The sequence below is a fragment of the Perca fluviatilis genome, chromosome 1 (genome assembly GCF_010015445.1).
Source record: "Perca fluviatilis chromosome 1, GENO_Pfluv_1.0, whole genome shotgun sequence".
NCBI lineage: Eukaryota > Metazoa > Chordata > Actinopteri > Perciformes > Percidae > Perca > Perca fluviatilis.
The window spans coordinates 12,340,521-12,484,699 of NC_053112.1; the positions used below are offsets into that span (position 1 = coordinate 12,340,521).

At 40.6% G+C, this 144,179-nt stretch overlaps 3 protein-coding genes across 5 annotated transcripts in view; 2 read left to right on the forward strand and 1 right to left on the reverse strand.

Annotated features, from left to right (window-relative positions):
- The first annotated feature begins 9,389 nt into the window (after positions 1 to 9,389).
- On the forward strand, positions 9,390 to 85,829 carry LOC120567022 (voltage-dependent calcium channel gamma-2 subunit-like). Its single transcript, XM_039813802.1, has 4 exons — positions 9,390 to 9,887; positions 65,855 to 65,938; positions 80,839 to 80,979; positions 84,957 to 85,829. Exons 1-4 carry the CDS (start codon positions 9,677 to 9,679, stop codon positions 85,478 to 85,480), a joined length of 960 nt encoding a protein of 319 aa, XP_039669736.1. The 5' UTR covers positions 9,390 to 9,676; the 3' UTR covers positions 85,481 to 85,829.
- A 13,592-nt stretch (positions 85,830 to 99,421) lies between these two features.
- ift27 (intraflagellar transport 27 homolog (Chlamydomonas)) lies at positions 99,422 to 112,836 on the reverse strand. Of its 2 annotated transcripts, none has more exons than XM_039815557.1 (7): positions 112,626 to 112,836; positions 112,041 to 112,120; positions 104,913 to 104,972; positions 104,539 to 104,598; positions 103,167 to 103,284; positions 99,824 to 99,933; positions 99,422 to 99,693 (listed from the first exon to the last, which is right to left on the reverse strand). In XM_039815557.1, the coding sequence occupies exons 1-7, from the start codon at positions 112,657 to 112,659 to the stop codon at positions 99,589 to 99,591; spliced, it is 567 nt and encodes a 188-aa protein (XP_039671491.1). In that variant the 5' UTR covers positions 112,660 to 112,836; the 3' UTR covers positions 99,422 to 99,588. The 2 variants fall into 2 exon arrangements, with proteins under 2 accessions (XP_039671491.1, XP_039671499.1); XM_039815565.1 differs by having other exon boundaries at positions 112,616 to 112,836.
- Positions 112,837 to 113,626: 790 nt separating this feature from the next.
- LOC120564266 (synaptogyrin-1-like) overlaps positions 113,627 to 144,179 on the forward strand; it is a 34,507-nt gene continuing 3,954 nt past the window's right edge. The window contains exons 1-2 of one of the 2 annotated variants that reach the window (XM_039809135.1): positions 113,627 to 114,084; positions 140,963 to 141,200. In XM_039809135.1, the coding sequence (XP_039665069.1) occupies positions 113,983 to 114,084; positions 140,963 to 141,200 (340 nt within the window). In that variant the 5' untranslated portion in view covers positions 113,627 to 113,982. The remainder of the gene's footprint in view (positions 114,085 to 140,962; positions 141,201 to 144,179) is intronic. The other variant, XM_039809129.1, reaches the window with a different exon arrangement.

Consider the following 144,179-nt stretch of genomic DNA (forward strand, 5'->3'; position numbering starts at 1 on the left):
TAACCTGGGACCCTTGCTGTCATCAGGTCAGCTGGAAGCTGCTATCATCCTCGTTTTTCCTGCCGCCAAGGCATCACTATTTTATGAATGAAACATGGCGGAGAAACGTAAAAGTGCTGATAACTCTGTATCAAAAAAGAAAGTAAGGCTCTCTCTCGAGGGGCACCAAGGAAAAAAGGTTGGGAACCACTGTCGTTAAGGCACCGGTGGCGTATTAGCTTCGGGTCTGTGCAGGTGCGATGGATCGTGTACAAACCAGTAGGGTGTCGGAATGGTATATGTTTATACTTCTCATCCAACCACAATCAAATTCACTCTCTCCGGATGGAGCGATTTATCTGGATATTTTTTTTTAACAATGACAAGCCGGAATGAAAAAAAGCCGAACTAAAATAGGAGTAAAGAAGCTATTTTTAAAATGTAAGGAGTAGAAAGTACAGATAATTGCGTGAAAATGTAAGGAGTAGAAGTAAAAAGTCTGCTCTAAAATAATTACTTAGTAAATCACAGCTCTTAAAATAATAGCAGGTATAGCCTAAATGTAACAAAAGAAACACTTAAAAAACAAAAATTAATGAGACTGGACCCTAAAAAAAAATTATAGTAGTTTCGAACAATTACTTTTTTTAATGCAAAAGTACATAAAAGCATGTTGGTGTAAATCTTTCCACTTTTTAGAGATAGTTGGTGCATCATTGAATATGTTTCTTGACAAAGCATTGGCATTGATTCAGAGGTAAAAGACCTCCTATGATAAAAACGATGACAAAAAACACAACAAACTGCATGTGTGTCATCGGCATATTGTCTGTGCAGAATGAGCACCCAAAGACACGGCAACAACAATGCAGCAACAATGCCGTGCTGGTCATGATTAAGGGATTTTCTGCCTCTCCTCTGGTCTCTGGCCATCAGTAACCAGAGTGCAGCAGGGACTTGAGGCTGTGGCTGGATGAGAGGAGAGAAGGAGGAGTAGAGTAGAATGTTAAACATGTCCTCTAGACCCCAGAGGAGGAGGAGGGAGGGCGGCCAACATGGCAGACTGTTCTCTCGCTGCTTCTCTCTTCTTCTCTACAGCTCCGTTTCTTTCCCTCTCGATCTTTTTCTCTCACTTTCTTCCTCCCACTCTTATCTGCAGCTTTCTCTCTTCTTTGGAGGTCTCTTGTATCTTTCATTTGGAAACGGTTCATATTCATCAGTCTGTGTGTCTTTCATGAATCTCTCAGTTTTGTCACTGCGATTGTAATTCACTCAATGTATGAAATGTTATTAGGCTAAAGGATTTGCGTCACTGAATGAGGTAATTTGAAAAAAAGTTAAACCTGTTCTTTCAAAATGATTAATATTGCAATATCATAATACTTTCCTGTACTTTTTTAAAGAGCACTTAAACTGCTCCGGTGAACAAATCTCAACATTTTATTTTTCACATTTCATTATATAACAGAAGCCTTACAGTTTTTCCCACAGACATGAAAAAATTACAAAGGAACTACTTTGTAAATTACACTTCCAACAAGTACGTACAAAACAGAATATGTTGTGGGCGGGTTGGCTCCGTGGTAGAGCAGGCGCACATGTACTGAAAGGTTTATGTCTCGACGCAGAGGTCCAGGGTTGGAATCAGACCTGTGACAATTTCCTGCACGTCTTCCCCTCTCTCTCACCTAGCTGTCCTATAAAAATAAAGACAGAAAAAGACCCCCCCCCCCTCCAAAAAATAGTTAACAAAATCTGAAGCTCACTAATTACTACGGCATATTTCGTTTGTTAAATACATTGTTAAATACAAACACATTGTTAAAACAAAAGTTTAGTTATGCAATGACTTCCTGGAGTCTTGTCATCAGTGTGAGATTGCCAGGCAACCAGAAAGACTAGGAAGTCACTGCGCCCAGCCAAGAAGTGGTCATAAGTACCCCCCCACAAATTACACACAAAAAAAATGTAAAATGTAAATTAGTAAAGATGCTTGGCATATTTTGTTATCTTTGGACACAGCCAGGCTAGCTGTTTCCCCCTGATTCCAATATTTATGCTAAGTTTTGCTAACTGTAGCTTTATATTTAGCAAAGAGATACGAGTGGCTTACCTAACTCTCTTGGCAAGAAACCAAACAGGCGCATAATCGAAAATGTCGAAATATCCATTCAAACCCATGTTCCAATGCCAAGGCAGGGTCTTTATTTTGGCATGTATTAGGGTAATACATATACATTTCAACTTAACAATCTGATGCAGGGGTGAATTTGTATTTCTAGTTAAGATAAGGTAAGGTAACATGGAGAAAAGCATGAGTTAGCGCAACCCTCAAACAAAAAGCAAAAAGTCCACTGAGCATGTAATCACCCACATATAGTGCAGGCAGCTGTATAGGCCAATCGGTGACAAGACAGAGCCTCCCTCATTACATCCAGATCATACTTCTGCTGCAGCAGTTATGGCCTTTCAAAGTTTGAAGTGTTGACCTTTAATTACAGCATCCGGAACAGGCAACTTAGTGTAATTTCAAAATGCCAAAATCCATTGTTCCAAGTTTCTTCAACAGTAGACCATTAATGTCTTAGGCATCTCCTGAAACACGCTGGATGTATATACGGATGAACTATCAGACTGAACCAGTTGCTACCTTTTTGCTTCTTGGTTTATACATTCACTCTGAGTTCTCTGAATCACTCTGTCAGGCCAGCAGCACTGGCAGACTTGTAGCAGTAGTGAGACATTTTGCATATCAGAGGCTGCAAATGGCAGCGAGAGATAACTGTGAAAAATCTGAACTTTGATACCTAGAAATCATGAAAGGTTGTGTAAGATTCGCACATCCTCTGTGGGTTAGCCTTTGTACTGTGTAGCCCACAGCCGGGTTGCAGCTCTATGTGTGGGATGTGAGCTCCATGCATCTGAAACGTCATAACTCATCTTCTCTGACAGACTCTATTTCTTAGAGCCAGTGCGCAATCAATCTCTTTAGGATTTAAATGTAATTCATGATCATGTTGGTAGACAGTAATCCTGTATAGGATCAGTTTGTTTTGTTTTAAATATTTGGATGGGGATATTTGGATGAAGTTCTACATGTATATTAATCACGTTAAAGAAAGGTCACTCCACTCATTTTACAGCCGAAGTTAAGTTTTTTTGTCAGGGCACTTCTCAACCCATTAAAAAATGTTGTTACAGGGTTATCCCAGTTTGGGTTAATATTTTTGAAAGAAAGTCTGCATTACAAACTGGAGGTGTGGAGTTTAAAAGACATTGGCACTTAGTCAATTTTTAAGCTGCAGATGCAGAGATATCTTATTGGAGACATTTGTTGTAGCCTACTTCGGTAGCCTACTTCTGTAGCCTACTTTGCATAGATTACTGACCAAGACATATAGATCAGAAGAAAGTGATCCTACATATCCCATAATGCAACTTCAAAGCATATTTCTTTAGACCCTCCCCACCTCCTATTCTTTAGTAAAATCATCTCTTGCGAGTCCCCTAACTTTTTGGAAGAGAAATACTAAATTACTGGAGTACCCCTTTCAACTAATTTTGAGTTGACTTCTCTTTTGAGGTTCAGTCTTGCATGCAAATGTATTTTAGTTCTACTGCTACGTTAGCTCACACATTTACCAAACTAATTGTTCAGTATTGTTACATAAAGGGTTAGCAGATGGAAAGGAGAGGCAACAATTCTTAAATATCTAACATGGTAAGTCTGGCTTTCACATTACTGTCTCAAAGGAAGTATGGTACTTCTGTCTTAAATTGTGATTCGTCACTTCTTGTGCTTGATACTGCATGTTGTAGGATTCTCGTAGGGTACAGATTTGATCATTGGCAAATTATCAAAGATGTTTTATCAATATTAATAAAGTTATGAATATGGTTATTAATAACTTTATCAAATTGACAAACAATCAAAACGGGGCACCACCCTGCTAGTCAGGGGCCAATAATCAAACTGTGGAACAGTCTCATTTCTGTGGTAATCCTTTAAAAAGGAAATAAAGGAAGGGGTGAATCCAAGCACGGACCTGATCGACCAGCGATTATTACAACAAGTACACAAATAATCACAAGCAACTGCTAATTAAGTATAATAAGATTTATTAACGTCACAATTATCAGTAGCTAATCAATAATCCTTCAATAATAAACTTATATATCTTTTACCATATCACAACCAAAACAAAGCCAAAACAAAGCAGCATGTGTCATGGACACGTCTGTGGGTGTGTGTGTGTGTGTGTGTGTGAGTGAAGGAGGAGGGGCGGTGTCAAAATGTATTCCTAACACAAAAAACCAAACTGGCTACTCCTGTGAGCTGCACAAAACTATTTAGCCTCAAGAGGGCGGTAGTGGTGCTGCGTGCACGGGGAGGAGCTGAAGAAGCCGAGGGGTTTGCTAGGCAACGCGCACGCTTAGCCTAGTATGCTAGCTCATGTGTTAGCTCTGTACAAGGTGATGCCGACTCCACGTGTGAAGCTAGCCTACCGCGTTAGCTCGGGAGATACGCGGCTAGCCTGTGTGTGTGTGTGTGTGTGTGTGTGTGTGTGTGTGTGTGTGTTAGTAAGAGGAGAAAGAGAAGAGGAGTAAAGAAAAGAGGCACTTTGATCTTAATTATCGATAATGACCTAGTTCCCCTCAGCCACTCTGTCCTACAGACTGAGACTTTTGGTTTTGCTGAGGGAAATGTCACTATAACCACTCCAGTAGCTAACAGCTGAATTTCGCGATTCTATCGCAGACAGTAACTAAATTCCATGAAAGGAATGAATTAGCGGGTAGCGCTTACGGTTTTAAACCAGCTACTTAACACAACATAAACCAACGGTATAATTGATCAGTTATACATTCACAGACAGATTAATAATCACATATGGACCAGTACATGATTAAATCAGATCACATTAATGGCAACAATGGTAGCGAACCCTTTGCTCATTAGTAAACACACGACTTATCTCTGCCCAGACGTCAGCCTTTTTACGGTGTGTTCGCAATTCTTTTGTCTTGTCGATAGATTTCCACAGAAATGAAACAGAACGAACTCCGGCGTCGTTAGGGCCACGGAGAAACTCCCTCCAAAAAGGCAGCAAGGGAGAAGAGTTTGTCGACTTTGAGAAGAAAAACGTTGTTTCCTTCACGGAGTGCTATGAAAAAACATTGCGCGTTTTTCATAGGATCCTCCGAAATTAAATCCACTTTCTCCAGAAAATAGAAGTTGAGCACAAGCGCTTGCGCGTCTCCTGTCAGCAACGGGAGTTGCAGGTGAAGACGAGGGAGTTTCCTAGGATCAGGTTATTTATAGGTTCAGACCCCCTGCTGTGTTTATGGTCCCGCTGAACCAATAGGAAGACTCAAAACTTTTAAAAGGGTGAAAACTACAATCCTGTAGTCCTTTGACTTCCTGCCAGTTGTGAGGCGTTTCGCTTCTGGCTGGCACTTTCACATAGAGGTGTGAATTAACCAGGCTTTGAGGTTTACATACAGGCCAAGATTCCTTTGTCTTGGCCACATGTCCCCTTGTCTCTGAGCACATGTGTCTTGTATCCAGAGGTCAGTTTAATCTGAGGCCTTTTGGTTAAAATCAGGTTTAACCAGACTCTTGGTCCCCAACAATGTGCATATTATAAAGATTTGGCAAGGGCAAATTGAGCAAAACATACCCTCATCTAATCATGCTGGGATATGACATCTTTAAACTATACCAACTATCCATCAATCCACTGTGTGACTTCTTTGAAAGAGATTATTTTCCTACTTAAAGTTTTCAAAGTGACATTTGCTATAACTACTACGGCACAGTAGTTATTATCTAACTGGTTAGTCCCATTTTTTTTTTATTAAACATCCTTTTTCAATAGCAAAGAAGATAAGCAACAACAGTAGTGATCGATTAAAACTCTTAAATAAAGACATAAACCCCATGCATCCATGAACAACCAATTGTCATTTTCAACCACAGACAGAGATGTAGCTTCAACCTATTTTCACCTCCTTGTAGAGAATAAAACATCAACAGTTTCTGTTGCCTCTAGGCCAGCCTGGCTGCACTAAGTATGGGTGTTTTTGTGTGTGTGCATCTGTGTCTAGCTCCCTGGCAATCCCCATGAAAATACCATGTGGCCGCAGAGCAGCCTATCACAAGAGGGAGACAGTTGCCGTGCTTCTGGATCCAGGGAGGGAGCTGTCCGTTTCAGCACCACGTAGAGGCAGCAGTAACCATGGTGCACTGTGAGGATGAACAGGATGTGACTAATACAACAGAAACAACAAACAGGACAAGAACATTTTTACACCAACTTGAACGTATTTATAAAAATAATTTAAACAAAAATACAGAAATTATACAGACACATTATGCAGATTAGGTCTACATTCATTCACATTCCAGATATTTCAGCTTCCATGCACCACTGACATCTACATTTGCATGCGCATACCTAAGTAATATTTCAGCACACAAAGCATACTTAAATACGTTGTTTTGTATATTCTGTGATAATCTTTGGAAAAAGTGTCTTAACATAATGTGAAGTACATTTCAGTGGTGGTGACAGTAAGAGAATCATTGTCTTCTCTGCGATGGTGAGGGGATATGAAACATATGACAGAGTCAAACATACTGACCATGGATCACTGAGCTTTACAACCTGGCCCATCTATTTCTGTGGAGCCCATCCCAGCCCTTAACCGCTCGTTCAGGTGTTTTACACTCACTGCTCAACCCTTTCATCATTTGTGTCTTATATCTCCCCCTCACAAGGAAATTAAAATACACATCTGTCTGCTTGAAAATAATAAACCCACTGATGATAATAACGTGACGCCTTATTGATCCCTGTCAAAAAATTGTCTTTTTTTTTATTGCCCCTCTTCCATGTAGAGGTCAGAGGTTGGAGGTTAGCTACAGAGCAGCACTCCTGGGGCTAGTATGGGTGGTGCCTTGCTCCAGGACACTTCAGGACAGGGCAGAAAGGGATTTGTTTGTACATCTTTCAGTCACACCTGCTTCCTAAAGAAATGGTGCGGATTAGTTTTAATTATCAAGGTCTGTCTCAACACAATCAATAAATAAATAAATAAAATAACCCATATATCCCAGATATTATGTTAACATGGTCATTACTACCATCAATGTAAAACACTTTATATATTTGTGGGTTATTTGAGTGCTTGAAAAGTTGTGGATTTCCAATAGAGAAGTTCCCAAATAGCTATCCAATGTAAGTAAATATTGTAAGAAAAGATAGTTGAACAGCTACAATACAATAAATGAAATATTAATTCAGACTACAGCACTGTAGCTGCAATATAACTGTATTGCTGGTTCCATTTTTTGTGTATTTCTTAATCTCATTTCATTCTGTTTGAATTGATTTCATCCTAATGCATTTCTTTAAAGCACTTTGGATTGACTCTGTGTTTGTTAGCTGCCATAGCCTACAAAAACAGTTGTCTTGCTTTTCCTTCAACATTTTTGAAAGGATATCAAGAAAATAAGACTCCAAAAAAGTTAATGGAACATGCATCTTCTTTTCACTAAGAAGCCACATGGGCTTGTCGTCAGAAAAATGAAATGCTGAGATTCAGCATTAGATGAACTGACTTGTTGAAAATGACTTTTTTTTGCAGTGCGCTTGTTTTTGCGTAAAGTGCTGCTGCTGCGCACGGAACATCTACCTCTCTCTTTCTCTCTCTCTCTCTCTCTCTCTCTCTTTTTTTTTTTTTTTTTTTTTTTTTTCTGTTCTCTGGTTGTGTCGATTTTTTTTTCATCCGCTGCTTCTAACCATCATCCACCCCCTCCTCCTCCTCCTCCTCTGCTCTCTCCACTTCTGTCTCAGCTCTGCGAAGAAGAAAACGAGGAAACCAAGGATTGATGTGTTGCTCGACTTGAAATTTGAATTATTATTTTTTTTTTTTTTGCGCACATACAGTAAACCCCCACGCCTGACAGCCTTTTGTTGATTTCTGATGATTTTTTTATGTGATGACTGTAAACGGCTGTGTGTGTATGTGCGCTCGTTGCACACCGCTTGGCCGTGATATAACCGTCTAGGATCGTTTGGATGCTGGAGGAAGAGGCTCTGTCGCTCCGGGAAGCTTCGTCCATCCCTCCATGTCCTCCTCATTCCTGCGACCGGCTGCATGAGCGGTGATGCTCGGCCTCTCCGCCTGGATGCGCCCCTCTCTCCGCTGTGTGCCGTCGGTACCGCTGCCTGTGTCCCCCTATAGCAGATTCCCACTGTCGCCGGAGAAAGGTCTAGGGACCACATATGGAAACTGGGGATCAGAATTTTAGGAAAAAGGAAAACTAAGCAGGCTGTCGTTTGATTTTATTAACTTCATATTTTTTTCTTCCTCTTTTTGGCTTGATTTTATATTATTTGGAGGGAGGGGTTAATCGTCCCTGGTTGGTTTATTTTCATTTATCTCTTAAGGAATGGCTGGTTTTCATGGCAGTCATGGTACCGGCTGATTATTTGCCATTATTTATTATTCTGTCCTTGATTTTGGGGGAGCGCTTGATTCTGCTCGTTTGAATTTGTTCTTTCAGCACATCCAGTCCTTATTTTGTTCAACACATTCTGGGCCCTGTCTGCCTGTCTGTCTTGCCTGTCTCCCGTCACCTTCTTCCCACAGAATACATGTGATAGCCTTATTCTTAAGAAATGCCTGAGATGAGCTTCCAAAATTCACTGATCCCCTGGGTAACATCAAGGTAGTCAGATCTCATCCCGAATTGTGTCATCATCTGTTGGAGTTCTCTGCTTTTGCCTATTTTTTGGGGCCATTTTAAAGATATCAGGCCGCCAAGTGTGTTAGTCTTAACCACCCTCCACCCCCACACCCCCATGTTTCTTCATCCCTTTTCAGAATGAATTAATTCACACTGCATGCATGCGCGTGTTCGTCCGTGTACAGGTGTGTGCGAGTAAAAGTTTAGCTCTGTGAGCGCGCTTGTGTGTGTGTGTGTGTGTGCATCTGTGTTTGTGTGTGAGCCGGAGAATAACAGTGTAGGCTGAACTTGACAGCCTATGTGGGAAAAATCAAGCGCTACATGCACATCATTCCATACATCACCGTTGAAGCTGTGAGGATTGTAATATATGTAACTGCTTCAGTCAGCTCAGAGAGCTTGAGACGAAAACAGAGAAACAGAGCAAAATCCTCCATCTTCTCATTACCTTGGCCTTTATTTGAGAGTTTGACGTTTAGAGGCCTTCTAACTCCACAAAGTAGGACCTAGATCGCAGACCAGGTCTCTTGTGGGATCTGCTAGAAGCCTGTGTTTTTTAGGTCAACATTTTGTTTTCCAGAGCAGGGCAACTTACTGCCACTTAAGTGGAGTAGAACTTAGACACCTTTGTAGCTGAAGGTTCTACCATCCTAACCAAAGTCTGTTTCTGCCCGTCTGTTGGGCCAAACAGACAGCCCCCAAACCTTCACCCTCATCTTCATTTTTTTTTCACTTATTTGCTGTTCCACCCCAAAACCAACCATACGATTTCCCCCGAGCTCCCCTAATTCCCCCGCCCCCCCAGCCGCCCCCCGCTACCGTCGTCCTCCCGACACAACCCACCCCCCGTTTTCCGAGCTGGCGTGGCGACGCAAACTCACAAATATTTACTTCCTGTACATCAAGAGGAAAGGGGGCCCCCCTTTCGTGGAATGCGGCAACATGGGTGTGTTTGACCGCGGAGTTCAGATGCTGCTGACCACGGTGGGGGCCTTTGCCGCCTTCAGCCTTATGACCATCGCCGTGGGGACGGACTACTGGCTGTACTCGCGCGGTGTCTGCAAGATCAAGAGCACCAACGAGAATGAGACCAGCAAGAAGAACGAGGAGGTGATGACGCACTCGGGCCTCTGGAGGACCTGCTGCCTGGAAGGTGAGCCGAAGATCTACTGGGGAAGCAACATATATATATATATATATATATATATATATATATATATATATATATATATATATATATATATATATATACATATGCACACATACACCAACAACACTCCGCTCAGGCACACGGGCACATCGATTCCTACATGCCCACACACACAAACACGCAGTCCTGCATTTACACTCGTAATGCCTACACATACACTCACATGCCTGCACTGTTCTCTATGTATTCTGCATTCATTTCTACACATTATAAAATGCGTTTTCTTTCTAACCTACACACACCTCTGCTTATCTATCTATCTATCTATCTATCTATCTATCTATCTATCTATCTATCTATCTATCTATCTATCTATCTATCTATCATCTATCTATCTATCTATCTATCTATCTATCTATCTATCATCTATCTATCTATCTATCTATCTATCTGCATACTTCCTTCTCCCTGCCTGCAATCTGTGACATCATATCCTTATTTGCCAAGTATTATAAGTCCCACTCTTTCATTTCATAATGATTTATTCTTACGTAATTTTAAAATTGCAGCATTCTTCACTGCTTCACATTTAGTTAAGTGTAGGAAGGAAGGCTTAACCTAATGTTGAAATGTTGAGCGATGAATGCAGCTTCTTCTAACAGGTGTTTTGGATAAGGCTTCCAACAAATGGTGTTTGGTTGCTTTCCTGTCCAGGGTGTGGGTTGTCATTTTGGGCCGTCATAGCTGGTGTACGGATTGGCATTTTAATTGTCCCAGCAGAGGGCAGCTCGGTTAACTTAGGAAACTCCCAAACTGGACCCCAAAGGACATGCATGGTCCAGCTGACTCATATGACCACCAGTCCTGCTATAAACTTTTAATTGTTGTCATTTTACATTCTCCTGAAAGGGGAAATCTGTAAAACTCCACGTTTATCTTCATGACCAAGCTGATAAATTTATCCAGCAGTCTGTATTTAGATTGATGAACAGGCACACTAGAATCTATTTGAGATTTTCTTGAGTACAAACTGACTTTGCCCTACATAACATATCATTAAAACGTATGGACAAAGCAATTTTTTGGGTGTGTGCATGAGAGAGAAACACATGAGAGTGTATTTGAAAGAAAAAAGCAAAATCTTAACATCTTGTAGTGTGTGATGTCTTCTAGTGTGAGTATATTTGCAATCGCACAGGAGAAAAACTGTGAAATGTCTTTTTATGTGTGAAGTAAGGTAGGATTTTAAAATTCCTGTGATCTGAGTTTGTCCTTTTCCTAATCCCAACAACTGGCACTAAATACCCAACTGTTATCCTTAACTTCAGCCTGTTTCTAATTCTAAACATACATATAAGTCCTAAGCCTCAAATACCTTCTAAAAAGAATAGAGTGCTAAACACTAAAGTTTAAAAGTTTGCTGTGTCTCACGAGGATAGTAATACAAGCACAGACACGCACACACACGCACACACACACACGCACACGCGTAAACTCAAGCGCACACACACACATGCACACGCACACACACATACACACACACATGCTGCAGAGGGTGAGGACACACTCCTACTTACACCATGCCTGTGTGATCCATCTTCCTCCTGAATCACATAAAACCCTGCCCCAGATTCACCTGATTCACAGGACAAAGCCATGTGCTGACATAGTTTTAGTGCATTTGCCGGTATGTCTCCCCTGATTCAATTGGTTGTCTTTTAGTGAGTGCCACAACAATAGCTGATGTCTTGTCATTATAAATGTGGGTTTATCAGAGAAGGAAGGACAGAGAGACGGAAATACAAACAGAGACAGATTATCTAAAAGTTTGACACAGCAGTTTTTTCTGCTACTACAACTTTCTGTCCAGTTTCCAACTTTGAGCAAACAGTTTTAATGTATGCACTAATGCTTTGTTCATGTTATGTAAATACATCGAAGTTAGGCGGTAATTAAGATGTGGAATGACACACGTTGCTGAGTCAACACTCTTTCTATAGTTTGATGTATTGTATGTCATAATAACCACCTACCTATTGCTCATGTACTGTGTGTGTGTGTGTCTGTGTCTGTGTCCGTGTCTGTGTCTGTGTCTGTGTCCGTGTCTGTGTGTGTGTGCGCGTGCTTGTGCGTGTGCGTGAATGCTGAGACGTGACTCTCTCTTATCGTGACCTCACATTGTCACATCGGTTGAGCCATACAGCCTGATCCTGTCACACACCTGGTTATCCGTTGTCTCAAGGCCTCAATGTAACGTCAAAATATATTACAATTGAAACTGTAATGAGCCCCTCACCTCGCCTTCATGCGTAATCATTTAAGGACACTAAGCTCTTTACAACATGCTATCTAAATTTCCAGATCTGACATTAAAAACAAAATGAGCAAATGTTGGAGATCAAGTCAAGCATGTGACATTTACATTTGTGATTTGTATATTAATCATTAAGAACTTGGGTCAGCACAATGTCATGTCGCTCATCTTAAAATTAACTATAACCTCTTAATTCTTACAAAAATGTAGATCATGAAGCGTTGGAGTTTGGTGTTATTGGTCAGTCCCTGATTGTGCTTTCAAGACTTTCCACAGTCATTATAGAATTGTTACATTGCATCATGCTCTCTTCAATGAGTCTTGTCTCATATTATTGTCAGTTGGTCTGCCACTTGACAACTCAAATGATGGTTATACATACTCAACTGTTCTCCAACTTCACCTTGTTGCTACAGTGCACGTATCACTACCACAATATACCTTGCCAACTTTTTGCTATGGTATTGTTTCCTTGCGATTGGTTCATAGCACGTTAAACTACCCCTGGATGTGAGTCTTTTCAGGTTAATTTATTCTGCTAATAGCGCAGATATTACAGCACACCATGTGCAGGTGAAGCTGAAACATTATAATAGACAGACAGTTGTTTCTTTTTCTTTTTTGTAATCCGAGTTTTTATTGTTTTTCCATGTGAGAAACACACCACATTTAACAACATGTAACAGCACTAAACAAACACTATACAGCAATCTGGGCAACACAAATTCACAATTAAAACACATACACCTAAATAATCAATAGAATAGGAAGGAAAAAAAAAAAAAATATATATATATATATATATAAATAAAAATAAATAAAATAATATGGGGGTGTTGGTTGAGATCGAATTAGTCTTGATAATAATATTAATTATGGGGCACTAGTCAGTTCAAATTGAATAAAATGCAGGAAATGAGACCAGACCTGGTAGAATTTACCCCTACGATCATACAGTCTTGCAACAGAGAGTTGTTTCAAAAAATCTCACATTACATCACTACATTCAGTATTTCTTCACTGCCCCGAAAAAAAAAAAAAAAAACATGTTATTCTGCTACAGTGGCTAACTTAGTTTTACCACCAGTGTCAAACAGATTGAAACAAAATCTGTATGATGCCTTCAAATACTATACTATATTATTCATCATTATTTAACAGGCAATGTTTTACAATTTATGTTACATGTTTATTGATGCTTCTCAAGCTTTGTTGACTTCTTGCCCCTGGCTACATCTCTGACCTTTTGACTGTCTTTGGAGTGAAAAGGTGAAGCCTTAAGGCTCTTAAAGCCTAAGATAGGGATGCTTTGGCTATATATCCTTTGTTTAATAAAAAGTCAAAGTTAAAGAAAACAAAATGGTGTCCAGGCTTTCCAGGCTTTTGCTGTTATGTGCCTGTGTTAAACCTTCCAGCTTGCCAAAAACAATGCTTAGAACTATACAAAGTTAGAGTACAATATGGTTTACACAGCTTCACATGTGTAAGCAGCCCCAGAATATCAAACAAGAAAAGTCTGATACACGCTTATAGATTTTTGACAAAAGAACAGTATGACATGTAAACTAGACAAAGAGCAAAAACCTTTTTTTATTCTACCATTACAATGACAGAACAGACACGGTGGAGGTAATAGCAATAGACACAAAACTGGTTAGAACGCGCCTAGTGTATGTAAGTGGTCATGTAATATGCGTTGTCGTACGTGTTATATGGATGGAGATTAGTTCTGCTACTGGAGCCAAAACTCTTGTGTGGACGGAGAACATTTTTGTCTCAAAACGCTGCTTAAAATGAAAACGTAGTAGTGTAGATGCCTAAGTCCCTTTTTATTTATATATTTATTCACGCACCTAATCAGTTGCTAACGCTAGCCCTCTGGGGAGGATACTTACCTAAAAAGTCTTAAAGGTCCCATATTGTGAAAAGTAAGATGTCCATGTCTTTTGAATTATAATACTGTGAAACTATCAAAAAAACTCAATCCATCTAGAAATGCACACAGCCAGTAGTCAGAAACTGTGCCTTTAAACGAGCCATTAGGACTTCTGTAAGATTGTGATGTCTCAACTACACTATATATAGGTAGAAAGTGACGCTACTGTGCCGTTACAGTCATTCCCTGGTTGCAATGACGGTACAGAGACTCACAATCAGAGCAGACTGGGTTTTTTCAGGAGTGGGGCTTAAAGAGACGGGCGCTAAAACGGAGTGTTTCAGACAGAGGGAGAATAAAGGTGTATTTAGACAGACAGGATGATATAAATATAATTTTTTTTTTAAACATTAAAGCATGTAAATATGTTCTAGTAGAAACCCCAAATACATGTATGAACATGAAAATGAACATGATATGGGACCTTGAATGTAGAGTAGTTGTGAAAGAAATGTGTTGTGAGATGAACGTTTGCTATGGAGGACAAGAACAAAGCGCCAACCAATCAGATTTGAGACTACAGCAATTGGCAGCAAGACACCAATGCCAGCTGTATACATAACTTGCACAATAAGTGAAGGAAAATGAAGAATTGCTGGGTGTTAGGCTCCTTTATCAGGTCGCTTACATCACCCAGAATGAAGTCGAACTACTGATTCCTTTCTATGAGAAAGAATAAAAAGACCCATGAAAAATGTTGAATTCTTGTTTCCTCATTAAAAACAAGTGTTCTTGTTTCTCGTTCTGTACTTTGTGTTCATCGTCTTTTTTATCCTGCATCATGAACTTTCACTCTTCTCAACGATTAACTGGTTCCATTTGAAAATTACCTCAAAAGGAAACAGTGAGCAACTTGTTTCACATCACTGCTTTTTCAAGCTCTGTTGTTCAGAATGTGATATGCACGTGTGATAAAAGCTACCTGTGATCAACCACATGACCAAATGATGTAATGATGACAAGGTCAAAGGGAACAAATTCATTGCTGCGAGTTTGGAACTACACAGACACTGATTTGTTGTGACTTTAGGGACAAAATGTGTTATTTTTTTAAGACAGAGAACATGAAATCTTGGCAGAGTTGCAAAATTGTGTCAAATCACCAACACATTTTGTCGATGTGAATGCAGCCACGCCAACTCACTCCATGTGATATGCTTATTTTCCCCGCTAAGTGGCTTTACTTTTCACACTCTAAGCTCGCTCAGTGTCCTTGGCACTGGAGATTTCAAATGGTTAAGAGCAGAGAAGAATCTGAGAGAGATCCAGGCCCGCTCTGTGTGTTTCGCCTTCAGAGCTACAGTTGCTTTATAGCTGCGTGGTGCAGAGAAGAGAAAGAGAGAGAGAGAGAGAGAGAGAGAGAGAGAAAGAGAGGAAGAGAGAAATTGGGAGGTGTTGAGAAAGAGAAAAAAGAGGGAGAAAAAAGAACTAGAGAGAGAAAGAGCAGGCAGCCCTGGTTTTCTGTCACACCCCCTCAGGCATCCTGTGCTATCTTTAACACACAGGCCTACGTTCTATCTAACCTATCTTGCCCCGGCTTTTAACATAATACGTCACAGTGCATGCTTTTTATTTGAATGCTCGGGACATGATGTACGTGATTTGCAGATACCAGTGACTGACTGACTGACTGACTTACTGTCATCACAGCGACATGTTCGCATCACGAAACAGGAAAGATCACACATGACAGTTCCATGTTGAGCGTTGAGTTCTGTATAGCAGATTCGATTATGCCTCGGCCTTCACGCTTAGGCCTGTATATAAATGTTAGGGTGTTTGAGTGTGTGTGTTTGTGTGTGAGGCAGGCTGTCTCAGAATTGGAGTGCATTACGGCGATGACATTAATTATGCTAATAGCCATCAGCTCCGTTAGCTTTGCAGTGCTGATCGTCAACAGAGCCTCTCCACGCTGCCTCTTTATCTAAAGCCCCAGCTAGTGATACGCCAGGATAGGAGTAACTAATTACATGGAATCAGATTACAAAGAATAATGCACACCGCCTCCTTATCTAAAGCTCCAGTTAGTTATACGCCAGGAGTAACTAATTACATGGAATCAGATTACAAAAAATAATGCACACCGCCTCGTTATCTAAAGCTCTAGTTAGTGGTTCAGTGGATGGGGAGCACAAATGACATGTAATCTGATTACTGAAGTAATCTGGTTGGAGAAAAAATTCTTATGATTTTACATGTCAAGCCCCAGTTGGACATATAGTAGGTAGAGATGGGGACTGGCAAATTACATGTAATCTGTTTCCAAAAAAATCACACACTGGTGCTTTATACGAGGCTTCATTATGTGACATGATGGGATTGCAAATGTATTCAAAAGTCAACTGATTATATGGGATTTGGGATCTGTAGGCTGTCAATCAAGAAAAAATGTTGATGATGAAAATACAGACAAATTAAATTATGATTTAAGGAGATACTTCCACTGTTGCAGTTGTCAAAATGCAAATAATTACCTTTCATTTTGTCCTGTTCTGGTGGGTTCTTAGTATCTTTGGACAGATAATAAGCATTACACCTGTAGGAGTTAGTGAAGCACAGATTGTATTTGGTTGTTGCATACTGTATGTTGTCATATGTTCTATAAATTGATGACTTTCATTGTGTTCAGCAGTTGTTGTGTATTATTTGATTGGTGGAATATTAGTAGAATAATTGTGATTTACAATCAGTCTTTCCTTGTGTGTTGAAATAAGCCCATAACATTAAGTATATACTGTATATGTATTGCAGGTGATGATACTTTAAGGATGTTTAGTGCACATGTGTAAAATCAGTAATTCAAAATTGGAGAAGCGTGCTTGGTGTGAAAAAATGTGTTTTGACCATGTATTGTATTAAGGGATACAACATCAAATAGGAAATGGCACGAAGTCTGTACATTTCGATAAGATGCACCTTTTCTAAAATATTGTCTGTCTATATTATAGGGCTACACCGAAGGTCTTTTTTTTTAACATTCAAAGCTTCTATTGATGGTTTTTGAATGAAGCTTTAAATGTCGGTCGTCATATTTTTTTTGGACGTTATCACCCTTAAAAAAAAGAGTCTGCAACCAACACATTTTTGCGGTGTTAGAAAGTCAGTCAGTATTAGATTTGAATAATAATGTTAATGGGTTGATCATAACTGTCCATCCGAACTGACAAAACGGTAACATTTTGAATGATGAAAATGCATATTAAGGAACATCTAGAGTTGAACCAGATGTCACTAAAGCGTCTTATTTCCCACACACAAATAACCAATTTTAAGGAGAGCAGAGGTCAAAGCCATAGTCCCTCGGATACAAATGCTAAAGATTGTAAAACACTATTCATAGTGTATTATGGAGTGCTGGGTAAGGAGATTGGAGTCATTGTTCTGCCTCGGCACTGAGGCTGGCAAACAGTCAGCATCCAGCAGCGCTCAGTGGGCGTGCTGTTGTTGATACTGTAATAGAAGTGACTGACAGGTCACGGCAGCTGTCAAACCTCAGCCGTCAATGTGCTGCAACCACCCAACTCCTGGAGACTCTTCTACTAACGAAGCACCAAACACCTATTTGAAATTATTTTTAGCTTCATAACTTATTTAAATGACAATATCTCTATTATGTGAAGTCTAAGCACGCCCAGATTTTGCAATAACAGCCCGATGCTATTATTTGTTTTTTTTTATACTACACATTACCCCCTGAAAATCATATCACAACGCATCTCTTTACGCAAAAATAGTCCCTTTCAAAAATCATAATTAGTCATTATTGGAAAAACTACAATACATGTTTGGTTCTACATGGTGTGCCACTGTTAATAAAACAAAGTATTAAAGTAAAGTATTTGGTTTGCTTTTTTCATTGACAAGAAAGAGCATATGTGCAGGAAATATTCAAGTGAGTAGATAAGAAGTCCTGAAGGCGTGGTGTCCATGCAGCAGCTGATGGCAAGAAGAACTGTATTCATTAACCTCAGAGTTTAAAATGTCAAAACGTTATCTACAATAACCCTTTTAATATTGGCTACAGATTTCCCATTTATTCCCCTTTATTTGCTTTAAGGTTGGAAAAATCATCTTAGTCCACATTATAATGTAGAGTATGCATCAGTTGTATCAGATGTTTGGAATCTTCAAGAATATTCTGATCTCAACTACAATTCTAAATAAAGTTCTGTCGGTTTGGACAAAGTTTAGCGGAATAGAATGAGTTTGAGTGACATTTTGACTGGTCAGTCAGTTCAGAATCACCTTTTTTGGCCAAGTTTGTGCACACCTACAAATAAGGAATTTGACTCCGGTTTTAGTTGCTCTTAATGTACTTAACACACAGTACCAAGAACAATTGAAGGAAGATAGAAATAGACATGCAGCTAAAAACAAGGACAACAAATACCGACAAAGATATGTAAAAAATAAAAATTACTAATGTGTACTGTATATACGCTACAAGCAATATAACAGCGATATATAGAAAAAAGCAACAATTACCAACATTCATTGTCTATATATCTAAGTGTCAACCAACTAATCCAGTTGAACTGGAGAGTTGAAAATCACTGTGACAGTTAGAACATCACAGACATAACCAATACTTTTTACTGCTGCAGTTTAAATAGACAGAACAGGCAATACAGTGTGAGACACAAACAAAGACAGCAGCATGTACACTGGATAAACATCACAACCTAAACTTTGAAAGACTAAATTCCAATTTGTGCTCATAACGGCATGCACTTCTATAAAAGTGCTCACACACACACACACACACACACACACACACACGTCTCAGCGTCCTGCATGCAGCCATCACACGCCCCCTCGCTCGGTCCCCACACTCCTCCATTCACCAGCTATCGAGTCTGCGCCAGTTGGATTCGCTCTGTGTGCCTGTCATCCTGGACGGATGGCCCCGCGTCGGTGGTCCAGCTGTGGAGGCTGGCTCCAGAGATCCAGCCTGTCGCGGACTTCCATGATGGATCTTGCCCCAGGACAGTCGCTCGTTCCTAGGCACAGACGTGCGCTGCCCTGGGGGCCCCAGCCTTGACAGGTGGACCTCAGCAGGCTCTAAATGCTGCTATTAATCTCCATCACGGCGGGTTTGAGAGCAAGCGAGGTGTGTGTGACAGGAGATATGTTTCTGGGAATGAGGTGTGAGTGTCCGAGAGTGTGCGCTCTGTGTGTGTATGTGTTTGCACCAGCATTCAATTTTAGCTTTCATCACGCTCAAAATCATTTTGTTACCGAAGACATAAAAACCTTTTGAACCTTTGAGAACCTCACCACGTTCAATATTTTCCACCTTACCGCAGTATAGTGGTCTAGATTGACAAAATATAACGCCTCTTTGGGCTTCTGAAACTTTTTTTACGTAAAACCCTTTTGCAAATTCATAAGTGTCAGTTTAGGAACAATGTTCTTTTTGTCCTAAGCTATGATAGGAAAAAGGTTTTAGGAAAAAGGTTTTGGAGACATGATGTATCATCATGACAGCTGTGTTAGAAGCAGAGCATATATGATCCATGTGTAAAGGTGATGTTTACTGTAAGTCGAGTCAGTGTTATTGAGCCTTTGAAGAGAGAGATGAGTCAAATAGATTGTAGCTACAGAAACATGGTAGTGTTGCTGCTATACTTGTGGAAATAGGCATTATATACATGTTTATATGTTACTGTAAGATGAGATTTATTTTGTGACTATTTAGTTAACAGATGACCTTTTTAGGGTTACTGAAATAAGTCACATATTTCCATTAATTGTAGCTTCCTAGTGTATTCTGTTCCTTGTGTTAACAAGGGAGCTATCTAACATGTTATACCCTGCCTGTAATTCAGTAACAGTTATGTTGGCGAAGGGATATGATGTTGATTTGAAGTTGTATGAAGCGCGTTTTGGTTTGACGAGTCTTAAGTAGAATTATACAGTCGAAGCTGTCTCCGTGCTCTTACTCTATGCACGGCCCGAAAGTACTTATATGTAATAACGACGAGTTAATAGTTAACGCTAACAATAACTAGCGTTACATTATGATGTGTAACATGTACTGTATGGTTTGCAAGTAATGCTGTGTTACTGCGTTGCCCAACTGTGATTTGTTTTTTGTCCAAAGTAGGCTTTCTTATACGATGACGTGATGACGTACACTTGTCAACTTGAGAATAAGACCCAGGTTAAAATTTCTTTCAGATTAGAGTTATGATGAAGTTAGGTAATAGCATATTAATTACAAGGTATATTTCTATATGCTTGTGAAAACCTGTGCACATAAACAGTTGCTACATGTGTGTATTTGCATTGGCTACATTGTAGAGGCCTAAACCTGCCCACACAGTGAACGTGTGAGAATTATCTGGTGGCTTGCTGCTACTATGCACACGCTAGCACATGCTTATGATTGCTTTATTGTACGTGTGATATATGTTGGTGTGCATAAGTATATGCCATAAAAGATAAGGATTATAGTGCCAAGTGACTCTGGCCTAAGATGGCTTTGCTCACTATGATGATGCTGCTATGCATTGAACCTATGGAATGCAGAATGCAGCTTCCTGGAAAACTATGACTGGTAAATCATGACCTCAATCTGCACAGGTAGGCTTAAACAAAAACTCCTGCAATGTAAAATATAATTTTTTTTTAAGTAGGCTAATCCTGTCCATCTGTTCAAATCTAAGAAGAATAAATAAATCACATTATTGAGAAGCTTTTAACAACTACAACTTGGCACCATAGAAATAAAATGAAGCAACAAAAGGGCTTAATTCTTACCGTAAATATATTCAGAAATTGATTTGAGTGACGATTTAAGGAGAATTCTTTCCTATTATGCTTCTTTTAGACTATCCATCATGTCTTTCCTGTTTTAAAATTGGAAACAAAGACCAACAACACAATGACAGTGAGCTAATTTAGCTGAAGTAAGCTTTTCAGTGAAGAAGACAACTTTCTATCTGTGCAACATCTATTGTACAGCCTTCTTCAACTAAATTAGATGGCTAGCGTTGCTGGGATTTTAGACACACTTTAAAAAGAGCATATTGAATAGCAGTCATGTGTAGTAGGTCTTTCTCATAAATTCCTTTCCGTCCATAGCAACAGTAAGGTGCCTGTCTTTTCTGCTCTCCTTACTCTCTTCAGTTGTTTCAAAGCCTTCTGCTATATCTGTTGTACGGTTGTTGTTTTTTGCCTTTTGTGTTCACTAAAAAAACATTATTTAGAATTTTCTATTAAAAGACTGGCAAAGACGCACATTTTAAACCCTGACTCTAATGCAATGCTTGGGGAGTCGTGTCAGACACAATGGTATCATGCCATTTAGTGTAGTGAACGTCAGTTTAATTATTGGACACGTGATCTTACATTTGTCAGTATGTTTTTATAATATATCCTACATCATATTTATTATCTGCTGTCGCCCAGCGGTGTTAAATCCCTAATGACCTTCTCCTCATTAGCTAATTAATGCAGTCATTCCACCTTCAATTTGCAGCAGCTCTCCTCGTCCACATGACGCTGCGTAACTATGGCGATTCTGCTCTCTGTTGGCGGCACAAGGCCGCCTGTCAAACAGGCATCACGGCCTCTCAATCAAAGACACTGTTTACGAGCACTCGCACACCACCTGGGACTGACACACACTCCGCTCCGCACCATGGGAGGGACATCTATCACACACACACACACACACACACACACACACACATACACACACACACAGGTGTAGAAGGGACACAAGGACGTACAGAGTTAACACACAACAGGCATTCACATGTTTATAATATATAAAAAATGATCCACATTAAAATGCATAAACATGTTCTATTATTAAAACAAAAACATCTATAGATAGTGCTTTCTAGTCAACTGCCTCACTGATAACTAGAAAGCACTAAACGTTATGCTAGAGGCAGTTGTTGGATCTAAAATATATTTCAGAAAATGTTACTCTGATGCTGGTATGTTTCAACAATTTCAGTTGCAATCGACTTTTCTAGACTCCTACAGAAGTGGTATATAGCCTGCTGTACAGTATATGGACATAGAACAACACATGAGGACTCTGATGGGTTGCAACATGATTCTGGGAAATAAAGATTTCCACTACACATTTTCTCTTCATCTGTACTTTTCATTTACAGTCATTGCAGGGTTATTTTAATAGAGAACAATCTGCCTTTGGTTGAACTATATGCCAACGGATTGTTTCATCGTATAAAGGGGTTGGAATGGATGTTAGGAGCTACTGGACTAGAACAAGTATTGATTACACTTTACTTGAAGGTATCTACATAAGAGTGACATAAACATTTATGACATAACGCTTCTTTTAGTAAGTGTCATTTGTTTTTTGTCATGAGAAGTTATGGTATTGGTTATGGTTATGGTTATGGTTATGGTTAGGGTGTAATTTTACTGTGGAGTAAAAGTGTATAAGGTCATAATTTGTTTGCCAACTTTTATGACATAACACCTAGGGCCCTATTTTAACGATCTAAGCTCATGGCGTGAAGCGCATGGCGCAGGTGCGTTTAGGGCGTGTCCAAATCCACTTTTGCTAGTTTGACGGCAGAAAAAAGGGTCCGTGCGCCGGGCGCATGGTTCAAAAGGGTTGTACTTAGTGTCTTCATTAATTCATAGGTGTGTTTTGGGCGTAACATGCAATAAACCAATCAGAGTGTCATCTCCCATTTCTTTTAAAAGCCAGGAGCGTTTGTACCTTGACGCATTGCTATTATGATGGCGGATTTGCATCGTAATATTTTTATTTGTAATACTTTGCATGTTCATGTGCTGCTGAGCTTCCCTGTGTGTGTAACAAGCATAGTGTGCACGCCCTGTGCATGAGCCTAGGCGCATTTTACTAATTTGCTGTTAAAATAACTATGAAATGCTGCATTATTGACTTTAGACCAGGTTTTTGTTGGTCAATGGCGCGATCACTTCCCGCTGCCTCAAGATAGCAAAACGCCAAGAATGCACCTGAACACACCGCCCTGTAAGACCAGCACGCCCATGGGCGCAAAGATGGGCGCAGGTGCATTTGCTATTTAAAGGAAGTGGGCGCCGAACGGGAAGTTGACAACTGTGTCGGTCTTAAATCAGCAAAGACACTTGCGTCGGGCTTTGCTTTGCGCTGTGCTGCGCTGGGTGCAAGATAGGGCCCCTAAGGACGTAAGTTTAACCAAAGATTTTTTTCCCTCTCAGTGTTTCATTTCAAGGCGTTTTAAAGGCCTGAAGAGATACAGTATCCAGTATTAACAAGTAAAAAAAAGTACACACAAAAAAAAAGTGAAGAAAAGTAAGAAACAAATATGCGTTTTTACATTGGAGTCCGGTGTTTTACCGTAGTAACAGTATGTCACGTTCTTTGTTTAACAGTATAGTAGGTTGAGTGTGGTGTAGCAGAGAGCTGTTGGCACCTCCACACAGTCTGTTTAACGCCTGGTGGGAGAGGTGCTGACAGGCCCAACTGCTCTCTAATCCTACAGACATTAGGAGCCAAAGGGAATGACCAGGGAGCCCAGTGTCAGTGAGTGTGTGTGTGTGTGTGTGTGTGTGTGTGTGTGTGTGTGTGTGTGTGTGTGTGTGTGTGTGTGTGTGTGTGTGTGTGTGTGTGTGTGTGTGTGTGTGTGTGTGTGTATGTGTGGGTATGAGCAATATGTATGTACAGTATGTCTCCTTCTACATAGATAGACACACTGGTATTTCCAGGGCCTTTTGGATGATTAATGTGGGTGACAACAAAAACGGAAGGATATAGAAACTCTGTACTTTCAAGACAAAGAAGTACATCCATCAGACATCTTTGTGTAAAGGGTCTAATTGATGTTGGGTCACCAGAGCCTTTGGTCCCCGGTCACCCCCACCACCACCATCAGTCAAAGTAGAGCGACAGACCGACCAAGCTGCTCTCAGTGTGAATTCAGGGTAAAGCTGCTGCCGCTGCTCCATTATGGAGTTTGTCTTAGTAGTAACATATGGTCAAACTGATGGAGTAACAATGCTGTCATCTGTAAGCTGCATGAGTCACAAACACAGTGTAAACTGTGTGCGTGTTTGTGTTTCCAGTCTCACTTGCCTGTATGTGACACATTAGCCCATTGATTACTGTTGCATTAGAGAGTAAGATAAGCAGCCCAAAACACACAGACACACACGCACACGTTACAAGACACAAGCACATTTGTATACAGTACATACAAACTATTTTAAATAAAATGCACGTATACAATAATACAGTTATGTTTTCACTTACTGTTCGAGTAATGACAATTCTTGACTTCATAAGTTATTAATTTATTAATGATTCAGAATTTAGAAATGTCTGCAATACTAAGCAGCAGATTTTTTTGGTTGAGTTGGTGAATTTTATGCATGTGGACAAAACCAAGTCACAAAGTACCCGCCTTGCCGCGCTTTTACATTTTCATGAGAGCTGTAGTTTTTACTGTGCTCACAAAGTAATCATCATCATCAACTTTGATAAATCACAAGTGTTTCAATTTGTAATGGCAACTGCTTTGGTGAAAATGGAAAGTACTTTTTGATGAAAAAATGTTGACTGAGAAATTGAATTGCGTTACGGAAGCAAGTGGAACCGATGCTAGCTGTCTATAAATATACACGTGTAGTACATACACACAACAAACCAACGCACAAACGCTTGTGTTTTCTTCATGACAAATACAATTTTCATATGTTCTAGTTTGCTGCTATGGACTGCGTGTTTTTGTTCATTTCTTACATGATAATTGGTTAGGGGGGTGAGGGTTAGTCCCTGCCTCTACTGAGGCCAGAGGTCAGAGGTTAAAGCTCAAATTTGTTGTCTTGTAAGGTCAAGTGATGCATTATGTAAAAGGACTGAAACACACACATACTGTATATATGTACCAAAAAGTGATGAATGTTGACATTTATGGATAAAATGACCACCTAATTATAGCCTTAAAACAAATCCACTATTCAATAACTATATAGCCATGAATTATCTCACCCAGGTGTTACCATTTTGTCAAATCATTTTACCTTTACATGAATCAATTGTTTCACCACTTTAAGGAATAGAAACTGGAATGAACAATTAGAAGCACACTCTGAGGTAAACATATGTATTCATTGTATGTAGGGTTTAAAAATTAAAACATTGGCATATTGATTCCTCCAGATATTGATAGAAAACAGGTTGCTCTAAAGCTGTAAGATGATATGTATGTGTAGTTGCAGATGCACTATTATGGAATACAATCGAGAAAAATATGCCACCCAGTAATTTACATTTTTTACAGTATATAATTTATAATAATTCACGGTGCTCACAGACACTTTGACAGGCTACTTTGGCTTTTGTGGTGATCCAACCTTTCAGTTAGGGACTGATTTCCAACAGTTGAACCATTGTGTTGCCTTCCAGATAGAGCACTTCCTGGTTAATGTCACCTGGTAGCTTTATCAAGTTCTCCATCAGTGAAGATCAGCAGGTGTACGGGTGTGTTTGTTATCAACCACTGAGTCTGTGGAAACTAATAGTTGTATTATCTGGTGGTTGGCTGTGTGAGAGTCCAGATGCCATAGCTCCTGTCCTCATGACACAAAGTGAAACCCAGCAAGGTGTCAGTTTTTTGACACCTTATTTTTATGTCCGTGTGGAATGAGTTTACAGATACGCCCCAGATGTGTGCAACTTAAGGGGGCTATGATGAACTCTGGTGTCTGCCTTTTATGACACTCTTTCTATAGTTTAATGTATTGTATGTCATAATAACCACCTACCTATTACTCATGTTGAGTTTGTCCTTGTTGGTTAACGTCATATGTGCTTTGTGTGTGTGTGTGTGTGTGTGTGTGTGTGTGTGTGTGTGTGTGTGTGTGTATGTTCTTGTACTTTCTTCTACCTTTGTGAGGACCAGGTTGTAGACCTTAAGAGTAAGGACATTTTGGCATGTCCTCAGTTCTTCAAAGAGCTCTTTGAAGGTTAAGACTTTAAAGGCCCTGCAAACTTATTTCCCAACCAGAAAATATACATTTTCATAGTCATAGGCAGTGTTGGGCAGTAACGCATTACTTAGTAATATATTACTGTAATATTATTACTTTCCACAGTAAAGAGTAGTGTAAGGGACTACGATTTCCAAAACAGTAATTATATTACAGTTACTGATTCAAGTAACGCTGCGTTACCCAAATGTGATATGTTTTTTGTCCAAAGTAGGCTTTCTTATACGATGACGTGACATGACGTACACGCTTGTCGTAATTTAGCGCGTGGCAGGTCAGGGCCAGGGCAGGTCACGTTGGCTACTAGCCAAAAAGCTAAATGAAGGATGACAGAGAGAGGAATACTTTCAAGTATTGTCATTATAGGCTTTGAACCGAGTGGGAACATTGATGACATCCAACATGTCACTGTGAGCAGAGCAGAGCAGTGTCCCTCTCCACCCTCGCCTTGTGCACACAGACAGAGCAAGTTACTATGGTTATGGGAATCTATGTGAAAATCAACAAAAAAATTAAAGTGCTCATATTATGCTCATTTTCAGGTTCATAATTGTATTTAGAGGTTATATCAGAATAGGTTTACATGGTTTAACTTTCAAAAAACACCATATTTTTGTTGTACTACACATTGCTGCAGCTCCTCTTTTCACCCTGTGTGTTGAGCTCTCTGTTTTAGCTACAGAGTGAGGCATCCCACTTCTGTACCATCTTTGTTGGGAGTCTGGCAGTACCTAGGTAAGGACTACTAGCCAGTCAGAAGCAGAGTATGAGGGCGTGCCATGCTAGCAGCTAGGCGAGCATTATAACGTGTGTTACAAAGTGACTCACGTTTGTCATGGAAGTAAAGGCTGGACTACAATAGAGCTGTTTGGAGCAGTTTGTGAACAGTGTTTTCTGTTGGAGATGGTAAGTCCCTTTGGGGTGGACTTTTTCACTTTGTAAACCTATAACATGCACAAAAAAGACACAATAAAGGAAAGGGAAAAAGCCAAAAAGCATAATATGAGCATTTTAATAGGCCTATGTAAATGTGCGATATTCTTCGTACCATACAGTGACAGCCTGGATGCAGCTATGCAGTTTGGCTGATTGTTGACTCCTTCTGTAAGGTTAATTATTGTTCCAATAAAGTAGAATAAGTTCTACAAGAGCCGGCAAGTTGTGCGTTTGGTTTGTGTGTTTTTGTTTTAGTTTTTTTTTTTTATATAACGACTTCTGTAACTAATTACTTTTGATACTAAGTAATAAGTAAAGTAGCAGTAGTAGTAGTAAAGAGTAACATATTACACTTCCTGAGTAACTAGCTCAACACTGGTCATAGGTTTAACTACATTTGTATAAATTTTGATTGACACTACTATAAATGTCGTGAAAACAAGGTTGCCGGGTGGATTCCCTGACCTGGACAGTAAATGGTGGATGGAAAAGGTATCAGCCTGACATTCCAGAGAAAGGCTCTTAGATCCTACCTGAGGCTATTTTTGACCTTTTGTGTGTTAACCCCTAAAGAGCAGAGAAGGCAAATAGGTAGCGATTACTATAATTAGCAGGGGAGTGTTTTTCTGAATTAATCCGTCATATCCTCCAGCCTTTTTGATTTCAGTGCTACAGTCACGGAGCAAAGGCTTGTGGACGAGGAAGAAATGGTATAGAGGAAGCTGAGCCTGAGGAGAGTAAAATAGACCATTATTCAGATTTTGTAATATGCAAGAATTGGCTTTAGGCTGTTCTCTCACACAACAGTTACCATTGTGAATCCTTTTGGGCATGTACAGTGTCTCAGGTGTTAGCTTCTAATGGTTTCATCTACATTCATGAGTTGAGAACTTGGTTCCAGCAATGCCCCGCATTTATTTTGAGCAAGAGACAACTTCATGTGGGTCTTATTCGTGTGTGCTTCAGCAGTGTAAAATAAACTTTCATGCAAAGTCGTGGATGCACTGAAAAAGTTTTTAAACTACTTTCTGTTGGTCCGTATGCACTTCATTCCTGCTGTACTCATCCCCCATTCAGGACTGCATTGGAGAGTCACAGAGAGACATGCTGTAAGTAGCTGTGGAGTGAATCAGTTACTGACACTTTTAACCACTCACAGATCAATTGCAGCTGCTAAATGACCCAGTGAAAGTGTGTGGTTGTATTGTGTGGTGGTGTGTAAATGTAACAATGAGATGGATGTGTTCCCGAAACACAGCTTGCATGCTCATCCATTATTCCCCCGCTTGTTAAAGCTATACCTAATATCATCACCCTCTTTTCAGTAGTCATGTAACAGTGGACAAAAAAAACATTCCAATACGTTTTTCACATTCACAGTCCTGTCTATTTGCCCTCAAACATTCACCTGTTGTACTGTAAAAGTTAATTAAAAGCTTAAAAAACATCCCCAAAACAGCTAAGGTTGTCTGTTACATAGTTTAGGTGAGAATTGAATTTTTATTTTGGGAGCTAAGTCAACTTACTATTTTTCTATCCAATTTTTTAAATTAAATGTTGGACCGTTTGCCGGGCAGGTTGATGCAAAACATTTGATTCTTAAACATTAGAGCACATTCACATGTCCATTAGTTCAGAAAATCAAATATATTTGAGTATATTTTGGTTCAAATAATTTTTTCTAGCTGGATATGTTATTTCAAGGACATCATTTCCACTGAGGATTATGCTCAAAATCCTATTTCTGTCCCCCTCACTTTAGTTGTATTAGGTTGATTTCTTCAGTGTCCTCTTACCGTCCAGCCATCATCATCCAGATGAGTGAAGATCTGACTTGATACACTCATTTGAGTCGCTTTCAATTATTACCGTGTACTCACACAGCAATACGCTTATAGGGCAGCAGTGAGTGCTGGGCTGAGTCATTTGCAGATTGTTTTGCCTCTAAACAGTGTATACTAGACCTTATTATATTATTATATATAAGTTTGTTGTTTTGTGTTTTTTTGTGTTAAATCATTGAACAGTAAATCATTGAATCAATATTTTATTTGCAGTTAGGCTTAATATTCCCCTTAAAAGACGATAGAATTGAACATCAGTCAAAAATAAGGCAGCTTGTTGTAAATATGCAAATTCAATGTGTCAGAGAGTATCAGCAATCAGCCTTTCTCTTTTTTGTAATTCTGCCATTATTTTGGAAAGCACAACAACCATGCTAAAACTCAACTTATGCCCCCTTGCGTAATTTACTTGGGACCAGTTACATGTAATATAATGTGATTTTGATGAACAAGCAAGATGTAGGCCTACTTCACTCATGCAAACAGCTGATGACGCGGTTGAGAATGTGACCATGCTGTTTTGAGAGAACAGGGAGCTTCTTCCCCACAGCAGGTACTGTAGCACACGAGTTGAGTCAGAATAAAGTGAAGCGATTCAGCAGTTTCCTGAAGCCTCTCAGAGTTTGAGTTCAGGTCAGTGCAGTGACAGCAGCATGTGGACACAAAATGGCCTCCAGCTAGTGTGGTTTGTTGCTTTGTAACTCTGCAAAGACTTGCTGACAAGCAGGTGACACGCAGAAACAACTTTAGTGAGTGCAGCTTTGCAGCGAATATGTGTTTGTGTGTGAGAGTAAGGCCGGTTACACACTGGATGCGTCGCGCGAGCGTGTCAGCTGCGTGGCGTGTCCGTTTATATTTCGGCTCCCATGTTAACAGGTTAGAGCTTACACACTGCCTGCGTGACACGCGCGTCTCAAAACGCGTGCCTGCTAGAAATAGAACCGACGCCTATTTTTCACGCAAGTGTGTTGGAAGCATTTCCAGGCAAAATAGAATAGGAAAAGATGTTTATGTCATTTAGACACGAATACATATTAATAAATGACATGTTGATGTTTGAAAGTCTCTAGGTTTTGATATAAATGCAGATATAAATGTAATTAAAAAAAAAAAATCGATTTTCTAATATTGCACCTGTCGATACAGAACGAAATATTCTGTAGCCTATTTTGCAGTCAATACTGCCGACGTTGTCTTTGCTGTAATCAAATCAGTATATATTTATGTTTAACATGGTATTTCATTTTATCAATGAGAAACAAAGATGTGTCCAGACAAGGCTAGCAGCAGCAGCGCCGCGTCAGACACGTTTCTGGTGTGTAAAGACATTGAAAAATCCACGCAGCTGACACGCAACATAAACGCCACGCTCACGCCACGCAGGCAGTGTGTAACCAGCCTAAGGGATCCATTTATGTGTCTATATGAGCTTTTTTTTTTCAAACCTCATTGTGAATTAAGTGACTGTTAAAACACATTGCGTCGGCCCTCTGCTCGCTGTTCAGTGGAGGGTCATTTCTCTCACAACATCACGTGTCAGTGTGTTTTGAAGCTCTAGATTGTTTGCTGTTCTCTTTTTTTTATAAAGACTTATTGTTGAATATGTAATGTCAAAACATATATATAGCAATCATCAAACTAGACACCCCAAATATATGCAACGTTACTACAGATGGTGTAATTGTATTGTGATTTTAAATGGGTCTCCAACAATGAGCAAATAATCAAAAGGTTAAAAAGACTCGACCCTGAGGCTGAATGACTAATGGAAACTTAAAAATAGGCATTGACAAAATGTCATTTTACTCCCCTGTGCTGAACTTTAACCCTTGTGTTGTCTTCCCATCGACCATGAACTTGTTGTCCCTCCTGATCAAAAATTTAATTTTTTGTGCTTTTTATCGATGTTTTTGACGTTTTTCCAATGCCTTTGACGCTTATTTTACTAAGTTTTTGTCACTTATTTCATTTTAAATAAACCTAATTTATATGACATTATACCTATTTCTTTTTAGTTAAAACAAAGCAGAAATTATGAATTATTTTGACTAATAGTTAAGATCAGAGGATGTTGAGTGGATCACAGATGGGTACCTGTCAAAGTTTAGTCTTGATACTGTATTGACAGCCATTTAAACATTTTATTTTAAATGCTATGAAATTGAATAAAACACCCAAAATGCAAAGAAAGTAATCTTTCATTTTACCTGCGAAGAACTTTGTATCTGTTCCCTACAACATACATCCATGCATCCAGGTTATTTTGGGGCAATTTGGTTGAAAGAAACCTATATTTCTCACATACATAACTTTGAAAATGGGTCAAATTTGACCCGAGGACAAAACAAGGGTTAAAAAAACATAAAAAACTAAGAACTGAATTAAAGGAATCTCATAGATTTTGGTGTGCAAACTTTTGTTGTACTTTTTGGATTCGGGCAGTGCTTACACACACCCCAACTCTCTCCTTTTGTTGTTAAGTAGTTAGATGGGGAGATTCAGAAGAAGTATAAGAGCAAGTCAGTTAAGATGTGGTTAAAAGTAAAGCTTGACTGATAGATCAATGGGGGCAATAAATCAGCTGATATTAGCTTAATCCAGATTTATCAGTAGCAGCTTTCATGTTGGCTGATAACAAGAAATTGCAGCAGGCCTACAAGAAAGCCAAAGGTATGTTTGAGGTTAATTAAAAACAGTGTACTGAGAGCACAAATGTATTTTTCGACTATAACATGTCTTCTGCGTTCCAAGTTTAGTCCACAATTCTTAAAAAAAAAAAGAAATGAATGTTTGTTTACATTATGTGTTAATGCAAATGTAACTATACTAATGTAAATCAAAATTGGTCTTAGCCTCAACAATTCATTCTTGGTTTGGCAACAGTTAAAACATGAAGAATATATACATAAAAGATGCTGAGATGCAAATTTTTCTGCTACTGTTTTTTTTTTTTTTATGAATAGGTAACCTATTAAAAAAGTTTATACTGTATCTCAATTCTGAAAGATACCTACTGTGGTCTTTGCTGAGGAAGAAGCTGGTGTTTTAATATGCTCCTTGTGATATTAAATGAGAATGATTCTACTAATTTCTCCCTGCTGTTAAATTAGAAAGTGTTTTGAAGTTGTAGTGAAACACAGCTAAAGGCTGGCCTCTTGGTTTCAAGATATTTACGGAACTAAATAGTTTATGAACTTTAGGAGGGGCAAATAGTTTTTGTTTTTGTTTTCTACGCATTTCACCCTCCGTCTCTCTATGCCCTCGGTTCCTTCCTGCTTGTTGTGAAATGCTCCGGCGTTTGTTGAATATTCCCAGATAATTTAGAAGGCACAGGACAGGAGGCGGCAGAGGCAGGAGGGAAAGAGTTGGAAGAAGAAAGGGAGTGTGGGGAGGGGGGGAGAGAGGGGTGAAGAGAGGAGGTGGACGAAGAATGTAAAGAGAGAAGGATGAATGGAGGTGATTTGGTGGATCCAAACTCTTCACCCACTGGCTTTTTAAGGACCAGAGGCGAGAGCTGCAGCGACGCGCTACTCAGAATACTGGATGCTCCGTCCTCCACTCCCTATCACTTTCAATCCCTCCCACATTCTTAAGGAATCAATAGTCTCAAATTAATCATTCTGCCCAGAGCACTGAGAGAAAAGAGAGAGAGAGAGAGAGAGAGAGAGAGAGAGAGAGAGAGAGAGAGAGAGAGAGAGAGAGAAATGGTTTGCATAAAGATAGCGAAGCAGCAGCAGTGTGCATAATCACACCTTCAGTACTTCCAGCCTGATTAGATGTTATTCATTGTTGTTTCACTTGTTTGGGGATGAGTAATCATTGTTGTCATGGCGATTGTTGTGGCGCCCCCGTTAGACGCTCTTTATATCATTTCAGGAAGGAAATACATCTCGCCTGGTCTGGAAATCCAACAGTCAGAGATTTTAAAGCCACACCAACTCTAAACATACCAGCTCTGCTCCAAAATATGAAACTGAAACTGGAAATAAGTCAAAGTTTGTCTTGGTTGGAAAACAAAGGAAACATTTTCATCAGTTTTCCTGATAGAGTTGTTAGAATTGATAAAGACAAACCCATGTCAACCAAACCCTGCGATAAATTATACCGACTAAAGAGACTTTTGAATATTGCATGAGAGCGTGTATACAAAGTTTAGCCTTACAATTAAGACATATTTACGTCAAATATTTGTATGTACTTAAAAATTGCACACTGCACTGCACCTACACACTGGGCCAATACACTTTAGTATTGTAGTCAATACACTTTAGTATTGTAGTCAATACACTTTAGTAGTCAATACTTGAATTGCTAATTGATAATTTCCTTGTCCCTGCATTTCATCGTTCAGATGTCTTTTAAGATAAGGTAAGATAAGATAGACTTTATTAATCCCACACTGGGGAAATTCCTGTGTTACAGCAGCTCAAAAGAAAAAAGGAAAACAATGTACACACATTAGAATAACACCAATACACATTAAGTAGACATAGGAGAAAAAAAATATATATACGTAAAGTATATGAACAAGAAAATAGAATCAGTTATAATAATAATAGTAATAAAAAACAGACATATTTACACAATAAACACCCTTATATAAGACAGACAGTATATATACACAGATATACAGATGAGTAAGGTGCTGGTGAATAGATATGACATATTGCACAGTTGGAGTTTTTCAAATTCTTATTTTTTTGACACCCTGCATTTCACTGCATATATTGTATGATTGTATAAGCATGTGACAAATAAAGCCTTTGAGTCTTTGAGTCTTTGAGTGGATTGCATGTCCAATACTGCTGATCGGCTTCATGAGACAGCTATTTCCTCTCCCTGGCTGTTGGCATGTCTAGTATCTCTAAATGTTATCTAAATGATAAACACATATCCAGACATTGCTGAAATTGGTTCAAACATTATTTTTGTTTTGATATCATCAAAAAGAAAAGTAAAGATCTTTTTTTAGTAACACTCGTTTTCTTAGGAGGTCTCATCCAAACAGGATCGTCTTCAATCTTTGTTTCCTTTATGTTCCTCTGCATTTCTGCTGACTCTCAGCGCCTATTTCAAGGCTGATTAATCTATTGATTACTCCTTCAATATTTTAGTCTATAAAATGTCAAAAATGATGTCAAATATCTGTCACAATGTTCTACCAAAGACCAAAGTGATGTCTTGCTTACTTATTCTGACCAGCAGCACATAAAAAAGTAGTTAACCAAAACACTTTTACACAACAACAGTTTTAAAATGGTATAGAATTAAGAAATGTAAACGGGCAAATTGCAACCTGGAAATATTGATATGCACTTAATAAAGTTTTAAAAATGAATTAAAATGTGCCTGATTCTCAGTGTTTCCAACATATTAAACACTAAATAACTAAATAATTCAGATTTCTTTAGACTCAAACGTGCAATAACAGTTTTTTTTTTGGCCACTTTGGGGCAGAGAAAACAAGTTTGGAACATAACAATGACATATCATCACGGTTACTGAAAACAACTGATGATCCTAAATGCAAAATGATCCTATAAGAGCGTTGAGAGTGAACTAAAACAGTAACGTTTCAGGCCAGACTCCATTCACATTATCACATTGTTTTCTCATTAGACAAATGGTTTGTATACACATGTTATAGCCTCAAATCAGCACCCCTAGAACCCCCAGTAAATAATCTTCATTCACAAAAACTATGTTGCAGCTAGGTTATAAACATATATACCCACAATCTTGCCCACTCTTTTGCCAACCCTGCACAAACCTGTGTTCCACATATACACAAACACACACACACACACAGCTGCGTGACAGCATGTGTTGCTTTTCTTTATCCAGGCTATGAGCATATGACTGTGACACAACCCCGCAAGCCCCAAAACAACAAGTACTTCTTTTGCCTCAGGACACTTTTCAGTTTCATCATCACTGCAGGAGAGATCATCTCTGTCCAGAAAACATCTGGGCGAGATGTCAGGGTGTGACTGAAGAACTGGTGTGAGAAGGCAAGATAGGTGTGGGATGAAAAGGGGGGGGGGGGGAACAAGAGGGAAAAATAGAGAGTTTGGATGTGTAGATAGGGAAAGTGAGGAAATGAAGGATGGAATCAGGGGTGGAGAGAGGAAGGAAAATTGGCAGAGAGAGCAGAAGTAGAGACAAACTGAATCTGGTGAAGAAGAGAAGGTGTAGCAAGAGAGAGAGAGAGAGTGAAAAGGTGGGGATAAAGAGAAGTAGAGGAAAGGAGAAAGAGAAGAAGAAGACAGGGACGGGTAGAGATGTGCCAAACAACATCTGTGAAGGAGGGAGGAAGAGGACAGGCAGTAGTGGATGTGTACGGGAGAAAGCTTTCCAAACAACATCTGTAATGAGAGCAACATCTGTAATGAGAGGAAGGGGGGAGAGGTTAGGCGAGAGGAAGAGAAGATCTTGAACTGAGATTGTGCTGAGGTGATGTCTGACGCTGCTCTGAGTGATACTTAGTCATAGTAAATGTTGTTGACGAGGCAAGCAAGTTGAAAAATCTTTTGTGAAAGTTGAAAAAAGTTTCTGTGGTCATAAAACATGAACTTATGATCACAGAAGCATCAGCTGATAGTGAGCAACACATTTGTCATGTTTAGTCTTTTGCTGATTTGGAAAAAAAAACTGATCATACCTGAGCTTTTTGGTAAACATCATCTATTACAACGCATTCTCATGAACGGGTATGATTATAGTACGAAAATATACGCACACCAAAACGTAAGAAATCCTACTAAACTAGGAGACAGTCGGCTGGTCACGTGACGCCGGCTACAGTGGCCGGCTAAGAGCAGTTGCTAGCCGAGCGGCAGTTGCTAGTAGAGCTGAAGATCTTCGCCGACGGGTTTGGTCTTAATTTCTATCATTTTACAAGGGCTCAGGCTGGCCTCGAGCTTGCGCTCCGGGTTGCGCGGTAAATGAGCGGTCAGGTGATGCGTTTCAATTAAAGCGAAAATGGATGCTGAGGAGGTGAAGCGGAGGACTTGTTTTATTTCTTTGTTCCAACTTCCAAGTGGCCTACAGCCTACGTTAGTCATGAATAAATTATGTTAAAAAATTTATAAATGACTCATTCTTGACAAAAGGCAAAAGACCTGTGTGCGTGCGCATAATAATGTCGGGCTGTAAACAGGTTCGGGCTTATAAAAAGCTGTCAATCAAAATGTACTTGTCGGGCTCAGGCCAAATTCTCTCTTACTTTTAAGGCCCGATTACAGCTCTAGTTGCTAGGTGTTTTAAGCCGCAACAGAGCTTGGTGACACCAGCTACAGATGTCCATCACAGCTCGGTCGTATCAGGGGCAGTTAGCAGATGTGTTTAGCCGCTACAGAGCTCTGCGACGCCGGCTACGGTGCTCCACATAGTGCTCCTCATGGTGCTCCACATGGTGCTCTGTCGTATCAGCGGTAGTTAATGGTTCCGTTAACATGTGAATATGTGAATTTGAGCTGGGCACAGAGCACCGCAAGCTGCCGGTCGTTTCGGCCGACATTACAGTTAATTTTAGGCAACAAAAACTGAGCGTTATGCAGTAGCTGTATAGACACTAAAACGACTAGTTAACTTTAGGAAAAAGATGGTGGTTTGGATTAAAACACTCCCAAGGAACCCACATTTCCTGGGTAAGAGTCTTTGGTTTTTTCCTATGGAGCGAACTCCACTCCCTTGCTTGAAAGTCCTGTGTTTTATGAGCATCCCATCCACCCCGACCTCCCCCGTATGCAGCCAGCCACGTTCTTATACAGCAGCAGTCATTCGGGTGCATACAGCAAAAAGAAACGTGGAATGCTTACGAATTATAGTGCTTAACCTTTCGTAGCTATATGACATATGGTTCATGAGAACAGGCTGTCTATTACCAGCATGGCTTAGTGGCTTCAATATTTGTCCCATCTATCACTGTCAATGCTAACAAAGCTGCCATTGGGCAGTAGGACTGTGATGCTCTTTGTGTTTTTCTGCTGTTTCCTGTTCTACTGTTTCCTGTTGTATCAGGTAGATGTGTTTGTATATGTATAAATCATTGTCTTCCCACTACCACAACCAGAATAAAGTGCTGACTTTTTCATGACATAATTAAAAAGAATTAGTTTTGTTTTCTATGTCCCATACATGACACAAAATTATTTCTGATTTTGAACTTTGTTATGAAGCTTAAGTTTCACTAACGCAATAGCATGACTCAGAAGCAGGCAGGTTGAGCCTAAACAAAGTTTGTCTAAAGTTTGTACCTGAGTCGTCAGTACAAACCCAACCCAAACCCAAAAGAGGGTGAGCAACATGATCTAAAAAGGCAGGGAAATGGTCATAACAAACAGGAAGGCAGAAAACGGGATAACTGGTTACTATGACAAAATCACAAGTGGTAATCTGGCCAAGAAGTTGGGGCAAGTGGCTGGTATGTATACTGATAGAGCTAATTAGATAATAATAATTAAAATTATGCTTCTTAAAACCCCCAAAAATGAAAGAAAGTTGCTAAAATGTTTGAGTCATTGTTAGTGTAACAATATTGATTAGTGCTGCTTTGTAATTTGATAAAATTATTTATTTAATTATACATTTGTATGACTTAATGGTAAAAATGCATTTGGTTGGCATCTCCACAGTCCACAATTTATTATTGTGATGTAAACAGCAATGTTTTGTACAAAAACAACGTTACACGATATCAGCCTTTAAGTGTCCACTTGACAAATCTACAAATTATTTTGTCCACATCGATTGGTGTGTATATGATTTCCCCGGGCCCTCTGACCTGTTAATGGAGTGTTTATGGGCCACTACACTATCAGCACTGGTTGCTAAGGACCTATATGAGCTTTTGCACAACCGTTGCTATGCAAAGAGAGAGAGAGAGAGAGAGAGAGAGAGGGAGGGAGCAAGCAAGAGAGAGAGCCAGAGGCCCATGCAGTGGATGAGTCATAGCCCCCCCAGCCCTCCCTGCTTTCCTTCCACTGACTCAATGGGACTTCACGCACACAAACACGCACAGTTAGTGTACATGTATGTGCATGGACACACACACACACACACACGTGCGCACACACACACACACACACACACACACACACACACACACACACACACACACACACAGAGAGCTCCTGGTGGTTTCTTACCAATCCTCTCAGTGGTAGCCGAACCTGTCAACATGCCTTCCCTGTGGATAATATTGGCTCATATTCATATGCATGCACACATTAATAAAGATCAGTCACACAGATGCACCTAACATACATATATTGTATGGTCTTTTTCAAATATACATACATACACACACACACACACACACAGACAGACACATGCGTCTCCATCACCACATTCTGCCCTCAGCAACCACTGCCGAGGTGTTTGAGGGAAGCACTTAACCTCGTAGCTGCTTATTGAAGGACTGGTTGAACTTTGACGCTCCCAGGTGTGAATGTGTAAAACTGCATGAACGGAAGGATGACAGCTCATAAATGCTCAGTCATCTTTTATAAATTAAGATAAGCGTGTTTAAATAGGAATCATTTCTGGATGGACGAAACAGGGATACAGGGATGGATACATGGATGGATGGATGGATGGATGGAAACTTGAAGGAAGAAAGACAGAATATGTCATACAGCTGTGGCCGAAAAGAAGATGTAAAGGAGCCACAGAGACAGATGAGAGAAGACAACATTCCTGGAATGTAATTAAGAGCATGACAGCAGATATCACAGCAAATCGTAAAAGCTTCTACATCAAATTACACCAATAAGCATCATCCAAGTCTCAGGTGTGCCACCACACAGCCCTGTCTCCTAAAGATCACGTCACCATTCAACAATATTGCACATCGTGATTTCAATATTGACCAAAATAATCGTGATTATTATTTTTTCCATAATCGAGCAGCCCTAGTAACTTAGGAAATACACAGTTGGATCCATTAGCGCCTGCACTATATTATAGGATCTATGAAGAGGTTTATTTCTAATATTTTCAACATTTGAAAAATGGACAGAACATTGATGATGATTCTGTACTCAAAACATGATTATGCAAATATGTTAGCACTCAGGACTTTTAATTTACCCTGTAAGTGGGAGTTACACGGACGTCCTGAGAGAGGGATCCATCCTCAGTTGCTCTTCCTGAGGTTTTTTCCATATTTTTTCCCCCCGTTAAAGGTAAGGCATATTTGTGATTTGTCATATTGAGCTATATGAGTAAATTGTTAATTAAATATCTTCTGCGTCTGAAATTGTCATTAGTACAGCTGTAACAATAAGTTCTGCTCTTGGCTGATCAAATAACACCAATAAGCATCATCCAAGTCTCAGGTGTGCCACCACACAGCCCTGTCTCCTAAAGATCATGTCACCATTCAACAATATTGCACATCGTGATTTCAATATTGACCAAAATAATCGTGATTATTATTTTTTCCATAATTGAGCAGCCCTACTAACTTAGGAAATACACAGTTGGATCCATTAGCCCCTGCACTAAGCTATTCAGCTGATAACGCTAACTCTCCCAATGTTCGATCCAGGTGAAAAAAGCTTCTGGGGGGGTTGTTTGGGGTTGTGGTGCAAAGGACCCTAGGGTGAAATTACTCCGAACCATCACTTTAAGATACAATGAGGCTTAATGTGACACATTTTCAGCTACAATCAACAACACAAATCAAGATGGTCAGCACGTCACCTTCCTAAAATAATTGCCTAAGTCATTTTTTCAGGTTTTTCAGAAAACACAAAAAATAAAACGGCCTAAGTCACATGCTTGACATAGGCAATTATACTAAAAGGTGTAGAATCACATGACCTGCTCAACTGAGGATGTAGGCAATTTTACCAGAGGTGGCCTGCACCATGAGGAGATGATTTAGGAAACAAAATCATTTTTGTTAAAAAATGACTTCGGCAATTATTTTAGGAAGGTGAAAATCACCACAAAAATAAAACTCTGATGCAGATGAAGTTTCTCACTGTGAAGAATAGAAAAGGAAAATCTTTAATAATTGGGTAAACATTTTTCTACTTATATTGGTAGTTGGGAGGAGGAATCTGGAAATAGATCAGCTGGGTTTCGAAATGCATGTTGACTTTATAAAACTGAAGAATGAGGAAAGATACGGAGGGATATTTGAACATGGGGAGGAAAAGGGGGGGATGCTACAAAGATGTAGGAAAGGATGGAGTGAGCCAAAGAGAGAGAAGGAGAAGACCAGTGTTGTTGCTAGTATCTTGGTTATTTATAGTTTAAATGTCCTGGCTCCTTTTGCCTGAAATCATTGTCTGCCCCTCTCTGTCTCTTTCCTCCTCTCCCCCTCTAGCCTCTCCTCCCTCTCATTTTAACTCCCTCTCTCCTCCCTCCATCTCTCTCTCTCTCTCTTTCTGTCTCCATTCTCTCCATCTCTTGCGTTGACTTCACCTAAATCCTCTCTCCCTCCTTCTCCATCTCCATCGCTCTTTATCCCCCCACACACACACACACACACACTTCATCCCTCTTCTCGTTCATTAGATATTGGGTCAGTGCTCCCTGCATAACTTCTCCCTCCTCACCCCCACCGATGCAGCTCGCTGGTGTGGTTTCTTTAGTAATGTTACGTAACGGCCATCACAGACACTCTGTAGGGCACGGGAGGGAGGTGGGGTGAGGGAGTAGAAAGAGAGAGAGAGAGAGGGCTGGATGGGGAAGAAAGGCAGATGATGAGAGACATTCATTGCTCATTGACCCACTGTCTTACTCAGTCACATTTTAACCCTCATGAGCTAATGGCTGATTCTGACCCATTTACGCTCGTGTTTTTTTACCAGAGCGTGAATGCATTTTAATGTGGCGTTATATGTGACATTATCACCGTGACCAGCTTTTTTTATTGAACTTTTTTTTAGCCTGTAAATCAATGCACAAATTTCAGGTCATAAATATAACAAATAATATAATTGAGTATTATAAGTGTTTGTGGTGTGTATATAACCAATGCATAATATTCAAATTGTTATTGCAGCTATGAGTCACTGTGTGTGTAAGACCACTGCTCAAATCATTTATTAGATCAATAGGCCACTGCATTTCATTTGCATGGGCTTTTAAAGCAAGTGGATATTTGGATATTATAGGATCTATGAAGAGGTTTATTTTCAAATATTTTCAACATTTGAAAAATGGACAGAACATTGATGATGATTCTGTACTCCAAACATGATTATGCAAATATGTTAGCATGACTCAGGACTTTGAATTTACCCTGTAAGTGGGAGTTACACGGATGTCCTGAGAGAGGGATCCCTCCTCATTTGCTCTTCCTGAGGTTTTTTCCATATTTCTTCCCCCCGTTAAAGGTAAGGCATATTTGTGATTTGTCATATTGGGCTATATGAGTAAATTGACTTCACTTTGTTAATTAAATATCTTCTGCGTCTCAAATTGTCATTAGTACAGCTGTAACAATAAGTTCTGCTCTTGGCTGATCCAAAAGCATTAACGGATAAATAAAGTTAGACTTAGTCAAGCTTTTATCAAGCAGCAGTTAAAGCGTTTACACATGTGCACAGGCTTCATCACATGCCTGTAGCTGCTTCACAGTAAAACCCTATCCAGAACTGCCAACAATCCCTACGCCACTTGAACACAACTTGACTCAGATTATCCTACTCAGTCTTTTAGGTTTAAGGTCTTTAAAAGATTGTATGAACACTGTATGCTGATATATATATATATATATATATATATATATATATATATATATATATATATATATATATATATATGTACTTTAACTCTGAACCCACCACTGTGTCCACTAACATTGTCTCCTATAAATAACATTTATACACTACTGATTTGTAACAGCAAGTACATCAAGCAAGAATGGAAAATAATTCCATGTAAAAGCTTAAACAATTAGTGTCCTCAGTTCACAAAAGCTAATTGAGTGTTGTTAAAAGAAAAGGTGATGTAACACAGTGGCAAACATGCCCCTGTCCCAGCTTTTTTGGAACGTGTTGCAGGCATCAAATTCAAAATGAGTGATGATTTGCAAAAGAAAACAATGAAATTGATCAGTTTAAACATTAAATATCTTGTCTTTGCAGTGTATTCAATTGAACATGGGTTCAAAAGGATTTGCTAATCATTGGATTCTGTTTTTTGTTTACATTTTACACAACATCCCAACTTCATTAGATATGGAGTTTGTACATTTTTAAGGCAACACAATGCCAGCTGGATTGTGCATGGATGGATTTTTTTCAAAGTTTGTATGTGTGTGGAAGCACCAGAGACACAAAAGAACACCCCAAATCCCAGAAAAAGTGTTTTTTTCATAATATGGACACTTTAATATTCATAGTCTTTAATGTTTAAAAAGTCAAAAGTGACTTGTAGCACAATACATGACGTATTTATTTTATTAACCTTAACCCAAGTGCTTTTGTTGCCTAAATCTAACCACACACAGGACTCGGGATTTGAACCCTATAGTCTCCAACATCAAATTCCTGCACCTTGTAAACCCACTAGACACCCTGAACACCTCCCTATGTATGACTTCTGTGTGGTACATGAATGTAGCACTTCCACCCACTTCCGCTTGAACAAAATTGTTGCAATATGATTCAGTTACTTTACAAAATGTAATTAGGAAATCCAAGGGCATAGCACAAAATTCTGGGCCCTGTAGAAAGGTATTTTCTATGGGCCCCTCCCCGCATCCACATCTATTCATTCTAGCATCTTTTTTGGGTACTCAGTCCCCTTTATCCCACCAGTCCGACGCCCCTGAGGAAATCTAATCAATAGTATATGGACATAATTTCTAGGAGACAGAGTTGGTCCCACAGTATGTAGTTAGGCCGGTTACACACTGGATGCGTCGCGCGAGCGTGTCAGCTGCGTGGCATGTCCGTTTAGATTTCGGCTCCCCTGTTAACAGGTAAGATGTTACACGCTGCCCGCGTGACACGCGCGACTCAGGCGCGGCTCGAGCCGCGCCGTAAACGCGTGCCTCCTAGAAATAGAACCGACACCTATTTTTCATGTGACACGCAAGCGTGTTGGAAGCGTTTCCAGGCAAAATAGAATAGGAAAAGATGTTTATGTCGTTTAGACACAAATACATATTAATAAATGACATGTTGATGTTTGAAAGTCTCTAGGTTTTGATATAAATGCAGATATAAGTGTAATTTAAAAATAAAATTGATTTTCTAATATTGCACCTGTCAATACAGAACGAAATATTCTGTAGCCTATTTTGCCGTCAATACTGCCGACGTTGTCTTTGCTGTAATCAAATCAGTATATATTTATGTTTAACATAGTATTTCATTTTATCAATGGTAAACATACATGTGTCCAGACAAGGCTAGCAGCAGCGACACGTTTCTTGTGTGTAAAGACACAGAAAACCCCACGCAGCCGCCACGCAGCTGCCACGCAACAGAAACGCCACGCTCACGCCGCGCAGGCAGTGTGTAACCGGCCTTACTGTAAATAAGTTCACACATGCGAAAGTAGATTAAAGCCTATTTTTATTTTAGTCTATGTCTTCATCAACCTTGTCAAAAAGACAGAAAACATAATTTGCCTGCCCTAACTGCAATACATTATGGACATCTAAGGCTGGAAGACATGTTTGCATTTTAACCTATGAAACCTGACTGGATCACTCGGATTGTGTGGCAAAGCATTGCTCAATTTCACAGAGCTTTAATTTAAACAGTGGAAGCAATTCCATCGACTGCATGCATACCAAATAATACATATTAAGCTGTAGAGATATCATTCAAAAGACGTATATGTTATTATTCTATATATTTGCCTGTCCTGCCAGAACATGGCAGCTATGTTTTTTTCAACATTCTACATTAAAGGTGACATGGTTCACCATGACATGGTGCTCTTTGGATGCTTTTACATAGGCCTTAGTGGTCCCCTAATGCTGTATCTGAAGTCTCTTTTATATAGACCTTAGTGGTCCCCTAATGCTGTATCTGAAGTCTCTTTCCCGAAATTCATCCTTGGTGCAGAATTACAGCCACTAGAGCCAGTCCCACAATGAGCTTTACTTAGGATGTGCCATTTCTGTGTCTGTAGCTATTGAGGAGGAGGGAGGGGGGGGCAAGGTGGAGGGTGGGGTTGTGGCCTTGACCAACTGCTACTATGCTCGTTTGAAAGCAATGATGTGGCAGGATACCCAGGGCTCGGTTTACACCTATCGCCATTTCTAGCCACTGGAGGACCATACGCAGGCTGGGGGAACTGATATTAATGTTAAAAAACCTCATAAAGTGAACTTTTCATGCCATGGGACCTTTAATGATTTGCCGGAACAAGCAGATTCAGAACACATGAGTGACATCATCATACGATTAAACGTTTCACTTAATTCAAATATAGGCTACTGAAGAGGAAATCCTGTGTGGAAAGTCTATTCTGTCATTTTTGATAAGCTGCCAATATAATGATACAGTAATATAAATCGAAATAATAGCCTACTGAATAATCTTAGCTTACATACTCTGGCTCTCTGGGATGTAATGTAGAGCTGCAGAATGAGGGCAGGTAGCTGTTCCACATATAGCTGCCTGGTGTAATTTTATACAGGACTAAACATCTGTTGCCTGATTTATCAATGAGCTTTGGTGGGACGCTATCAAGCTTTGTGAGTCTCTCACATTTCTTTCATTTCTGTCACCACTCTGTCTCTCACATCTCTTCTGTCTGTCTCTTCCCTTCCCTCTCTCGCCCTTTTTATTACCTCCTCTTACTCCCTTTTTCCTTCTCCCTCTGTGCCAAAGGAATTAATCAGGTTGGGAGGGGGAGGACATACATGGCAGAAAGTTTCACTAAACAAAACTAGGATAAAGCAGTTAAGGGAGATGAAAAAAGAGCCGAGGGACTTCTCAGAAAGAGGGACAGTGTGGTTGTTTGCAGGTGGTTGCAGTTACTCCCATTTAAAAGGCCCTCGGACTTGTTCATTAACAGCAATTGTTTAATTGTTTGACCCTTTTCTGTTCCAAAAATCCCATCTGCATATGTATACATATAAATGGCAAGTGTGTACACGTGGGGGGAGATGCAAATGTCTTCAGCGATCAGTTATAGTGTCTCATTGGCATCATTGTACTTTTCCTTCTTGGGTACACTACCACTCGTCTCAAGTTGTGTTCCTTTTGTCATCTTGTCTATCTTTCCTAATTTGGATCCATGTGCTTATTTTTAGTTGTTGTCATTTGTTGTTCATATCTATCAATTAATCAATCAATCAATCAACATTTATTTATATAGCACTTTACAGCAACCAGCGGGTGTCCAAAGGGCTTTACATCGAGAACCAAGAATAAAACAACATAACATACAATAAAAAGAATGAAACATAGAAAACAGTAAAATCAGAAAAGGTTACATAGAAGGAGGAGGAGAGGGAAATTGTCACACCACTACAATGTACTAAAAGCCATTCTAGATGAATAAGTTTTGAGTGTTGATCTAAAAAGAGCTACATCTGTAATAGTGTGAATGTCAGCGTGTAACTTGTCGATCACCCCACCGTTTACACCTTGACCTTGGGACTTGTAAAACCAGTTGATTTGAAGAGCGCAATGACCCAATTGTGCTCATGCAGGGTTACAATCTCGGCACAAGCAGGGTTAAAATCTAATTTAACATAACCCAGGTAGGTGGAGTATAGACTGCAATGCAGAAGAGACGCAGTATGGTTTGTTGTGAGACAAGAGATGGTACAAATCCGATCGATCGCATAAACTTATCAACTTCTTCGCTACCAAAAGTCCTCGTTTTTGACGTCACCAAGTTTCCAGCGACCAGGCATGTAGACTGTGCTTCTGTTTTCCACATGAAGTTGATGATGGAGTCATTTTAAGAGTTTCGGAAAAAGGCTTTGTTTTCTGCTACAGCTGGCAGTTTCCAATTTCTGTACCCGTTTTGGGGGAAAGCGAGGCTGTTTAATGTGCTTTGAAAAACGGCAACTTGTTTGAGACTGGCATGCACTCGCCAAGTTGTAACAGTCTTGTGCTGCGTGCCAGTGACACAATACAAGTCCTACTTTAAACCGGCAAACTACTGTAGCGCTGCTCTACAGCTCTGTCCCAAAAGAAGTGTTGCTGTTTTTTTTCAGCTCTCGCAAAATTAAGTGGATATGTCTGGTAGCAACAGAAACTTTCCTTACAGTACATATTTGATTTTGTTTTTATATTACTCAAGAAAGATCTGTAGTTCTAATTTGGGGGGAATGCATGAAGTGAGATGTCTGAAACTGTGCGACTGATCTAATGCTGCACACACAGATGAAGAATGCATGATGGGAACATAGCAGCATCGTATGTGTAATGCTAGCATTCTTCTACATTATACATGACACCAGCACAGATCTAAGTACCATGGTGCAGCGTGGTGCTTCTAACATGTACATTACTGTAGTTTTTGAGATTCAGCAGTTTCCTCTTAGCAGGTACAGGAATAAAGCCAGAGCACTGAGACATTACATCCTGGAGGTTGGCTAGTTGTGTTCACTGGTTGCTGTTGAGGGCAAATACAGCTTGAGCTCTTGAAACGCATTTGTACGTTTCAACTTTGATACATCTTGTAGAGAACTTTAATCACAAGATTCCACAGCGTATAGTGATTGTGCATTTCCTGAGATGTGTGCACATTTGTAGTTAGAAGCAAAGTTAGCCATGGGTACACAGGGGTCTTTATTAAAGCAATACTCCATCTGAAATTTGTCTTTTCACTATTACAACAACCCCTGTAGGCCTGAAAGGTGGCATTTAAAAAGTATGTCTAGGGATATGTTAATATAGGAGAATGCTTTAATGTCCAGTGTCCCCTTTATGTAATAAATTAGAAAGTAAGTATTGTGGAGGTTAGGGTAGAAAACGTCTATTTGAAGTCTTCTTTTACATCTTACCCCATGGACCTTTTTCACAGCAGACATTTTGACTTAGTCATAGTAAGAAAAGCACAGCTGACACTGATAACCTTAAAGGGGCGCTATGCAGTTTTGGCCATTTCTTCGCTTTTTGCTTGCAGGTTTCTCTATAGAGCTCCCCCTACAGCCTCGGAATAGATATTTGGCAGCTCCTATGTTTACTTGTGTCTGAGTCCTCGCTCGGTCAGTCTGCCATTTCCTCTTTCTCTGTTCCTCCGACAATGCTTTCCTGGCTTTCTGCTTCTTTTTTGCCAGCTCAGCCATGATGTGAGTGTGAAAAACATTGCTACCTTGTTCATATAGCTAGCCGGTTCCTGAATAGGCGTATGTGTGCAGTGCCGTGAAGTAATCCCTTACATCGTGAGATCTGATATCACGCAATACTTCCTGACGATGAGGCCGGCGGCTCGCTAGCCGAAAGTTGCAAGGGTGGTTTTTCCTCTCACAGGCGCTAGAGGGAGCGAGACGACCACCATTCAACGCGAAAAAGGATATAACCCTTTCAATGACTCCGAAGCTGTCCAGTTTTACATGGAAAAATAATTATTCCAACTTGTTCACATATTAGTCATGACGGTTACCCTGACTGCTAGCCTTGCACTGCTGTAAAAAGCCTAAATTAGCAACATTTGCATTGTTCTTTATTTTGAGTGGTTTGTTAACAAGTGACACCACATAAAAACAGTGTATAGCAATCCTATAATTGCTAATCTTGTATTTTATTGCAAGTGATTTGCCTTGCAGCCATTTTGCAAATGGCTTGTTGTAAGTACTCCTGACATTTCTGACTCAGAATTCAAACTCAGAGGCTGACGTGAACGTTTCTTCTGACTCTGCTGCTCGCACTTACCATATAAACAATGGGATGTGAACGCGGAAATAGCCCGTTCATATTTTTGGCAAGATATGGCTAAATAGAGCACACTGCGTACATCACGTTTGAAAGCAAGCGTGTGTATTGGTTTGCACATTAGAGTGCTTGCCTCTCTCATTTTAACATTGAGGGACATTTTAGCAGTGATGAACTCATTTTAAATTAAAGTGTGAACACCTGGTTATGGGATAGTCTCTGACCACCTGGCCTCTTTGGTGCCCTCCACCAAACTGCTCATGTCTTGCCAAATCAAAATTAACCAGTCATTTTTGCTGCTGTCGAATTAGCTGCTTCTTGTTTTGGGCCACATAACACACTGCTCCACTTCCCTGTCTCAAAAGAATCAAATCACCAGATATTCCAGCAGCAAAACCCAGCAGTTTTCTACCTCTGGAACAAACACACATCAGACTAATTTGTGTGTTGTGTGTGCATACACGTGCGCGCCTGCTGATAGGAAAAGTAATTGCTTACTCTAAATTAGTTAGTGCAAGTAGGGTGAGAATCTAATTCCACATTTATTACAATTACCTTTAATAGGTCTCTCCATTGTCGAATGTGTTCTGAAATTGTGCGGAAATGAATTGGGCTGTCCGGGTTCAAAGATTAAAATGAAATACGGCTCACAATGAAGTCGTTTAATGAAGTGAACGTTTTGCAGTCGATTCTCTGCATGTCGAAGGGGAACACGTCTTCTGTGTCTGGGTTTTTAATCCCGAAATGTATGAAGAGTTGATTTTATATGCATTGTATTTCTTTGATTTAAAGCTTTAGTGCGTAACTTTTTGATATTATTGAACGTCCGTTACATTCAAGCCATTGCCAAATGAGTTGCTACAAAGCTAAATTAGACTATCAGCTCCACACAACTCTCTCTGGATTTCTCAGTATGGCTATGTTCAGAAGATTGTGGCGTCCGGTGACTTTCACGAGCAGAAGCTCGAGTGAAGATAATTACCTGTTCTGAAGAGTCCATCTTTTTTTTTTAATACTCCGTGTCATCTTTGGCTACTAGCAACTGCATCGAGGAGGGGTGGGGGCGCATGCGCAATCACTTAAGGCTGTATCATGTGGATGCGCCATGTTGTCATTACTTAGAATTCCTCTTGGCGGTGACTTTAGTGTGTAGCCAAATCAATAACCTCACACATATCTACACAGTGACACACTCAATACTAAAGTCAACAAAGAGGTACCAAAGCAGTTATAAAAGGAAGGGTACAAACTTTAGGATAATTCACCTTTTAGTATCAAGAAGACAAAAGTAAATCCACACATTCACTTTGTTTTCAAAGTTTTGAAGAGGAGATATCCAATATTTCTTTAATTTGGTCCAAGATTTCAAATGATTAAGGCAAGTTTTTTTTCCATGTGGATAGCAAAATTAAATTCATGTGCCAGCAGAATGATAGCCCTATGTAGACACATTCACATTCATAGATCACTTTTAATATAAAAAGTTATGTAAAATACAACCATGCATGTACATTACATGTATTCATTGTTGACTTACTTCTTTTCGGGCATTGTGGGCATTTTCAAAAAGAACACCCTGTCCTCAAACTAATTAAGGTCCGATGCACTGCATGATAGGAAGCCTAAGAAATAGAACATTTTCCTAGCTTCAAATCGGCAGACAGTTCAGCAATGTATAAATCCATGAAAACTTTAATGGCAGGGATGAAAATATATAACCTGCATAAGGGGATCCTTTGATGAGTTTTTATAGTATTTTCTGTGGTATAAGTGTTAGTGTGGATCTGCCGTGGCAGGCGTCCCTCTTCATCTCCAGTTGGAACAAAACAACATCAGAGTTATGGTAAATGTCACCATCACAATGTCACTGAGCAGAGCGATGGAAAATATGCGAGTCAATCAGTCTGAAGAACTTCAGGGCCGCATGCTGATTGTGAACATAAACTACTGCCATTGGTTGTTGGAACGGTAAAGGCCAAAAACTGATAAAGATGCAGATGAAGTGACACCACCTGAGGTATTGGTGGTGGAGAGGTGCGGTAGGAGGGAAACCTTTTAAGGGGCCAGTATATTATAGCTTTGGAAACCCTCTCCCTCCACACCTTTCCAACGTCAAATGAGGGGGGTGGATGTGTCTGAACATTTCTGTAGTTTTCCCAAACTGGCGATTCAACATTAGTGCCCAGTTCACGCTTTGATTGGCCAGCAGTGCAGAAGTTTGAACTTCTGTCTTTAGCTCTCTTTTTCATTAGTTACACAACTATTTCTGTCACTTTTGTGAACCGTCGAGCTTGTCTTTCCCCAAAAAATGTAGTGGCTGTAGTAATTAAGAAGGTAGCAAAGCAGTAAGTGGGGTGACAAAGTATAAGAGCGTCAAACTCTGCATAAGGAGGAAAATTATGGTGGTTGATGGGTCAAACGAACACTGGACTTTCACCAGGGAGACGGGTTTCTGTCCTATTTGGAAATAAAAGTAAAGCAATTTTTTTTTTTTTAAGTTGGTAAGGTTGAGAACCTAGCAAGATTTGAAAGTTGCATCTTCGTCTAACCCCCCCCCCCGTAAAAAAAGCAAGCACAAGATTCAATTCTTCTAAACTACTTCATTTTACATACAACTACACAATTTACATAGTTTCCCTTTTTATTCATTCCCAGGAAAAATTAACTGTACAACGTAACCTTACCCTATATTTTGTTCAAATAAAACAATGTAGATATGACAAAAGGAAAACACTCCCAGGGGTCGTATTTCCTGCCACCACTAGGGGCGCTTTATTTATGAAACTCCACTATGGGTTGAATTAGAGGGTAGGAATAAACAACCTATGTTGTTGTATGGTTTGGAGGACTTGTTGGAACCGTCTTCCCCCGTCTCTATGACGGCCAGCTTTTCACTCCATCTTCGAGTTGGGCCGCTCGGAACAACACAAACTTCCAACGGGATTTCCGACGTGGCGCCCAGGCCCTTTGGTTTCTATTCCCAGGGTTCATAGTGTTTTTCAGCCGTTAAGTATCACATTTTACACTGTATCCAGTTTAGAATAGAGTAATTATGTGAATGTCCATGTTTAGTACAAATTCAGGAACGGAGGAAAAAAAGAGCATCACTGGTGAGAAAAAAAAAAAAAACTTTCCTGAATGAATTAACATTAGAAGAAAAGTAAAGAAACACATTTTCTGTGCGTCACACTTGTAATCAACTGAACTGAGCCGATAGCCATCTTTGCTGTGCAACACGTCTCCTTTGAGGTCTCTGATGTTCATCCACCTTTGCAGTTGAGGGATTACTTTAATGGCATTTTAGCATACAGATAGAGGGAGCCATAATTAGCATAATGCAGAAAGAATATAGACGCTGTGTATTTGCATAACACACAGAGCTAGTTCAGAAGAGGGCATTTGTACTTTAAAATACATTCTGATTCACACACACACACACACACACACACACACACACACACACACACACACACACACACTTTATGCAGTGGGTTAGGGTGTTAATACTTCATAAAAGGATGTCTGCTTGTGTTTCATCACACTACATTAACTTATCCTTAACAGCCATGAGGTGAGTCGACAAGCAGGCCTCCGATTGGCTTGTGACAGCAGGGAGGTCAACACGGTCTCTTCTTATTGGTATAAATCATCTGCGGAGAGTCACTGTGGCCCCTCTTGCTGTGAGGATAAGTGGGTGACGGATCCGTCCTGACCCCTGAGGTGCAGGTTGGTCACAGAATAATAGTATCTGCTCCATGTTTAAGCAGGATGTATAATTTAACAGGGGCAATTTGGAAGAGCGACACCTCATTATGACGACTGAGGAGAGGGGGAGGGGGGACAGAGGAGGAGTGCTCAATTGGGGATTTTATACAGCAACAGACACAAAGGTTCTGTTTGTTTTTGTGTGAGCAAACGATTAGCTGACATCACTGTAGAATACAAAACGTGAAAGTGTTTATTTTAATAGTAGAGATACCTGAGTGGCATGACTACAACTCAACAGAATCACAGTGAAGAGAAGCTGTTGAGTACAACTGTGTATGAATAAATGAAATGTCTTGCTGAGATCCATCCTTTTCTGCATTTAACCCCCAAAATTAGCAATGAAACAACTGCCAATAATACGATTACAAAAAGTTGTGAATTAAAGAGTTGTTTAATTCAAAAGTTATTGTCATGACTTTGGAACTGAACTGGAATTGTAACCCATTGTTAAGAATATTTACAAAATGACGTGTTCTTAGATTTCTGAGGACGAGAAGGAGGCTAGGTTCGGATTGAAAGATTAAGCAAGATGGTTTAATAAAACAACATGAAAAACGATAGTCAAGGCACAAATAAACATGAAACATAAAACACTACCAGCATCAGACTGCAAACATGCTTCCCCTGTCGGGACACAAGTTAGCAGCCGCAGCCGGTATGACAAACAATACACTGTAAACAGCGGACCTCAACTTGCTTCCCTCGCGGGTCACAGATTGAAGTGCCGAGACCTTCCTCGGATCACGCATTTATTTCCCCGCACCTGGCTCGTTCCTCAAATGAAATCTTCCCCTATTGGTCAGATGTCTCTCAAAAGAAAAGGTGTAGGCTACGCTCCCAATCAGTGTCCTGAGTGACCTACACCCGGTCAAAGGATCTTACCTAGACGGTGTCAATTGTTTCCAAACTACAGCAATACTCGTTCTTTGTCTTAATCACGTCTGGCTCGACAGGGGATGGCTCTCAACGTTGTTTAAACAATAAGTCTTCCAGCGCTTTTACATTTATGCTAAATAACAGCAATGACCTAATTAATTCTTTAGAAGCTATAGGTTTTGGGTGAGGCAGTCAAATGCTGATTAGTGTGGTGTGATGCAATCGGTTGATTCAGTGCTTTCCTCCAGCTACAGTGTTCATTCAAATAAAAGTACATTTTTATCAGACATCACCAATGTTTTAACTTTTTTAAACCTAACAGTCCACCCCTTCACACCTTAAAAAGGTGTGAATATCTATAAAAGTTACAGAACAAAAATTTAGACATTAGCCAAATTGTAAGAACTAAATCATAATTTATAAAAGAAATTCATGTCCTTCTCTGACCTCATTATCTGACTCCTCATCTTGTATCAAGAAGGTTATTTTCTCTTAACAAAATATGTTCAGCTGGTTTTACTCACAGTGATTAGTGACTAGCATTCCATTTGAAACAAAAACAGATACACTCAATTAAATCAGAAGCTATTAAAAGTCATTGACCAGGTAAAAACAATAGATGGGAAAAAATCTTAGAAATCAAAACCAAATTCTATTTTCCACACTGCACTTCAAATACTGCACAAGTAATAACTGGTTCTCAAATCTGTAATGCAATCAGATGGGTTGAAATCTATTCAATGGCAAATCTGGGGAAAATGGTGTAAGCTATGTGAAAGCACAGAGAGCAGCTGACATCAGTGTCCATTGTTGCAAAAGCTGCAGTATGGGGAATCTGAAGTCCAGATTTTTGAAAGTTCCTTGTTCAATATTGTCCAATCTGAGAATTTGGACAAAATCTCGGATTGCTGCTGGTTCATTCTTATGCAGCCAGCACCAGGTGGCAACGTCACCGATGCCAAAAACCTTAGCAGGCTATGGCGCACTCTTGACGTCACATTTGTGCCCCTAGCTTGGCTGCAGCTGCTGTAAAGAATTTTCTTATAATTTCTGTCCGAAGAATTGGCCCTTTAACAGTTGACTGGAAGGTGACAGATCAGAGGAGAGCCCAACGTCTCCAACTGGATTGACTGCTGGCCCAATTCTCCTCGCTCCCCTTGTTGGCGCTGGTGTCCTTTGCACGACCTCTCAGAGACCTTTAGAGCAGCCACAGTTTCTCGATGCCTCCTTTTCAGAAACATGACGATGGACTGGTTGGGTGTGCTGCTCGCTCCAGCACCTGTAGGAAAAAGCCATCCTTAGCTTTTTTGGTGTGTCAGCAGGCCCAGGGTCAGGGGGTGGGATCCAGTCTCCTTGCGCTGTCAGGAAACCACCGCAGGAAGTCAGCACCGCTGGTTCTCTCTGTCGGCGTCTGAACCTGGACTCCCCTTGACACTCTGCTGGACTGTTGTTGGAATGTGAACCTGGTTCCTTGTGATGCGTCTCTCTCACTCCACTGCAGCGCTGGTGTCCTGCAGCACCTTGCATGAATCTGTCCTGGATTCCTTGATCTCCTCGATCAGATGTAGTCATCAGGCTGAATGACTTCATCAGCAGGAATCTGGAGGCTGCTTTCACCTATGAATAAAATTACTGACATGCCAACACACTGCCTTGCGAAAAGTCATATTATTGATAGTTTGTCCTTGATTTGTCCATTAATTTCTCATGGAGGAGAAATTTCCTTTGTCATCTGTGTTTTCCAAAGTCCTTAAGACAATGGGCAAAAAGCTTCAGTCCATAACACAATAAATGATCCCAAAAAGTCATGAGCCCATTGTAAACATACAGTACAGATCATCAATTACAAAAACACAAAAAACAAAAAATAAAAACTTCACAATTTTCTTTCTCAATGGGGGAAATGGGCTGCTTGATTCATCTTTTACTATTACTTCAGACAATTTTGACAAACTTGATCAGCAAGTTGCTATTTTTGAGCAAATCAATTTCTATATAAGTCATGTGTCATTCTTTGTGCCCCATTCAACACTGAGAAGAAGATATGTGTAGTATTCTGTGTGGCCTGCACAGAAAACTATCCAAATCCTCAACTCTCCCCCCATTTTTTATTTTTAACAAAATATTTATAAACTAGGGAATAGAAAAAATAAAAAATAAATAAAATCAACAAACCATAAAGAAATATCAATGGAAAAACTACTACCTTGACTCTCAAATTATTTTTTCCCTTTTCAGAGAACTCCCTGGAATGCTCTGACTTGCAATGGGCTTCATCAATCACTCCGACACAGTCCTACTCAAAAGCAACAAGCCAAAAAGTAAAAGAAAAGAAAAAGATAACAGAAGGATCAAAGTAAAATGTATTAAAAATGTAGCAGAAGAAAAACAAACTCAAAATCCAGTAACCTACTTAGAATATAATGATTAATCCCTTATTTCAATTACAAAATATTCTGGCATGGGGAACATATCTAATAGTTCAGACAATGATTCAATCCTTCACTCAGGAAATCTGCATCTATTGCATTGAATGAGGTGTGAAAACCCCCCTGTGTCTCCTACACAGTCCTTCATTAACACAGGAGACAATACTCTAAGAGTTTGTTTGTTGGAAGAATAACTGAAACTTAGTCAAGGAACAGAAAAATGTATTTAAAGTTAAACAAGACTAAAACTAAGGTATTCCCAAGATTGTCCCTATAAGACAACACTAATCATGAACAAAAAAAAATGTAATCAAATTAAACCAATCATTTCCAATATTCAACGTTTTAGCAGGCATCTTTGCCCCCTTGCAACAGAGGGACTGAATGTTCAAAGCCGACATATTCATACATTTTTCGCTCATTCATGCATTCATTGAGGAACTCCATTCAAACTTTAAAACATTCCACATTTTTCATACAGGGTCGGGCCCTCGCCAACTCTTCAAAAGACATTCATACTGATTAATCCATTTCCACTTTTTCCAGCCATTCTCACTGCTTGAGCTCGCACGCTTTTTCACAAAATTCTAACCAGTCATCCAGTCAGTTTTTCAATCATACAGCATTTACACCGCAATCTCTTCAGAAATTTCATTTCTCTAGTTTACCGTATTTTCCATAGTCTGACCCTTAGCTTTTTAACAGTAGACGCTCTGTTGTAATGATTTACCAACCAGATGGAGTCGCTGTTCGTTATCAGGAAATGGAATTTCCAATGCAAAACTCAACACAAACGAACATCCACAACCAAACTGCGTCTGTAACCTCAACACGTCCACAAACCCCACCGCTGAGCTGCACGCTCTCAATTTAAACAAAACAATCTTATTTAAAATTTTTTACAAAACACACACAGCGCGCGCGAGTCGCTGCCGCAGACTCAAATCCCAACACCACAATTCTATTTCTAAAAATATTTAGAGTAGGCCTCTGTACAATTTCCTAAGTGTTTTCACACAATTCGACTATACCTATTTAATTGATTTTCCTATTTCCATACTATGGTCACGAGAAAAAACTGGGGGGTCCTCCACTGACGCCTTTTCTTCCGCCGCCCCGAAAGTAGCTTCTCCAGGGCCTACGTCCCCACAGCTGTTTAAGCTGGCTTTGAAAAAGTCTTAATCTTTCCTCAGTGCCTTACAGAGACTTACTCTGTTGCCGCCCTCGCGGTCTTTTATTTAAAATTTTTCAGAGTCCAACTCGGGCCGGCTGTTTACGGACTTGTACTTATTCTTTTCAAAGTCTAATACTCCGGCCGACTTCAGGGGCATTTTAATATTTTTTTCAGGGGCTCCACCGGCCGGCGATACGGACCTCTATAGACTATGCACACGGTACCAACACTTTCAAAGGCTTCACCTTCGGCCGACTTCTACGGGCTTATTGTGTGTGCATTAGCCTAATAATACCATGGATTTCGCAGGCCATTTAAGCTTCCCATCACCACATAAATCACACACCAATACAATTACTTTTAACTTATCGCTTTCAACGTAGGTTAGTTCTCAACTGGGCATTAGGCTACTTTTATCAATTACGTTTACAGATTTTAATAGACTTACGAGTTTATGCTGCTGATCTCTCCCACCTAAATCTTTCTAAATTAACTATTGCAGATTTTCGATAAAAACAGGTTCTGGCTCACCTTTCAATTCCGGGCCCTGTGTGAGAGATCAGCAGACACTAGCTCCTTCTATCAGTTTGCCTTTTTCCTTTTGTCCTCCAAAAAATCACGTCAGGGTCACCAATTGTTAAGAATATTTACAAAATGACGTGTTCTTAGATTTCTGAGGACGAAGGAGAGGCTAGGTTCGGATTGAAAGATTAAGCAAGATGGTTTAATAAAACAACATGAAAAACGATAGTCAAGGCACAAATAAACATGAAACATAAAACACTACCAGCATCAGACTGCAAACATGCTTCCCCTGTCGGGACACAAGTTAGCAGCCATGCGACATGACAAACAATACACTGTAAACAGCGGACCTCAACTTGCTTCCCTCGCGGGTCACAGATTGAAGTGCCGAGACCTTCCTCGGATCACGCATTTATTTCCCCGCACCTGGCTCGTTCCTCAAATGAAATCTTCCCCTATTGGTCAGATGTCTCTCAAAAGAAAAGGTGTAGGCTACGCTCCCAATCAGTGTCCTGAGTGACCTACACCCGGTCAAAGGATCTTACCTAGATGGTGTCAATTGTTTCCAAACTACAGCAATACTCGTTCTTTGTCTTAATCACGTCTGGCTCGACAGGGGATGGCTCTCAACGTTGTTTAAACAATAAGTCTTCCAGCGCTTTTACATTTATGCTAAATAACAGCAATGACCTAATTAATTCTTTAGAAGCTATGGGTTTTGGGTGAGGCAGTCAAATGCTGATTAGTGTGGTGTGATGCAATCGGTTGATTCAGTGCTTTCCTCCAGCTACAGTGTTCATTCAAATAAAAGTACATTTTTATCAGACATCACCAATGTTTTAACTTTTTTAAACCTAACACCATCCAGAAGCTTTTTTAATCCATCATGGAATTGCAGTGTCATTACAGTGTCTTTGTAACATAAATACATGATTTTGACTCCAAAAAACGACTTGCGCGTATGTTTTGTTTGCTTCGCAGGTAGCTAGCTGAGAGATTGCCATTTCCAGATACTGCTTCTGTGTCTTCATAGCCCTTCCAGAAGCTTAGAAAACGGGGACTTTTTGAAGACTCTCTTGTCTATGATTGAACAGCTATTTTCTGTGTTTGGTAACAAACAGCGATCTATTTATCGTAAGCCAGCAGCCATCTTTGATTTGGGCAAATTACCATAACTTTGACTGACAGCTTTGTTGACCACTCACATGAAGTAATGTGCCCAAAGAGTTTGCTCAGCGAATAGAGAGCCTTTAGGGGCGGGCCTTATATACTAGGGCTCTGTGTGTGTGTGTGTGTGTGTGTGTGTGTGTGTGTGTGTTGTGTGTGTGTGTGTGTGTGTGTGTGTATGTGTGTATTGGCAAAATACAGAGGCCTGGGTGAGACAGCAGAAAGAAGCCTCTAGGCTGAAATGATTTGGCTTACTGATGTCAAATAGTAGACAGAAAATACATTGAAGATGACACAACTAACTTTTTGGATAAAAGCGTATGGACTTTTATGGGAAAACACCTAAATAGTTTTATATTTTTGTTAGTTACAGAGTTTATTTCTGTTTCCCCTGATTGCCAACACCTAAAAGAACACTTTTCAAAAGCCAAAAGGAATAGTCATTATTGTTCTCTCTGTGATTTCAATACATTTCTGTGAGATTTCATTTCCGTTTAGTCTTTTCTTTTCTCTTTATAGTCATTTAACAATGTATACATTCATGTGATATCCCCGCAGCATGCATATGCTGATAGCCCAGTTTCTCCTGAAAGAAATTATGTATATAACTTGATTGTACATAACAGAGTTGAGGTTATACAAGCATTATTACACAAGGAGACCAGGCGAACAAAAGATGGAAAAAAGGGCTCTGAGTGTTTAAGGTTAAATATGCAAATTTCTGTAAAGCTCTTACACATCCAAAGTCCATATACACAGGTGTTTTCACTTATCTTCCCTGATCAGGCCTCTTTCAGCACTGTGTGCAGACTGTGATTGACATCTCCTTCACCTCTCCGTCTGTTTATGATTCATATGAAGTTAGTAACCTTTTGCGATCCCCATCCTAACTCCGCCCGACGTCAACCTGAGCAGAAGTCTAATCAGGCCTTTTTTTAACAGGCAGACATTTTGATTTGTCACAGCACAGGTGTTACTAATAACGTCAGCGACATGACAGTGTGATGCTACGTTTACACGTGGCCGGCAAGTTTCATAAACGGACATTTCAACCTCTCCGTTTTCAAAAATAACATTGTGCACAGCTGTCAGTTTTCAGAAAAGTGTTTGTTTACACGTACCCGTGTACATATGCCGTCAATGCAGTCAAGAGCATGCCAAACCTGTAGGTGGCAGTGTAACAAGAAGCTCAAGCACACGTTAGCCAATCAGAATCCCAAAAATAGCAACAACAGCAACGAATCACTTCCTTTTTCTCTCTCTCGGCTGCCTAAACCTCCGTTTGTCTCAGTTTACATGCAAACGTGCAAACTAAGATTTCAAAAATCTCCACTCTGGCCGGAGTTTTTAGAAAGACTCGGTTTCAGAGGCGAATTCTCTGTTTGCGTCTAAAAGAAGGGTACAAACGATAAAAATAACCATGTACGTGTAAACAGGGTCTGACAGTGAGCCAACATGTACAATACTAGCACCCTGAAACTGCAGCAGCTGAATGGAATTCAGCCATCATTAGTTTAATTATTTGCACCTGTGCTTTTCTACTACTGTAAATTGTCAAAATGTCATCTGAGACAATCCGTGTCTGTTTTAGCGATCCTCTGACATTACATTCAAACCTAGAAAGCTTGAATTAAAATGGGTGAGGGTTAAAAAATGGTGAAATACATCTTTAAAATAGTCTCGCATTGGCAGACCTATCTCCAGTGCCGGAGTAAACCCGTTGTCACTCCCAGCTCGTGAAATACAGACTGGGCAGTGGCTCCCAGCGTCAGATACCGACGCAAAAAGCACGCTACAGTATATGTATGTAACGCTCCGGGCAGAGCAGCAGTGCGACCGTGGCGCCGTAAGATGACGTAGTATTAAGAGCGCTAAGGGTAGCGAGTAGTATGAAAGACCGAAATGCAGCGTAAGGAGGTTGGTTGGGGTGGTGGATGGGTCAAACAACACAGGACTTTCAGCCAGGAGACCGGCGTTTGTGTCCCGTTCTTGTCTCGAGTGTCACAGAACAAGCATTCTCATGAACAGGTCAGTATGATATTGTACGAAAATGTATGCATACCAAAACGTATGACATCCTACGAAATTAGAAGACCGCCGGCTGGTCACGTGACGCAGGATGGTCACGTGACGCCGGCTGGCTATGAGCTCCATGAGGACGAGCGGCAGTTGCTAGTTGTTTAAGCCGCTACAGAGCTTTGTGACGCCGGCTACAGACCTCCGTTGTATTAGCGGTAATTGGTGGTTCAGTTACCCGAAAATAGGTGACTTTGAGTCAGGTACAAAGCACCGCGAGCTGCCGGTCATTGCGGTGGACATTACAGTTAAATTTCGTCCACAAAATATGACCGTTTTGCCGCTACAAAAATTAAGATTAGGAAAAAGCTTGTGGTTTGGAATAAAAAACACTCCTAAGGAACAAGCATTTCCTAGGTGAAAGACTAGTTTTCCCCGGTTAGCAAACTCCGCTCTCTGGCTTGAAAGTCCTGTATGTTAACGCCCACCCATCCACCTCGACCTCCTCCCTATGCAGCCAGCCGCGTACTTATACAGCAGCCGTCAATGTAGTGAATACAGCAAAAAAAAAACGTGGAATTCTTACAAATTACAGTGCTTAACTTTTCGTAGCTTTTTGAACAAATGGTTCATGAGAACAGGCTGCACAGAAACGTACAATTTATAACCCCACCCATGAGCTTTTCCTAAACTTAACTGTTCTGTTCTTGTACTGCGTGTCACAGAAAAGTACATTTCATAACCCCACCCACGATCTGTCCCGTTCTTTTGCTGCACGTCAGTCAGTACATCCCGACCCAGAGCGTCAAAAGTGATGTCAAGAGACGCGACTCTAAAAATAACTTTCAGCGTGAGTAACAAACGCCTAATGACCAAGTGTCCGTATTTTACGCAATGGGAGAGTGAGAATATGTTGACGCCAGCAACATTTACTCTCCCATCGCTGGCAACTATGTCTTTCTATTCTGGGATAGGGGAAATAAAGCTCTGGCTTGTTTCTATTTCTTTAAACCAATCACAACCACCATGATAGCGAAAATTGGGAGAAGGGCTTTATCCCAGCAATGTACATCAAGTGAGCCAGACAAAAAAAATGCTGATGCATGACTGTCAACCCTAACACACTTTGTTTAGTATTTCTGCTGACGTCAGTGTTGTGTCGTCGATCAGAACAGTTAATTATAAAATACAGGAGTCGTCGGCCATAAATCTTGAGGGAGTGTAATGAATTTTGTTGTACGCTAAAACAAAAAGATGAGCGAAGAGTTCTTCCGTAGGCTTTTCAGTGTGGACAGCAAACTAGAAACGTGAAATATGAATCATAGTACAGAGACAGCTAGCTGAGACTGATGTTATGCTGATTATGAGTTAACCTCTTACATCACAAAACTGGTCTCGTATTCACAAAATCACATCACAGACATGAGCTGCTAATTGACTCATCTGATGACAAGAGAGAGTAGTAAGACTGTACAGCGCTCAGATAAGTAGAAGTAGAAGTAAAGTCATTGGCTATTTTAGACCCTTTTATTTATTTTCTGTTTCTTTTTTCCAAATCAATTTTAGTGCTTCAAGTTAGAGTTAGGGAACGTGTCTGTTAGTGACAGAGGACAAACAATTACAGGTTCAAAGAGCTTGAAACAGGTTTAATATCCTGTGTCGCTGTTGCAGATCACGGAGCGGGTTAACAGAAACGTAGTTTTGGCCAATCGGAGGTGGTTGTGCCAGACTCGCACCTTTGGCTGAGTCTCTATCTGATCTGTCAGAGGGGGACCAGGAGTGCAGTTGTGAAGTTTAACGTTGGTAGTCCCCAGAGAAGAAGTTGGTCATTTAATGGATTAGAACCCAAATTGAAATGTAAGCAACTAAAATTGCTGAATATTAGAACATTTTGTCAAATTGGTCGTTATTACTGTGACTTATAAAGTGTCAGGTTTAGTTCCATCATAGTGTTAATAGTGTCAAAAAACGTTAGCTAACGTTGTTGGTCAGTAGCTAGCTCAGAGATTATCGGCTAATGAAATTACTGATTTAGCAGGGGGGGGTTAACACTTTTGCAAGGCACTGTATCCGTGTCACATTCTCATCAGGGGCTGAGCCCCCCTAAAGGTCTGATCCTAGAATTGCCCCTGAGTGAAGTACTCATGTTTGAGGCTTTTTGAGACTCCTCTTCTGAAATCTTTCATGTGTTATGGTTTCTGGCCATCTGTTAATGTCAATATCAGTGAATCTCAGATGATGACGTAATGCTCTGTTCAGGCTGCACAGGTTTCATCCCTGTGCGAGACAATAAAGCGTGTTCTTAATTTGAATGGTGGAGAGTATAAAGAAAGAGAGAGAGAGAGAGAGAGGAGGAGAGGAGGGCTGAGCTGCCAGCTCAGTTCAAATGGGAATCTGGTCCTCGGGGTACATGCACATGTATGCATTTGAGAGACAGATAGAAGAGAGAGAGAGAGAGAGAGAGAGAGAGAGAGAGAGAGAGAGAGAGAGAGAGAGAGAGAGAGAGAGAAAGAGGGAAGGGAAAATGCAATTCCAATTTACATGTGCTTGTGCTGCAGCGTGGGAGGCATGTGTTGGAGGGAGTGAGGGAGAGTGGGAGAGAGAGAGATGATTGAGGAAAGAGAGTGGAGATGATGGAGATTCTGCCCAGCAGTGAATCTGTGAATTGATGTCTTTGACATAATCTGGGATCTTCATTGTGGTGACGCCAGTAAATTACAACTGAAAACCCAAATGATGGAGTATTATTATTAAAGTTGAGGGAGTGATGATACAAGAGCATTTGTACTATACCTTCTACTTTGCACATCTCCTAGCAACACCAACGGACACCATTTTAAATGTTTTTTTTTATAATACTGTGGCTATATGTACAGTATGTTAGATCATGCTTGAGAAAATAACTGAAGTCATGTTAACAGCAGTTACCATTTAACCTGGTTTAAAGAACTGAACCTACAGAGATACATCTCACAAAAAGTCAATACTCTTCCAAAATAGTGTACACAGGATCTTTAGTCATGACAGAGTAAATGCACTGCACAGCACACTATAATAACACAAATGTCATCAATGAAGAAATACATTTCCCCTCCTCGTGTATGCCAAAATTGGTTACATGTGTTGTGAACTGTGAAGTGTATTTCGTAAAAGTATGGTAAACTTCTGAACTGTGACTCTGCACTGAAACCTGGATGAATTGGATTATTAATGTTGCACACCACTGTGTTTCTGTTTACGAGCTGTTTTTGGCCAGTATTTCTGTTATGATTTCTCATGCTCATATTTGTGCTGTCATTGACCCAGTTTCAGTTGTAGAAATGTTCAGCAGGGCAAAAATGTTGAATCTTATCTTTGATTGTCAGCAGCAAAAACACACCTTGTCTAATAAGTTGTGATGTCTGAACCCATAATCAGCAATCAACAACTGCAATGTGTGTCTCTACTTTAACAGAGCTACAGAGGGTACTATTAGCTCTACGAATGTGTATGTTTTTACCTTTATATTTATATGTATACTAACATATATTATATCTTACATAAAGTAAAGCTTCAGTCACAGTTGATATTGCTCAGCCCTATAATCACACCATCAGGTGAAGCATTTGAAATCCGTTCTGCAGACCTTCACTCAGACACCATCACCAAGTCTGAGACTAAAGTCCCTACACACAATTTTGGACTATCTGCAACAAAAGTTGACACGTGGAAAAATCTTTGTTTCCCAGTCCAAAACAGTGGCCCTGCGGCACAATTCTGACCAAATTAAGGACCAAATTCTTACGATGTGACTGCTGTTACGACTCAGATCTGCAAGCCAACCGATCAGAGCATGACATGAAATCACAGAACTTTTGCAAACACCATTTTTGAAAAGATGTACACACAAAAAAACAAAATGATATACACTAAAAGGGGGGGGAAAAAAAGTTTTTTCTCCTTCTCTTCTGCGATTTTTCCGCATAAAAGTGTCCACTGTATTAGTCAAAGCGTGCTGATTGTTAGAGTGGCGCAGATGGATGACGCGACTGATGACGCGCCACTGCTTTCATGTACTATTTTCTATTTACATTGTAGCACTACGACAGATTTTATTGGACCCAGATTTTATTGGACCCATCTCACACAGTGTGACATGCAATAAACTTAAACAATCAATGTTGTAGTCTAAAGGCGCCCCAACAAGACAAGCCTCCTGACTCTTTGAATGGGAAGTTATCTCGGGTTGGTCCTGCTCCTGCACGGTGTTTGGTGTTTTAAGCCCCTAATGTTGTCTTCCAGGCAGCGCTGCCTGGAAGACACTAGGATTAGGCAATGGTTAGGGTTAGGGTTAAGGTTAGGGTTAGGTGCCTTGAAGTCAACGGTCGTAGCGCTGCCTTGAAATCGACTTTGGGGGCTTAAAACCCCATCGAGCCTCCTGGACCTTCCACTGCCTTCTCTATTTGTCTGACTAATAACAGACACATGTCATTGCCATGATAGGAACTGCAGTTGTTTTAACAGTCATGTCATGCATGCAGTAAGGAACTGACTGTTATTAATATATGGCATTATCTCAATTATCTTTAACTGAACAACCAATGATGTAATGTTTTTAATACTGATGAGTCAGTCTTTTAGGAACCCTGAGGCCTTATTTATGTCCACTGGGGGGCCAACTACAACACCTGAGAGACCTCTACTCATCAACACTTACTGTAGTACTTTATTTCTATACTTGTATAAAAGCCCCTTGAGTACACACGGCATGATTCAAGTCTATTTCGCTTCGTAGCATTCCTCACATTTGCACAACAAACAGTTATAGGGACAAGAGGAATGTGAGGCTATTTCCTCCTGAAACATGCTGTGCTGTTGCTCATCACTCAGGAACGGTACCGAATTGCGACACAGCTCCACACAGTTCAAGCCGAAATTATAAAATGATGAAAGCTTTTTTGCAGCACGCTGAAAGGTTTCCGAGCCGCTTCTTGGTGAAATATCTTTAATGTATCTATCAAAGTCTACCTGATGAAAAACACTTTGTTCGCCTGAGTGTTTGCTATGGTGTATTAAAGATATGTAAATATGAAACAGGCTTGTGGTACAGTCCTGTCATCATTTTCTTTTTACTTTCATGTGTCGAGCTTTGGTTACGAAATTGTTCATTTTCTCTGTGGTCATGAAAATATATAAATATAATATCTGAAAACCTAGCCGCTGGTGCTCTCAGTGTGATGAGTGAGAAACACAGCCAGTGAGGCTCTTGACAATAGGGCTGATGCTACAGTATGTGAGCATGTGTGTGTGTGTGTGTGTGTGTGTGTGTGTGTGTGTGTGTGTGTGTGTGTGTGTGTGTGTGTGTGTGTGTGTGTAACCAATGCCCATTTGAAAGCTGGGCGCTAGTCTTTCGTCCTTCAATCGCCAATTAACAAGGGCCCATTTAATTGCAGTGGTTTGGGAGGGCATACAATTACCACTGGAGCTGAACCAAGCATACACACACACACACACACACTTACACACACAATTCTTCTTAATGAGCGGCACTATCAGCTCTCCTTTCTTCCCCTCTTTCATTTGCATTTTGCTCACTCTCTCTCTGCCTCCTCCTCACCCTCCCACCTGCTCTGTCGAGGCGTTTAGATTAAACTCTTCTTGCCTTCTTCTTCTTCTTCTTCCTCTTCTTCTTCTTCTTCTTCTTCTTCTTCTTCTTCTTCTTCTTCCTCTTCTTCTTCTTCCTCTTCTGTCTGTCACTTTCTTTCCTGTGATGTGTTTCCTTCAAAGCTGGTGACAGATCTCTCTTCCTCTCCTTGTTTCCTTTGTCTCACATGCTGCATCAAACCTTCTCCTCTTTCCTACTTTCCATTGCTTTCTCACCTTTCTTTATTTAGTTCCTTGCCACCTTTTCTTCATCTTTTCTTCCCCCACCTCACCCTTTTTTCTGATTACCTTCCCCCTGTCCTGCGGTTTTGTTTTCTTTCATATGTCATTATGTTACAGTATTTTTACTGCAGTGAAAGAAATGTGTGGATGGACATTTAAAACAGGCAATGATTTGTAGGAAGCACACACAAAAACATACATTTTGTTTTAAACTGTTCAATTTCTCCTGTCATATCAATTGTTTAAGTGCTTTGACTTGTGACTATATTCATACCTGTCTCCCCTTTCTTCTCTTTCTTTCTCTCATTCTCACACAGGTTCTTTTAAAGGCATGTGTAAGCAGATAGATCACTTCCCAGAGGATGCTGATTATGAGGCAGATGCTTCTGAGTACTTCCTACGTGAGTTCTTCCTTAATTCCATCCATCCATATTTCCAGAGTTTATTGTATGTTTTTATCCATTTTGTATTAGGGTCAATTTTATTTCTACTACCTTAGTTATTTATTTTCTTCATTTATTATATTATCTGTAAGGGACAAGTACCGTACAGAGAAACATTGACAGTTGCAGAAGCAGTGTTCAATGTCCTGTACACATGTACATAGCTGAAGCTAATTTCCAACACCCAGTCCCTTGATGGGCATTGTTCTGGAAATACCCATTTTCAATGACCATGTAACATGTACAGGTTTCTTTCAAGTTAAAATGGTTGAAGTTTCATTTCATCGTATCGCTGAGATACAAGGATATGTCAGTACCAACTCTGACACCAGAAAACTTAAACAGATGTTCTAAGCTTGATGTTAGAGGGAAAGAGAGAGTAGATGGGCGTAGGGGAAAGCAGCCTTGGACAATGAGGAGAAAAAGAAGATGGAGAAAAAGAATCGGGAGAAGGATTGGGAGAAGTTAGAGGTGGAAGAGATAGGACGGAGAGAGTGTCAAAAAGCTGAAGATGAGAAACTGGAGGGAGTAGCGTAAAGGTGGAGAGACTCAGAAGAGGAGGAGAGGTAAAAGGTAGAAGTAAATGTTTTTTCCACCTCCAAGATGAATCTTTCGTCCATGGTGTTGTAGAGGATACATACATACATATATTGGTGTGTGTGTGTGTGTGTGTGGGGGGGGGGGGCTCCTGAATGCAGCGCAGATGCACCAGGTGAAAAATAGGGCTTAGAGAACAACTTCCAGAGGGGGGAAAGAGGACAGGAGAACGAGGTGGCATGAGATGGCAAAAGCCAAGGAGAAGGGAAGGTTGAGGAGGTGAAGGACAAGGAGTAGGGTACCAGTGCAGTGCTGTTGCTCTCCCAGCGGCTTGCCAATTAGGACACTTTCTTCTATAAATACTCCAGGCTCCGCTATGTGGGTCACACCTCTCCCTCTCCTCCTTCCTTCCATCTATCCATCCTTTGCCTCCTCCCTCTTGCTTTCCATCCATCTGTCTGTCCATCTCCGCAGAGGCCCACGTGCCTGTCTGACAGCTGGTGGATGGAGGCCATGGGGTGGAGCAAGGGGGATGATGGGGAACAGGACAGGGAGGGAACCGAAAGTTGGTGTCAGAACCAACGTAAAATGTATAGACACTCTCTGAAAGTTTTGAGCAAGTTTGGTTTGAAAAATGCATCAGAGGTTCTAAATCATGAGTGTGCCATCAGGGATGAGACATCGATCAGTTGGTGCTCTGGTATCCTTTACACCCTTGAGGCCACTGAAACAGCAGTCGCCAGTTTTGGAGTGGAAGAAAGAAGCTGGTTGCTATTCATTTTATACTACTGTATTTTATCCAGATGAACCACTGATCCTGCATTCCTTCCTTTCCCACTGTGCGTCGTCATGGCAACCATTTGAAATATCTGTGCACTTGTTGTGTGTTTGTATATGTGTGAGGTACACTTAAGCTTGGGACAAACCTAGACCAGCTGAAAAATACAAAGGCTGGACTAACCACACATAAAGATTATTCCCACGTCTTTTACAGTCAGGGAGGAGCACAAACCTCACGACGTGCTGTTTATATGCAATGCAATTTGCAGTGAAAAAAAAGCAGGAACAAGGGGCAGAGTTTGGGTGAGAACATAGATGGAGAAGCATGGGGGGTTGGTGGATGGCTACGTACACTATGCATTTGGTCTAATTCAACATTGTTGTGTCAGGCGAGTTATTGTATGTGACTGTGGCCATTGCCACAATGTGTCCTTCTATTGTCATGCTGTTTGTTTCCGGAGCTCCACTTCTATGGATAGCAGAATTACATAATGATTGTAAATGTGCTAACACATTGACTCTTGCACTCTTTGCTTTTGGTTCTCTGTAATCTTCAGTGATATGGTAATGAAACCTAATTCTACTGTTGCACTCACTGTAAGTCACTCTGACTATCAGTCAGCTTAATTACTTAAATGACAATTTAAAGTGTAGAGGATGACAGAGTCTCTGAAAAAATGGAAATGATGCAATATTTGTTTATCAGGGCAGGATTTTCTCTATCACTCACTCATATACATTCCCCACCTGGAAGGTTCCCAGTACAATCTCAGTCTCTTACAAGTGGCCACTGAGCAGCCCTACAGGACTGGTTGGTTGCCTTGTTGTACAGCTGAGAGACAGGAGAACACTGCGCTTCACTAACCCCCCACAAGTCTTAAATTATGTTTCGTCAATTCCCAGGCTCTGCCACCTTGAATTTCAATGATATTGTTTTTACTGTCAGAAGCCTGAGATAATGATATGAAAAAGATTGCCAAGGAAGCTCAGGGAACTGTAGCACTCACTGTTTGTTGACTAGTGGGCTCCTGATATCCTCAGTGCAATGAAAGCTGTCCTCAAACAGCAGAGTTATTACAGAGAATTGCAAATATATAGGACGATTGTGCTAGCAGCTCATACAATTCTTCTCGTGGCTGCATGTAGTTATTATCGCGGGAGCAAATGAGTAAGTGAGGTGACAAAGTATAAGACCGCAAAATTCCACATATGGAAGTAGGTTGGGGTGTTGAATGGCTCAAAATAACACAGGGTTTTCACTCAGGAGACAAGGCTTCAAGTCCTGTGTGAAACCAAAAGTCAACTGTGATTTTTTTAAATTAACTGAGTTTTCTGGACCTTTGTCTGTGATGCAATACATTCAAGTTATGTCCTCATTTTAGTAGGTTTAGTATTTTTTCTGCCTAAACCTAACTAGTTCCATTTCACAACGTTAACTGCGTGTTTAAAAGTGTGACTGTTACCTTAAGTAGAACTGTCACGTGTTATGGTCACATGTTCAAAATGGCCACGGTGCAGCCTTATCACAGCATTAAATACAACGCTCAAATATGTCATTTTGGGAGTCATTGGAAATCAACCTTTTCTGTTGTTTAGGTATGAGGGAGTGTTGAATGTTATGGCAGGCCTTTGACAGCACCCATTTGACATAAACCCTCATACCTTATCTACAAAATAGGTTGCTTATCAGTGCCTTCCAAAACAAACCGTATGACTGAATTGAACTCATGCTACTATTATGTGATTTGTAACTTGACAGCTAAATCTACTTGGTTAAGGAAACATAGTCTACAGGATTAAAAGAATCAACATCAATTTTTGGTAGAAGACAGGTAAAGTTAGGGGATGTCAGCAGTCAATCCGTTCAACACAAAATTAAATATCATCCCTCTTTCTTCGAGACTTCGAGGGACTTTGAGACCTGTAAATGTATCCTAGATGCTGCTTCAGTTGTCTTCAACTAAAACACACTACACTGGATAAAGCAGGCAACACTGGACAAGACCTGGTGCCACATCAATGACTGGGATGTGTCTACAAAACATTGCAGTGCAGCAGTGTTTATCTTATTATTGTGCATTCACCCTTTTAACTGCTTTAGAATCCAACGTGATAGTGTAAAAAGGTGCAGCAGCTTTTCAATTTTAGTGGAAAAATCCACATCCTTGAATGACCCAATCACATTTTTGGAAGACATAGACAGACATGGTACAATTCATTAACACTCTGACACCATTTAGCACAGCTTAACCAACTTAAACAGTAGTAGACCAGTAGATGTCATTCTTTTTGGATTACTTACACGCTCTCTCTCTCCTTCATTCTCTTTCTCTCTCTCTCTCTCTCTCTTTGCCCAAGGGTCCTTTCGATCTCGTCTCTCGCTTTCTGAGCCCTCTCACCCCGCCACCCCCACCCTCCTCTCTCTGGGTGAATTTGTACATGTGGTTATGTAAGGCCTTCCTCCTGTAGCAGTACTATCAGCCGCAGCCACCACCCCAATCCTTCACTACAGCATAATATAGAGGACAAGGCTTACACTTACCATGTTGGTGTACCCATCTGAACCAGATAGCAGAATCGTCTGAAATCTGAATTTATGAATAATTACCATTCTATATGTGTCAACATATCTAATATCCAAGTTCATCCAAGCGTGTTATCAACTCTGATCACACATCAAAATCACAGTGGGAGAAAACATTTTTGGAAATCAGCAGCCTATGTAAATGTATGTTATTAAATTGCTTTTATTTATTTTTTGATTCACAGATACAAAATTAGTTTTAGTTTTATTCATTCTATCAATCTATCACCTAGTTGGCTACAGAATGTTTTTGTGGGTGCAGTATAAGTAGGAATTCTACAAATGAGTCTTCGAACCATATAAACAGTTAAACAATTTTTTTATTTTATTTTTATGAATTTAGATTAATTCTTAATGCATTAGTATCATATCTTATCATGCTTCTGCCGGTGTTCATGCTTTCTCTCTTTTGGGTTCTTTTTAAGTCAACCACATTTTGGATCGGGTCTAATTTTCCTCGGGTCCCCTTCTGATCAGGTCTCTCTTTTTAGAAAATGGATGTATGCATGTGGGCTTCAGCTAGGTTTTCTACGACTCCATTTTGGACAGGCTCCAAAATGAAGTAGTAAAAAAAGACATTTATTTAAAGATTATCTAGCACAATTATCAGTCTTCTATTGCTGGCCAATGGGAGCATTTGGGAGTAGAAAGTTTTATTTTGCAAGACTTTGTACAAAAATATGCATGAGAAAAAAATTACAAACTTCAGGTGCATGATTACATGGTACATTAATAAAAACATATTTAATACCTAATTAGAATAGGCATCTTACAGCAACAGGTGATGGGTAGTCGGTCCGACGAAAGGTTGCTTCTCCTCTCTATTAATATTGTTTCTTATCATGATCACAGACTGACCACGTAAGCGTTGAATGTTAAGATAGTACAATTTTACAAAATCACAAATCGTGTTTTATGACACAGTAAGGGAAAGATCAACCTCTTGGTTAATATTTTAAAAGCCAACATTGACTGTTAAGGTGTGTTAGCTAACTAACTAAATTTACAAGCTCTTGTGAAAACAAAGATGATAGGAGGACATAACATTCACCTCAGCCTGCTGAGACTCTGTGATGTCCTACATAAGCCAGTTTTTGATGTATAGTCTAATGTCCAACATATCTCTTGCACTGTCTGCTATTATTGCACATGAACTCCTGTTGTCCTTGAGACCTGGACTGGTATTTGTTTTATCGTAGAGTTACTGTCGGTAATAGGGAGTCTGTCTCTTGGTGTCACCAAGATGTATGTATATTCACAGTATTCACAAACAGAAGAATTCAGATTACAATTGATTACATTATTTTGTACATTACTTGAAGCACAATTCTGCTCATGCAAAAATGAGATGAAATAGGAAGTGTGTATTTGTGGGTTAGGACTTGAGAAGAAGTCATGGTTATGTTTTTGATTTGATTCGGTTTAATTGAAATAATGTAAGATGTACACTTTGTGTGTGTGTGTGTGTGTGTGTGTGTGTGTGTGTGTGTGTGTGTGTGTGTGTGTGTGTGTGTGTGTGTGTGTGTGTGTGTGTGTGTGTGTGTAAAAGAATAAGTTTAGGACATTACAGCATCTGTGTGTATGCAGGGTTAGATTGAAAGGGTGTGAAGTATATAACACAGTGTGTGAATGTGTGTGTGTGTGTGTGTGTGTGTGTGTGTGTGTGTGTGTGTGTGTGTGTGTGTGTGTGTGTGTGTGTGTGTGTGTGGTGTGTGTGTGTGATTGCATGCGCTGCGTGCCGCGTGCGGCGTGCGCACATACGTGAAGTGTGTGTGTGTGTGTGTGTGTGTGTGTGTGTGTGTGTGTGTACGTGTGTGTGTGTGTGTGTGTGTCTGTGTGTGTTGTATAATGCATGGAGCTATTGAATGGGATTAGATATGGCTAACAGCTCAGCTCTGGCCCTAACTGGCTTGAACAAGGCACACACTTTACACATACTTCTATATTCGTGAGGAGCCCAGCTCCAACCATCAAAACAACTACCTAATCTCAACCCTAACTAGTGGTGCAATAAGAAACCAGATCCTTTATTTAACCGTAGCTTGTGGAATGTTCAACAACTAAAGGTGCTATGAAGCGATGCTTTTTGGATGGGTGAAGTGGAACATGTACATTGAAGAGCATGTGGGTGCGAGGCCGTAAATATTCCTGCCAACAGCTATTCCAGTGATTGACAGTTGGTGGCAGTATCATAGGCCAGAAATAGGCCAGGAAACAGAAATGTGTCAGCAAAAGGGGGAAAGAAAATGCAAATATGTAAATTAAAGATGTTTCACGAGGAAGGAACTAAATGCAACATGTTTGTCAGATGTCAACGATGCACACACTGTTTTTATTTGCCTCTAAAACTGAATGTAGTAGAAGTATAAAATACTTTTAAATATTCAAGGACATGCCTCAAAATTAAGACAACATGACTTAAGAATGGTATTTAAGTTAATGTATTTAGTTACTTTACACAAGTTACCTTTTTAATGCACAAAAAGCCATTTGAACAATTGAGGACTGGCCAAAATGTCCTCGTTTCACAAACATTTCCTCACTCGTTAGGTCTAAAACTTGGTCCTCACAATGATAGAAACACAAGAAAACACACACTCACAGAGTCCTGATTTGCTCTGAACACTCTGAAGTGGGAAGCAGTGCGCAGTCTTGCCATTACTATAATTAGACCGCTGGATCTTCGTACATAATGCTAATACTCTGGATTGGAATGCTAGGAGACACGTGTTGTCACCCACTGATGACGTCATCCGACTGGCTGATGTCACTGCTGCTATTTTTGGGAGTCGAGTTGTGACATGGAGGCATATCACGGTTTACATGAGTAATACGGCATGATAATGACTGGCAGGCTGCGCAAGCACCCTGGTGTGCGTACAGCATTAATACAAAAAAAACACACATATACACACACACTTACACAGGAACGTGCAAACACACATCTGCCCAGTGGTGTGTGTTTTCATGATCAGAGTTTTTTTCTTCCCTCTTTATAAGATCTGTTCATTTTCTAAAATCGATTCTACTGGTGAGCATGTCTGTCAGCTTTACATGGAAATACGCACGCACACACACACACACACACACACACACACACACACACACACACACACACACACACACACGTAGCCTACAGTTATTATAGTTATTCCCCTGTAGCTGTTTTGCCAAGTTCCCAATACCACATATTCTTTGCTGCTGGGTTCTCCCATGTGGGCGAAAACATGTGTGTGTGTTTGTGTGTGTGTGTGTGTGTGTGTGTGTGTGCGTGCGTGCATGTGTGTGTGCGTGTGAGAGGAAGCATATCGTTCCTGCGTGGGTAGTATATAGTGTGTATCGGAAACACCCCACTTTGGAGCTTGAGAGTGAGCAAGTGAGTGGGTTGGAGGCTGATCGATAAGTGTGTTCACTTTGTAACTTGTTGAGCTGGTGTGTTTGTGTGTGTGTGACAACGTAATGGGGGGTTGCTGCACTGTACTGTAGTTTCTGTGTATATACTCTAAAATCTGTGTGTGTGTGTGTGTGTGTGTGTGTGTGTGTGTGTGTGTGTTTTTTTGTGTTTTTTTTTTTTTTTTTGTTTTTTTTTGGGGAACCCAACCCTTTTTTTTTTTTGTTCTCCCCCCCGCCTCTATAATTCAGCCACAATTACAAGGCTCTCCTCTGCCGCAGCTAATGAAACCATAAGTCAGCCAGAGATACACACACACACACACACACACACACACACACACACACAACCATATAAACACACACCACTGCAGCAGAACCAACCAAGTGGTGGGAGAAATGAAGGGAGGTGAAAGTGTAACAGAGAGAATGAAAAGGAAAATAGGTTTGAGAGACGGAGGAACTTTTTGGTTAGTGTGTGTGTGTTTGTGTGTTTGTGTGTTTGTGTGTGTGTGTGTGCGTGTGTGTGTTTGTGTGTGCGCTCTGCCTTCTGTCTGTGTATTATATCAGAGCCATTAGTGCACAGTACATATTGACTCACATGGTACAAGGATGACAGGATGTCACACATAGCGTTGCTTAGTTAAATTGAGATTCAACATGAAATACAGGTTGGTATTTGTGTGATAAAATGTCACATAGCTGATGATTAGTTATATTTAGGATTACCTGTAGGCCTATATTATTGGAATATCACTAGCAGTCTAACAGTCATTATCATCAAGATTCTGTACTCCCTCCTCTGGACAACTGTTCCAGTGAATGATATTAAGCCTTCCTAACACTCTTCTAATTTAAAATACCATCAGTAAAATAATAACCCTCCACCACTGCATGGTCCGACTGGGAAACATTACAACAATATTACAAATCACTTACATGAAGATAATTAGCAGACAGGTGACCGGTCCAGGGTGTATCCCGACTCTTTCCTAATGTGAGCTGGGGTAAGCTCCCCCGGCAATCCTGTACAGGATAAATGGGTATAGATTATGGTTGGATTGATGGATGCAGATAATCAACTGTTGATGCTTTTGTGCTCGCTTATTGCTTTAAACGTCATCATCATTCTCTAACACAACTGAGCAACGGCATCTTTAATTGCATTATTGAAACAATGGTGTGAACTATAATTGTGCTAATCTAGCATGTAGTAATAATAGTTTGGTGGAATAGTCCTGACTTGACACTGCAGTGGTTTAGCAGTGACCACTTTCATGGATTAAGAAACACACACCCTGCAAATGGATTCGGCACATACAGTGGCAGAGGCATCCACCAGTTAATACATCTTCACCCTTCTGAAAATAATTGTAATAAAATGAACTCTAAAGTGCATCACACACTGGCCATGAAAGCATAATTTGACCGGCATCCATTGGCGTCGGTATCACACGCCAGACGTACCATACAGACAGAAGAAGTGGTCAAGGTACAGTAGCCAGGATGTGCTGAAGATACATGTAAAGGTCTCAGCGAACCTATGCAGTGAAGGGTGTGAAGGGCTGATTGGTTGATCCAACTCAAATTAAGGGGTTTTGAAACAAAGGAGAAAAAAACACTGTACAAGCAAAGGTATAAAAGAAACAGCCAATTGAACGTCTCCGTTCAATGGATGCGGGTGCTGTGATGCCAGTCACGCACCACCGATGTGTGTTGCCCTCAAAATCTATTGCCCAATTTTACTTCTCAATTTGATTACTTTTACGTGCAGTCATCCCCAGTAAATAAATATATATTACACACAGTGTATTCTATTTCATTCGTTCTGACAACACAGTGTAGAAAATAACCTGGACTCTCCTCTGTAAAGCGACCCATAATGTATAGTTAATTTATGAGCTATCCACATAATTTAACAAAAAAGCATAGAAAGGGTTTTGTATAGATCACAACAACCGGGGGCCAAACAAGAGTTGTTGGATGCAGAACTATAGCTTGGCTTGGGTTATTTTAAGATTTAGTGTTACTGTAGGCTATATAACCGCAAGAATGAGCAAAGTTTTAGTACAGGCCAAAGACAAAAATAAATAGCCGTAATAATCTCCGGGACAGCTGGGTGCATGTTTTACTTGCGAAATGATGTTGTATGATGGAGCAGGACGGCCTGAAGTTTACAGAGAATCCACCAACCAGGAAGTCAGAGGCTCAATCCCCACAGCAGCCTCGAGCATCCTTGACAAAGACACTAAAAACATACTGTAGACGTCTCCTCACACTGCTGATGCTCGCTCACGTTCGACTCACCCTCACTCCGTCTCTCTGTCGCTATGCTGTGATGTGCTTGGTGGCAGGGTGCGCCTGAAGGCCAGCGTGTTTTGGTTAAAAATTCTTCCTTTTAAACTCCCTGCCTTCTGCTTAGAGCGCAAGTGCAGAGAGGGATGAAGAGAGAAACAGAGAGAGAGAGATAGAGAGAGAAGATTGCTTGAGGCAAAGCAGCTTCACAGAGAACGGCCTGCAGTCTTCTTGCTTCTCCTCTTGTCTCGTCTCCTTTTTCTTCTTCTGCTTTCATTACTTTTTTTCATTCCTATTGTATTCTTTTCTTTTCCACTTTTATCCCTCTATCCCCCTGTATTTTTTTTTCGTTTAGCATTTTTTAGCTTCTCGCCACAGTTGCCTCTTTCTTTAATGATAGCTGAAGTCTGCACTGTTTCGCTAACTTCTAAAAGTCAATGCATTTCTTTCATCTGTAATTTTGAAAAATATTAAACTTGTCACTGGGATCAATCGCTACTCTTAAAATGAATGAGTTTCCAATACAGCACTTGAGATTAGACCGCAAGGCCTTTGCGACCTAAACAACATTAAACAGCGATTCATTTAGGAGCATACAAAAAAGTAGAGCTCCCATTAAAATGTCTCCACCTTGTTAGCTGTAATCTCTGCTCTCTAAACAGTCCGTGCATTGCGTCATCAAGACCCTTCTGCAGGACTCTCAAATTAGTTGCTGAATAAAAAGGAGAAGCCGGTTTTTGTCTTACTTCACTCTGAAATCGAGGACACATTGTTTCAAAAATGACTATAAACGTTGAGTGGCCAATATGCAGCGGTGGAGTGTTAGAGTACATTTACTCAAGTACTGCACTTAAAGGTGCAATATGTAATATTGTATGTAATACTGGCAGCTAGCGGTTAAAATAGTTACTGCACTACCAATTCAAAATACTGGAGAGTCGTTTCCCCCGCCCCCTCCTGCCCAGACTCGAAGTTCACGGGGGTTGCCAGGCTGAGACCGCAGCATTCACAACAATGTTGCTAGACGCTTTTCTCACATAGCCAGACATTACTTCACAGCACAGCAGAGTAGCTAACGTTAGATGCTAGTCTCACATAGCCAGACATTACGCCACAGCACAGCAGAGTAGCTAACGTTAGATGCTAGTCTCACATAGCCAGACATTACTCCACAGCACAGCGGAGTAGCTAACGTTAGATGCTAGTCTCACATAGCCAGACATTACTCCACAGCACAGCAGAGTAGCTAACGTTAGATGCTAGTCTCACATAGCCAGACATTACTCCACAGCACAGCGGAGTAGCTAACGTTAGATGCTAGTCTCACATAGCCAGACATTACTCCACAGCATAGCAGAGTAGCTAACGTTAGATGCTAGTCTCACATAGCCAGACATTACTCCACAGCACAGCAGAGTAGCTAACGTTAGATGCTAGTCTCACATAGCCAGACATTACTCCACAGCACAGCAGAGTAGCTAACGTTAGATGCTAGTCTCACATAGCCAGACATTACTCCACAGCACAGCGGAGTCTTTTATATATGTCACTGAGCGGAGTAGCTAACGTTATATGCTGGCTATATTGACTGTCATAAAAGCCCGTGCTCACGCGGAGCTCTGTAACCAACTGACAGACACACTTTTTCGGCTTAAAATTACAGTATGAACCGCTAAAAACACAACAACGTCACCGTCCTCTCCACACGCCAGTCAGGCACACTCAGCACACTTCACAATACGAAACGCTAAAAATACCACTACCTTGCCGACAAAACACACTTCATTGGCTTAGAATTACGGCAACAATCACTAAACACACTGCAAACTCACAGTCCTCTCTTCCCGATTTACAGCCCCCCTCTCGTGGCTTAAAATAACTCACCATTGTCGGCTCCAGCCGGTGAACTACACGTTGTAAACAGCCATGGCCCGCTTGCCTGGTCCTCCCGGTAACGTTAGCAGTTAACAGGGTTAGCATGGCGGCGTTAGCCAGGACCAGTCGGGATCACTTTACTGGCTGTGTCTCAACTGTTTTGCGAGTAACCAACTCGGGTACTCTAGCTATATAATTCAATGTGAGTACACAAATGTTGAAATGACATAAAATGCCCGTCCCTAGTGGCTGTGATAAATTAGCCTGAAGCTATGCTTACCGGTTCAGGAGGAAATAAGCCAATTCTGCGTCCTTTTGGGATCTAAGCTGTCTCCATCTTTCAAATACATCTCCAATATTTACCAGGGGGTTGTTACGTCTCTGGTCACGCAACTGTTAGAAACATGCTGTTTTCTTTTTTTTTTAGGTCGGGTAGAATCTATCTCCTTTGATCCTGTTCGTTTGTGTGCTGCTTTCATGGCTGTACTACCGTTACAGCTGTAGCGCGCTGGGTTTACGGTTTTTACAGGTATATCTGGCAACCCGGCCTGGCTGTCAAACTGGGCCGTTGATAACAACACACAGACCAAAACATAAACAGAAATTCCGTCACGGAATGTAAATTTCAAAAAGAAAAAATACTGACATTAGCATTGTTGTCAGAAAAGATAGTATTTCAGTTTAACATGTTTCCTTAATATCTGATGAGGCATTGGGGTAATTTTGGGATTTATTACTGTACAAATATTACATATTGGACCTTTAAGTACAAATTTGAGGTACTTGTACTTTACTTGAGCCTTTTCTTTGAACACAAAACACATGTAGTTTATAAAATGCTTGATAATTATAAAAAATGTTTAATTATAAATTAAACTACCCAACAATATAACGGCCTACAAGTAACAGCTGAAATGATTAGACCGTTAAACACAGAACCGTTTGGATGGTTTCCAGTTTCTAAAATGTGAGGATTTTTCTGCATTGAGTACTTTTACTTTTAAAACTTTTAGTACATTTTCCTGATGATAGTTACATACTTTTACTTAAGTAACATTTTCAATGCAAGACTTTTACGTGTAACAGAGTATATTTTTACAGTGTGGTATTAGTACTTTTACTTGAGTAAAGGATCTGAATACTTCTTCCACCGCTGCCACTATGCAGCTGTTGTCATTGTAAACTGCACACGTTGTGTGCTGAAATGCAAAGCTTGAAAGGTGTAACGACAGTGAATAAATTCGGTGGGGTTCAGGAAATGGTCAATGAAAATTCGATAATAAAATACAACCTTGCAATATATTATGTGCTGGATAGAGTATGCTCTGTGTGTGTGTCTCTTAACATTGTAGAGAATCTCATCCAGCTGTGTGTTAACCTCTAGTGAGTGATAAATCAAGTGGAGTACAGGTGTATGTGTGTGTACTCCTGTCACAGGAGGCATTTCTGCTTACTCCAGGAAAAAAAGATGTGTGTCTCTGTGTGTGCGTACAGTATGTGGTTGGTATGAGGGGCTTTCCACCTTGAAGAGAATTTGCCCTGACAGCACATGTCAATGAAGTAGAGGAGATGGGGTTAAAACAAATACGATGGCGGAGGAGGAGGAGGAGCTTGGTGTAGTGCTAACTCACCTTAATATTTGATCTGCTTCAGTGAATGGAACCATTACAGTATGGCAATACTGGAGAAAGATAAACAGTGATGGAAAGAAGAAAGTAAGATAATAAAAAAAGGAAAAACAAAAAGGAAAGGAAAAAAAGAGATGGGGGCGGTGCACGGTCACGGAAGGCTTGTATCATGTGGACGCACCGACAGTTTTGTTGTCATTACTTATAAAATCCTCATGGGGGCGGCAGAAACTACGCACTATAGCTTTAGCTTGTTTTGGCCATCATTTCAATAAGTTCTGATAATACTCTGGGAATTCATTCCTACTAGGGATAGACCGATTATTGGCAAAAGTAAGCTCAATTACCCAAAAATAAAAACGGTATCAGCTAGGGATGTAACGATTACCGGTGTAACGGTAAACAGCGATAAAAATGTTGACGATAACAATTTACCGTTTTCATTTAAAATATCATTATTATCACGGTGTGGAAACTGTGTGTTTAATCCTTCCCAGCTTCATCCAATTCACCTGAAGTTGCCGCGCATGCCCACTGCGTAGCCTACAATGTGCGTTTCTTGAAGTTGGAATCATGGCAAAAGGAGGAGATGGCAGCGCTCAGGACATCTGATGTTAAAAGTTGCACTTTTGATAAGGTTTTGCCTATCATTTTGTAATATAATAAACACTGTTACACTTTTTGAAACTATTTCAGCTTGTGTAGGCCCATCAGTGCTTACCGAACATATTGAATACACTTTTAAATATCGCGATAATACCAAAAACCCCGATAATTTTGGTCACTATAACCGTGAGGTTAAATGTTCATAACGTTACATCACCTAGTATCAGCATGAAAACTGCCAAAAGTTCAGGAATGTGACATTGGTCGCCTCAGAAACCAGATCGAGCACCTGGACCGCGGCAGCAGCATGACGACCCTTAGGCCAATCAGCAAATCAGCCACGCAGAGGGCAAACAGCTGATGGACAGACTGATAGGGGAGGGAAAAGAAGACAGAGACGGACGGAGAGTTAGAGAGATGGAGCGATAGAGCGATGGAGAAGGGGCTGATAGAAGGAGACGGACACACTGCACAATGGAGACCAGATCTTTGATACAGATAGAAAAGGCAGAAGCAGTCTCTGGAACAATGCTAATAAGAAGAAAAGTGTGTCTACCATCAGTATTACCAATGATCTGGTGCTCTATCTAGTACATTATTTTAAAATGCCATATATTTTTGTATTTGAATTTCTTTAATTTTTCTTCATCACATTACATTTTTTTTTGTCTGTCATCTGTCTTTTATGTGTGAAATGTATGTCTAAATGTATACCATTTACATTATTAAGAAAGTTCATAAAAAATCAAATTAAAAAAGATAGAAAAGGAAGAGAAGACTCAGAGAAAAGAAAGTTGGAAAAAATGTTTGCAAGTAAATATAGTAGGCTATAATACTAAAGAAGAAGTAGCTAAGGTGCTGTATAATATAATGCAGAATATTTTCATTTTTAATGATTATATCACTGATACTGTATGTATTGCTTGTTTGTTTTGTTTTTTGCAAATTGACTGCATTACGGCTGACCATTATATTGATGTACTTCAAGGTGGTAGATTGACTTCCAAACTTATTACTTTTAATTTAAAGGTCTTTCATGCATGTCAATAATCAGTTGGTAATTCACACTATTTGTAATAATAATGATATATTTAGCATGTGTCCAGTGGTGACAACTATGACAAAGACATTCATTTGTTGCCTTGATGTGTGTCTGTGTCCAGGCGCTGTACGAGCCTCCAGTATCTTCCCCATCCTGAGTGTGATCCTGCTCTTCATGGGGGGGCTGTGCATCGCCGCCAGCGAGTTCTACAAGTCACGCCACAACATCATCCTCAGCGCCGGTATCCTCTTTGTCTCCGCAGGTACGAAGGGAAGGAGAGGAAGGAGGCAAGGAGGGGTGAGAGAAGGAGAGAGTGGGAGAGGATGGCTGAATGAGCACGAGGTGTCAAGAAATTGTGTGTGTGTGTGTGTGTTTTGGGGGGGGTGGGTGGGGGGTAGAAGGAGGAGGAAAGAGAGGATCCATATGGATGAAAGGCATGACGAATGGATGTGGGGGGAAAAGGAAGAAGGGTAGAAGTGTTTTGGATGTACTTTAGGAAAAATGATGGAAGGCATGTTCAGAAAATCAATTTTCTTTTGCAATCAACACATATTTTTCTTTGGGTAGGCTACTGTCACATGAATGGTTGGAAACAGATATAGAATTGGACGGATGACAACGCAAAGATGTTATCCTTAAACCTTCAGTCATTGATTTTTTCTGGGCCATTTGAGGGCTGCGCGACAAGCTGTAACAAGACATGTTGGCTATCACCTTATAAAGTTGATAGGGCTAGCAAACAGTGGCTTATTTTTCATATTGTATCGTCATGGAGCAATATAAGCATTTATTTTGTGTCATGTTTCTGGAAACCAAAGATGAACGTAAACCCAATGTTTACACTTCTTTCAGGGTTGTCTCCACAAACTCCTGAGGGCAATATCTTTCTTTTAGCTAACTGTTCCATGGATGTTCACAAGCTAGTCATGCTCGCTTTTGATTGGTGCTGGGCAGGTAGTGCACTGGGGCCCTCATGTACTTACATTTGCAAACGTAGCGTTATCAGCGCCATGGCCAACCTGCAGAAAGAGCACGCTGTGATACTTCAGTTTACGTCGTATTTACCAAACCTGCAGTTCATCGGCTAATCCGCGCCTTTCTCCGCCCACTATACCGTAAATTGCGCTGTAGCAAAGCGTTAAGGACTGGTGCTATGATATGGCTGAGTGCAGACTGCGATATTCCCACTGCTGATCCTATGACTGTTTGAAATGATCCTGATGCCAATATTTGTAACGTAGCGAGGAGTTTAACAGCTGCTGGAATGGAATGTGAACGCTGAGTCGGAGATTCAATGTCATCTTTGATTTCTTCCAGTAACTGTAATATTGCATGGCTGCTTAATCTGTAACACTTAATGATTTTGTGTTCACTCAACTGAAAAAGTGTGATCCTTGTGGCAAAAATCTTTTCAGCTCCTCTCCTTGGCCTATGTCTTCGTCTTGCTCGGATTACTGCTGCCATTTCACCAGGAGGCATATGCGATGGGTTTACACCTGCTTTTAAGAGGCGGAGAATTTTCACCGCAAAATAGAGGCGTGCTGTCACGGGAGGTTTTTGTACATACAGTGTAATACATAATTAGGCGCACTTTACGCTTCCCCACCCATCTCTTTATGGGAAACTCCCACTTTCCCCTTGATCCTCCCGTGAATGCATATGCATGACACAGAAAAGCGCAATTTGTCATTTTCAATTCCCACAACAGGCAGTCTGCGCTTTTACCTCAGTGCGGCCTGTTTGTACATACCTCGCCATGCTTTTAAACGCACGTTTCGAAAACAAATACGCCTGAAGTGGGCGCAAAAGGTACGTGAGGCCCAGAGAGTAGTAGAAGTATTCGAGTGTTGAAAGTCAATGAAAACAGTAAAGCTGCAGGTCATAAAACCAAAATAATGAGCTGAGAGAGCTAAAATGCTCTGTAGAGCTGAGCGGGAACTTCAGATTCTGTGGTGATTACCTCCGCCATGGACGTTATGTTTCCAGTTTGTTTTGTCTGTTTTTCAGCAGGATTATGGAAAAAAAACACTAGTCCGATTGTCATGAAACTCTGTGGAAGGGTGTAGGACGGGTTAAGGAAGAACCCACAAAGCTTTGGCGTGAATCTGAATCACAGGGTGGACACACAAATCATTTTTCACTTTCGTTAACATTGCAAGATAAGGCATGGTCTTGGCGGAGGTATGCGCTCTCTGAGTTCCCTTCTAGTTATTTGTTGGTCGGTCATTACAAGCAACACCTTTCACATCCCACATAGTCATTTGATCAACTGTTAATACAGAAATATCAATTAGAGAAGCTAATTCGCAGACCTTCGCCCCGGCCATGCCCTATCTCACAATGTTAACAAAAGTGAAAAATGTGGATACATGATTCGGATCGGCTCCAAAATGTCTTCCTTGGCCCATGCTACACCCTTCCACCAAGTTTTGCAAGTCTTATGGAAATCGGGACAGCAGTTTTTCCATAATCCTGCTGACAAACAGACAAACAAACAAACCGAACTGAAAAGATAGCTTCCTTGGCGGAGGTAATAAAGCTGCAGTTAAAAACAAACAAAACCAGACATTTTCTTTCCCATTTGACTGACTGGAGACTCTGACTGGAGCCATTCCTTTATTAAGAAAAAAAAAATCTGGACATTATTGTTCACCAGTGTATAAAAGAAAAAAAAAAAAAAAAAACACCCAGGATGAGGAGGCAAAGGTGAGGGGAGGTGAGGAAAACACTGATGACAGCACAGTATCAGAACATTTGAAATAGACACACGTCTGCGTTGTGGAGCAGCTCAAAATAAAAAATATAAATGTCCCGTTTTGGAGACAACAGAAGCCACGACGGCGCACGCTGACCACCACGTGACGTGTTGCGTAGCGCTCAACGTGTGTGCAGCATACAATGATCGCCTCAGGACGAAGCTAGGGAGACAAAGATAGCGCAGGTTTTCATTTTGCCAGAGCAATTTTGTGTTTTTCTGCGTGCACGCATGTGTGCGTTTGTACTCTGGTTCTAGGCCATGGCCTACTGTGCTGCGCTAGATAACTAGTTCCCCTCCAAGTCAGAAGAGAGAGATGCAGCTCTCTCTGTTTCTCTCTCCTTTCCACTGTCTGTGTCTGTCTCTCTCGCCCTGTTGCTAGGCTAAGAGAAGGCCACTGGGATTACACTCTAAAAATAAGGTGTCCCTGATACTCTTCTGCTCTGATCCTTCTCAATCAGGCCCTCACAGCCCTTACACCTCACTCTGCTTTTCTCTCTCTTTAAACTGTATTTGTTTCACTGTTTATCTGCATATTTGTCCTTTTGTCTGTCTGTCTGACTGTCCGTGTGTCTATTTCTGGCTACGCACAGCCCAAGTGGTTATGTACACACATACACAAATGAAAGACGATCAAAATAGGGGGAGGGAGAAATGGAAAGAGAGATGGAGAGAAAAGGTAGATAGCAGAGAGGCAGATGAGAAGGATTGCCAGTGAATTGGGACATCTTTGGAGGGAGGAAAGGCTGGGAAGAACGGACTACAGAGATACAGGGAAAGATATTCACATGTAATATAAGAAATAAATGTAAGGCTGAATGTGCCCCAGTTTGCATCTCAAAGAGGGGGAAGGAGCTGTGGGAAATCAGTAAGAATGAGACAGAGAGAAAGAGAAAGAGAGAGAGAGAGAGAAGAGAGAGAGAGAGAGAGAGAGAGAGAGAGAGAGGGAAAAAGAGTAACTACTGGCCGTCAATAGCCACAGTTGAAATCCTGTACTCATATTCTATCCACATTCCTGCTGTTGACGCGCAGATGTGATTACTTACTAATTTATTTGAAGAAGATTTCAGTTCTCCATCGCCATCATTCATCAGCTGTCTTCATCTTCTCTGTCCGACAGCTATTTGAATTTGAATCACCAATGAATTATATTTTTGGATGCATGTTAAAAATAAGTTCGAAAAATATTACCTGTTTAAAAAAAAAAAAAAAAAATCAACTTTTTTTCATGAATTTTCTGTAAAGAATTTGGCAGGCCGCTTCACTAGAAAACTTGATTTTAGAAAAAATGTAAATGCCGGAGACGCTAAGCAGTCAAAGCGGAGGAGACAACTCTTTTACCCTTGGTTTCTTTGTTCTTTTTTTCAGCTGCCAATGATAATAAGTGTGATGATTTTGGTTGTTCAGTGTGTGGGCCTACTTGAGTAACAGTTTGGCTGTATTTTAATTTCGATCTAATCCTTTTCCCTCTTCCTCTGTCCCAGGCCTGAGCAACATCATAGGAATCATTGTGTACATATCAGCCAACGCTGGGGACCCTTCCAAGAGTGACTCCAAGAAGAACAGCTACTCCTACGGCTGGTCCTTCTACTTCGGCGCCCTCTCCTTCATCATGGCCGAAATGGTGGGCGTGCTGGCCGTGCACATGTTCATCGACCGCCATCGGGAGTTGCGCGTGGGGGCGCGGGCCGCCGACTACCTCCAAGGTGCTGCCATCACGCGCATCCCCAGCTACCGCTACCGCTATCGACGCCGCTCACGCTCTTCGTCCCGGTCCACGGATCCCTCGCACTCCCGCGAGGCATCGCCGGTGGGCCTGAAGGCCTTCGGGACGCTGCCCTCCACCGAGCTGTCCATGTACACGCTGCCCAAGGGCCAAACGGGCACCCCGACAGCCACCTACAACTCCACGGAGAGGGACCACAACTTCCTGCAGGTCCACAACTGTATCCAGAAGGACCTGAAAGACTCAGGCGGCACCGCCAACCGACGCACCACACCTGTATGAAACTGATGCGAGGGACCTCAGACAATGAAAAAAATAAAAATAAAAATCAGAGGGAATTTGGGGGGAGGCGGCAAAAGACGGATAATGGTGTAAAGGAGACGGAAGGGGAGAAGGGGGCTTTAATGGCTATATGGAGTGAGGGGGTAATAGCGACATAGGGGAAGTTCTGAGCGCTCCACAGCACCTCAGATGATCACTTAGTTTCTGTTTTAAAAAAAAGGAAACGGAAAAAAAAATGCGTAAAAAAAAAAAAAAAAGGAACATGCATGATTTTCCCATCTACCATTGTTTAACAATGTTTTGAACATGTTTGTAAAGATATGAGGGGGAGGATGGGGAAAGAGGAGTTTGGGAGGGCGTGGGGGTGGGGGTGGGGGGGGCGGGGGGTGGTTGTCGGTCTCGGGGCTGTGGAACCGCGAAGTGGTGGGCTGGGCCAGACTGCCCGTTTAAAGGTGAACTTTATATTTTTTACTCTTCCTCAGTCTGATGAAAAGGGGGGGGGGGGGCGTTAGTTGACCCCCTCGGCCCCGCCTATGATCCCACCCTCGCCACCCACCATCCCACAAGCCCCCGCCCCCAACACAACACACCTTAACCTTCCCTTAAACCCCACTCCTTTCTTTAGTTGCTGTATCTTCTTGATTTCATCCTTTATTCGCATTAATACTGTGAACCATTGCGGTGTGGGATTTTAGCAGGGAGCAAATTCAGGCCGCAAAAAAATTTACATAAAAAAAAAACACACATAAGTTAATATATTGATTATATATAAATAAAAGAATATATATATATATGTTAATAAATCATGACTACACTTCCCTGGCGCAAAAATATCAACAAGAAAAGAAAAAAAAAGAAGGAAAACAAAGTAACTTAACAAGTGAAATTAAATCAAGTCGTCATGGAAACTAAACCAAGACCGAGGATTCTTCGTGACTGGCTCATTTGACGGGCAAAGGCTCCCGCCTACTTGATAAACTCCTATTGGTTAGTATCTGACACATTATCACATTCTTTTACAACAACAACAAAAAAAACTAATCTTTTGGCCTTCCGCCGAAACCCTGGCAGCCATCCTTGTTCGGGGTCGACTAGAATTGAAAAGATTGACCTCACTTTTTTTTGCTCCATGAAGGAGCGGAGTGAAGAGAGAACTCTGGGTAATGGAGGATCTCTCAGCAAACTTGAAGAAGACTGTGGACAATGAGACGTCACTACTGCCAAAGACACAAAGTAGTGCGTGAGACAACATGGCTACCAGCGATGTGAAGCTAAGTGACTCCAAAAAAAAATTAAGAATTTACATGCATGCTAAATCAAAATCATCCGATCTGCTTTTAAGGAACCTACGTTTTGAACAGCTGAACAATGATACAATGTAAGGGCAGTGGGGGTGACAACGTAGAAATTAATGTTACAGTACTGTGTCTATTTAAATTTTTCTTTTCTTATTTTTCCTTTTTTTTTTGAGTGGGTAATTTGGGGTGGGGCTTCATTACGCTTAAAACAAAAAGAAGAAACTTTGGACAATGTATCAAGGCTTTTTTTTTTTAACAGAAGAAAATCTTATCTTGACTTTTCATTTCATTTTTATTTTCTCGGTTCATTTGAACTCTCACACAGCCTTAGCCTCTTTCTTTGTCTCATTTTTCTTGTTTGTTGGTTTTTGCGTTGTGTTGTTGTAAATGAGAATTAAAAAAAAAAAGTTTTAAAAAAGCGTAATGTCTTTCAAGGTGCCAAAACTGAATGATTCTGAACTTGGATGCATCAAGTCCTGATGACGAATAAAAATTGAACCCCCCATAGGGAACAGAACGAGTGTTTGTTGTATCATGTGTTGCAGAGTCCAGTTAGACCCGAGAAGGACCAGTCTACGTTAGGATTTAAAGGTGCTCTAAGCGATGTCACATGTTTTTTAGGCTACGACATGTTTTTGTCACATACAGCAAACATCTCCTCGCTGTCTGCGAGCTGCCTGTCCTCTGAACACACTGTAAAAAAAAAAACGTGGTCTCTGTAGACAGCCCAGGCCCCACAAACGCCAACAATAACAAACTGGCCAACCTGCACCACCAAACATAACAAACAGTCTTCCAGCCAATAACCGACGAGAAGGATTCAGGGGTGGGGGGGTTAGTGCACGGAAGGGAGGGGGAGGGGACGGGATGAGGAGGAGGGAGGGGCGAGCTAGCCTCGTTTTTGTTTGACTATACTTCCAACGTCAACAAAAAGTAACATCACCCAACATCGCTTAGAGCACCTTTAAGGCATTTTAGCCAAAAGACAGAGAAAGACAGATTCTAAAAATTAGAGAAAGATGCGATTCTAGAGATTTTTTTTTTTACCTTTAATTATTCAGGGAAGGGTCACTGAGAGGAAGCCTCTCTTTTGCAGGAACGCCCTGATCACATTCACACAAGTTCCACATTCATACCTGGAAGCTGCCCAGGTCTGATCTGCTGGCCACTGAGCAGCTCCACTGGAGCAGTTGGAGGTTAAGTGCCTTGCTCAAGGGCACCTCAGTGGTGGTAACGAGGGAGGGACAAGCTGCTCTTTCACTTTCCCCACCCACATTTTATCCTGCCGGTCTGGGGATTGAACCGACAACCTCCCGGTCACAAGCTCGCTTCTCTAACCTTTAGGCCACCACTGCCCAAATTTGAAGGTGATTTTTGAAGGTGAGAGAGACAAAGCAGCAGGGTGCACTGGGTACTGCCATTCATTTAACCCTTTGACAGACTATATAATCTGATCTGATGGTCAGGTCTGATGGTAAAGAATCCCTGAACGTGATGCAACTCAATTGCTTAACCAATTGAAAGAAAGTTTAGCCCTTCCTTTTCTATGGGACTCAAATGAAATGCCTCGGCAAATTTAAACCTGATGTAAATGTGACTGAAGTTTGCCAAGGAGCTTTTGGTTTGCCGACAAACTGTCAAAGAAAATGCAGCGGTTGCCAGGAAATGTATGTTTTATTTTTTCCAGGTGTGGAAAATGCCGACGGAAGAGAAGATCATTATTGGAGTTTCTGGGATGTGACTGGAGGTTGCTTTTTTATTGATTTTATTTGCAACCTGCTACCACACAAGCCTTGTGCGAGCCTTGTGCGAGAGACGAGCAAGAATTGGCGTAGGCAGCGTTGAGCGATTTGTTTGCTCAACCATCAGTCCAACCTACATTTGCTGAATTGCTAAACAGTGAAACACTGTTCAACATTCATTTTGCAGGCTAGATAGCTTATTGAGTCAGCTGTGGCACATTAAACAGCTTAGAAACATATATGTTTAAAAGTCAAGATCGGTCAGTTTAGACGCTGAACGGTCTGGTCTTTGTTTTTCAATACCACTGCTAAGGAAAAAAAAAAAAGTCCCTCGACAAGTCGTGTCTCAGCGTCACAGTTATGTCAGCTGTCACTCAAATCCATACAGTGGCCCAGGTGGATTTCTTATTTTTTTTAAGATTATTTTTTGGCCATTTTTAGGCCTTTATTGACAGGACAGCTGAAGAAATGAAAGGGGGAGAGAGAGGGGAGAATGACATGCAGCAAAGGGCCGCAGGTCGGAGTCGAACCCCTGGCCCGCTGCATCGAGGAGTAAACCTCTACATATCAGAGGATGGATACCGGAACCGAGCCCATCGGGCCGGGTTCGGACAGATATTTAGAAATGATGTTAGAATCGGGTCAGGCTCGGTCACATCAGCGCGATAAGGCATTGAACATTTGAAATTTAAAAAAGCTTATTACGTAGGTGCGCGCCGGTGTTAACGTGCGCTTGTTGCCCCGTGTGCGCTGATGCGCTCATCTCTTGACGTTTCCGAATGCCTTCCTACAGTTGCGTAATAAAAGCGGGCTTTCCACACAAACAAACGTACGTGTGTCATTAGTATGAGAAAAAAAAACATGAGATTTTAACTGCGTCGGGCTCGGACATAAATATCTTAATACCTGTCGGGCTCGGCCCGGGTTCGGTTACTGCTCTGTCGGATGCTGGGCCGGACTCGGACAGAAAAATTCGGCCCGATCCGCACTCTACTACATATGGGCGCCCGCTCTACCAACTGAGCTATCCAGGCACCCCCAGGTACATTTCTATTTCTATTCTATTCTATGTTCTATTGATTTTTTTATTCCTAACGGGATAGTTTTTGTGATTTCAGTTGGACTTGCTGTAATACATCCATGTTTCAATGGAATAGCCGCCATAGCATGCAACACCATCATACACATCATAATAGGTTTGCTACAGCATTACCTGCCTCGGCTCGGCCACCTCACACTGCGCAGCATTTTCTCACAAAGAACATTCAAATGCTTGATCTTGTCGGGGTAATAGTGGTAGAAAATGCAGCAGCACATTGTAGCACAGGCAAGACTTCCTCAGGGTGCAAACAGTGTGTACCGCAACATGTTGTATACTGTTGGCACTGTTTTAACCCAGTGGGTAAAGTAAACTGGACAAAGAACGCTCTGTCCTTTGTCTTTCTGTACTTTTTTTTTTCTTCTTCAAATTACTCTTTCGTCCTTATTTACTCTGCCATGTCCTTGTTCACGCTATCACTTTCTCTCTACATAGTTCTGTCATCCGCTCACTTATTCACACTGCCTTGCTCGCTCGCTCACTCCCTCTTCCATTTCTCTGTTAGCTCTCCATTAGCCGGCTGATCTGCCGTTCCATCAGCTGTAGAATGAATGTCAAATTCAACATCAGCCCCGATGTCCTGCTGCATGATACCCTGTCTCTACGTGCTCTCCCTCTCTCTTTCTCCATCCCTCCTTCCCTCGCTCTCCCTCCCTCCCTCCCTCGCTCCCTCCCTATCTCTCTCTCTCTCTCTCTCTCTCTCTCTCTCACTCTCCTCCCCTGGTGCGATGATCAAAGTGGCTTGCATGTCTCTCTGCAGTAGTGCTGTGATCGCTGAAGAGAGGCGAGCGAGGGAGGGAAGAGAACGGAGGGAGGAGAGAGAAAAGGGAGTGGAGCAGCCTGATTTAGGAAGCGCCACACTCCCCCCCTCTGGTGTGGAGGTACATAATGATTTTCTCATTTTAGTGTTCGAACTCGGTGACCCCCGCCGAAGTTCATGGAACATAAATCTTCCACCACAGTGTCTGTTAGCAGCATGAATACAGCGGAGGGTAAATTCAGACTTTCCCTTTAGGATTAACACCAGCATGACTCTAAATTGCTAAACATATGTGATGTGTGCTGCTAGAATAATTCTTAGATTGTAATTAATTAATACACTTAACACTGATTCTTGGGAATTTGGATAAAACAGGTTTTAATTTTGAAAATAAAAAGTTAGTTAAATTACAAAATCTGAAGGTATATCATCATAGACAAAAGTGTTGGCTGTTCAGCAATGTACTGTTGCAACCTCCTCATTTTGTATTTTTTTCATTTTTTTCAGTTATTACTTTGTTTTTGTCAACACCGTCAGACACAATAAAAAGCATATTATGTTTTATTTATTTGGTCTAATATGTATTTCGAGTTTTTAAATCATTATCTGACATTTGTAGTACGCAGATATGCTGTTAAATGTTGAATATTCACTTTTGTTCATTTTTTATACTGTTTCACATGTACTCCTTTAAAAGATCTAACATCATACAACGTTTACTTTAAGCCTAAATAGAAAAAAGTAATGTTTTTTATTTAACAAACATATATTTGTATTAAAAGAGACTTTTACTTTAATAACTCAACAGCACTGAAGAAACATATTGTAAGCATATTCATTTAAAACAAATAAAACTCCATCTGACGGTGGTGACTTTAGAACTGACGGTGGTGACACTAATCTGGTGACAGTGGCCTCATAACAACATACAATTCCAAAATGTATACCACACAAGATGGCTTCTTGCTTAACAACTTCATTTAACTATTGGGTCCAAAAAATAACAATCCTGAGCATGCATATCATATGAAAGAGTAGGTTTTTGTCACCACCGTCAGACATCACCACCGTCAGGTTTTTTGTGACGTACAGTCTGACGGTGGTGACAAAAACCTCCAAATAGTCCTTAACGGAGGCTATTATATAATTGTTGATCACAATAAATACGGGCTCATGGTTGTGGTTCGGCTGCAGCCTCAAGGCCGAACCACAGCTGTGAGGATATCCACGAAAACCTGACGGTGGTGACGTCTGACGGTGGTGACAAAAACCGACTCTTTCACATGATATGCATGAGTTGTTCACATTAGCCATCTTGTTTCCCCTCTATTGCTAGCTACTTCAGACCTCTTCTTAAAAAGTATACATTTATGTCATAATCTAATCTAATATTTTTTATACAAAAGAGACAGTGTTGACATGTTATGGTGGCGACAGTATCAGTGTCCAAAAATATGAACAAGTTTAAGAGAAAATAGCAAATTTAAGGGAGCTTGAGTGATCTTGAAGCATGCAGTAGAGCTGAAGGTTTGAAAATGGGGTCCTCAGGAATGTAGTTGACCTTTTAGTTGCCTGACTTTATTGCTTTTTATAAATATCTGACGGTGGTGACGAATATGTGGGACACATTTTGAGCAACCACAAAATAATAGTAAATATTGTTAAAAACTCACTGTTTGTAGTTTTTAAAACATATTACAATGTACTATTTCATGTAGTAAAGATATTATTCAATTCAATTATTACTTTATGTTTTTTTAATCAAGTTGAAATGATTATCTCCTATCCGAGGACAACTGATTTTGTAGGCAATGGGCCAGCAAATAATCATTAAATTAATAAAAATTCAAAATTAAACTATAAAAGAACCTTACATATGTGCAAAGGACCCCTTGATTATAACCTTGATTCTTTTTATTCATGAAAATGTTATTAATTTCCAACAGAATTGGCACTTTTCTTAGTGGGACATGTTTTTGCCAAAGTTTCAAGAATCAGTGTTATACATTTTGAAAAGCTACTATGTCCTGGCCAATCAGAGCTTGTGCTGCTGCCCCATGTGATTGCTTACATGTCTTTAAATTAGAGGAAGCTGTCTTTAAACTAAAGCAACTACGATATGAAAACGGTAAAATGATAAAGTAGTTAACATTAATTGGATGGAATGAGATAGGAAGAAACTTACAAGTAAATAAACAAGAAAAAGTAGAATTTAAAAGCATTTGACTATTCCATTTGAAAATAAAAGAATTCATTCATAATTCAAAGACAGAATAAGGAAAACAGAATTGCTACATTTTTTTTTGGCTGGGAGAAGTTGCCAGAGTTACTGCTACCAACCAAGAAATAGTCCAGCACACTCCAACCCCCTTTAAAGGGTAACAAAGAAATGGTTGGGGACCACTGATTTAGTATAGGATTTGGGAGAGCTGTTTGTTGCATTTCACACTATATAATTTGCAAATTCCTTTTGAGATGCTATTAGCACCAAAAGCCAACAAGACTGGCAGCCTTTGCCGGCCTCTACCATCCATTTTACAATGTGGGCCCCCATGAGGCTTCAAAGCATCTACAATTTACCTCCTTTAAAATGTGAATGCAAATAACTTTGTTTTGGATGATATTGGACAGATTTTGCAAAACAGGGTGCTTCTGAAAGGGCAGACAGGTTATAATGAAATGTTGTGCAGGTGAGCTTGGAGGCTGATTTTTGTCACGCTGTAGTTCAGACAGGAGGGCAGCAGATCTGGGGGAACAGCTGGTGTGTCCTCCCTCACCTGCAATTAGCAAGCTTTTAGGTCACGGACAGTTAGGGGCTACAGAATGAGCCATGCTTAGACACACACGCGCACACACACACACACACACACACACACACACACACACACACACACACACACACACACACACACACACACACATATATATATATATATAGCGAGAGAGAGAGAGAGAGAGAGAGAGAGAGAGAGATAGTTGGTATGAGATAGGGAGCGATAGAGACAGCTGACCTTTACTTCTTAAAAATATAAACAAGCTGAGAGTTGTTGAGGTCAACTCAATCAAATTACTATAATATGAGTTAGCCTAATTAACAATTATGGTATAATAGAATAATTTGGTCGTATTGCTATGGGGCATGACTGATATAAATTGGAAAGGAATATGAGAAAACGAAACAGATCAAATAAGAGAGAAAGTCACCAACAGAAAAAGAGCTGATCCACAGGAAAAGTGAATGAGGAACAGAAAAAGAGCGAGTGTAGGTGTAAGATATGAGATGGAACTCTTTGCCCTCTGCTCAGGCTCTGTCATGAATACAAAACTGTGTTTGTTTGGCTGAGGAGCACTGCAGTGCAATAAAGCTGCAAATAAAACCCTGATGTCCCAAAGTAGACCTTATAGCACAGACATGACGAGCAGAGATGCCCAGACAGGTACGCCGGGGACGATTGCAGTTGTAATGGCGTAATTGGCGGATCACCAAACATGCTATGTGCACTTTATACGATGTAAACGAGCACAGCAAGCCTCATTTGCAAAAATGTAACATTTGCAACAACTGTAGCAAGTAGTACGAAAGCCCTGAAATTCCACGTAGGGAGGCTTGATGCAGACTGATCTCATGAAGTGGCATATGTATGACACGCCAAGTTGTATGCCATTATTGGTGTGTTATCAAGACGCATACTCGCTTTTTAGCGTTGACTTACATTACCTTGCGATTGTGTGTGAATTTACGCTGTAGCGAGTAGTATGAAAGGGCAAAAAATCTGCGTAGGGAGGTTGGTCGGGGTGGAGGATGGGTAAAACACAGGACTTTCACCCAGGAGAGCGGAGACAGGGGATTGCGTCCCGTGTGTCACGTTTCCTAAACTCAACCGTTGCTTTCTTCTTTTACTAAAGCCACCCCCGTTCTTCTTTTCCTAAACCCAACCGGTTCTTCTTTTCCTAAACCCAACCGGTTCTTCTTTTCCTAAACCCAACCGGTTCTTCTTTTCCTAAACCCAACTGGTTGTTCTTTTCCTAAACCCAACTGGTTGTTCTTATCCTAAACCCAACCGGTTCTTCTTTTCCTAAACCCAACTGGTTGTTCTTTTCCTAAACCCAACCGGTTCTTCTTTTACTAAACCCAACCCGTCCGCTGTATATGGCGCTCAAAATGCGTGCAGATAACACGCCACTTGGCTTTAGAAAGTGGAGTGTATGTTTAGGCGAAGTCATGATATCACGTTGTTTGTTGGGGTGGTGTATGGGTCAAACAACACAGGATTTTCACCCCAGAGACTGGGGTTCGTTTCCTGCGTTTCACTTTTCCTAAACCCAACTGTCGCTTTCTTCCTTTTCCTAAACCCAACTTTCGCTTTCTTCTTTTCCTAAACACGACTGTCCGTTACTTGTCCAGCTTGTCACGGAAACGTACCTTTTATAAGCCCACCCGTTATCTTTTCCTTAACCTAACTGCAAAAAAAGAGGCGCCAGTAGTCCCGACCAAGCGCGTTTAGATATGACGCTAAAGGAGACTTTTAGCGTCAATAACCTGACCAAGCGTCCGTATTTTACCCGATGGGAGTGAGAATGTGTTGACATATGACTGTGAGATATTTCTAGGTAATTTAAGTGTAAATAAATGACCACAACATTCCCAACTGCACGAATAGGGACGCAAGATCAAGAAATCGAAACTTTGCATGCACTGTTGAAACAGTTATTGGCTGATCATCCACAAAACGTATGAATCCAATTGAAAAGTCACAATTGGTGGCGATTTGTCATCGGCAATCCTTTACAGATTTTCAGTAATATTTTCAAAAGTGCACTAAAAAGTATGATATATCGAATTGTTAACACATAAGACAGCAACTTTCAACTTTATTGGTTTTGGGCAATTGGTTTTGCAGCAAGGTATACAATACATGAAAAAAAACATAGTCATACACAGAAGGAGATAGGGGGTGACCTGAATACCAGTGGGCTACAAGACCAACAATAATCACTAGTGACCGATTTTCCCATTTCCAAGTGTACAAAGCACAGCATTAATAACATCTAAAAAAGCGGCAGAATGACGAAAAAGCTACAAATAGCCACAATAAAAGTGCAAACTGACAAGGCATGTTGAATACATGATCAACATCTCTCTTCTCTCATAACACAGCAGCAAAAAAGACAAAGATACTCCTGAATGACACTTTAACAGGCACAATATTGATTTATTTGCTTAAATGCTGCAGCAAGACATAAGAGTTTGAAGGACGTCAACCCGTAACATATCAGTAAACAGTGCACTCCTTAGTCCTAATTGTTTTCCTAATATGTAGAGTTTGGCTGTGGTAAATATGATAAAAAATATTAATTTGTTGCAGAATGCCATTGTTGTTTGAGTCCAGGTATTTAGATTTATAAACCATGCGTGCACTTTTAAATTGAGTATGTAGGTGCATATATTGAGAATGTGCAACCTTTTTGTTATTCCCTATTTAAAATCACTTGATACCGTACTGCAAGGCCGCACTATAGTAGTTATGTGCCCACTGGGGTCGTGAATGATAAAATGCACTTATGGTATACTTTAGATAAAAGCACCCACGTAATGGCACATGTAAGCATTAATATGTGAGGCATGAGCAGTTTTAAAATATTCATCACTGGCCTGCTGAGTACTGCAATATGCCCTGCATTAATTACTGAATATCATAAGATAGTCTTTAGTTCTACTTGGTTATAGTCAGACATAAAACAAGTCTATCTACGATATGAATTTAACCAAATTGTGGAGGAAGAGGTGGTTGTGTTCTGCATTAGTGGTCTTGACAGCCATGAAAATCATCAGAATTATTACTCATTTTACCCTGACACACATTCCCCAGTTCCTAACCATCCCGCGGTCAGAAACATCGCACAGTTGACATCTATCACCTACTACAGATCTGTCAGCTTTGAATGGGCAGTGACCGCTTTTGCCCTCTCTTGTGGCTAAAAGGTGAACAGCAGTTGCTCCTGCTGTGATAGAGGTCTGCGCCAAAAGGGAAGACCTGCTTTGAATACTAATTGAGAGTGCATAACTTCGTGAAATGGGAACATATGACACTGTAGGTGTATCGAGCCAACCAAAACAGGCTTGTCCCAACATTTCTATAATCGCTGACCAACCGTTTCAATATCTGTCGAAATGAAAAAGTATCTCCCAAAGCAATAAGCAACAGCCCACACTCTATCCTAAGTGATATTCCCAAGACATGATGCTCCATTTAAAACGAATAGAAGACAGACTGTAGGATACTGTTGAAGTGCTTAGATTGATTTTCCAGAATAGTCAAGAACTTGGATTATACTTCTATGTGTGTGTGTGTGTACAATCATGGCTCACATCTACATCAAAGCTCTAGGAAAGTGCTTTGCAATGCCACACATATTTATATGCACATCGGTGGGCACAAATAGAGGTAAAATATGTACAATCTCCATCATGACACACAAAGCATCCTGATGTGACGGTATTGCTATTATCCGGATTTTGTGCCAATATGCTTGGAAGAAAACAACCAGACGCGCAAGAAAACACATACAGACACCCTCACACACACACACACACACACACACACACACACACACACACACACACACACACACACACACACACACACACACACACACACACACACACACACACACACACACACACACACACACATTATAGACACAAAAATGAGGACAGAAAGAAAGAGGAGAAAGATCCTAATTGCTGTAATTATGATCACCCACTCAAGGAGCGCGAAAACATTGTGCTGAAATAACAATTACAAGCTGTTAAATACAGATTCTGTAAAGAACCTCATTACAAATCAGTTTTCATTTGACAGGAAAAAAGTTGTGGATAAAGTTACATTATGTATTATCTAGTAACTTTATGGGCCCTATTTTAACGATCTAAGCGCACGGTGTGAAGCGCTTAGGGTGTGTCCAAATCCACTTTTGCTAGTTCGCCAGGCGCATGGTTCAAAAGGGTTGTACTTCGTGTCTTCATTAATTCATAGGTGTGTTTTGGGCGTAACATGCGATAAACCAATCAGAGTGTCATCTCCCATTCCCTTTAAAAGCCAGGCGCGTTTCTACCTTGGCGCATTGCTATTATGTAATATTTTTATTTGTAATCTTTTGCATGTTTGTTTGCTGCTGCACTTCCCTGTGTGTGTGTGTGTGTGTAACAAGCATAGTGTGCGCACACTGTGCATGAGCCTAGGCGCATTTTATTAATTTTCTGTTAAAATAACAATGAAATGCTGCGCTATTGACTTTAGACCAGGTTTTTGTTGGTCAACGGCACGATCACTTCCCGCTGCCTCAAGATAGCAATACGCCAAGAATGCACCTGAACACACTTCCATGTAAGACCAGCACGCCCATGGGTGCAAAAATGGGCGCAGGTGCATTTGCTATTTAAACGACGTGGGCGCCGGACTGGAAACTGACAACTTAAACTTTAAGACCGATGCAGTTGTCAACTGCTAAAACTAGCAAAGACACTTTGCGTCAGGCTTTGTGCTGCGCTGCGCCGGGTGCAAGATAGGGCCCTATAAGTGTCCTACATTCCTCAACGAAGGTCACAAGACAGCTGGTACACAAAGGAAAAACTTTATAAAAAATCTAATTCAGTGACTGCATTTCCTAAAGACGACAGAGACTGTCTCATGATTATTACACGCTGCAGTCACTTTCAATGTAGCACATAATGAGATAAAAACCATTGTGTCTGGCTTGGACCAGCGTGCCCCTCATTTGAATGGTGGCAGCTGGTCTGAGAGGCAGGGAGACAACAAGGACATGGCTATGACCTGCTTTGAATGGGAGACTGCTAATTAGAACAGTGATTACTGGTTGTTAGCGCCGCACCGGGGACATGCCTGAAACGCTGTGAGAGGGCTGCAGCTGGGGAGTTAACACAACCAGGGAGAGAGAGAGAGTTAAACAGAGAGAGAGGGGTGGGGGAGAGGGGAAGAGATAGGATTGGAAAGAGAAGAGATGGCGAGCAGGAAGGATGAATGATAAAGGAAGAGGTTAAAGAGCCCCTACTCCTTTTCGGCATCATATGTATACTCTTGGAGTCTACTAGAATAGGTTTACATGTTTTGATGTTCAAAAAACATTTCATGTTGGGCGCCCAGATAGCTCAGTTGGTAGAGTGGGCGCCCATATATAGAGGTTTACTCCTCGACGCAGCAGCCGCGGGTTCGACTGCGTCCCTTTGCTGCGTGTCATTCCCCTTCCCTCTCCCCATTCATGTTTTCAGCTCTCCTGTCAAAAATAAAAGGCCTAAAATGCCCAAAAAATAATCAAAAAACATTTCATGTTTCTCATACCGCCCACTGCTGCAGCTCCTCTGCCTGAAACGCTCTGTCTGCTCTGGCCCGCCTTCCCGAAAAAGCCCAGTCTGCTCTGATTGGTCAGCTGGCCCACTCTGTTGTGATTGGTCAACCAAATTCAAACAAGCCGCTGGGCGGGCTGTGTCTGCTCAGGCAGCACCTACTGTATGGGCAGCACATAGGAAAAACTGGGCTGGTTTTCTCAATCAGTGACATCACTAACTGAGGAATTTCAAACAGGAATGTGGGCGAGGCTTTTCAGGCAGTTGAGAAAAAGTGCTGTCTGTGGGAGAGAAAGCTCCATTTGGAGTGAAGTGTTGTTTTTTTTTTACTTTATGCATCTACTACCCATAGAAAAAACTATATAGCACACTAAAAGACAGGAAAAATCCAATAGGGGCTCTTTAAGAGAAAGTGAGACAGAGAGAAATGACAAAGCAAGTGAGAAAGAGATGGAGAAAGATTAGGGCACAAACTAAGTGACATTGAGATTACAAGAAAACAATGAGGCAATAAATAAGGGTGAGCTTGAACCTTTGTTCCACCAAAAATCCGGAACAGCCATCTTTGCAGAGGACAAGAGAGGAGGTACAGACAATGAACTGGAGTCTTATTTTGGTGTTGGTAATGTGCGTAGAGCGCGAACGAGCAGATGAGAGACGACACGGCTAAACACTGATTATCACAGAAAAACAACTTTAATCACGGTCACATCAAAATATCATTCTGAACAAGCCTTTTTCTGCAGGGCCTGCAGCACGGGCAGTACCAAAGAACATAGGATTTCTTTGAATCAAGGTGTGTGTGTGTGTGTGTTTGTGTGTGTGTGTGTGACTGGGGAAGACTCTAGCCTGGACTCAGGTTCTGGATGGTCTCGCGACGTTCCTGGTAGAGTGAGTGGAAGGCCCGGGCTAAACCGAGGAGCGCCGCGTCACAGTTCTCCATCTCCTTCTGCAAGAGACAAATATGCAACACATGGTTGATGGGTGACGTTCTTACATACACTGTAGTACAACCCATTTGGTGCAATTTACTTACGTAGTCAAACAAGAACACAATTGTCTAACTGAAATACACTTACAGCTGATGTCTCGTGGTACTCCAAACCCTGGCTTTGAGCCCATTCCTGGGCCACGGACGCCTGGACCTCCCTTCTAGCAGACAGGTCCGACTTGTTGCCCACCAAGACACCTGAGACGCAAGCAAACACACACACACACACACACACACAAACGCACACGCACACACCAACAGATGACAGCAATATCGGTTTGTACTGTGGTGTATGTCGGCAGCAAAGTAATAACTTTCTGTACCAATACATATTTGAAACTAGAAAATGCATTTCCTGCAGAAAATGCGTGGGAATGCTGAATAGCTGAATTGCAAAAGCTAACTGGATAAATAGCTTAAATCCGTAAGAAGAAGTTGAAGTAGTGAGAGTAGTAGAAAAAGTGGAAATCGTTTTAATAAGTATGAATTTCATTAAAAATTTAAAAGTTGACGCTAAACTCAACTGTTGGCTTTAAAAGTTGAAAAATGACAAAATATATAGAACATTGTGAGGTCTGAGTATATTTTCTAACTGATAATGACTCACATATGCAGAAATATGAAACAAATTGTATGAAAATTCTTAAAGCCCAAATGCATTGCACCGCACTGCTGAATAATCTGGAAAATTGTCAGAGAAGGAAGCTAAACTGCATTACCTTAAAAAGGTAAGAGCTGAAATACATTTCTAGAAAAGCTGGAAGCTAAACTGTAATACTGTCAAAAGTGGAAGTTCAAATAAATTGACTAGAAAAGACTGAAAGAAGAAATACTTTATCAGACATATACACTGCATAGAACGAAAAAGCATCAATCTAGCTGAGATGAGATGTGAAATATATTGCCTGAAAAGAAGGGGGCTGAACAACTTTGCATTGAAAATGAAAAATGAAATGCAATCATGACAAGGATGTTGAAAAAAAAAATAGTTTGATTCGTATTAAGGCACCGAAGAGAGGGAGAGACAAAGAGAGAGAAAGAGAAGGAAAGAGAGAGAGAGGGGGGATAGAGAGACAGAGAGGGAGAGGGAGAGAGAGAGAGGCAGAGGGAAAGAAAGAGAGATGGAGAGAGAAAGGAAGAGGGGGGGAAGAGAGGGAGGGAGAAGGAAGGATGGAGAGAGAAGGAGAGAGGGAAAAAGAGAGAGCGAGACAGGGAGAGAGAGAGAGAAAGAGAGAGAAAGAGGGATAGAGAGGGAGAGAGAGGGAGAGAGAGAGGCAGAGGGAAAGATAGAGAGAGAGAGGGAAAGAAAGAGAGAGAGATGGGGGGAGACAGAGACAGAGAGGGAGAAGGAGGGATGGAGAGAGAAGGAGAGAGAGAGAGTAAGAGAGGGACAGGGAGAGAGAGGCAGAGGGAAAGAGAAAGAAACAGAGAGATAGAGAGGGGGAGAGAGAAGACAGACAGTGGAAGGCCAGAGATATAGACTACTGTTCATATTACTGTCTGTAGTATCTGTGTGTGTCTGTGAAAGTGCTGTCATGGTAACCAATGGCCAGTTAATGTTTGTAAACATCCTTTGAAGACTAATCAGTTAACGCATGACACCTGCTGAAACTGTCAGCTGGGCCAAACTGCAGCTCAGAGACCCTGAGAGCGAGCTCTCAAATAAAGGCTCTGACTGGCAAAACAATAACTGCTATCAGTCAAATGACGTCATCCTGAGCACCACAAGGCCTTTGTGAACGTATTGGTATAAAAATTATATGGATAAACGTACAAATGTGGGCATATCAGCGATTTAAAAAAGTGGTTCGTTCTGCTGAGGACTTTTATCATTGCAGCAGATGGAGGAAAATGTGTTACTCTCATCATTTGGAAGCTTGCCGAGCCCAAAGTATAAGACATATCGCTTAACTGAGCACATTGTCTGAAACTAGACAAAAATACCTACGTTTTGATGTATAAAAAACGTAATTGTGATATTAGATAATAAAAAGATATTGTGGGTCGTGAGAGCAATTTATAGAGAAGGAACTAAGATAATTTTTTTAAGGCTCTGTGCTGTAGCTGTGACATCATCCACTCTAAGCTGCCCCATACACACTCATTAGAAATGCAGAAAAATCCTGAAAAGATCACTAAACTTAAACAGCTTTTTCACAAAAACTGTAAAAGATATCAAACTGAAAAGTAATAGCCGGATAGCTGAATATTCTGTGAACATTTTAAAGTTTGTTTGGCATCTGTAGGTGAAAGTATGAAGGAGCTGAAAAGTTTGGGAGCGGAAGAAGATTTTAAGGATTTGAAGCAGGCTCTCATTCACTTCAATGTTAAAAAAAAGTGTTAAAAAGCTTAATATTTTAAAAGTATAAATAGTAGAAAAAAAGTTGAAGAAGTCCCATCATTAGCTGAAAGAGCTGAACATTTGAAAAGTTGAATGGTTTTAATAGCTAAAAGTATGCAGAAGTTACGCTGAGCAAAAAAACGTACGGAATAAAAAAAATGGCGGAAGGAATAACAATAGTTGGAATGCTGTAGAACAGCATTCCCACAATAAATTAGAAACAATCTCTATGTTCACCTAGTTCACCATACGTTCAACTGTAAAATGTCCAGCTCAGTATACGCCTTTGTAACAATTCTTAAATGTATTTGTTAATATTTAAAAATTGATAATTGACTGATATTGCAATCTAATCTGTTTGTATTTTCTTGAATACCCCTCTCTGTATCGGCCTTAAAGTCCAGTACCACAATAGAAATGACAAAAGAGTTATCAAATTTTGACATTTTCGACAGTCCGCCAGGGTTTGAGAAATTCTTTGACCAGTAAAGGCTGTTTTATTCTTTTGCGGCAACTCCACGCCATCGCTTCTACGACGTCGTGACCCCTTCGGAGTTCTGCGTCGGGGTTGCTTTGCATCGCCATAACGCTAGGGGGTGATAAGTCTGAGGTTATTTGCGAGGTGTCTGCCAGACAGTTTATGTTAAGTTAGCAAGCAAACTTTAGCACAACTGCCCACAAAGTACTGCTTGCTGGCGAAGTGCTAATTTCAAAACGTTACTGACATATAGACACTTTACAAACGGACAACCCCGTCATTGCAACCAAAATATGCCTGAGTTTCCCCACAGTAGGCTGCTTTTTTTTGCACTTCTGGTTAGATGCAAACTGCATTTCGTTGTCTTTGTACATATACTCTGCACAATGACAATAAAGTTGAATCTAATCTAATTTTGAAACACTATCAACACACAGGACGAGTTGACCAATCACAGTCCTCACAGGCCTCGATGCGAAGTTGCAAATTTTTGGAGGTGCACGTTGAGCTACGGCGGAGGCTCGGAGGGGGGTTCGCCGCGACGCAGAGGGGTCTGCGGGGGTACGCCGTCGATTCGACGCAGAAGCATAAAACAGCCGTAAGAGTTTTTACCTGGAATGTGGAGGCCTTGGCAGTGAGCACGAACTCTCTCCATCCAGTGGCTGCAGTTGGCAAACGACTGCTCACTGGTCAGGTCAAAAACCAGGCACAGCAGCGACAGCTCACCCCACTATGGAACGGTAGCGTAGGGGGGGAGAGGGGGACAGACCATGAGTGCAACAGAGTTAGTATCACCAGTGGTGGAATGTAACTAAGTACATTTACTCAAGTACTTACTTACTTAAGTACAAATTTGAGGTACTTGTACTTTACTTGAGTCATTTCTTTTCATGCCACTTTCTACTTCTACTCCACTACATTTCAGAGAGAAAAATTGTACTTTTGACGCCGCTCGGCAGCTTTAGTTACTTTACAAATTAAGATTTTTGCACACAAAACATATTATTATAAATTAAACTACCCAACAATATAACAGGTACAGCGGAAATGATTAAATGATTAAACACTTAGTTTTTTTGTTTAGTTTTTAAGATGATTTTTTTGGGGCATTTCGCCTTTAAAAAGGTGCAGTAGGTAAGACTTATAAAACTAACTTTATGTCATATTTGCTGAAACTGACCCTATGTTCCAGTAGAACTACATGAAGCAGGTCATTTAAAAAACCTGCAGCCTGTAGTGCGATTTGCAAAAATCCACCGCTCCCTGTTCAGATGCTCCAATCAGGACCAGGGGGAGTGTCTAACTGCATGTCAATCACTGCTCATGCACACGCATTCATTCTCCCTTGTGGGGGGAGGGGCTTAGGAAACCGTTTTGGGCTTTACCTGAAAAAGGGGGGGAGGGACTGAGAAGTTGTTGATGTTCAAATTTTTGGGCTAAGTCCTGGATCTTCCCAATCCTACCTAAAGCACCTTTAATCACCAGGACAGCATGAAAGGGGAGAGGGGGGGGGGAGACGTGCAGGAAACCTGACGCAGGTCAGATTCAAACCCTGGGCCTCTGTGTCAAGGAATACACCTCTTTATATGGTTAAACTGTTGACTGACTGAACTGTTTTGATCGTTTCCAGTTTCTAAAATGTGAGGATTTTTCTACATTGAGCACTCTTACTTTTAAAACTTTAAGTACATTTTCCTGATGATAGTTACTTACTTTTACTTAAGTAACAAAGCAGGACTTCTACTTGTAACAGTGTGGTTTTTTTCAGTGTGGTATTAGTACTTCTAGGATCTGAATACTTCTTCCATCACCCAGTATCACATCAGCCTACTTCTTTCTACTTCTGTGACAAAGTTATACTTCAGTAGCTCCCCTGTGTTTGTACTTTATGTGAGGATGTGGAGCCCTGGATGTTCAATTTCACTAGTTTCATGCAAATGGCAAAACTAGAGAAGCAATCTCTAATCTCGAGAAGCAGTCTCACCATTTTCTCGCAGGCTTCCACTAATGCCTGCTTCCCTGCAGAGTCTATGATGTAGAGCTCCTGGAGGGGAAAGGCGAGAAGAGAAGGGAAGAGGTGTTAAACGTGAGGATTTATTCCAATTACATGATTTTTAAACTTCCTATTTTCTTTGGCAAGGGCATTCATGTTCTTCTTACGATGCTGCCCTATTGCTTGCTGAATACAGGATGAGAAAATAACAATATTAAATGTCTGGGGAAACTTCTTCCACACTGAGTGATGGATTTCCAATTCTCACCACCCACCTTCTGTGTTTTAGCGACTTTTTGAAATAACAAATAAAGCCCAAAAGCGGTGTGGTGGACACAGGATGAAAAGACAACGGCTGGACTCACCACACTGTCGGTGGTCTCTGGGATGTTGACACATTTTATCAGCAGCTCCACTCCGGTTGTCTGCCAAAGCAAACACAACAAATATTACACTATGATCCTGTCCCATCTGTCGTACTGCACCATTGTTTGGTCCCAGGCTAGCCAAACTACCCTAAAGCCTATTGAGGGGCTTTATAACCGTGCCCTAAAAATTTTAGATAACAAGCCCATTCGATTCTATCACTGTTACATTTTAAATAAATATAAAATCTTAAACTTTGTTAATTATGTTAATCTTAGATACATACAGTTGTTTTTTAAATGTTTAGCTGGGCTTGCACCTGAACCACTTTGTAAATTCGTGAACAGGTTGGAATCTTCAAGATCCACAACATGCTGCTGCATGTGGAGACTGTAAAAATTCCATTTTGTAAAACCTCTTTTGCCCAAAATGTTTTTTCCGTGAAGGGAGCCAAACTGTGGAACTGGCTCCCTACAAATATAAAGGCTATACCCAAATTGTCCACCTTTAAAAAATTAGTAAAAGCATGGTTAATACAGCAGCAGCAGTGTGATCATGCCATATGAAATACATAGCTGTGTGTATGTGAGGTGTGCATCTGTGTGAGTCCGAGTTAATGTGTTTATTTACTACACTTATTTTTATTGCTGTTAACAGTTTTTTTGGACATTTTATTGTATTCACTGTAAAAATGTGACTTCTTCTATTATTTGAACTGTTAAAAGCCCTCCTAGGGACAGGTGTTGCGAATTAGCCATGGCTACAAACACTGTGATACAGGCATCGGATTGTTATTTCTGTAATAATCTATGTTTTTTGTATCTGTCCCTATTTAAATAAACTACAAATAAATATGTCAATTATAATGCTGTTTGTGTAATGTAAAGCCGGCAGTCTTAGTTGTAAGTAACAACTATATGGATGTGATTATAAAAAATAAAATAAAAAAAATCTGCCATTTGCTGTACCTTACTGTAGTGAGTGTATTATCGGCTACATTTTCTTATCAGAATCAGAAAAGGGTTTTTTATTGCCCCAGTAAGTAACACCTAAGGGGGAATTTGTCTGAATGGTGCATACATACACAAACAAGCATATTATGTAAACATAAATAAGCGTATAAACAAATATATACATAATAGCTGTTTAGCATAAGAAAAGGGAGGCTGAATGGGTTGATGTGTGTATATGTCTTTGTTTGTTCATATATATATATATATATATATATATATTGTAGCTGTTCCTGACAACATGCATTTTACAGCACCAACATTCTTACTACTGTGGCTTTTATAGAAGAGGTAGAAGAGAAGAGACATTTGGTTGTCACAGAGTTGACGCCATAAACAGCAGCACAACAAGCTGTCTGATGTGATTTATTGTTAATGTCGAAACATAAGCATCACTAATTAGCGGCTTGGTTTGCCTTGAAAGCAGCTTCACCGTCCTGATTAAATTGAGTATGTTTGTAAGAATGATTCAAGCCCCCTTTGGGCCCAGCGGTGACGACAATTAAGACATAGTGAGAGTCTGAATTGTTAATGGAAAAGGAGTGGAGGTTTGCTTTTATACAGGGTTGACAGTTACCACAAGCTGATAGTTAGGCTGTGGTTTCTAAGTCTTTTTTGGCAGATTAGTGGCATTACCTCGAAGTTGAGGTTTGGATGATAATTCTCTGTGGATTTGTCACTATGAGCGACATCTTTTACATACAAGTACATACAAAAATATTGATTATAGCCACTTAAAGTGCTCATATTATGCTCATTTTCAGGTTCATAATTGTATTTAGAGGTTATATCACAATAGGTTTACATGGTTTTATTTTCAAAAAACACCATATTTTTGTTGTACTGCACATTGCTGCAGCTCCTCTTTTCACCCTGTGTGTTGAGCTCTCTGTTTTATCTACAGAGTGAGGCATCACACTTCTGTTCCATCTTTGTTAGGAGTCGCACATGCTCAGTACCTAGGTAAGGACTACTAGCCAGTCAGAAGCAGAGTATGAGGGCGTGCCATGCTAGCAGATAGGCGAGCATTATAACGTGTGTTACAAAGTGACGCACGTTTGTCTCTGAAGTAAAGGCTGGACTACAGTAGAGCTGTTTGGAGCAGTTTGTGAGTCCCTTTGGGGTGGACTTTGGGCTTTTTCATTTTGTAAACCTATAAGGTGCACAAAAAAAGATATATAACACAATAAAGGAAAGGGAAAAAGCCAAAAAGCATAATATGAGCACTTTAAACAAAAGACTTCATTGTTCTCAAATGTTGAATGTTGTCCGTACAAGCCGTCATACAACAGCCGCGAAAACCTAAATTGGCAAAATTTGGATTTAAGTTTGTATCATCAAAGAATAGCCTAAACAGAATTATGATTCTGACCAAGAACTTGGAACTTGACAGTCGTCACTGTGGCTTGTAAGTCTTTTTTTGGCAGACTAAAATGACCAAAGATGCTGTTTTCTCTCCTTTTTTTCTCGTATGGTGGAGGTGTAGAGTTGAAGTGGCAGATGGGTTTCGGAGTCTGCCCAATGGTCGTTTCAAGAAAGGGTAGCCGTTTGAGCTTTACTGCAGAGATTGGAGACACAAGTAGCTGAGGTTTTTTTTTTTTTTTTAAATGAATACAGGGCAAGGTGGATATAAAAGCAGAGGGTAAGGAGGATATGATAAATATGGCCTTATCATGTTCTTCACAAGCTTGGAGATCTAATGAAGTCCTAAGTGGACTAGATGGTTGCAGGCTGCCTTTCGACACAATGTATGAGATCAGTGGTAACCTTGAAGAAGCAAGCCAAGGTTTCTTCACATCAGCACCAAAGTCTAAATTGATCTGATCTCCTGAGCTCAAACTGGCAGAGACTTGAACACACACGCTTTTTCACGCTCGCTGCCACCGTGAAACACACACACACACACACACACACACACACAACACACACAACACACGCGGCACTATCTTTGTGGGGACCCGTCATTTACATAATGCATTCCCTAGCCCCTTACCCTAACCATAACCATCACAACTAAATGCCTAACCTTAACCCCTAACCATAACCTAATTCTAACCCTAATCCTAAAACCAAGTCTTAACCCTCAAACAGCCCTTTAAAGTTGTGGGTTCCAGCATTTTGGCCCCACAAAGCTGTCGGGACCCCACAAGTATACTGGACCGGTTTTTGTACCCCACGAATATAGTTAAACAAGAGCACACACACACACACACACACACACACACACACACACACACACAAAGACCAACATTTACCTGATTCATACACAGAAACAGTTCATAACAAAGATCCAATGGTACACACACACACACACACACACACACACACACACACACACACACACACACACACACACACACACACACACACACACACACACACACACACACACACACACACACACACGCGCGCGATGCGGCAGCCCCACATCGGATCGGTCTAATGAGCTGGTGAGATGCATAGGAAGCCTCTCGCTGGAATGTCAATGAGGGCCTATTAGTTACAAATAAGCTTGGAATATTGCTAACGGCCCGTCTGACATTTTCAAAGGAGGACGTGAGCAGAATGGCCGACAGCCTCTGCTACCCTTCAAAATCAAAAGTTGAAGAACATGAGGGATGACATAGGCGTCTGCACAAGAAAAGAAAACTCTCCAAAGCGCTGGTTTCTTTTTCACATTCGACTAAATGGAAAGGACACGCTGTTCCCTGTTTCCACCTGCAGTGAAATCTCAAAAGATGAAATCCAGCCAGATACATTTAACACTACTTAAAACTGCTGCCTCTTCGACAGGAGTGTTAGGTGCTGTGTTTATAGTGGTGTAAGTATGCACAAAATGATATAAACAACATAAAGACAATTGTGCTGTTCTTAGAGCCTTATCAGAGTTTATCCTAAAAGTAGTCTTGCATTGCCAGATCTATCTCCACAGCGCTGTGTCAGCGCCCGGAGTATGGTCTGAAATACACCACCTAACTTTTCTGGGATAGGGTAAAAAAAACACTCTGGCTAGTTTGTATTTCCTTAAACCAATTACAACCATCCCGCTAAGCCCCAATAGCGAGAGGGGAGATAGCGAGAGGGGAGGGACATTTGGGACATATCCCAGCTATGTACATCTATTGAGAAAGACTAACCTAAGAGTAACAGCAGAGTAAAGGTAATGCAGTAAAATTAAAAGGTGTATCTCTATCATGAATGTGCTCAGCTAATCTAAAGGCAATCTGAGGGTATTTTAGCTTGAGAATGGCCCCAAATAAAAGCTCAGGTCGGGGAGAAGTTTAAGGCTGGCGGTGATGCCAGACAAAATGGTCAAAAGACAGACAAAAGGAATTATAAATGAATACTTTTGTCAGGACTATGAATATCCATGCCAAATGTGAATCTGATCAGTAGTTGTTGGAGTATTTCTAAAGCTTCCCAAATGTTTAAAAGGTTGCAATTTAGAAGATAACTGAAATTTAGAAAAGATTCTCACATTCTTGCTTTTTCTATTGCTTCTATCACTACCATCATGCACAACATTTAATATACATAGTAACTCATCAAAAATGTATTGTGAGCAGCTTTAAAGTGGCCATATTATGCTAATTTTCAGGTTCATAATTGTAATTTGAGATTTTATCAGGATAGGTTTACATGGTTTAATATTTTAAAAAAAACACCATATTTTTGTTGTACTGCACATTGCTGCAGCTCCTCTTTTCACCCTGTATCATGTCTCTGTTTTTGCTACAGAGTGAGACCTCCCAACTTCTGTAAGATCTTTGTTGTCAGTCGCACAAGCGCAGTAGCTAGGTAAGGATCGCATGAGCTAGCTAGCTGTTTCTCCAACTTCAGCCTGTACAAGGCAGGATTAGCCGGGAGACTTCTTCTAAACGATGGCGCACTTCTTTTGCGTGGAATACCTGCAGAACACAGGGACATGTAAGTAGTTCTATACAATTTATTTTGTAGATTAGGGTGAATTTGTGTGTGTTGTAACAGTGTTTTGCCATTGAGAATGAGCTAGCACACTAGCGCTAGCATGCTAACGGTTAGCCCCCTAGGCCCCTCGTCGCGGCTAGTGACGTAGAAAGCCGTGCAGATTTTGACCAGCTCACCCGGAGACTGAAGGCAGGACACATTCAGAAACCTGTATCTCACTCAAAACAGCATGGATGTTTTTTTTTTCAAAGTTTGTATGTGTGTGGAAGCACCAGAGACACAAAATAACACCCCGAATCCCAGAAAAAGTCATTTTGTTTCATATTATGGGCACTTTAAAGTTTGGGAAGGTGGATTTTGTCTTACACAAAGCACTTGGTGTCAAGTGAGCAACAAGTTAAAAATATTTCAGCTGATATCAATAGCAAGCGGCTGGCTTCAATAGGTATTTTAACAGTTGCATAGCAACAGGAGAGACCGTGACCAGCAATTTCCCATGAGCATTTGTTTCAGTGCATTCAGCTAATAAAGTGGTGTCTGGTAGACACACGACTTTGATCTAACGGTGCCTCAGTCAGCTCATCCCTTTATTTTAGGTACACATGCTAACCTGCATGTTTTCTCTCTTACTTTCAATGTAACATTCCTTGACATTTTTTCAATTTGTTTTATTGCATTGTATTTTTACGGTTTTATTTTTTAATAGTATGCAGTAATACAGATGTGTTAAGGCTTGCCCCGAGTTCAGAAAGCACATATCCTAGGCTAGTGCAAATTAAAAATGCAGCACTATTGCAACACCTTTAGACTTGTTAATACTCCTAGTCCAACATGAACAGACATGCACAGCATAGCAAGCAAGTGGCCTATGCAGTATGGAGAAAGTCAACGCTGTTGTACAGTGTGAGTGAGTGAGTGAGTGAGTGAGTGAGTGAGTGAGTGAGTGAGTGAGTGAGTGAGTGAGTGAGTGAGTGAGTGAGTGAGTGAGTGAGTGCTTGTTTACTACCTGTTCTGGTGGCTTTCCAGAATCCTGCTGTATTAATTATCGACGTTGCTGTCACCTCAGAATCCCCAAAACTGCTGACACAGCAAGAGCTACACACACACACACACACACACACACACACACACACACACACACACACACACACACACACACACACACACACACACACACACACACACACACTTGGCTCTTGTCCAGTATTTACCCACCAACCTGTTCTGTACCCTAACCAGCGACAAGGCTCAATACTAAACTCATGAATGAATGTGTGCATATTGAAGTTAACGCATGCACTGCACCTGCGTGTATATCGCGTGCATTTAGTCAGTAGCCCTTGAAAAATTGACAGAGGGAATCAGTGAGCAGCCATGACCTCATATATCACAGAGTCAGGTTAATGACACAGTTCCCTTCCTTGTGCAGATTAGCATAAATAATGTAGATTGGCCTTCTCTGCATCAGCATTAATTGGCAGATTATGCTGTTTTGCATTTCGATGATTCCTGTTGTAGACTTAAGAGACCTCTGCAGGTCCTTGAAAAGATTGCGAGGAGGAAAGATTATCAGATTCCATTATTAGACCTAATGATTTCCAACTGACACATAACTACATCTTGGGTAAAGCAATTGCTATGACCTTAGGGAAAATGATCTAATATTAAAACGGATATTTTGATAATTGCCTAATTCTAAAATTATTGTTTGATTGAGTACATTGGAAATATGTGACTGCACATGATCAAATATGCAACCCTGCTCCAAAAGTACTTTATTATGGCTCCACTGCACTGTCACATGGATCAGGGTATGCCCAACAAATGCCTCCTGCTGTGTCTTCTGGGCTAACAATGAGCCAGAATTAAACTTTAAGAGAGGCTCCTTCAAACCCAACGCAAAACCTCAGTTACCCCACCAGAATGTAAAAATTTAAGCCTGTTGCTAGTCCCCGACTCAGAGCACAGCCCAATCCCTAAATCCTTACACCAGTTGTTTTACAAACCGATTTCTCCGTTGTGACTGTGTGATGTGAATACAATGCAGTATATCATTCCAAGGAGTGTTACAGTAGTACACCGCAGTATATTTGGAACTGCATGCCCTTGATGTGGGTCATCGTGACAGTATTACACCAGAGATCAAACCGGCAACATTTCATTTTCTCTGTGTGTTCTAAATGCTCTCACCATGCTGTAGTTCTTCTGGAAGAGAGTGCGGTCACTGTGGAACATATGGCAAAGGGCACTTTTCCCTACTGCAGCATCTCCTACACACACAGACAGAGAGAGAGAGAGAGAGAGAGAGAGAGAGAGAGAGAGAGAGAGAGAGATATTTGCCGATTAAATTCACATTACTTTCTCTGTCAGGCAGAGTTTGAACGCTGAGGTTGCCAAATTATGCGGTAGAGTACATATCCAAACACAGCCAAATTTACCAGCATTTGTTTAGTGTCAAATATCTACTACCTGTAGTGATTTGTTGTGATGTAATGATTGTCACAACATCTGAGTGTTATTACTGAAGAAAGGAGAGACAGCTAATTTTTTGCGATTTGCACACTGACGATGGTGATACATACATCAAAACAATTTTTGTAACGTTACGTTTGGGATAGTATGAGACAGAGGACAATTTAGGTATCTATAGTGTTTAACGCCTAAGTTGAACTGACTAGACTGTGTTTAGTTAGATACTGGTTAGCTGAAGCTAACGTTAGCCCTTGTGTGGTTAAGTAGCAGAAAGGAGGACTAGCTAAACTTACAAAACCTTACCGACAAGCAGACATCTCGCCCTCAACTTCACCATTACAGTGGGGAACTTCCAGACACGGTAAGTAAACGCTCTTGTTTTATTAATGATGCAAAACAACCTCTACTTTCTGTTTTTAGCTGGCTCATCTAGCTAAATATCTTCTGATCCTCAGCAGACGGCAACATGGACACAACCCGTCTCTTAGCAACCGGCCACAAAGGCGTTTCATTGGTCCAGCGAGCTGTGCTGTCATTGGCTGGTTGTGAGGACGTAAAATAGTCTTGTGGGGGGTTATATTCCCGTGAGGTTGTCTGTCAGGCAAGCTTGCTCAAACTGTTTACAATTAACGCCACTTATTGTAAAATTGGCGTATCAAACGTATCAAACTTCAACCGTGAACCCAATCTTAGAACCCAAGTTAGTTTGGTGAAGTTTGTTACTCGGGCAAGGTAGCACGGTATGCTGGAATGTCTAATACATCCATAGTTGGGGAGTTAGAACAAACCACGTTACCTGAAAGGCAAATATAGGGCATTAAAACCCCGGTTTCAAAGCAATGCCCGGTAAGAACACTAGATGGCGGACTTTCTTGCCTCAACATCACTCAGTGTGATCACAAATCGCTTTGACAATGGGATTTTATTTATTGTGGTGTTTATAACGTTGTATCGCTTTCAAATTTTTTATTTAATATATATAAATTTATAATATTATTATAGCTTTTTCCAGACATAAATCAATGTCCTGAGTCATTATGAAGTGGTAGACGAATCCATTTTATTTCCATGAGTCTAATATTTAATCTTTCCTTAGACACACTGAGGCATCTTAGTTATATTATGGTTATGGTTGAGTCAACTTGTTTCCCTCTCCCCCTCTCTTGTCTAATGTCTGTTTGAAAAAAAAAAAAATATATATATATAAATGAGAAAGCGCGTGACTCCTTGTGGCAATCCTGTGAGCATAAGCGCGCCCCCCCCCCCCTCATAAACACGTGCGCATGCTGGGTGTTTTAGAGGTGGAGCACGTGACAACGGAGGCGCGTTCATGTGTTCGCCACCGAGGGAGAGAGCATCATCAAAACACTGTCGTACAGCTTCCTCTGCCCGGATATCGAAAGAGGACGACAGGGAATTTAGAGGTTAAATTAAAAAAAAAAAACAACAGCAAGAGAGAACGGGGAGGCTGTGCGCCAAGGAGCCAAGAAAGAAACCAGAATCCATCCCTGCAGAAGCGGCAGTGGTAGTAGAAGCGGGAGCAGATTCGAGAAGATTTTCCGTGTCGGTTGCCCGGTGCTCCACACACCCGTGTGCCTTTGAACCAGCAGCGGGAGGAGGGGAGGACCAGAGAGGAGGCTGTGCAGAAAGGAGGAGGACCATGGAGGGGATGCAGGCATACGGAGCCGGGAAAGCCGGAGGAGCCTTCGACCCCGTCACCTTCTTCCAGCAGCCTCAGACCATTCTCCGCATAGTGTCTTGGGTGAGTGACCGCCCGGTCAAGTCAGAAAACCCCCCAAAAAATAAGTTTCTTGGTTCCTACCTACAGAGTGGCTAGCCAGAACTTATAAATTCCCTTTTTTAAACGTAAATGTGGGTTTTCAATGCCTTGTTTTTATGTGTTTAGGCCAATCTAAAAAAGGGCCCAGATAGGCTTCATATAGGCATAGTAGCTAATAATAAAGATTCCTGTAGGATCATACCATGATCATCATCATCATCATCATGATATCAGGATATGATGTAAACATCCTATGGCATTGAATTATATGGTAATGATCTTATATTTTGTATCAAATTTACCAACATAATAGTAGTCTTTGATATTCCCATTGTATGTTTCTGGTAGGGCATTTACATTAGGCTGATGTAGGCCCACCCAGAATAGGTCCTGATCACTGTTTATAACATTAACTGTCCTCTAATAATATAGGCCCTATTAGTTAGCAACTATTGTTTTCTAATAAGCATAGTGAGAATACACATACGCTCTAAGGATTTCCATAATTTCATAATAACTGTCCACCCTCCCCTTCCCAAAGACAGAGGAGCACTAATGAATATAGCAACAGGAGTTGTAAGATAAGTAGTTTTAGGAAAATTTGGAAATTGCGGATTGAAAATTCCACATGAATGCCATTTATGTATGGACTAGCCTGAATTCTTTGTTCAGGAATCATTTAACCTCCATTTGCTTTTTCATTTCTAACATGATCGTCACTTGGGATAAGGAATACAGAAGTGCATCAAAAAGTAGGAGAGACAGACACAGTACAGTACATGCCACTGATGGAGAATCATAAGATTATTTCATTAGGTTGGGAAGCATCAAGTAAAATAGCCTATCTGCTGCTTTCCTTTCCACTGCCTGTCTCTTGTTAGTTGTATTCTGTTTAAATACATGACATTGAAGGAAAATGTAATATAGGCTGAAGGCCACCTTGATTCCACATGTAACTGCTATTAAAGAGAGTTTATTGGTGCAGAACTACTGTATGACGTACCTCTCCGAGGATGTTCACTAACATTTTTAGACGTCACACTTTTAGACTGGCATGGATCCATAAACGCTGTCAAGCCGTAAAACAATGGTCTTTCAATGGTGATTAGATCAAGATAAGTGATCAATAACTGCAAGTTAAGTTTCCTGTCTCAGATTTCCACAAATTATCATCTTGTTTACACTTCCCCTTAAGGAATGTGTAAAGCTACTCTTTAAATTTAGCTAGTTTTTGTTGTAATGCACACAGAAAACACAAAGCGTCTGTTTGCCTTTGCAGTCCTGCAACCCAGCTAAATACATAACGACTAGCTCTGCTGGAATACTCTGTAAGGTAAAGCGTAAAGTATTCAAGGAAGGCCATTCTTTTACAGTCTACCCACTTTACAGCACAAAGTCTCACAGTTAAGATTATTTCTTATTCATAGGACGGTGTCTGGGTCTGTGTGTCCTTAAATAACGCCAAGAGCCTTTTAAAGTATGCTGAGAGGATAAAGAGTCAGGTGGATTCATGCGGATACACAAGTCATACTTTCCAGTAAGGCAGCAAGTCTTTCCGGCATGCCGGTTGTTGCAAACATGGGGTCACGAGGGCTGATCTGAAATTGCTTGCCAAGATTAAGAACATTAAAGGGGACGTTTGTTTTTGGTGGAAATGTGTACAAAATAGACCCAACTACTAATGCTTTGGGTAGTTTCATGTCACCCAGAGTTGGGAACAGAAAAAAAAAATAAAAAAATTTGATTGTACGTATTGTAGTTTAACTTTCCTTTCATAAAAAACAAAAACAAAAAAAGAGTACCATAAAGTATTTGAACGCTATCCTATTTCTGTCCCTTGTGACTACTAGTGTGACTGATAGCAAACTTAACGTTAACATAACTGCACATCAACTGTATACAAACCACATGTAAGACATGTGAAAATAGGTTGTGAGTGTGTGAACCGTTGAACTCTGAATGGCGTGTGAAGGAGAGTCATGTGGCTATTTGGTGGACCGTAAAAAGACTTCATGTGAGCATCAGTTCTACAGCAGCTTTCTTAAAGTTGTGAGGTCTCAGGCTTCAGATAAATACATACACATATACAGTATACATGAATGTGATGATGCATTTTGTGCCTCATTTGGTTTTATTTTTGACATGGTCCTGCTAAAGGCCACAGATACATTTAGTAGTTATACGGTATGAATAGTTTCTAGCATCAAGAAAGGCATTCATTTATTGGAAGGTCACATGCCACAGTATGATCTCGTACTGAATGTCCCATCAGAAATACTGCTATTTCAGCCTTTGTAAGAGTTTTAGGGTTGTTGTTTTTTTTTTCTTCACAAAATGAATGCCGTAACTCAGTAGATGCCTTTTATCTAAAATGTCTGAGTCATCATTGCATATACTGTATGTTCACAATGTGTTGCTTGGATGTTAGATTGTTACCTGGGGCTACAGGTTATTATAGAGATTCATTATTTTCACTATAACTTATCAAAACACAGTGAAAAAGGCATTCAGAATTTCACAATTTCCCCAAGAGTATGTCTTCAATCCAACAGTCCACATCTAAAAAAATAAATATTCAATATATAATGACATGGAACAGAAACCAAAGGAGCACCTTTTTAGAAGCGGAAACCAGCAAATGTTTAGTATTGTGTCTTCATAAATGGCTCAAACAATCATCAAACGTCTTGTCGATACATTAGACTCTGAGAGAGGAACACATGAAAGTAAGCTGTATGCTGGGGAAAAAGACAAACCTCAATAGAGGTATGGAGTGACTTTGTGAGATGCCTGCTCCCTAGCTTTCACCCGAGCAACAACATGTCTCCATAGTAACAGCCACAGCCTGAGTTGTGATGTTTTGTGCGATGGTGCTAATTCATAATTATTCAGCTGTGGATCGTGGGGGAAGAAACTTAGTAACACTTTAAACATTTGATGATGGGGGATGTCAAACGTGTGTGTGTGTGTGTGCGTGTGTATGTGCGGTGTGTGTGTGTGTGTGTGTGTGTGTGTGTGTGTGTGTGTGTGTGTGTGTGTGTGTGTGTGTGTGTGTGTGTGTGTGTGTGTGTGTTGTCAGCGCCCCCAAGAACAGTGCTCAGCCTTTCCGCGAATTCTCTTTCCCCCCTCCGGCCCAGAAAGGATTTTCCCTATAGGCCACCATTGATAGGTGGGAATGGATAGAGTTGCATGACCAAGAGAGAGAAAACTGTTTATGAATGGTGGTTGAGGGCTCCCACTGCCTTTTCTCTTTCTCTATCTTTATCTATCTTTTCTCTATCTCCCAGTTTTTCTGATTTATGAGGTCTATATACAGTAGCTGATAATAAAGTGTTTTTGTGTGTGTGTAGTTGTGTGTGTGTGTGTGTGTGTGTGTGTGTGCGTGTGTGTGTGTGTGTGCGTGTGTGTGTGTGTGTGCGTGTGTGTGTGTGTGTTTGTGTCAGCTTCAGTCCTTCCATGTTTGTGATGATGCACAACGGATGGAGGAGAGAAGAGTGAACACAGATGGGGGAGACAACCTTATGTGTGATAATGATTTTTAAATGAAAACAAGTAATGATAATTGAATGTATTTATTGAACTAAATTCCAGTAAATGGGCAAAGTTGAGATGCCATCTTTTATTCCTGTGGGTCTACTTTTGATCTGTATTTAAAAGAACATTAGCCTACTTTTGAAGCTTGGATGTTTGCTCCTTTTTTGCTTTGAACGTAGCTCTGCTGCTGTTCAAGAATATGGGTTATCACCAGGGCAACTTAAAAAAACATCGATCAAATCATTAAGCATCTAAATGTTGTGTTTAGTTCTGTAATCCTTAAGAAGCATTTTTTACTTTCAGAAGTCGACATGCCCAAAGTGGAGTTTGTTTTGGCCCATTGGGTGAATTTGTAGATCAAAGTTCATCACTTAGGCTAACTCTGCAAAAAAGAAAGTGATATTTGCTGTTTGTGTGTGGCTTTCTTTGAAGGAGTAAAAGGGTTAAAGCAAATATTTGCTAACTTACTGTCTCTGTAGTAAGCCACCTTTGGACTATAAACCTGTACATTGCACAAACTATACATCCTGGACTTTTGCTCATTCCTCAACATCTTTGCACATCCTGCACTAAACCATACAGCCTTCTTGTCTTATTCTCCTTCTTCCTCTTAATATTTGTATGTTTATGTATGCACCATTCACCAAGGCACGTTTCTTGTAAGTGTTACTTACTTGGCAATAAATCGTTTTTCAGATTCATTTTTTATTTTTATTATATATATATATATTATTTTTTTTTATTATTATTATATTCACAATTTAACACACAAAAACTGAACATACAAGACATACTCCAAAACAGCCACAAAAAATCCCAATAAAGACAAAACAGAAATAAATAATAATAATAATAGTACGTTTTTCAGATTCTGATTCAAATTCAAATAGTGATAATAGCATTTGCCAACCTCAGATTCTTGTTTTTTAACATATCTGAAACACAAGTGACATAATACACTCTTATTTAAAGTGGCCATATTATGAAAAGAAACACTTTTTCTGGGATTTGGGGTGTTATTTTGTGTCTCTGGTGCTTCCACACGCATTCAAACTTTGAAAAAAAACAAAACATCCATGCTGTTTTGAGTGAGATACAGGTTTCTGAATGTGTCCTGCCTTCAGTCTCCGGGTGAGCTGGTCAAAATCGGCAGGGCCATCTACGTCATCGGCCGAAACATTTGGTGTGTGCTAACCACTTTAGCTAATACCACATCAGCTAGCTGTTTCTCCAACTTCAGTCAGTAGGCCTACAAGGCAGGATTAGCCGGGAGACTTCTTCTAAACGAGGGTGAACTTCCAACTTTGCGTGGAATACCTGCAGACGAGGGACATGTAAGTAGTTCTATAGTGTCTATAGTAGCTAGTAGTCCTTACCTAGCTACTGCGCATGTGTGACTCCCAACAAAGATGGGACAGAAGTGTGATGCCTCACTCTGTAGCTAAAACAAAGAGCTCAACACACAGGGTGAAAAGAGGAGCTGCAGCAATGTGCAGTACAACAAAAATATGGTGTTTTTTGAAAATGAAACCATGTAAACCTATTCTGGTACAACCTCAAAAAACAAGTATGAACCTGAAAATGAGCATAATATGGGTACTTTAACTGTGACCTGCTAAAAAAGTTAGATAGTTAGATGGGTTAATGTTTTTTTTTTATTTAGCTGTGATTAGGATGATTAGCATTTCGGAGGTCAAGTGGTTTTGGAATCGGTGGGTAACTATTTGATATTAGCAGAAACACACACTCACAGCAGTGTAGCGCATTCTGTCAGCTCCATGTAAACACTCACACACAAACACTCAGATTGTTAGTGCCTACATGTCAGAATTCAGACAGTTTGGAAGCTATTTTAATATGTTCATTGCATGTGTGCATTGTATGAAAGCCTTTATGTGCTTGCTGTACTCGTGCTGTGAACGTGTTTGTACATTTCTGCAGGTCTGTGGTGAACTAAATGAGCCTGTCTGTAATTACATTTACACATGAGCCTAGAATAACATCCAACTGTCTGTCAAATAGGATTGTTAATACATTTTGGCATTTGGCTGGTCAGTGTCAGGAAGTCATAGCCTGGATGCCAGCCGAACTTAGCCCCGCCCACAACATTTGAGGTCGGGAAATTCGGTCTGGACTTGATCCATTGTGGAGCAACTTTGCTCCAACCAGAGCTGTTCGGACCAATCAAATTGTCAGGGCGGGCTTTATACGATGATGGACAGATGATCAACAGTAACGTAATCAACCACGTCACCAAAGAGCGGAGAATTGAGATGTGTAGATTCTGCCATCGCGTCTGTTATAGAAGATATCGACAGCGCATTAATTTTAAAATCCTCAACCGGCCTGTCTCAGCTCAACTCAAACCAGATGATGGTGTCGCTGCGACTCAGCTGTTCAAGTCGCAGATGCTGTTTTTAGAAGATAAGAGACGTCTCCTGTTTCAACAGCCAATAGACAAGTCAGCTGGTAAAGTCAGCTATAAACTATAGAAATAAAATTATCAATAATCCATTTTATTTTTATGTTACAAACATGTAACATATGAAACAGAGCCTCAACGACCGCCCGAAAGCACGGTAACGTTAATATGGTCAAGTGAGTGACTGAACAGGGGGAGCGCCCAGCGGTGTTAGAACAAAGCCGTGAATCAGAGAAATAAAACGTGTTTTCGCCAATTCATCACTAGAAATGCAACTGTAGCAAGCATCTCGCTATCACTAACATTATCCACATTCATATTAACACAAAACAAATTATAAATCCAGCTACAAAAAAGTCTAAAAGTCAGAAGTTAGGACGGAAGTGCAAAGAGAGAGCGTCTCGTCTCATCTCATTGGTGTTGAGTTCTGTTGACCGTTGAGTTCCGTTGCTCTGATTGGTTGTAGGTCTATCCAATTCAGTGTAGAGGCATTTTCTTTCCTGGTTTGGTTGAAACACGCCCCATAATCACAGCCCAATAGAAAGCCCCTCCTCCGAGAGACCTTAGGTTCCGGAAGTAAGTTTCTCATTAATTTCTCCCATTGACGTCTGCAAAAATCTGTATATTAAGAGTTTTAGACCATGCCTTAGGCTAACCAGCTACGACGTGGCTCATAAGCATACAACATATCATTTTGAGTGAAAAAACGAACAGAAAATCCTGAAGTTGAAGGTACAAGACTGTGTACATATTTTCATTTCTGAATGAAGGAACTACTCATCCCATAAACCATTGCACACCACTGAATAATATAGCCGAAGACAACCGTGAAAGAGCCTCTTGAACAACTTCCAATTTTCCTCCAAAGAAAGTGATTTTGATATAGTGAATGTACAGTTAATAGCAGTTCTTTCAGTAGTAATCGTGTAATGATTGATATGACTCATACAGTATGAAGGCTACAGTAGCCTAGCTAAAGTGAACGGATAATGTTAACTAACGTTACCAACCTCCCTGCAAAACTCACCACAACTGTGTAGGTCTTGTCCTTCATGCTGGCCCTTACAAAACCCACAAGCTGACCCTCGGACACACTACATTCAATAACGTGACCCGATTTAAAGTGGTTTTCACCCCTTTGGACACTCTTGTTCTCGTCCTTGAAAAAAGCTATCATGGCAGCCAAGGAGATCATGATTGTACTGATAAGTCTACCGTGCAGAAACGCAACATAGTTTTTCTTTTTATTAAAGATCATACAGTAGACAGTAACATTACAGTAGCCTACAAAGTACAGCAGTAAAGACCCTCATGGACTTTCGTGGGGTTTAGGGTTTAACCAAACAGTTACATGACTTCCACCAATCAGAGGCATCACTGTGGAATTGTGGGATTGTTCAGGATTGTGGGTAATGAAGTACTTATCCAAGACATCGCGAATAAAAGACATTTATCTCAAAACAAGGTTGTTGCCCAATGAACTTTTGGCATCTATATGAACATATACAATCGCTTAGTCATGTCGTAGCTGGTTTTAAGACTACCATCGACAGTTATGGCTTATACTCCAATTGTCAATGGAGAAATTGTATTGTATTCTTACTTCCAGAACCGACTGTGGGTGTGACTGTTGAGGTCTATGGAGCAGTATCAGACTCATATTCTGACTACAATCTGAGTCTGACAACGTCAGACTAAGGAAGTCCCTAAACTTTCCACTGATTAGAACATACTGCAATTGGGATAGAATGTATTGTCTTTTGTGGTAAACTTAACTCACTCAATAGTCTTATGTGTACATTGAAAACAAAAGACATGATCACTGCTTTTTCCATTTGGTTTAAGTACAGTGAAAAACGTAAAGTAAGTTTGTTGTACGTCTGCACTTTGTTCATCTGTGTTTGCGCTGCCTGATTAGAAGCAGGCAAATCTAATTCCAGGCCCTGTTACTCCAGCTGCAACTTTTAGCTCTCTAATCTGACTTTTTCACTTTTCATTTCCCAACTCTTCCATGTAACCACTGTAGGGCTGCCTGCAACCATAGATATAGAATGTGGGTAGAACTGACATTTCCATTTAAATCAACATAGCAGCATGGTCAGAGTTGTTGCTATCGCAAAGAACTGTGACTGTTGAAGCCGGGTAATTTCCGCATAAAGTTCTCTATGTACTGACTTGAGACACCCAGAACAATGGAAGGGCAACACATGTGTAACGTTGGTCAAGAGGTAGGCCTAGTGATCAAACATTATGATATGTAGTCTAATCAATGGATAAGGAAGTTTTGAATTCAGACAATAGGACTGGCAGACAGTTTACTGATGAAGAGAGTGATGAAATCAGGGAGTTAAAGGAGGAAAGGGTAGGGTGCTGCTCCCAGACCATTCTTCATTATTACTATGTAAAGAATTGCCACTGGGGTTTACAACCTTTGATCAATAGCAACAGGATATAGCGAAGAATAGCTTACTATCGAGTTTACCTTGTAGAGAGGCCTCAAGATGATCCTATGGATCGACATCTGGGCCAATCCGGGCATATTTTTATTGGATTGGCATCAGCTAAAACAAAGATGATCAGATAGAGTTGCAACACCGCTCTCCTTCACCGCAAGCTCTACAGTGGGAGCGTTTTTGCTCCATGTGCAAGTGGAAATTAGAATGTGTGAATGTGAAAATGATATACACATAAATACACAGATTATAACTTGATAACAGGACAAAATGAAAGTCGGCTGTGCCTGTACTCGAACCAAAATAATATGTGAGCGAGGAAACTCCACTCTGTAACACCACTGTACAATTTCGAGCAGTCTTTGTTTTTCTAGTCCCAAAAACTCCAACAGAGTGATACTTCTCCTCAACAGCTGATCACGTCACGTCAGTTTCAGCAATTGCATTCTTAATCTTTAATTTATGTCATGTCAATAATTTAAGATGATCAATTTGCTATTTTTTAATCAGGACCTTCAGTATTTTTGAAAAAAAAAAAAATAAGGCGAGTCTTTTATTTGATTGTTTCCAATACATATTTAATCAACTTTTAAGTAAATATGGTTATGGATCGGCTCACTATTTGCAGATACCCACTATTAAAGTACTTCAGTATCAGTGCCAAAAAACTTGATTGGTACATCCCCAGTGCATTGGTTACAATATAGCCTATATTCTTCATCATTGTTCACTGTGATGGAATATACGACTAAAACAAGTTCCAGAGTCTGCAAACAGATACAGAAAGGAATGGAGACTAGATGCAAGTGGTACATGGGCAAAAACATTCAAACACACTGATATGGTCCTTTTAAGATTAATATAGCATGTAGTGAAATTGCTCTTTAAGCATGACAAGCCTGTCATACTAGTTAAATACACAAACAGAAGTAACTGAATGACTGATATGCAGTACTCTCATTTGATTCTGTTATGCTTTCTACGATTGAGGAACCGTCTGCTTCCTTGGTACAGCCTTGTTCTCTTATCATCTGATCATGTTCTCTCTAATTGCCTCCCAAATTGAAATGGCGAGGGATAGTAAAGCAGAAAAAGAGGTGTTTTAAGGAGGGCAGTGTGTGTGTGTGTGTGTGTGTGTGTGTGTGTGTGTGTGTGTGTGTGTGTGTGTGTGTGTGTGTGTGTGTGTGTGTGTGTGTGTGTGTGTGTGTGTGTGTGTGTGTGTGTGTGTGTGTGTGTGTGTGTCAGCCCCCCAAGAACAGTGCTCAGCCTTTCCGCCAATTCTCTTTCCCCCCTCGCGGCCCAGAAAGGATTTTCCCTATAGGCCACCATTGTAAAAGAGACGCTTATAAAACTGCTGCCAGGACAACTCGAACTGCAAATAAGATCTGTTTTGACTCTTTCTATTCTGGATTCTTAATCCATGCACTTTTCATATGGTCCATCTCACATGGAATTACAACAATACAAAAGTAATTTCATCCACAGCTTCCGGTCCAATGTCCACACACAACATACTCTACTTTGCGCAAAATAAAGAAACATATTTAAACCTAATAAACATATTACAGCAGCCACAACACAATATTGTAACCCATAACATTGTCCAACTAGAACTAAACATTTCATACATGAAACAAAACTACAGGCAACAAAAATAAATAAAAATAACAGGGAATGTCAGCGATTTTTAAAAACCTGTGACATCTCCACAATGTAAAATCTATGAAACGATCGGGAACTCTGGTGGCGGGGCCAGCGGAAGAAACACTGCTGCGCATATTCAGTGGGCTGCGTGTCACGGAAGTAAACCCGGAAGCTTAGAAAACTTTTTTGCCGTATGTGCCAGACGAGCAATTCCGTTAATCTGAACAGGCTCCATTTGGGGATCCGGTATCCAGTCAATATAATACATCCATGGTGTGAGTGAGTGAGTGAGTGGGTAGAACAGAGTGGAAATGTGTGGTTATAAGTGTCTCTGTGTCCTAGACTTGTGATTACGTCCGTCTGTCTCATTGTGTACCCTTGGTGCTGCAGTGGCGCTCCTTGAATTGTACTTTGACAAGGTCTCCTCTCTCCATCACTCTCTCTCTTATTACATGAGCAGCTGCTGCCATGGTGACAGAAGCAATCAGGTATCCCCAGTCCAGGCCAACACACTGCAGCAGACAATAAGCCCACACGCACACACACACCCTTGCACAAATACACAGTATATAATATCCTCCAGCAGTGATCCTGTATTATTCTCCTTTTACAAGTGTGTTTTCTGTCATTTTGTTTTTGTTTGCTTCTGACAGCAGCTCAAATATAAATCTCAGTGAATTACTCCTTTTCAGAGTATTTCTTTAGAGGCTCCAACGTGTGTTTCATCCACAGCTTTGTCTCCCCTCATTGCTGAATGTATCTTAACACTCTTGGCAGAGTTGGTTCTTTCTTCCATTGTCATTGTTTTGTTATCTAGAGTGACTGTAATGAGTGCAACAAAAGCTCTAAATACACATATTGCAAAATTACAAGGAACTCTGGAGTGCTAGATTTCCTCAGAAGACCACTTTTTCACACTGATGGTTGGATGGTTGAACAGCGTCTGAAAGCCCCCTCCACACCTTTTCAACCTCAGATTTAGGGGGGGGGATTTCTATCCGACAATTTCTGCAGTTTTCCTAAGCCAAGCGATTCGACATGAATGCCCAACATATGCAGAGATTGGCTAGGTGTGTGGAGTTACGAAAGTAGGCAAAATTGTAACTTCTCTCTAAAATTCCCTTTTTTATTCTTCACACAACTACTTCCGTCATTTTTTGTGTGTACAAACGAGAGCGTACACTGTCGTCTGCTGAGATTGAATGTGCTGTTACCCATTTCAACGATTATCGTGTCTTGCCCTCTCTACGACAGCAGGCTTTTTTCACCCAGCCTTCGAGTGTGTCCGGCCACTTTTGCTCTCCAACATGGTCAGTTGACACATCATACCGAACTATGGCAATGTGCGTTTTCTTCCAGCCTCAATCCAAAACACACAACAACAGCGATACTTATACATAAACCTATATTCCCAAACAAAGGTTCATTGAGAACTAGGTAAATAAAGGTCTTGAAGGCTTGATCTGAGACTAAATCCCTTTCTAAAACTGATGATGATGATGTTTTTGAGTTGTAATCACAGTTTGGACTCACATTGTCAGTGAACATCTCTCAAATTGTTTCATAAATTGGAACGTGGCATTCATTTTACTCTGTAAATGAGTCAATGGCTCAACAAACTGTTGACTGACTCACCTTTGCAGTATTTCTTTTCTCCATGGATGGTATTTCATTCATTGCTCGATTGTGAACACACTGTGTGGAAGGCCGCAGCCAGAAAGACCTGGACAAAATGCAGTACTGGACCATGGTCTCATGTGTACCTCTCTGTGTGGCTAGTTCTAATACAGGATTTTGTTGTGAGGTACAGTGTGTGAATACCGGGGTGACATGAGGCCCGGTTCAATTGTCTGGTCTTTACAATGGATCCAAAAAGGCCTTTCAGCCAGCACAACAACAGCTTTAAATCATTCACAACCAGCCAGACTGGACTGATATAACTTAGGCGTAGCCAGTGGCTTACATCGCCGTTTGCACTGTGTGTGTTGCATGTAGCAATCGACCGAAAGCAAGATTAAGATAAAAAATTAGAGCAAAAACAGGAAATGTAGATGTAAAGTAGGTGAAGTAGAAAGAGAAAGGGAGATTCTGGAGGAAGCGCATGCATGCACACAGTTTCACAAGCAAGCGGACACACACACACACACACACACACACACAGACACACACCTCTGGCAATTGGCATACTTAATATGAAATTTGTAAGTGACCCTCTGATGGTCACAAGATCAGAGACCCACGTGGTGTCCCTCACAGTGCCTGCTTTCATCACCGCCAGGAGCCTTGTGATCTGTCTACGGATCAGAGGGCCGAGGGACCCTCCCCACACATACACCTAAACAAGTCTTAAGAATCACAGCACAAAAAGAGTGGGGGAGGGTGTGAAGGAGAGTCATATATGAAAACCATATCACATGCTCCACTTTTCATGGCTCCTAAGAAAGGAAAGAATGTTTAGGTGCAGTAAGTATTCAGCACATTTTATTTGTTTAACATGTTTGTTTGCAATTCAATATTTATGTTCATAAAGTCTCCTGAACTGCATACATGTATCGCATTGGGTGAAAAGCACAAGTAGGAAAAATTACCATTACACATTACAATATGCAGTCAATGTGCATTTGAAGGACATGCTCCAGCTCCAACCATCACTAACCTGGCTGCATTTTTTTGCTCGCAGAAAAAGATCCGTAATTTAATCTGCCTCCTGCCATGTGACCCTGAAGACGATGTGTGTTTTTGAATTGAAACGAACTAGGTCAAAACCAATCCTTATTTCAAGTAAGGGAGTTTGTGTGTTTGGTGTTTGTCTCACTGGAACAGTCAGAGAAAACAAGAGTGTAGAAAATAGAGGCACAGAAAGATAATCCCTGGTGGTGAGTTTATTTTCCAGTGGAGTTTCTCAGGGGAGCATCATAAAACCAAACAGTGTCACACCACCAAAAACTAGTGGCACTGCACGTCATGCTGTCCTTGAAGTGCAATGCAACATTACAAAGAATGAAACACTTTTACAAAGCTTGAGACAAATTTACATTTTGGAAAACAAATTTACATTTTAGAAAACAAATTAACATTCTGGAAAACAAATTTACATTTTATAAAAACAAATTACATTTTAGAAAACAAATTTACATTTTGGAAAACAAATTTACATTTTGGAAAACAAATTTACATTTTAGAAAACAAATTTACATTTTGGAAAACAAATTTACATTTTAGAAAACAAATTTACATTTTAGAAAACAAATTAACAAGATGCAAAACACTTTTACCAGTCCTGAAACAAATTTACAAATGACAGATTCTTCACGGAAGAGGAAATGTACCACAGGTACGTTATAGTGATGAGGTTTTTTATACGTCGCCTTGACTACGGCAGTTATGGATCGAATGCGTCAATAGCGGCCATCTTGGAACAGGGGAGGCACTCCCTTATATACTGTCTATGGGCCGTCTTTAATGCATCAGGGTCAATGTAGGCAAAGGTCTAACGGAAATAAAATCACTATAAATCGTCAAAATCTCATGCGATGTTCTAGTTTTTTTAAACAAAAGACAAAGAGACTAATTAAGGTGTTAATACAAAGAATATTTATTATAATCAGTTCACAGATATGAGTACAAACGGAAACTTCACCCTTCTGAACTAAGAGGTTCCTGCTTCAAAGTGAAGTTTAAACAGACTTGAAATGTCCAGGCTCACTCCCCACTAATGATTCATTTATTTCTGCATGTAGTTATTCATTTTAACGAGACTTAAAGTCATGTTTCGTCATCCACAGTCCGAGTCCCGCCAGACTCCCTTTAGGAAACCTGTGATTTAAACTTCAGCAGGCGTGTCTATCAGGCCGCGTTCAGTCCTGGATCTGATTCTCCCCGGCTTCCCTTTCCTCCAGCGGGCCCAGCAATACGGCCTGGGTCTCCAGCTGCGTGGTGTCGGTTTGGCTCCCAGGAATGGGCAGTGAGCTCCAGGTCCTGCAGCTGCGACGGACTGGGCTTCCCCCCCCCCCGCTGTACCGATCCGGCGCGGGCTGTCGATACGTTCCCCGTTTTTCCAATGTTTCTGTCAGGTCCGTCATATAAAAACTCCAAACACCGACCACCGTAAATTCACCATAAACTTCATTCACGCCATATACTCAACAACACAAATTGACTGCGCTCACCAGCAACACCCGCAACACCTCATCACTTCCGGTGTGTGTACATTCCCTTTCCGTGAAGAATCTGTCATTTGTAAATTTGTTTCGGGACTTGTAAAAGTGTTTTGCATCTTGTTAATTTGTTTTCTAAAATGTAAATTTGTTTTCTAAAATGTTATTTTGTTTTCCAAAATGTAAATTTGTTTTCTAAAATGTAAATTTGTTTTCTAAAATGTTATTTTGTTTTCCAAAATGTAAATTTGTTTTCTAAAATGTAAATTTGTTTTCTAAAATGTTATTTTGTTTTCCAAAATGTAAATTTGTTTTCTAAAATGTAAATTTCTTTTCTAAAATGTAATTTTGTTTTCCGAAATGTAAATTTGTTTTCTAAAATGTTATTTTGTTTTCCAAAATGTAAATTTGTTTTCTAAAATGTAAATTTGTTTTCTAAAATGTAATTTTGTTTTCCGAAATGTAAATTTGTTTTCTAAAATGTTATTTTGTTTTCCAAAATGTAAATTTGTTTTCTAAAATGTTATTTTGTTTTCCAAAATGTTAATTTGTTTTCTAAAATGTAAATTTGTTTTCCAAAATGTAAATTTGTCTTGAGCTTTGTAAAAGTGTTTCATTCTTTGTAATGTTGCATTGCACTTCCCGGCCACCGTAGGGAACAGATGTACATGTTCCATAGTCACTGTGTACATGGAAAAACATGAAGCATACTGCTATCACAATAAATATGTTTTTGGGGTTCATTTTATTCCTTCATTAACAAGCAAGGTGGGGGAATGGCAATGCCATAAACTTTGCAGTTGTGGCCTTGCTCAGCAAATTAAATGTATTTGGTGTCATAGTTTGACCTAAGCGCAGACATTTGGTTAAAGGTCCCATGGCATGAAAATTTCACTTTTATGAGTTTTTTTAACATTATTATGCATTCCCCCAGCCTGCCTATGGTCCCCCAGTGGCTAGAAATGGTGATAGGCGTAAACCGAGCCCTGGGTATCCTGCTCTGCCTTTGAGAAAATGAAAGCTCAGATGGGCCGATCTGGAATCTCCTCCTTATGAGGTCATAAGGAGCAAGGTTACCTCCCCTTTCTCTGCTTTGCCCGCCCAGAGAATTTGGCCAACCCATGAGAGAGAGACATCATGGCTTTCAAACGAGCAAATTGGCAGTTTGTCAAGGCCACACCCCCCCCTCCACCTTGCCCCCCCCACCCCCCTCTCTCCTCCTCAATAGCTACAGACACAGAAATGGCACATCCTAAGTAAAGCTCATTGTGGGACTGGCTCTAGTGGCTGTAATTCTGCACCAAGGCTGAATTTCAGGAAAGAGACTTCAGATACAGTATTAGGGGACCACTAAGGTCTATATAAAAGCATCCAAAGAGCACCATGTCATGGGGCCTTTAACACCCGAGTTAGTTATATTTGCTGAAAGAGGACTGTAAGTTGCATTCAAAAGAACATTTAGTGCTCGCAAAGTCACGAATGAACCCCCGCGCTTAACAAATGCAGTATGTTTTTAGAATGGTACTAATTGATTTATAGAAACAGACAAGTGTCTACACTCGTAAATTAAAGCTATAGTGCGTAGTTTCTGTCTCCCCCATGAGGAATTCTAAGCAATGACCACAAAACTGTCGGCACGTCCACATGACACAAGCCTTACGTGATCACACGCACCCCCACCCCTCCCCCACGCAGTTGCTAGTAGCCAAGGAGGACACGGAGGATTACAAAAACATGATGGACTCTTCAGAAGAGGTCATTATCTTCACTCGAGCTTCTGTGCGGGAAAGTCACCGGACACCACAATCTTCTGAACATAGCAATACTGAGAAATCCAGAGAGAGTTGTGTGGAGCTGATAGTCTTAATTAGCTTTGTAGCAACTCATTTGGCAATGGCTTGAATGTAACGGATGTTCATTAATATCAAAATGTTACGCACTAAAGCTTTAAAGCAAACTAAACGCTGTTGAAATCATGCATCAACATTTACAGTAGCAATCATTCAGTTATAGATCTGTGCAGTAGTTTTAGCTGCATGCAGTTGTTATCTACATTATGATGCATATCTTAATATTCTAATGTCCTGAGCCATTTCCACCAGTGCAACCATATGTAATATGCATATGATAATACACTGCAATTTCTGTATGCTTTACATGCAGAGTCACAAATCCAGAATGTCTTTAAGGTGAAAGCCAAAGATAGAAATGTATTCTAATGGGGCAAGTAAAATACACACAGACCACTTTTCTTCTCAGTATATGTAGTTGTAGCATAGGTTTATCACGTGACTATTCTGAGCAGACAAAGCATTGTGACATCATGTGATTGACTGCGTGTGTGTGTGTGTGTGTGTGTGTGTGCGTGCGTGCGTGTGTGTTCCTGCATGTGTGTGTGACTTTGTGTTTTCTGACCTGAATGTTAAAGTAAGCCGGGCATTGAAGCAGTGGACAAACTGTGCGCACTTGTGCTGAGCTATATGGTTGAGTGTGTGTGTGTGTGTGTGTGTGTGTGTGTGTGTGTGTGTGTGTGTGTGTGTGTGTGTGTGTGTGTGTGTGTGTGTGTGTGTGTGTGTGTGTGTGTGTGTGTGTGTGTGTGTGTGTGTGTGTGTGTGTGTTAACGTGTGTGCCGGAGCGCGCTCATTTTTCTCAAGAATGCTCGTGGGCAGAGGCAAGGCCAGTAATGATTGGAGACGGGAGAAGACGAGAGTGGAGGGAGGGAGCGAGCTATGATGCAGCCGGTCTAAAAATACCACCACCTCCACACCCCTTCTGCCCCCAACGCTTCCCTTTGCTCATCCCCCTCCGCAATCCCTCCGTCTCCTCTTTCATCTCTTCATCATCTCTCTCCTTAATGAAAAAGGCTGCAGGTAGATGGAGGGCGGGGGTTAGAGGTGTCACTGCCCTCCTCCACGCGTCGTTCCTTCCATGGAGAGAGGAGTGCGTGAGGCTCAAGACGGACCAGATATCAGAGAGGCAGAAAAGGGATGGAGGGAGGACGAGGGAAACGTAAAGGTTGTGCATACGTGTTAAGACAAGACACAGACTCCAAATGCCAACTCACAGCCTAGCACATTGGCCGTGTATTACCGTGTACTGTAATATACTGAGTCACTTGTGTTATTACTGATTAATATTAAGTGTCAGGACTCTGGCTTGGACCCAAGTGCAGAAATGCGAGGAGGACGCAGGAGTGGAAATAAAAATTATTTAATGATTAGGGCTGCTCCCTCTTAGTCGATTAGTCGACTAATCGGTCGTTTTGGTCTTAGTCAACTTAGATTTCTTTAGTCGATTAGTCATGTTTTTATGCTTTTTTCATGCTGAATGACTTATTTCCAAGAAATGTACGAGCACATCTCTGGTAAACACAAGAATTAAAGTGGTGCTTTTCCATGACTCTTTGCGGAGAAACTCAGATTTACAGATCTGTCGGTTAAATCAACTAATCGATTAGTCGATACAATTGAATGAGTGTTAGTCGACTAAGAATTTCTTCAATCGAGCACAGCCCTATTAATGATAACACAAAGAGAGCTTACAAAAACACGCAAGCTGGTAATGTCCAAATACAGGAAAAACCAAGGAACACGGAAGGAACTGGGAAATAAAAGAACACGAGTAATAGCTTACACTGGAAGGAACTAACACACAAAGACTCGCGACGAAGGACGATCCACCAGCAACGGACACAGAAAGCACAGAGACTAAATACACAAGTAAATGAGTGATAACAAGGGGCAGGTGACACAACGGCTGTTGAACAGGTGAAAGACGTCAGACAATCACAAGGGGCGGGAAAACTAAAAGACAGGAAGTAAAACAAGACAACACAAGACAGAAAACCAGACTACCAAAACAAAACAGGAAATGGAAAACTAACAGAAAACATGAAACCAACTAAACACAGAAACTTGACACAGGGACTAGACGTGACATTAAGTGACTCAGGGATACTTTATCAGGTAGTAACCCTACAGTCACATTAGCTACAAAAGACAGCGACACGCACTCGCTTGATGGGCGTGCATAGCCTACCCATGGATGTATTAAGAGAACTGGATACAGTGTTCGGCGGGACGCCCCGTACGTTCCAATGAGAGTGCTCAAAAGCGCATAGGCAAACATGGAGCTCGGATCTTCCGCATTGTTGGCCCATGACGTCACGATGGACACACGCACTAGCAACAATTTGTTTGTGTTGTCTTAGCAACCGGTGGCAACATGCTCGTTCATGAGCTTCTCTCTCATGTCTCTTACAAGTGGCGAACTCATGAACTCGCCATTTTCATTGTCTAAAATATTCACTAACGTTAAACATTGTGTTTTCATTGTTCCCGATCGTTTACATGCTTAGCTAAATAAACGATAGATGTATTTAGCTAGACAACCAAGGAGATTTAATAATTATGTCATGCTACTAGCTAGCTAGCTAGCTAGCTACTAACTAGCGCTAGCAGTTAGCCTGCAGTTTTGTGAACAAAGCTCATCCATGGCTTCATCCTTTATCCACATTACAAGCTTTACAGCATACAGCCCTCGGATGTATCATAAGAGAGAACCAAGGCCATGTAATCGCTATGTCTGTAGTAACGTTATGTAGGCATATAGCTAGCTATGTATAGATCTTAATACAGCCACGCTAGCTACCCCTGATGTTAGCAGCTAGCTAGCTAGCCGATAGCTCCGCCAGTTTGGGAAACACTAATGACGTTACACGTAACAGGCTTTACAGCATACATACATCCCTCGAATGTATCATAACTTCATAAGATAATACCATGGACGGATTAATAGAACACATGGTGAATTACAACAAATAGCTAGCTATATCCATTATTACAGCTAGCTACATGAGCTCGGGAGAACTGTCATGTGAGCGGGCGTGCACAGCCCCGCGGCTCTGCTCGCGTCCATTATGTGCATTCATCATGCCAAATTTAATAATACTGGATTCGCTTCTAGTGAATGTTAAAAATGTTAAAAACGTGATGTTTTAAACAAGGACCCTTTCAGGGTTCGGGCTGGTAAGTTGATATACCCCGAAACAAATTATCCGATGAAATATAGACTATAATAATATATATATATAAATAAATATATATATATATATATATATATATATATATATATATATATATATAATAGTTTCTTTCGCCATGCAATGTATATGTGAAAAGTCTTTCCGGGTCATGGGGTGCAGTACCACCCCTATCCGCTAAGCCCATGGTGGCTTTTAGACATGGCGCTCTTCCTGGGGGCTTGAGCCTACCCCTGGTTGCTTGGCAAAAGTAAACAGAAATTCTCTGGTGCTACCTTCAAGCACGTCCCCTCTGTTTACTTTGTGGATAGACCCATAGATATACTGTACGATATACTTATACTGTACATGGACACCACTAAAACAAGTTTTTCTTCCATTTTCTTACAGCTTTGCGGAACTAAAGTTTGATCGATTTTGTTTCTGTGAACGTTTGACACGGTGACGCTTCTGTATCGATAGTAGCATGCTATTGCCTAGTATCTGCAAGAGGTCTTACAAGTCACTTCAGAGGTATTGTCAAGTCACAAGAACTGTTTTGGGATTTAAAAGTATTTATTTATCGATAGGGGTAACAAAATCTATGAGATAAAATGCCAAACATATCAGATATATACAGAAATACGATGTCCTGAAGTGTTTCCGCCGTCTTGAATGAATTTCTTCGACTCAAGCAACCAACGTACATACGTCACGCTGCTCTCACGCTGTCTTCACTCCGATTGGCAGGCGCTTTGTGGCATCGCTCAGCATTTGCATAAAATCGACTTCTTGTCTATTTTTGCCCTGCCTTGCTTGTGGCAGCGGCAAGCTCGTCGCTTGTCGCTGGCAAATGGCCACTCCCATTGAAAATTAATGGCAGCCTGCCGTCTCTTGTAGCTAATGTGACTGAGGGGTGAGATTTCAAAACTCACTGTTCAGTGCATGCTCTCTCCCAACATTTAGAGAGAAAACTCAATTGCTCAAGAGAGCTATCAAAAAAGCAGATTGCTTTTAGAAAAACATTTCAACTATGAAGGCAAACAAGCCTCAATTTCAAGCCTAACATGTACATTTTGTCTTGTGATATAACTCATTTCCCTTACATACTGTATGTTTAAATGGAAAGTTCTTCTTGAGGTCTATGTGAGTTGGTGACATGTTTTTTATATTACATTTGAAATCCGATTTTAATCATGTCTCCTAACAATTATGGTTCTGATTTTCATTGGTAAATACTTTTTTATAACATACAGTAAATCGCAGCCTTTGTTTTAATCAACTAAATGTTAAACTGCATCTACTGCCATGCTAGCAGCTCTGTGAGGCTGTACTTAGGCACAGCGGTCCTTTGAGCTAAATGCTAACGTAAACATGCTAACCTGCTCACGCTGACAATGCTAGCATCCTGATATTTAGCAGGTGCGCTGTTTTCAATGTTTAGCTCCTATAGCATGCTAAGAAATTGCACTTAACACAAACCACAGCTGATGCTGATGGGATTGCTATTAGTTTTGCAGGTATTTACTGTAGTCATAAACCAAATTTGAAATTTGGCCAAAGAGGAGAAGTCAGGGGATGACAAAAGTTATTAGAATGAATTAATAAATTCCCTCCATTGACCTAGGGCCCCGAAAGGTTGTTGTGATATTTGAGATGTCACAAGTGGTGGACTGACCGACATTACCATACCAAGAGTATAGCACTATCATAGCATCTTCTTTGCTTTTCCCGAAGCTTTCAACCACATGTCTTTGTCTTTCTCAGCAGATGGAGTTTGCTCAGTTTATCATGTAACCTAAGTTTGTCATATAATGCATGTGAACCGCAGATCAGTTGCAAAGTTTAACCATAATAATAGTGTGAAATACCTTTTTACTGTCGCTGTTACTTAAAGTAGGCTGATAAATCTCTCTCTCCCTCTCTCTCTCTCTCTCTCTCTCTCTCTCTCTCCGGTGCCTAAACGACCGGTACCGGAATAGCAACGTGGATTTGGTTGACACTTAAAGGTGCACTATGAGTTCCTGCACAATGTCACTTCTGTTGACATTCCAAATAAATACCAAACAAAACCGAGCAAGCTCGCCCCTTCCCCCATGTTTCCGTAACTGTCATGACTAACTGACTCACTGTCACTAACCCTCACCCCCTCCCCCAACCATCTTGTCGGTGATTGGCTGGAATGTGGTTTGTTGTATACTGGTGCACAGCCTGTGCCCGTAGTGCTTGTTTGACGTTTACGACCCCTGTGTTGTCTCCCAAGACCGGGCTTTTTCACAGTGTATTCAGGGGGCAGGCACCTAGCGGATCAAGGGGAGATGCCTACGATTTGAGACAAAAAATAAATTGCGCTGAAACCATGCAGGAACTCATAGTGCACCTTTAAATGCCTGCGCTGCTCTCTGATGCTCTGAAACAGACGTTGGAGGCAACAGAAGCATCGCTGCATGTCACGCTAGTTAACACTAAAGGCCGTTGAAAAAGCAACGCTACAACGCCATTGCCGAGTGACGTGCGTCGCTGCGACATGTAGTTACATTTTTTGAGAGGTGCACGTCAGGCTACGGCGTAGGGTCCGACGTAGACGCAGAGAGGTCTGCGGGGGTCTGTGGGGCTACACCATCGAAAATGGTGACAGCTAAACGGTGTAAAAGTTTGTCTGTATTTCACCTTGTAGGATTCCAACAGGGGGGACGTACGACAGTCTGCAGCTGCCGTTGTCTGAAAAACAACTCCGATGTTGCGTTGACTTCAAACTCGCCTCGCCAGCCTCGTGCTGCGTTCAATGTTATTGTAAAATACCATTTTCCTATGGTTGTTTTTGTCGTTTAACAGGAATTTACTGGTAAAATAAGGAAGAGGCTCGATATCTATATAACTTTATATAATTTATTTTTATATAACTATTTGACTGAAATGGTTATCAGAAATAATCTCAGAAAAAAAAAACTGAAATGTTTTGACTAAAACTAGACTAAAATGACGAGACTTTTAGTCGACTAAAACTTGACTAACAAAAAAAGATATGTGAATGACTAAATATGACTAAAACTAACAAGGACGTTGCCTTTACTTGAAACTGGTAAACCTTGTTTAAAGTTATTGTAAAATACCCTTTTCTCATCTGTTTTTGTCATTTAACAGCAATTTACTGGTGAAAGAAGTTGTTTTTGTTAAAAGTTGTTGTTACATTTTTAATAAATCACTTAAATTCCCCCCCTTTTTGTGCTGATCCGAAAATGTAAAAATCTCAGACACAAAATAACGAAGTCTTTGTCTTTGAAGGACATTTAACAGACCGTATATTCTTCCTCGGCTAGAATGTCAGAAGTTGAGTACTCTGTGTGAGCAGCGAGAAATGTGGTTTACCAAGTGTGAACCAGGCAGTGGAGAGAAGGGCTTAAAAGCTGATAAAGTCAGAAAGAGTGGAAGAGAAAATCCGCTTCCTGACTGACATCTCTGTTCCCTCCTGGCCTGGTTGTTGGCCTTCATGGTCAGGGCTGTCAGTGGAAGAACAGTGTATTGTGTGTTCTCCCTTTTGTATCGCTGTCATTTATCACATAAATACAGACACAACAGCTGGGTAAACTATCCACGCAGCTCACCAACCCGAGGTGGACTCCTAGCTTTCTGTCTCTCTTTTACACACATTCAGAGTCCATCACTCACCACAGCAAAATCCCCACACAGACTGCAGACAGACACAAACACACTCAACTAGCTCCCTGGAGGGTTGGTCTGAGGGTTCGTCAGTTAGATGGGGTGGTCTGATCTGCTGTTATCAGCTGAAGTACATAGACTGCTAGACTGCACTGCAGGGTGGAACACTGGGGGTGTTTGTATGTGTTTGTGGTCTCATATTTATGGCCTCAGAAAGGGTGTTTCTATGAGGAGAGGAGAGGAGGATTAGATGGTATCTTAGTAACCTGCTCTTGTAATTGACTCCATTTTGTAGCCCTTTGCGTCCCCACTCATCGAGACAGAGGACGGAGGAGAGAAGAGGAAAGGAGAGGGATGCAGAAGAGCTGAGGGATCAGATGCTATCATATTGACCTCCTCCTGCAGTATGATATACGGATGTACTCCATTTTGTCGCCACCGTGACAGACCAACCATGTCAGGATAAAAAAAAACTCTCCAGCAAGTTCTTGCAATTAAGAAAATTGGCATTACATCTCAACTCGCCGCCTTGGATTTTCTTTTTCATCAAACACTTAAAAAGGATTTCATATGACTAAAGGGTCCAAAGAGGGCTTTGTAATCCATTAGTTGAATTAAACACCGGAGCACCAAAACCACATTCACAAGATTTCACACACAGTACTTATACATGTCTTTGTGGTAATTCATTTTCAATGCTTTAAAAGTGCAGTTTGGAACAACATGTCACAACATATCAGTTACATATAGCATATCATAGGCAGCATGAGGCATACCATGCAAGGCTCTCTCTCATAACCTTAGCCGAATGAATGTAACTAAAATACTTTTCTTAGATCTAGTGATTGTAGTTGGACTTCTTTAGCAAGTTGTGTGTTGTGTTAAGAGTGTTATTTATTCATTATCTGCTCTAGCTTTTCCAACGTTTTAGACACAGATATGGTGATAATAACGGTCCAAAATGATGTGAAAAAGAGATGCAAAACTACCACAAAGGGACACAAACCGACTACAAAGAGACGCCAAATGACCACAGAGACCTAAAACTATTCCAAAGAAAACAAAAATGACCAAAAAGAGACACAACACAATTACAAAGAGACACAGAACCCCACAAAGAGACACGTGCATGGGGAAATTGCCTTTTTTAAATTGAAAAAACTTAACATCACCTAAATCCCCCGCCAAATATGCACACCACAAACAAAAAAGTTATTTTGTTTTGTAATAAAAATTTTAATTTGGTAGGCACTATGCACGGTTGAAATAATTGCACCAGAGCTAGGAAATTTAGTAAAAAATTTAGTAATTTCACAAACATTTAGGTGCAATAAAACTTACAATAAAACTCAAAAATGATGTGAAAGAAAAATGCAGATTAAATCCCATGTTCACACAACTTTAATGTGCTGAGTATTTTCCAAATTGGATATAGCCAATATGTCCTCATAACGTCTTCGCTAAGAATTATACTGCATATGTATTATTCATATCATTCAATGTTCAGTAGCTGAGATGTCATACTAAATAGAATAGCAGAGAATCTTTCCACAGTCAAACTCCATATTTTAAGAGAGAACCTAGAGGCACATTGAGAAAAACAATTTAAAAAAGACATGAGGGATTATTCATAAAACTCCCCTGCAGGGTTGTCGTGACATTATGGGCTGAAAGCGTCATGCTGAAGTGTTTTCCTTATTCATAAATTACCCGGTCGGTCTAAATATACCACCTGACTACAGCAGTGGCATTCTTTGGGGCTGTAAAAGGCTTTTATGAATTATTACAAAACATGCGAGTGGAGAAGTGGGTGAGGTGATGGTGTACAAATACACAGAGCAGGGACTTCGGATTAGCGAATGAAAACATGCTCAGCATGTTAAGGAAAAACTCCAGAGCAGCACAACTCATTTCACATATGTGAAGAAGGTTCAAGGAGATTTTGATGACTTACACAGAAGCATTTAATGAACACTCAATTGAGAAGACAATTAAGAAGGCAGTAGAGTTCAACCACAATGTGGTATTGTGCAGTGCTGTCCCAACTCTGAAGTTCCTATCTTCCTGAAGGTGTATTTAAACTCATGCTTGATGCGTTACGTTTAGCTGAACCTTTTAAGGTAAACAAAGATATTGCAGGTGCCATAAACAAAGATGCTAAAGTAGGGCTGTGCAATTAATCAAAATTTTATCGTGATTATGATTTTGCCTCCCAATGATCACAAAAACAATTACGTTTTGCAAGTAAACTCTTATTTTCTCTTGTGTTCTGAATGAAAAAATAAAGTTTAAATAGGCACAGTATTAAGGCAAATTTCACAGTTGTGTTTTTTCTTTTTACTGTTGATTAATTTAACTTTTTCCACTGTTTTTTAAGTTCAGTAATTGCAGCATCTTTCCAGAAGTCAACGAGTAATCGTGTTCAATTATCGTGATTTCAACAATGACCTAGTTCAGCCTCTCTCTCTCTCTCTCTCTCTCTCTCTCTCTCTCTCTCTCTCTCTCTCTCTCTCTCTCTCTCTCTCTCTCTCTGGGAAGTATGCTAAAGTGTGGCAGAGACAGTCCTGAAACAAAACATTCCCTTTTGCTGCAGCTGTCGACACTCTTTGTATCGGTAGAGAGATAAACATAATTATACATGAACAGATTTGGTTATCCTCTGGCCGAATATTCTGGTCCCCTGAGCTCTGACCTATGAATGACCTAGGGCTGGGAGATAAAGGGAAAATCAAATATCACAAATAAATCACAAATCACAATATTTTTGACCAAATACCTCTATCGATACCGCAACGATATTGTAGGGTTGACTCTTGATGCTTTCACAAAATATTTACATAATGAGATTTTTGATAAATAATCATCAGTAATGTGGATATAATGACTAAGTGGGTAAAGGCAAATAATAGAACAGTTACAACAGTCTGGTAACTTCAGAAAAGTACATCACTTTACTGTAATGCAGCCTTTAAAACCAGGAAAAGACAACACTTATGTCATATCACGATATTACGATATCCAAAATCTAAGACGATATCTAGTCTCCTATCACGATGTCGATATAATATCGATAGATTGCCCAGTTCTAGAATGACCTGATGTTGTCTAAGCTTTCCCTTTGTCTCATCATACCACAACATGGTGTTTCTGGAAATTCCACCACGCAGCCAGTCTCTTATCTTACACACACATTCAGGGACAAACACTCATCATGAAAGTACAAACATAATTCGGATGTAAAATGGGATCATGGCAGTCAGACGCCCAAACAGTCTTTGGAAAGCCATACAAATTAAAACATGCCTAGCATTTACTTAATTGAATTGTTGAAAAACTCCAGCTCCAATAAAGCTAATAAAACAGTTTTTAATATTTTATATCCCAGATGATGTTATAACTTTTTTAGAATTATTGCAATCAGAAGTCATTATAATTTTTAAAGAAATTAAAAAGTAATTTTTTTAATTACCTTTTTCAGCAATTTTGCAATATTTTTCAAATGGTCTTCATTAGAGTTGATAAGTTGATTGATTGATTATCACAGGAAATTAGTTGTAGCTGTCCAAGATGCAAATATATTGTCTAGGCACCATGAAACATGACAGAAATGCCTAAATCTTCCTTTTCATGGACTGCTCTCATTCATCTTTTGGTTTCAAAACACTCAGGACACATTGTGTAGTGTTATGTCATTAGGCGTGTGTGAATTGACGCCTGTAGCACACAACAGACAGAAGAAGTTGTCAAAGCATACTAGGGGATTTGGGCGGTCGAATGTGATAAAAGTGCCTTTAACAATAACAAATAAAATAAAATTAAAGTTTGATCTATCCTGCCAAATGTCTTTAAATTGTATCCTGTTTATTGATGGTCTTGCATCCAAAGGTCTGAGAGTACCATGAGCTACACAGGGCTGCTTATTTTTTTCTCTCTCTCATAGTCCCATCCTTTCTTTTCTTCTCCTTTGCAGCTCTTCTCCATCGTGATCTTCGGCTGCATCGCCAACGAGGGCTACATCAATCGCCCCAACGAAGTGGAGGAGTACTGCATCTTCAACCGCAACCAGAACGCCTGTAATTATGGCGTCTTTATGGGCTCCATGGCCTTCCTCTGCTGCATTGCCTTCCTAGCTCTGGACGTCTACTTCCCCCAGATCAGCAGCGTCAAGGATCGTAAGAAGGCCGTGCTGGCTGATGTCGGATTGTCAGGTAAAGTCATTATCTATTCATACTTCTTCTACATTAAGCTTAGCCTTAGTTCATGCAGGACACGGACGTCATACGCCCGCTGATTGAATTATCATTCCTATCAGACACACACCAATCACAGCCATTCTCACATCAAGAATTTGTATAATATTTTAAATATGACTCCCTCCTCACTGATCCCTGCTACACATGATGCTGCTTAACTCACTGTTGCTGCTGGCAACGTTTTGCCTCCATCACCCCAACCTCCACCTTCCTAGTTCAGAGTCCTAACATGACTCAAAGTTTAAAATGGTTTTCAATGTCTTTCTTTTGGCTCACTCTATTTTTTACCCAGGGCGGTTTCTGCATGGTGCTCCCTGTTTCAGCTTAGCATGCTACATGGCTGGTCCAGGGAGCATTATCAAGAGCGGAGCCATCAGCGCCAAGCATAACTGTATTTCCATTTGTTGCAATAAATGGTTAAATCTATGACGAGAGTCGTAGTAGTAGATATATTGCGAAGACTCGTGTACACTATTTTTTCGGACAGCTACAGATTACGTTTACACATTTATCACTGAAAGAGTGAAAAAATACAGACTGGCCTGTAATATAATAACCATGTAAGCCTCAGTGAAGTTCCACAATAAAAGAACAGCCTTCTGATCTTTTTTCAGTTCAGGTAAAGGTTCATTATATTTTATCGGTCTAAATAAAATCTGCTTTTTCTTCCTAAATGCACTTTACACATACACTCTACAGAAGAGGGAAGGCAAGAATAAATGTATATAGCATGATCACAGAGACGGATGCATGAAAACGGGTATAAAGACACTGACTGCTGGGGAATTGATACAAATGAACCTGCAACAAATCATTTCAAGTTGAATAGCTTATTGAAAAAAAAGATTCATGAAGTGCTCAACAGCTTGTAGGGCAATAACACTTAAAAGCTATTAAAATAAATTAGTACAAGGCAATCAGAGTGCACATATCCCACCAATGCAGTTTTCTAGCTTCCTGTACCATCCAAGGACATTACTGCCATGTTTTACAAAAATAGATTTCTTGACTGCAAATGTACCCCAAAGATTAGCACACCAACCAAATTGGATTTTATGGAAATTTGATTATAATGTTTATAAGGAGATATCTCAAATTGTACAGCTTGCCTGTAAAAATGGGGCCTGAACTGAAGGACTCACTGCAACACAACAAACAGCAGTCTCTAATTTACTAATCAAAGAGCTACAAGATAGTTAGTGGTGGCAGATGCCAGAGGGTGGGGAGATATTCATGAGATTCAATAGATTATCTTGGTAAAACAAAACCATCTGAAACCAATTTAAACCTAAATTAACTTATCAGGCTTGAGTGTTGCTGTATCAATCAGAACAATGTGTCAAATGGGTTTGCTTGTTCAATTGTCAGTTTTGGAAAGTTACAATACTTGTTGGATGCAGCACCTCCAACTCTGATGTTAGAATGATGTGGGATGAGTGGGTTTCAGACAGTTAGACTGTTAAGACTTATACATGTCCGTAGGTTTGGTGGGTTCCCTACACGCGAGAATTATAGTACTATTAGCTTATCCATTTGTTTAATGCAACCATTACAGCAAATTCTGTGTCTGTGAGCACATCATACACAGAGTCATTCTATGCTATGGTAATGGTATAATGGATGTATGAGGTGTGAGAAGATTGTTCCTCATAAATGAGTTTTACAATAAAAAGATAACACAGTGCTGAATGCAGGTCTGGGAAGATAGAAAGGGCAATTTCGGGAATCCGAGACATTTCTGCTCTAACAATTATGGCTATCATTTTACAATTATTTATCAAGGACAGTTTATGCTTTCCGGAATTAAATCCACTTCAAATAAACAGTCTAGTGACCATTCAGCTGATTGTTATTGCTGCTGTCATACTTGATTTTAACCATCTATAGGAACCTGACTCCGCATAACTTCTTTGTCAGCATTCCCCTTTACACACCTTATACATTTTTACGCACTCACACCAGTCTTTTGCTAACAGACTGCATGTATTGGGATAGGGGGTCAAAGTGCTTTTCTTGTGGGTAAGTTATCAGGTTATAAGGATCAGATAACTTTCTCTCCTCAACTGATCAGAAGCTCCAGAATACCCCACCCTCTGAGAATATTAGAGCACTCGTTTTAATATAAAAAAAGATGTTTCAGAGATTGGTAGTTAGGTCATCATCACAAAAAAAGAAGAGGAGGTTTGAGTGGGATAATAAGGACAGGAGTACTCTTCTGGCACTAACAAGCCTCAGAGATGTGCTTCAGTGTCTCGGATGGTGGCTTCCTCTCTTTCTCTGCTGTACTGCTACTGCACTAAATTCAGACATGATGACAAGATAGTCAAGCGTTGAGTCGCTTAATAAGGCCGTTCCTGTCCCACGTTTCCCCTTCCCTATTTTCATCACTCATACAGTTTCTGTGTCTCTCTCTTTCCCCCACTATCTCCGTGTTGTAATATGAAATGCTTTGTACCTTACTGAAACAAGGGAACAGCTGGTACATGTGACCTGATCGGACCGGGATACTTCTGATTAAGTTTTGGCTTCTGTCTCCTCCACTGCCACGCTTCCAACTGGAGTAGATGTGATGGGATGGTTATCCCCTTAATATCTTGGACCAGCAGGATAGAATCATATCTGGTTTTAGGGGTGATTCCTGCTGTTTGTCTTCTGATTTTACATGTGGTGTTCCACAAGGGTCAATCCTTAGTCCCCTGTTGTTTTCAACTGATCCATAACTGTTTCCACAGCCATTGTTATGCTGATTATATACTTATATAATAATAATAATATTTATAATAATAATAATATTTCAACCTAAAAAAAAATCTAACATCAATGCTGGGTAACTAATTAGTATGTTATAAAGTTGAAGCCTACATTTCTGTTTTTGCACAGATTACACAAACAAAATAAGTTATATAGTTATTGTGTTAAATCTCAGATGGTCTT

Coding starts and splice junctions, on each gene's coding strand:
- LOC120567022 (XM_039813802.1), top strand. CDS start 9,677: ATGGGTGTGTTTGACCGCGGAGTTCAGATGCTGCTGACCACGGTGGGG. Junction 9,888..65,854: donor GAGGACCTGCTGCCTGGAAG/GTGAGCCGAAGA, acceptor ATTCTCACACAG/GTTCTTTTAAAGGCATGTGT. Junction 65,939..80,838: donor TGCTTCTGAGTACTTCCTAC/GTGAGTTCTTCC, acceptor GTCTGTGTCCAG/GCGCTGTACGAGCCTCCAGT.
- ift27 (XM_039815557.1), bottom strand. CDS start 112,659: ATGGTGAAGTTGAGGGCGAGATGTCTGCTTGTCG. Junction 112,121..112,625: donor GGCGAGATGTCTGCTTGTCG/GTAAGGTTTTGT, acceptor CTGTGTGTGTAG/GAGATGCTGCAGTAGGGAAA. Junction 103,285..104,538: donor TGGAAGCCTGCGAGAAAATG/GTGAGACTGCTT, acceptor ACCGTTCCATAG/TGGGGTGAGCTGTCGCTGCT.